The 131,447-nt window shown below is 43.2% G+C and overlaps 8 protein-coding genes across 10 annotated transcripts; 4 read left to right on the plus strand and 4 right to left on the minus strand.

The window, feature by feature from the left end:
* Positions 1-5,323: 5,323 nt before the first annotated feature.
* On the minus strand, positions 5,324-7,628 carry LOC311149814 (ADP-ribosylation factor 3; the record flags this gene model as incomplete). Of its 2 annotated transcripts, XM_084187040.1 has the most annotated exons (4): positions 5,324-5,485; positions 5,659-5,783; positions 7,132-7,242; positions 7,475-7,628. In XM_084187040.1, the coding sequence occupies 4 exons, from the start codon at positions 7,620-7,622 to the stop codon at positions 5,324-5,326; spliced, it is 546 nt and encodes a 181-aa protein (XP_084043166.1). The 2 variants fall into 2 exon arrangements, with proteins under 2 accessions (XP_084043166.1, XP_084043165.1); XM_084187039.1 differs by lacking the exon at positions 7,132-7,242 and having other exon boundaries at positions 7,475-7,622.
* A 6,881-nt stretch (positions 7,629-14,509) lies between these two features.
* On the minus strand, positions 14,510-17,433 carry LOC311150327 (protein Wnt-10b-like; the record flags this gene model as incomplete). Its single annotated transcript, XM_084187732.1, has 5 exons — positions 14,510-15,061; positions 15,350-15,810; positions 16,101-16,206; positions 16,361-16,517; positions 17,360-17,433. 5 exons carry the CDS (start codon positions 17,431-17,433, stop codon positions 14,510-14,512), a joined length of 1,350 nt encoding a protein of 449 aa, XP_084043858.1.
* Positions 17,434-21,876: 4,443 nt separating this feature from the next.
* Positions 21,877-24,979, plus strand: LOC311150328 (protein Wnt-1; the record flags this gene model as incomplete). Its single annotated transcript, XM_084187733.1, has 4 exons — positions 21,877-21,977; positions 23,487-23,740; positions 23,987-24,252; positions 24,488-24,979. 4 exons carry the CDS (start codon positions 21,877-21,879, stop codon positions 24,977-24,979), a joined length of 1,113 nt encoding a protein of 370 aa, XP_084043859.1.
* A 12,970-nt stretch (positions 24,980-37,949) lies between these two features.
* Positions 37,950-39,931, plus strand: LOC311149991 (small ribosomal subunit protein eS26-like; the record flags this gene model as incomplete). The annotated part of the gene is given in 5 exon segments (XM_084187224.1): positions 37,950-37,985; positions 37,990-38,040; positions 38,723-38,900; positions 39,136-39,266; positions 39,830-39,931. Coding segments are annotated over 5 exon segments (435 nt in total). The 3' UTR covers positions 39,869-39,931.
* A 683-nt stretch (positions 39,932-40,614) lies between these two features.
* On the minus strand, positions 40,615-63,882 carry LOC311149990 (zinc finger protein Eos-like). Of its 2 annotated transcripts, none has more exons than XM_084187223.1 (8): positions 63,729-63,882; positions 51,262-51,316; positions 48,310-48,420; positions 47,505-47,747; positions 47,130-47,297; positions 46,087-46,245; positions 45,716-45,853; positions 40,615-45,584 (listed from the first exon to the last, which is right to left on the minus strand). In XM_084187223.1, exons 2-8 carry the CDS (start codon positions 51,299-51,301, stop codon positions 44,635-44,637), a joined length of 1,809 nt encoding a protein of 602 aa, XP_084043349.1. In that variant the 5' UTR covers positions 51,302-51,316; positions 63,729-63,882; the 3' UTR covers positions 40,615-44,634. The 2 variants fall into 2 exon arrangements, with proteins under 2 accessions (XP_084043349.1, XP_084043348.1); XM_084187222.1 differs by lacking the exon at positions 63,729-63,882 and adding an exon at positions 61,754-62,065.
* Positions 63,883-64,224: 342 nt separating this feature from the next.
* LOC311149646 (dnaJ homolog subfamily C member 22-like) lies at positions 64,225-68,153 on the minus strand. Its single transcript, XM_084186842.1, has 5 exons — positions 68,078-68,153; positions 66,290-66,924; positions 65,681-65,867; positions 65,189-65,294; positions 64,225-64,943 (listed from the first exon to the last, which is right to left on the minus strand). Exons 2-5 carry the CDS (start codon positions 66,846-66,848, stop codon positions 64,755-64,757), a joined length of 1,041 nt encoding a protein of 346 aa, XP_084042968.1. The 5' UTR covers positions 66,849-66,924; positions 68,078-68,153; the 3' UTR covers positions 64,225-64,754.
* A 532-nt stretch (positions 68,154-68,685) lies between these two features.
* LOC311150198 (limb region 1 homolog-like protein) lies at positions 68,686-100,424 on the plus strand. The gene is made up of 13 exons (XM_084187541.1): positions 68,686-68,933; positions 85,995-86,079; positions 90,236-90,269; positions 92,267-92,406; positions 93,125-93,352; positions 93,512-93,580; positions 93,706-93,770; positions 93,942-94,014; positions 94,170-94,256; positions 94,624-94,778; positions 95,973-96,204; positions 96,810-96,971; positions 97,835-100,424. The coding sequence occupies exons 1-13, from the start codon at positions 68,871-68,873 to the stop codon at positions 97,918-97,920; spliced, it is 1,479 nt and encodes a 492-aa protein (XP_084043667.1). The 5' UTR covers positions 68,686-68,870; the 3' UTR covers positions 97,921-100,424.
* Positions 100,425-116,173: 15,749 nt separating this feature from the next.
* Positions 116,174-122,506, plus strand: LOC311150199 (sonic hedgehog protein-like). The gene is made up of 3 exons (XM_084187542.1): positions 116,174-117,165; positions 120,453-120,714; positions 120,961-122,506. The coding sequence occupies exons 1-3, from the start codon at positions 116,854-116,856 to the stop codon at positions 121,815-121,817; spliced, it is 1,431 nt and encodes a 476-aa protein (XP_084043668.1). The 5' UTR covers positions 116,174-116,853; the 3' UTR covers positions 121,818-122,506.
* The last annotated feature ends 8,941 nt before the right edge of the window (positions 122,507-131,447 follow it).

The raw sequence follows: 131,447 nt of genomic DNA on the forward strand, positions 1-131,447 counted from the left end.
GTGACCAAGAACCCGATGGTCAGTCTGACAGAGCTCCAGAGTTCCTTTGTGGAGAACCTTCCAGAAGGACAACCATCTCTTTTATTTTACCCCTTTTTCTCCCCAATTGGTAGTTACAGTCTTGTGCCATCGCTGCAACTCCCGTACGGACTTGGGAGAGGCAAAGGTCGAGAGCCATGCGTCCTCCAAAACACAACCCCGCCAAGCCGCATTGCTTCTTGACACACTGCTCGCTTAACCCGGAAACCAGCCACACCAATGTGTTGGAGGAAACACCGTACAGCTGGCGACCCAAGTCAGCGTGTATACACCCGGCCCACCACAAGGAGTCGCTAGAGCACGATGGGACAAGAAAATCCCAGCCGGACAAACCCTCCCCTAACCCGGACGACGCTGGGCCAATTTTGTGCATCCTCATGGGTCTCCCAGTCGCGGCCAGCTGCGACACAGCCGGGATTGAACCTGGATATGTAGTGACGCCTCTAGCACTAGCGATGCAGTGCCTTATACCGCTGCGCCACTCAGGAGGCCAGGACAACCATCTCTGCAGCACTCCACCAATCAAGCCTTTATGGTAGAGTCGCCAGACGAAAGCCACTCCTCAGTAAAAGGCACGATAACCCGCTTGGAGTTGGCCAAAAGGCACCTAAAGGACTCTCAGACCATGAGAAAAAATATTATTTGGTTGGATTAAACCAAGATTGAACTCTTCGGCCTGAATGCCAAGCGTCACGTCTGGAGGAAACCTGCCACCATCCCTACGGTGAAGCATGGTGGTGGCATTATCATGCTGTGGGGATGTTTTTCAGCGGAAGGACTGGGATACTAGTCAGGATCGAGGGAAAGATAAACGGAGCAAAGTACAGAGAGATCCTTGATGAAAACCTGCTCCAGAGTGCTCAGGACCTCAGACTGGGGCAAAGGTTCACCTTCCAACAGGACAACGACCCTAAGCACACAGCCAAGACAATGCAGGAGTGGCTTAGGGACAAGTCTCTGAATGTCCTTGAGTGGCCCAGCCAGAGCCCGGACTTGAACCCGATTGAACATCTCTGGAGAGACCTGAAAATAGCTGTGCAGCGATGCTCCACATCCAACCTGACAGAGCTTGAGAGGATCTGCAGAGAAGAATGGGAGAAACTCCCCAAATACAGGTGTGCCAAGCTTGTAGCGTAATACTCAAGACTCAAGGCTGTAATCGCTCCAAAGGTGCTTCAAGAAAGTACTGAGTAAAGGGTCTGAATACTTATGTAAATATGATATTTCCATTTTTACATTTTTTTTTTTGTATTTGTTACTTTGTCATTATGGGGTATTGTGTGTAGATTGATGAGGAAACAATTGAATCAGTTTTAGGCTGTAACATAACAAAATGTGGAAAAAGTCAAGGGGTCGGAATACTTTCCAAATGCACTGTATAAGCTGGAAGTAGAAGCCTAAGTGCTGTTGTCCATTAGTTTACTCCAATTAGGAGAGGGGTGGTAGGGTTAGGGGAAAATAATAAAGGAAAATATTTTTCATACAAATATTATTATAATAATAATAATACAATTTAAATTTAAATCGTCCTCCCTCTAAAACGGCACCAACCACCACTGGTTTTCAGTACATTTATCTTAAGCCATCCCTTTAAATACGGTGTACTTTTTAGTTAGAATTTTGTTCTGACAGACTCGATTGAATATATCGAGGTAACGGTTCAGAATATTAGGAATTAATGATAGAAAGCCATCTAAATATTTGCATATCCGTCTCCGTTTCAGCACCAATTGGTAGATTTAAAAATATTCTGATTTTATAGATTATTTAGGGTTAGGAATTGAATCATGAAAAACGGGTTTGGTGAGCCTTTATGCACGAAAGAAAGAAAACTGTTGTTTGATTCATGCTGTAAATTGCCATGGTAATGTTGGAAGATTAGTGTACATATAATTATAATAGGGAGAATAGTGTACAATACATTTACATTTACATTTTAGTCATTTATCCAGAGCGACTTACAGTTAGTGAGTGCATACATTTTTCATACAATAGTAGGCTAAACCCTGATTGACTGATACTGATTGATAGTGGGTAATATTTAACATGGTAGAAATAGGAAACAGAGAAAGTCTGGGTCGCCTATAATAAATACATTTGAGAGTGCCCATCCCTGCAAGTTAAAAGGCTGTACAATTTAAATGCTGCATAACGGCACAGCGTTTCATAAACTTTACTGTGGGAATGTTGATAGGCTTCAGTTTGCTGCCATATGACTGATTCCCATTTGTCTTTATAAGTTATAAGGTAAAATAGATTTAAAACAAGTGTCATTTATATTTATAATTCCCTTATCCAAATGGATTACTCATTTACCTAGCTTTTATCAATAGCTCTTATCAAGTTGTAAATTACATTGATTGGAGAATGGTGTTATTTCTGTCAAAAAAATGTATAGATGTTTTCCCCACTTGGAACCGGTAGGTTCTGTAGACACCTCCGCCACACCTTCATTTATTCGATCTCCACCCCAAACAAATAGAGGGTGCATAGCCTCTACAAAGGGAATTACGTTGCATTTACGGCGCTTAACTCGGGTTGTAATCGGCCCTTAGTGTTTACATCAGACGGGCGGTACCTAATTTATGTACATACATCCCCTAGCTGTTCTGTGATTCCTTATTTACAGCAGGGGGAGACAGAGGCCAGGGCTCTGAATTGTCTGCCTGAGAGCCACATAAGTTTATTAGCTGAACATTGAGCAAATGTTGCACGTTTAGCATGTAATAGGCCTACACATTTAGCCTTTCATGTAAAAACATACACAAAATCCATCCCCATCTCTAACTATTATAATGGTGTTGCATAAGAACACAATATTCCATTTGTATTACTTTCTATGAGTTTTTCTGACTTTTCAACTCCTAGGGTCAACTCTTAAATCTGAATATTTTTAACAGCAGATAAATGCAAGAGAAAAAACAGCCTTCCTTTACAGTAAAGACAGTATTCAGGTGTCTACATGTGTCAGCCAGTCCTGAATCTGTGATCTGATGTTCTATCAACAGACTACAGACTATTGTTATAGACAGACTACTGTTAGTGGGATGGCTCCATGACAGACTACGATGATGGCTCCATGATTGACCCAGCTCAGGTGGTTTTGGCTGCTGTCGCCAGACCTCCTCAGATTCTTTACCAGAGTATCATCATCATCCCTAGTGGCCCTAGCCTGTCTGACTGTCTGACTCTCTGTTTGACTGTCTGTCTGACTGTCGGACTGTCTGTCCGGGGCCAGGCCGTGTGTGGGGGCAGGTTGATGTTCCAGTCCCCAGTCCTCTGCATGGCCTTTGCATCCCGCCTGGTAGCCACTCCCTTCAACAGATTGATGAATTGATTGTGGGGCTGCTGCCAGTGTGTCTGTGCCCTGGGCGAGGGGCGTCCCGGTTACGGAAGAGAATCCCAGATATGGCACCCACCCTGGGGCCGCTATTGTGGCAGGCCTGCAGGGGGCCCCGGGGGCCCGGGAGCCCAGGGAGCAGCTCTATCTGACCCACATACTGCTGTCACACCCCTGGAGACACAGCACTGGGGATGGAGGGGCGGGGCAGATTGGGCCTGGGGCTAGGGTGGGGGGCCAGTGGGGGTGGGCTGGAGGCTGGAGGGCTGGAGACACAGGGCTGTTGCAGGGATAGCGCATGGGCTGGGGATGGTGCCAATATGGACCTCTGAATCGCTGAACTAAATTGCGGGCCAAGCTGTGAAAATATTTCACACACACCCCAAAACTCAAGAAGAGTCCTAACACAATCTGAAGATCTAGTGAATGAATGTAGGTATTTTTTATTGATTTACCAGTGCAGTTAACAGGTAAACTGCTATCACTGGACACATCCTCACCAATACATATGTACTCTTAACTATGATTGAATCGTCATACCTTTTTTTTTCTAGTAACATTAATAGATAAACCCTGTTTCAATTATTTTTAATACACATTATTAACTGGAATGTTAAGTAATTACATTGTTACAGTAATATAACATTACTTTTTTTATTTTTTTATCTTGCACAGACTCAACTGAGGTAAAGGAGGAACAAATCAAGACATGAATTGATACATTTTGCCACAACTGTGGTCCCACTTGATGTTCAACTTTACACACAAACTATCATCAGAATAAAGGGTTTTCAACACTAGAGATATAAGGCCACAAAAACAACTGTTGCACCAAACTAAACCCAATGTAGGAAATGTAACACACAAGCTGGAATGTTAAAGCTGGAATCCTTTGAGTCCGTTTGGGATATTACAACAACAAAGAAGTTACTGCAAACAACCAACACAGATTTCCCCCCTTCAGACATCATTGCACACACGATAGAACAGCAGAATATGTACTGCAATTTATTTATTTATTTTTTTACCAAGCTGCTCACCTCGGTTTGGATGCTCCTCACCTCCATTTAGTCAACAACACCAAAACAATAACAAAGGTGCTGGGGGCGAAACAGTGGCGCTGTTTCCCCTAACGCGGACTCCATCTTTAAATTCACACGTCTATATATATCAGTCCATACACAAATCCTGATAACTACAATTGAACATATCAACCACAATGATTCCTTTAGGTATATCTCAGGTATATTTTTACAGGTATATGTTTGTTCTTGTTAAGTAAAACGTGTAATATACAGTTGACATAGAAAAAAGCATGCTCTTGCATATTGGACGTGTTTTACACAAACCTATGTCACTGTCCATTAATATCTGCCATTACTGCATTGCTCCAACCAGCAGTAGCAATCTTAGTGTAAAAGGAGAATACTGTCAGAAGACACTGGCTAAATAGACAACATTAGACAGATACTATTCCAAACTTCATTTCCAAGAGATCTTTTACTGTATGGCCATGCATAATACTGTGTTCCAAAAACAACTAACATTGCTATTATCTATTCTGATGTATAAGTGAAATTAAATAAATGAATAAATCATGTATTAATTAAATAATAAATAAATAAATAGTGTTTCTAGAAACCTGATGCTTATTAATATGTGGTTAATAACCATGTATGAAATGTCATGTATTGACATCGATGGCACATTTCTGGAAGGTGATAACTGTTTTTAATAATTGACATCAGGTTGAAAATGTCCTCAAGGAATGGTACAGTTTAAACTTAGGGATATTCTCTCTAAGTCCCCATCCTACATACCAATCACATTTCACTCCCACCATGTCAAGATTTTTCACTTAATGGATCAACTACAACCAACTACCACTTCTTGTTTCAAGAGCTGACACTAAGGTTTCTCTTCACTCTCCTCTGATTGGTCCATTCACTTCTTGTTCTTCAGCTGATTGGCCAGCCAGTCAAGGCCCTCGTATAGGCCGTCTCCACTGGTGGCGCAGGTGGCCTGTATGTACCAGTTGCGGTGACGCAGGGAGTGGAGCCCCAGCTTGTCTGTGATCTCTGCTGCGTTCATGGCATTGGGCAGGTCCTACACAGAACGAGAGGTAGAGTTGGAAGGATAGGAGTGGACAAAAGAACATGAGAGAGAAGATTATAGGCGAAATGAAATCCCAGGTAGACAGAAGGATAGTTAGCGATGAAAAGCACACGAGGCAGCAGAGAAAAATATGAATTGAGTGAGGCTATAGCAATTGTCCATACCTGTTTATTAGCGAAGATGAGAAGCACGGCGTCTCGTAGCTCGTCCTCAGCCAGCATCCTCATCAGCTCCTCCCGAGCCTCGTTCACCCGCTCACGGTCATTACTATCCACCACAAAGATCAAACCTGGAACCACAACAAACGTTGTTACTGTGTCTACCACAAAGATCTGACCTGGAACCACAACAAACGTTGTTACTGTGTCTACCACAAAGATCTGACCTGGAACCACAACAAACGTTGTTACTGTGTCTACCACAAAGATCTGACCTGGAACCACAACAAACGTTGTTACTGTGTCTACCACAAAGATCTGACCTGGAACCACAACAAACGTTGTTACTGTGTCTACCACAAAGATCAAACCTGGAACCACAACAAACGTTGTTACTGTGTCTACCACAAAGATCTGACCTGCAACTATGAGAAACCTTGATAGATACCCTGAACCCTAACACTGTTCACCACAAAGATCAAACCTGGAACCACAACAGGACTTATTTGTCAGGAAGCACGACATGCTTGTCATGAAACTATACAAACCCACTGATGACAGTGTTTTACTGTCTGTAGGCATCCCCCTCTATCAGAATGAACAGGTTTATCTTCCAACTGGAGCATGGTATAGAAAGAATAACAATCCTAATACAAACTAGTAAAATGCTTTAAATGTGAAGAACATGTGCTTGATGCAGTATGCAAATGTCTATAACTAGAGTGTGTGAGTCAGCCCAATCGCTTCGGGTGTCAGGATGACATCATGGTGCTGGATGTGTCATAGGCCTGGAGGGGCAGTCTTTGTCCTAGCATGGCCCTATAGCCCTCAAATTCAAATCTGGACCTTGAAGCCAGTTCCACAGACATATTTTAATTATTCCACTCCAATCAGGGACTGATCTAGGACCAGAGTTAAGAACATACCGTAAGCTCACTCCACAGCTAGCTTGAAATATCGCCAATGGAGCCATCCAATTGGTACCTTTTGTATAGCTAAAATGGTTGGAACGTTGTCAATGAGGGCGGTCACGTGTGTTGAGAAGCAGAGGATCACATGTTCAAGCCCAGTATGGCGTAGTCAGTCAGTGGAGGAAGCTAAGCTGTTAGCCGCACATTGACCCCCATTATATTTACAATTAATTATCAGGTAGAACAGAAAACCAGCAGTACTCCGGACCTCGTAGGGTAAGATTTGCATACCCCTTCCCTATAGTGTCACCAACCAGGGTTCTAACACAGGTCTCCTGCACGTCACAAGACTGAGTTAGCACATTGAGCTAAAGCCTAGGCATTAGCAGCCTGAGGAGCTAATGTACATTTTCAGGTCTCAGGCAAGGTTACTCATCACATGAGCGTGGTTCATTGAACCACCTCCATTACACAGTCGCAGATCAGTTAAGAACCCTCCTGCTCAGCTTACAAGTCACAACAGTGTTAGCCCTCTGAGCTAAAGCTTATTATCTCTCCCTATCCTTACCCTGTGTGTTCTGGAAGTAGTGTCTCCACAAAGGCCTGATCTTGTCCTGGCCACCCACGTCCCAGACAGTGAAGCTGATGTTCTTATACTCCACCGTCTCCACGTTAAACCCTGAGCAGGGAAAGGGAAATTAGTGTTATAAATGTATTTTGAACAGCTGTCGGTGTTATAAACCTCTCATAAAGAGTCGTATGTGTGTTATAAATGCCTTATAAACAGTTGTAGGTGTGTAATGATTAAGGATGGGTAACATTTCTAAATTATATTGCATTTTATTTTGTTCTAATCCTTTATAGCCAATAAAGTTATGACCTTCGTAGTTAGACTGTGAGACTTTCCATACCGATAGTGGGGATGGTGGTGACTATCTCTCCCAGCTTCAGTTTGTATAGGATGGTGGTCTTCCCTGCAGCGTCCAGCCCCACCATCAGGATCCTCATCTCCTTCTTCCCTAACAGGCTCTTCAGCAGGTTGCCAAAGATGTTCCCCATGGTGACTGGCTGGCTGGTTGACTGGCTGGCGGCTGGCTGGTGGCTGGCTGGCTGGTTGACTGGCTGGCGGCTGGCTGGCTGGCTGGATGGCTGGTTGACTGGCTGGCGGCTGGCTGGCTGGTTGGCTGGTCGGACCTCAACTCACTGCTACAGAGCTGATGGGCAGCTGGATGTCAGAGCCCAGAGTTTTCCTGACCTTATAACTTAACCAAGAAAAACTGGTCCCTAGTTACATACCATTAATGGAGTATTATTCAGAGGGCCCAGAGTTTTTGCTGACTACCTGAACTGACCAGGCAAAAGTCCGGAGGCCCGGTCAAATCACAAGGTCAGGAAAAACTCTGAGCCCTAGGAATAGGCTAATTCCCCCATAGCCTACATGGCAAGCCAGCGGCTAAACAGGCGGTGAGCTAGTAGATTTACAGAGTCAGAGCCACAGAGACATGCAGTAGGACACACAGTAGCCCTTCAACCACTCCTCAGGCCATTAACACCTCGTAACAGCTCCAAACCACCTCAGAGGAAAACCAATAGCCGACTTCACACCTCCACAGGCGGGCTGAGGAAGCTGACCTAACTGAAGGCCTGTAGGCTGGCAGACCGCACACTGGTGAGAGGAGCTGCTGTGATGTAGGCCTACTACCTACCGCAATCCTTTGTTGAGCTGGGTTTATGTAGTTTATAGCAGTTCTAATCTATACATTGAAATATGTTCTGTAATCTACAGAAATATGTATGTGCCACTGTAACAGTACTTTGAACAGCTGTCAGTGTTATAACCCTCTCATAAAGAGTTGTATGTGTGTTATAAATGCCTTATAAACAGTTGTAGGTGTGTAATGATTAAGGATGAGTAACATTTCTAAATGATTTCGCATTTTATTTTGTTCTAATCCTTTATAGCCAATAAAGTCAATAACCTCTCATCTGTTCCTGCTATAGCAGCCCTAAAGCAAGGATCATCAATTTGTTCTAGGGTGGCAGGTGCATTATAACAACTGTCTTCTGTTCTGAGTCAAAAAAATATTGAAATAGCTTAAAAATACGTGGATGAATGTGTTCATGAAGTGATTTTTCAATCACTGCATCGCAGTGACCACATAGGCTACTATGAAACACATCTGTCGTAGCGCAAGAGCACTCGCAATGATGGTAGCAACCTCAGTGCGCCTGTGTGTGTGGATTGGAACACCCTGTATCTCTGCAGCACATCTGGCACCACGACATGCCGGTTCAATTAAATAGTATTGTTAAATATAATATGTAGACACACTGTAAACATCACAAATACAATGGCAACTCTTATTTCCATCCATAGGCAAATTATGATTTTCACCTTATCTCCTCCAGTCACGACTACAAGCGATGCTTAGGTGGCCTGTATGAACGCCATTAATTCACTAGAATCACTACAAACAACTAGTTCTTTTATTTCTGTAACGACATGACACGATGCCGCATTCTTGTATTTCTACAGTTTTACGTTATCCATCATTTTCATATTATATATCTCACCCGCACTTACCTCTGTTAGCGGTACCAGCTGGATTCGGGCAGTGCAGTTTGTCTCTCGCGAGAAGCCACAAAGAAAGACAGGTTGCTCCTTAAGTCTCGCGATGATGAGCTCACCAAGTACACCTCTCCATCACTTCATGGGCCGATCACGCGCCCCCTTCACTGCCAATATGTCTGAGTGACACCATTTTCAGTTGGAGGCGGCTGGGGGTCAATTCTGTTTTTATTGAAAATGATTTATTTGTTTTTTTATGGGGTTTTTGTAATTCATTGAATGCTCTTCATATAGCCTTCTGAGTTGAAACTGAAATAACATCAACCCTAGTCAGGGCTTGAGTTGACGCAGTGTTTGTGTGGTTTGTTTGAGTGCCCCGCGATAAACATCCTGCTTAGATTACATGTTGCTCTGTTACTGTACAATAATGCAATGAATGCCTGTCAAACGTATTTTTTGTGTTTAGAGATTCAAAACAAAATAGCCAACAGTTTTTGTTATATTATAAGAGACTAGATAGTAAAACATTTTGACTAGGGGCAAACATAGCCTATATGAATAATTCAACCTAGAAACGCCTTAATGAATAAGTAAGTGGTGAACTGTTAAAACTATGCCAAAGGATACTTCTTGGCAGAGCTTTAGTGTGGCAGAGACAATGAGCTGAGAAGAGGCAGAATTTAGGCTACACGGAATCACTCTCACAAGAGGCCACTCATTGACAGTGCTGTGGCGACATTTTGATTTTATTGAATTTTCTTGAATCATCATGGATCAAACAATGGGAAAATACATTACACATGATTTTCCCTTTATTACATGTATACCATACCAAACACATCAAAAAGCAATGCCATAGCCAGCCTTAATTGACTTTGTCAAAGCCAAACCTTCTTTGAAGCATCTAAGGTGAACTGCTGTAAGTGGGTTATATGGTTAATACAGGCTTGCATCTGAGGCTGTATTTGCTAGGTTTCAAATATGGGTTCAAAGACCCAGTACTCAACCCATTATAGATAAGTCACCTGTCTGTCAAAATTATTGATTTGATGTCCTACTCCTTAGCTTTGAGTATATATACAGTAAAGGCCTACTAATTGAGTGAGTTATTTACGTGTTGATAAACCAGTGTGTCTCTCTGTACAATACGTCTGTCAGCCAGTGGCTCTATATATGATAGGTGTGTTTGTTCAGCGGTTAAAGCAAAATAGAAAAGAGTGAAGCAGATGTTAGCAGCTGCACACCAGACTACGGGGTGGAGTGGATGTAGGGGGAGTGTGCCGTAGCCCGTGTTTGTGTGTGTTGGGAGCGCAGAGGGGGTTATAGGGGGGTTACTGTACAGCGGGTAGGGACGACTAGGGGTGGTGGGTGCGTCAGAGAACTGGGGAGGTTGGAGTTATAATTTAAAGGAGCCTATTCCTCTGAAGTGTTTGCCAGAGTGCACCCCAGCAAACACAATCACAAGTCAGGTTGGTTGTGCTTGCAGAACTAATGAGGGCTTGCATGTTGAGGGCAGAGGAGCGGAGAGCTTTGATGTTCTGGGTAGCAGGCTCCTTGTGTTCTCCCTCTGCCTGACTCTCTCTCTGCATGTCCCACATCAAAAACGAAAGGGGAGTCAGTCGAGAAGCAGATGTTTTGAGCTATGTATTTATACAGAATATACTTTATAAATCCTCTCTCTCACTCTCTCCCTCTCTTGCAGAGTTTGCCTTCATGTTTGTATGTATGCATCTATCTAGGCTTTCTTTCAATCTGGCTAAACATATTGAATCATCTTCTGTTAAACATACAGTATAATCATCCTGTCAGTCAACGTTGAGGACTTTTATCTTTTCTAGTTTCCCTTTAATTCAGCTGGGTCTGGTTGTCATTACTATAGGGGCAGTCAATGTGTTGCCATGCATGTGTCAGTGTCTGCAGACTGCAGCCATGGTGGGAGACAGGAACAGAAAGGGGGGTGGGAGTAGGCGAGCGCACTGGTGGAAAAAGTACCCAATTGTCATACTTGAGTAAAAGTAAAGATACATTAATAGAAAATGACTCAAGTAAAAGTGAAAGTCACCCAGTAAAATACTACTTGAGTAAAAGTCTAAAAGTACTTGGTTTAAAATATACTTAAGTATCAAAAGTAAATGTAATTGCTAAAATATACTTAAGTATCAAAAGTAAAAGTATAAATAATTTCAAATTCCTTATATTAAGGCACCATTTTTATTTTTTTTTAAATGTATGTATAGCCAGGGGCACGCTCCAACACTCAGACATCATTTACAAACTAGGCAGGTGTGTTTAGTGAATCCGTCAGATCAGAGGCAGTAGGGATGACCAGCGACGACCAAAATGTAACGAGTACTTTTGGGTGTCAGGGAAAATGTATGGAGTAAAAAGTAAATTATTTTCTTTAGGAATGTAGTGAAGTAAAAGTAGAAGTTGTCAAAAATATATATAGTAAAATAAAATACAGATACCCCCAAAAACTACTTAAGTAATACTTTTACTTAAGTACTTTACACCACTGGGCGAGCGAGAGGGAGATAGAGGAGAGAGAGGGAGACAGGGACACAGAGAGAGCGGTAGAGAAGGAGATAGGAGAAGAAGAGGGAGTGAGAGAGACTGAGAGACTGACACAGAGAGAGGGAGAGAGATAGAGACTGAGAGACTGACACAGAGAGAGGGAGAGAGATAGAGACTGAGAGACTGACACACAGAGAGGGAGAGAGATAGAGACTGAGAGACTGACACACAGAGAGGGAGAGAGATAGAGACTGAGAGACTGACACACAGAGAGGGAGAGAGATAGAGACTGAGAGACTGACACACAGAGAGGGTGAGAGAGAGACGAGGAGAATAGAGGAAGACAAAGCGATCCAGGGCTGTCCAACCTCTGTCTCACACATGGGGAGGAACGGTGACAGGAAATTCCCCTTCGCAGCAGCAGCAGCAGCTCCAGGGTGAAATGATAAAGGAATGAAGAAATGCAAACCAGAGATCGAGTTATCCCTTATCATTCCAATCCCATACCAGTCCCTCTCAGTCTCCCCCTCTCTGCTATTCTCTCACTAAATACCAGGGCGAGCGCGCTTGATCCAGATATTGGGACAGTCACACAGTCACTTTTAGTCTACCAAAAGGGTGTTTCAATCAGTGGACTCATGTTCACACTAACAAAGTAATATTGATAATTGAAGACCTAAGACAAGCTGGATCGCCCAAAGATCAAGCTGGATCCCATCAAGTGAGTATATCCCCCATATGTGTGGATCTAAGAATGTACTTATCTTTAATCTAGCCAGGCACTGGACGGTATGTGGGATTAGTGTGTAAATCACCCAAGAGCCCTGTCTCTCTCTTTGTCTGTCTCTGACTTAGACAGAGAGGGACACAGTGTCTTCAGTAGCAGCATCACATGGTGCAGTGAGTCTCCCTTGGCTGTGAACCCTGGACAGATGATCCCAGGCTCACACACACACACACACACACAATACAGAGAGACTGACTGTTATAATCGCCCCTCTCTCTTCTAGTAATAAAAGTCATTCTTTCAGGAAACAATATCCTGCTGCCATAAAAACCACCTCTCTCTGCATGAAGGAAGCGGCCATAAAACGAGTCTCACCACTTCTCTCCTGTGTGGAGTGTAGAGCAGGCCTATAGACTTATGCCCTATACCTCCAATCCTCCAACCCCACCACACTTCACCTCAGCATCATTCATCCGGGTCATGAGAATAGAGCATGTCGGTGTCTGGGTTTGATAGACTCCAATGCGTCCCAATTCTCTACCTTTCTCCCGAAGTGTACACTTGTATACTCTTTCCTACACATTTAACAGCATTGAAACGTTTCAGGCATGCAGACACCTAACCTCTGCTCGCACAATGGAATGAGAGAATTCCGGCCGCAACAATAAGTAGAGGCATATTTGTGACATAATAATTATATCGATTCACTAAAAAAACATCATCACAAAACAAAAGAAACAGTAATAATACAGTTTGTGGTAATGATTGTTACAATTCTAAGGCATTACCTAAATTACCTGCAGTTCAGTTTGGAGAGGGATCGACAGCATTCCATCAATCAATGGTAAATTGCTTCAACCAAGACTCAAACATGGATTTCCTTCTCCAGATCCAAGAAAATCAATGGGCAGAACAAACTGTCCTCACTAGATTCCTAGTTACTCTAGTTCTGATTCCATCGGTAATGGAAAAACGTTGAGGAACCATCATGCCTGGTTCTCTTTAGTTCTGTTTCATTAGTTCTTAGTTCTTAGTTCGTAATGGAGAACCGGCATTAAAGAACTTAAACCCTGTAGTCTTGAGGCATAGGTGCAAAATATCCAATGAGTATAATTGTCCTCTGGAGTTCATTACCATACTCCATATCAGAACTCATGGCATGTCTGTTTTCCAGCGTCTCACTGTTGTGTTCAGGCTTTGTTGACTATAACAGCTTCAGTTCAACTTCACCATCCTGAGCAGAACAACACATTGGGACTCATATGTTCCTCTCATAAACTAGTCCCACACAGCAGATGCCAAGCAAGGAAGGCAAAATAAGTTCACACACAAACATTAATATACATTTTTCATGTACACAAAAACTGTACACTGTGATAGTAGCCAGGGCATTACTTAGTTTAAATAATAATGTGTTCCTGCTGTCTGAGATGTTCTTTGTTTCTGAGTAGAGAGCAGGGGAGAACAGAACAGAACAGCAGATGGGGTCCAGGGCATTCAGATTTTTATGGCTGAAAGGGCTGCATCTAAACATGCAGGGGAAAGACAGACAAATGACATGAGTCACCTCGTCTTCAACCTCTGACTTGGCATTTTGACAGGCAACAAAGGGAAAATAGATCCCAGATGACGGAAAAAGAAAAAGGACAGAGAAGTGGGGGATAAACAGATTCTGTGGGAGACTTCAGCCGACGCAAATAGAAAAACAAACACCAAGACTGAAATGAAAGGTTTGGTTGGGTGGATGTGTGTATATTGGACAGAGTTAAAGGGTGGATTTTGATTTTGCCATCCTGTGTCCTGGATATGTCCAGGAGAAACCTGGAGAAGGACTGTTAAGAAGGACATGAAAGAGTGTGGCCTCGCCTGGGGAACGCTAACCAAGTAACCTGCTGACTAGAAACGGTGTCTCTCTTGTGGATGCCCATGCGTCCCAATGCATGAAGAGGATTACCAGTAAGTAACTAAGTGTCAGGCCTTAGTAGATGAAGTGGATCGTCTACCCATATACCAAATGAAAGGTTTGGTTGTGTGGGTTTGTGCATAGTACATCAGAGAGTCAATGGGTGGATCCTGTGCCATGCTGCGTCCTATTGGATGGGTCCTTACAGGAGTCTTGGCAGGTCGTCTACCCATCTACTTGCAGACGTTGACCCACTCAGTGACTCTGCACTCCTCACAGAGCACGTAGCAGCACCAGTGGAAGTGGCAGTGGCACCTCTCACTGCGTGTCTGCTTCAGGATGTTGTGTCCTCTCCCGCAGCACAACGACCCGCAGCTGTCCATGCTGTGGCTGGTCTTGTTGCAGATACGGCCCTGAGTACCCAGAGAGTCCAGGGACGGCTCCCGCTCACAGAAGTCTGGCGACTTCTCAAAGTAGACCAGCTCACGTGACACACTGCTCCTCCGCCGACCCCCATTGTTAGGGCCCCCCGCGCCCCCAGACCCAGTACCCCCGCCGGCCCCGTTCCTGACCCCATTTGAGGCACCATTCCCGGCTGCGACCCGGGGGTTGAACATCCCGTTGTTCTTGTTCTGGGAGTTAATGAAGATGGCGGAGAGGAACTTGTCCCTGAGCAGAGACCCCAGAAGCCTGAACTCTGGGGACACGTACCAGCAGGTCTTGAACTGGCAGCTGCCTGACGTGCCGTGGCATTTACACTTCCTCTTCATGTTGTCAGTCACTAGCTGTGCAGGGGGAAACAATCATGTCAACATCCATAGAAGTCTAGAATGGTTTTGATTGCAATGTACTAGGGTAACAATTATAAATGTATTTAAAATCATTTATACATGTAGTTTATAGATAGTTTATAAATCTGTTATAAAAATTTATAACTAATTGGTTCAATTCAATATTCAATTCCATGAATGTTAGAAAACTTGACGAATTCCATTGTGAAACCTTCATCAAATGAGAGCCCGACTCTTACTTGCAGTTATCATACAAAACATACAAGATACAGCCTATCTCACCTGTCGGCCAACCCTGTTGTTGTGTATCCTCATGCGGGCGTGGATATCCCGTGGGGAGCCCCGGGAGTCCAACCAATCCCTGGAGAATCTCTCCCCGAAGCGGGCGTCATGGCTACAGCCCCCCCACTCCCAGGTCTCCTGCAGGGGGCTGAGGTCCTCTGGCAGGGGCTTGAGGAGGGAGGAGGGGTGGGTAGAACCAGAACGCAGGCTGGCTGGCACATCTCTGATCTCCTGGGGGTGTGCGCCTCCTCTCCCACCCCCTCCCATGCCCACTCTGGCTCCTCCCCTCTGGAGGGTCTGCAGCTGCAGCTGGGTAAGTTTGAGGCGAATCTTATCGTCGTCCAGGCGACGCTTGGCCTCGCAGCCGCAGCCCTGGAGCTTGCCTAGGCTGCAGGCGGAAGCCACGGAGTGGGCCACACCTGCTGCCAGCAGGGACAGAGAGAAGGCACTCTCCCTGAAGCCTGGGGGACAAGGACAGACAGACACATCAGTCGTGACGTCATCACACTGGGTGTTATCTAAATATCACAGAAAAACTTCATATCCTGTCATTACTCTTATTCTATAAGCACAACAATAAATGTTTATGTCAGCATACTTTTTTTGTCTACCATCCCCTCGAAGAGCCTAAAGATTCTGACCAGGGAGATAGAGGGGTCTGGAGTTTTTCCTGATCAAATCATCAAGTCACCAGAAACTCCTGGCCCTATTCCCAACCCCTTCTCCCTGCGCTCCTCTGTGTGCCTCTCACCTCTGTTGAGGATGGCACTCTGATGAGGCAGCTTGCTGTGGCTCTCCAGAGTAGAACAGTTCCACCGCTGGTCTCGGAGCTGGTGCTGGCACTCGTGGATGGCCACCTGCATCATAGAATGAAATACAACACTAGAATGGAAATTGGTATCCTGGTAGCATGACTAAAATGACGGCCATCTTGGTCAGGGAATCTTTCATTCTAGACCCTGATAAAATATGGTCAAATATTGTAAAAATTGTATACTATATCTCTATGACCTGGATGCCCTGCAGTGCAGAGGCCGTCACGTCGGGGCTTTGCACACACAGACGAATCTGACGCTTGCTCAGGCCCGCCAGCCGCAGGCAGACAGAGTTAGGGGTCAGAACCGGATCTCCTGCCACCTTCAGACCCAGGATGTCATTACACAGCACCCTGAGGAGGGGATACATATGTTGAGGAGGGAGTGAGGGATACAGAAGAGTTGGCCAAGGGTTCATCAATCAAGTCCTAGAGCAATATCTATCTGTGGAGGAGGTCCTATAGTGCCTGGTCCGACTCTTCATCTAAGAGTGAAAGCGTCATGTAATGAAATGAAGATTCAGAGAATAGGTATTCGCTGAGACATATAATGCATAAGACTTAAGAGATAGCTTAAGTTCTGGGAAAAGTTGTAAGGACATAGAATGTTGATTATATCTCTAGGCTTACCATCATATCTACAGTATTTACATAGCTTCACTATTTGTTTTAGTTGAACAAATTACAGTAGGCCTAAAGAGCAGCAGTGTAAAATCATGTGCAGTAGAAACATGGATGACATTGTTACTAAACCAACCATCTGTGCCAGTTGACAGCTGGAGTTGCCTAATAAAGAAGGAGATCTACACATCCTTAATCATGCAGTCTTCCAACTGTTGGTTCTGATTAGCTTGTTTGTGTGTGTGTGTGTGTGTGTGTGTGTGTGTGTGTGTGTGTGTGTGTGTAATTACAGGTCAGAAACAAGAAAACATTTGAAATCGTGATGACAGAGGTAGTAGCAGCAGCAATAGTCAGTTAGTGAGACAGAGCTGAACCGAAACATCAACGCATTGTAATATATGCACCAACTTATTTAACTAAAATACAACACTGGATAAGACTGATGGAAATACCAGTAGCCTGACAGAATCTTTCTCCGATTTTAATTTTCGATTTAATTAATTATCTTTCCCGGAATGCTCATCGAACATCAGTAACCTACCCTCTCTACTTCTCATCACTCTCGGGCTACTTACGTGATTGCAGGTGACATAAGTACCGCTGCCAAAATCAGGACTTGGTCCCAACGGAATTGATGTGATATCTCCATTTTGGTAAGCGTCTTTCTCGACGTGACATTAAAACACTGGTGTGATAATCGATTAAACAAAGAAAAGAAGACGAGTGGAGTAGATTATCGATGTGCCTCCAAAAGAACGAGGAGTGAAGAAAGGGAGCGGAATAGTTTGGGGCGAACGTGAAGGGGAGGGGGAGAGAAAATAAGGGAGTGGAGATGCCGCTGCAGGCGGTTGTTTTCAAATGTATTGACCTTATGAAAAAAAGTATCAACAGTTGACTAACAGTTACGTGAATTTGACCGATAGTCAATAAGTGTTATAACGCAGTATCCAAAGATTTTACGCGCAGGCACCATTTTCCTTACCATCATCACCCTCGGCATCATCTCGTATATGAACACAGGTCGAATGTGAGTGGGAGTTCTGACTGCACTGAACAGATAATGGAAAAGCATTAACATTTAACATCATTGATAGGGAGGTTTCCTGTTTTGTTGGATACAATTGAAAGAAAACGAGCATGTATTCAGATGAAACCCAAGTAAAAAATCATTCTAAATGTCCAGGGAATAAATGACTATAGAGTGCTGGGGGGAGGGGGTTGGTTAGTTGGTTGCTGCTGCTGCTGCTGGTTCCAATGTAGGCCTACGACAGGGAGCTCGGGGCAGCAGCAGGCAGGCGCACAGCGCTCCTCTTGGCTCTCCAACAATACTTGGGCACACAGTCATCTGCCCCCCCCCCCTCCTCCCACCTCAATAAGCACGTCTGTTCTTTATTATTGTGTTTGAAACAACTTCTTCACTCCGTAACAATCTGCTTCTTTTCTTTTCAGAGGAAATAAAACGTTCCTTACAGAAGGGAATAATGAGGATGTTTTATGGCATTTGCAATAAGTAGCCAAAGTTTGAATGAACGATTTTTTTCTTGATGTTTGTAGAAGTTATTGTTTATTGCCACAATTCATCCGTTTTCAATTTATTTGATAAACTGTTATTGTCACAATTCATACAGTTTCCTAGAAAAATGTGTTACACAATAGCCTACCAAAATTGTTTTCTCCCTGCCCTTTTAAGTTTGGCATCTTGCCTTTAACATGTATGTGCCAAACATGGGTATTTTCCCATGCATCGTTTGGAGACCGTAGCTTCCCCAAAATGACAAACGCACCAGATACTATTGAGGACGTGATAAAAGTTCTCACCCAGCAGGTTTCCAATGGTTGATATGACGAGACCATGCAAGGCTATCCCGACCGCAGTTAAAATTAACAAAGACAGGCCTACACTCTTGGGGAAAAAAGGGTTTCGAAAGGGTTGTTCGGCTGTCCCCATAGATAGGAGAACCCTTTTTGGTTCCAGGTAGAACCTTTTTTGGTTCCATGTAAAACCCTATGTGGAAAGGGTTCAACATCGAACCCAAAAGTGTTCAACCTGGTTCTCCTATGGGGACAGACGAATAACCCCTTTAGATTCTAGATAGCACGTTTCTTTCTAGGAGTGTATATTCTATCATACGCAAAATTAGTTATTTGGCATATGCCTATAGTAAAATAGTAATTTTATCAACAGGTGCATTCAGATAAACTATCAATTCCCGTTAATCCCTGTTCTCCTTCAAAGAACAAGGAATTATAACATGGAAACGCGTGATGTAGTTTCATAAAATTGAGTTAAAATCCCCCTTAAACGCCGCCGGTTCGCATAGTGACACCAATTCATCATTTAATCTCCTTCTATTCCCTAAGCTCCGGCAATGAAAAGTGCATTAGCATTCTAGCTTGGCGTGTATATCTAAGTGGCTTAAAAAGTGATTTGAAGTTGATTTGTATATAAAAGGCGTCCCTTTATCCGGATTGGGGGCTCTAATCTTCTCGGTGTTGCATGAGTGCCCCAGGAAGCCCGTTTGAGCAGCAACTTTAAGGAGCGGGAGTATAATCGACGTAGGATAGCACTCATTAAAACCGCTGGACAAAAGATCACTTCCTTCTGCTATCATGTCTTTAAACCGAGAGAGAGCGAGAGAGAGAGAGAGCGAGAGCGAGAGAGAGAGAGAGAGAGAGAGAGAGAGAGAGAGAGAGAGAGAGAGAGAGAGAGAGAGAGAGAGAGAGAGAGAGAAATAATTATCAGATGCCATAATTCCATTATGGATGAGAGAGAGAGAGAAATAATTATCAGATGCCATAATTCCATTATGGATGATGTACGCGAAGGCTGATCCTATACCTAAACAAGAAACTCCACTCCAATCATATACAGAAACAGATATAGGCTAAGGACATCAAGTAGCCTGCTTTCAATTAATTGTCTGTCTGGGTCTATGTAGTGATGGGAGAAAATTCGATAGTTGCATATCGGGATATGATTTTTGACCTAATATCATATTGTTTTGACAATTTCACAATATTATTTTTGCGTTAGTTGGCTGTACCTGCACCAAAACTCCAGTATTTTTCCTTTATAGCTTATGTTCTCCATCATCTTTTTAAATAGGGAGGCAATTTGTTTTCAGTACTTTCATTTCTATGACTGATCAAAACGTTGTTGTTTTCTCATGGCTCTCTCTTGTCCCTCTGCAGCAGACATAGTGTGAGCAATATGTTTGGAACATTGAATCGCAATACACATAGAATCGTGAGAATTGCAATGCATGTCATATTGCACCAAAGTATCGTGATAATATCGTATCGTGAGTTCCTTGGCAATTCCCAGCCCAAGGTCTATGGGGGATATTTTCTCATCCTCCACACAGTCTGTAGATGATGAGTTGGAGACGCCGCAGTGTGACTGCTGCTCTGATCACCAGCCATGCATTGAGGGAGGTCTGCACGCCAGATGTTTTGGGAATTCATTTATTTCTTTTTGGGTGACATTAATCAAACCTAAATCATTCCAAATATGAATCATCATCTCAAACGTGAATAATTAAAATTATGACAGCATCCTCTCTAAACTAAACCCTCTTCCCAATATTATGAATCATCATGATTCATCAACTTGGGTCTCATTCATTAATCATGTGAATGTATCACGTAGGCTATTCTTTTTGATGATATTGTGTGTGTGCGTGCGTGCGCGTGCATGCGCAAAGTTTGGTAAGAGTGAGACAGTCTCCAAAAGTATATTTCATATTTTAATTGGGCACAAAATGTAGGTCTCTAAGTTGGCATTATTTAATAACAAAAAAATAAGACAAATATATGGTATAAGCTGATTGAATGAAGAGGCAGAGAAATGGGTCAAGCCACTAAAAACATATTGCGAATGCATACGAGAGAGTTTGATAAAGAAGGAGGAGACGCGGTTAAGGGAGTAATCCTACCAGCGGGTAAAAAGGGCAGTTTAGATGGCTCATATTCCGCTGTAACTGTACTGTACCGTGACACCGACCAGCCTCGCGCATACAGAATAGCGGGAGGAGAACACCGCACTGTGCGCACTCACAGTCACAGCAAATCTCCACACACAGACACACACATCTCAGTGTTTTGACTTGAGAGGGACTTCATTCAGGAAGACAAACTGGATGTGGAAGACAGAGCATGAGTCAGCATTAATTTCCCTCATTTCCAAGGAATCGATGGATTCTTTGATTACCGTGAGATTCCGTTAGTAATGTGTACAATTTACACTGGTGGATTGCCCTGGCAATTTTTTTCTTTTCCTTTCTCATCTGTTCTGTCCGGTTTTGTTTTCTTTATTCATTGTGCCCTATGAAGAGAATTAACTATCCCTCCTTCCAATCCTATTGAAAAGGGGGCAGAAAAAAACAGAGGGGATGAGAGCAGCAAATCCCTTTTTTATTCCTCTTGTAGTGCTCAATAAGAGAAGAATGTGTCGCCTATCACTCACCGAGGGGATCAAGTCTTCGGGACTGTCCCACGCGCTCAATGCGCTGCTGTGCAGAGCAGAGTTAGACAGAGAGAGCACGTGAAGAGAACAGCAGCAGCAGCATCCAGCAGCCTAGACTGGAAAGACACTTCAGCACTACAGAGGAGGACTCATTTAGCAACCTGTTTCCTCTGTCTGACTGTCTCCTCACCAGATTCATTTCAGGCAATTATTATAGGACAGGCTCCTCGTTGCTTTTTCACCTCCAAAGTCCCTCTCTTTGGAATGTGGTGTGGTGAGTAGGAAGTTGATGCATTAGGCTACCTGCTCTAATTTGATAACCTGCATGGGAGAATGATATGCTATCGGAGAGATTAATAAACCGGTAGCCTAACTTTTATAATAAGAGTGACTCCTGTAATACGAGATAACTGCCCTATTTTCATTATCAGTTATTATGATCAGTTTTATTTATGGGCCATCACTAAGGAGCAGGAGGTGAACACGTGTATTCCATCTACTAGATTTATGTTTGCTTAAAAATATGATTGTTATCATAATTAGAACCAGGTATACAAAGTGCCTGGAATTCAGATGGTGAATTTTGACATTTGCCTGCTCTCTCTTCACATTCTAATTGAAGACACAATGAGGATCCTCGCACTGCTTCTGGGGGTGAAAGCCGCGTGCATCCTGCTGGTTTCCTCGCTCTCAGGCACGGGGGCAGTCAACAATAGCGGCCGGTGGTGGTGAGTTGTTGAGTTTATGTGTGATGTATTCATTCAATTAAATGCGCCTCCTAAGGACCTATGCTCATTTCGACGGAGGGTGCAGCAAAGGAGTCAGTTAAGTGGTATAGTGGTTTATTGCCTGAAAGATGCTGTGCTCTCCTCCAATGTCAATTGAATTAACACTAAAGAAAATTGGTAGACCTATTATGTTCGAAATAATAATGTGTTCTTGTTGGCACCGGATTCATAATTTCAGTTCATTTCTGCTAGAAAACCAAGCAGCAACCACAACCCATTAAGATTTGAGGGTCTTTGGATACCACCTCCCAATTAGAGCGAGCAACTAACTAACTAGATCCAGCCGGTTTTTAATCGAAATGAATTAGGCCTACTTTCTCCATTAAATTATTTGATGTAAAAGAAAGTATTATGTTTCAATATGATAACGATGTAGTTTATTTTGGGATTGGTTCCAGCCCATATTTATTCAAGTCAGCCTCTCTCTCGGTCTCTCTCTCGGTCTCCCTCTCTGTCTCTTTCTCTCCCACTAGTCATTTTGACAGTGTGGCTTGAACGCGAGACAACATTTTTCTTTCCAATGTGGGATAAATTAAATATGGATTTATTTCATGGCAAAGAGCAGTTCCATTCCAGGTCGTATTCTCAACATTCCACTCTATATAGGATAAACTGTAGGATGCCAATGTCTGCATACATTTGTTATAAACTATCAAACCAAAATGTGAAAATAGTGTTTCTTACACTAACTTACGTGGACAAATATAAATGAATTAGGCTTATGTTCATTGAATAATATGCATTCTGTAAAATTAAATACATATCATCCCTATACTGCAAAGATAACAGTTGCATAAGTAATATTTCAATGAATAATGAAAATGATAACGCAGACCTCAATATAATTAGTTAAATGTTACATTTTGGACAGCCTTGCAATGTCACTGGGGTAAACTATTTGTTTGACATGGGTCTGACTTCTAACCCAATCCTTATCACTATAATATGCCAAGAAAATAAAGAAGGAAAATACACAACGAGAGAGAAGAAAATTGGATTGAAATATTTCTCCGAAGATGGGATAATAATGTTCCAAAGCCTGGACCGACCGCGCACTACCGTCTGGTCCTGATCAGTCAGTTAATAATGATGTGTCTTTCTGATTGTTAACGGTTTGCAGGAGACAACAATTAGGAACGTAACTGTAACCATAAATATAGTAGATGACAACGCAATATGGTAGTCATATTGCAGCCAATAATGGCAGCCATAATCATATCCGATTAAGTAGATTGTAGATATGTTGAAGTTGCTTGTTATTTCTTGTAGCTGATACTCACATTCCAATTAAACTGATTCCATTATCCCATTATTATCAGAATCCGATATGACTAAATACATTTTAACCTAATTAATTGTTTTAAAGTCAATAGATTCAATGAAAGGACCAATGTATGAGCTTCTCTCTAACTAACTGATTCCACCCTGTCTTCTCTTCCTCTCTACTAGGGGGATTGTGAATGTGGCCTCCTCTGCCAACCTCCTCACCAACTCCAAGAATGTCCAGTTGGTCCTGGACCCCAGCTTGGCCCTGCTGAGCCGTCGCCAGCGCCGCCTCATCCGCCAGAACCCAGGGATCCTCCACGCAATCGCAGCCGGCCTGCACACTGCCATCCAGGAGTGCAAATGGCAGTTCAGGAACCGCCGCTGGAACTGCCCGACCACCCACAGCCCGGCAATATTTGGCAAAATCGTCAACCGTGGTGAGTTGTCTGTTGTCCCTCCTGGCCTCCTCATTAAGGCAATGGGTGGACATTTTTGGCGCAGAATGTCATGGAATCTTGGTTTCTCTCGTAGGTCCCTTGGGAAGAGAAAAGCCTATCTTTACATATCTTGAGATTATGACATTCTAAATCATCATTCAGACCAGATTGAGCATAGTTGCATTACTGTCCACTGCCAAAAAGGTTGTAAAGCGCTAAAGAGAATTGATGCTGTTGTTGTGTCAGGTTGCCGAGAGACAGCGTTTGTGTTTGCGATCACAAGTGCGGGGGTGACCCATGCGGTGGCCCGCTCCTGCTCTGAGGGAGCCATTGAGTCGTGCACCTGTGACTACCGTCGCCGGGGGCCTGGGGGCCCTGACTGGCACTGGGGCGGCTGCAGCGACAATGTAGACTTTGGCCGGATGTTCAGCCGGGAGTTTGTGGACTCTAGCGAGAGAGGAAGGGATCTCCGATACCTCAACAACCTACACAACAACGAGGCAGGGAGAATGGTGAGGGAGCCGTTGATTCATAGATAGCATTTCATTATGTACTGTATGTTCACTCCTTTTCAGTGATTCTCCTGTATCAACCCATTATTATGAATTTCAGTCATGTTTTCCTTCACATTTCTTCTCTTCACATTCCTCCACATTTTCTTTGCTCTTCACCGTTTTTCAAAATGTTCTTAACTGTTCACATCCTCCATGTTTTATTTCCTCCATTGCCTGTGTCTTCTCCCTCCAGACAGTGTCGTCAGAGATGCGGCAGGAGTGTAAGTGCCATGGCATGTCAGGGTCATGCACCGTGCGTACTTGCTGGATGCGTCTTCCCAGCTTCCGCGCCGTGGGGGACTTCCTGAAGGACCGCTTCGACGGAGCATCCCGGGTTGTCTACGCCAACAAGGGTTCCAACCGCGCCTCTCACCGCGCCGACCCACGCCATCTCGAACCCGAGAACCCCGCCCACAAACCCCCGTCATCCAGAGACCTGGTCTACTTCGAGAAGTCGCCCAACTTCTGCTCCTACAACGGCAAGACGGGTACCCACGGTACCTCAGGGAGGACCTGTAACAGCTCGTCTCCGGCACTGGACGGGTGTGAGCTCCTGTGTTGTGGTAGAGGGTTCAAGACCCAGACTGAGAAGGTCACTGAGAGGTGTCACTGTACGTTCCACTGGTGCTGCCATGTCAGCTGCCTCAACTGCACCAGCACACAGACGTTACACCAGTGCCTCTGATCAGGGGAGAACCAGGAGGACAGGGATGGGGAGATGAAGATGGACTGGTTCTTTGGGCAGGTGGTGTGTAGATACAGGAATAGAATCCTGTGGGTTGCCTTGGTAGAGAAGGGAAGGGCTAACTCTATAAAGGGGCAATTGGGGGGTGAAAAAAAGTGAATACCGGAGTACTAGAGTTTAATCAATGTTTTTTGGGATGAAAGAAGAGAGAAAATCACAACGTTCGACTACAGGGTGTAGAAGGAGGGAGTGTGTGTTGTGTGTGTACGTGTGTGTTGTGTGTGTGCGTGTGTGCCTACGTGTGCTTGCTCCTGACGCTCTGTGGTAACGTGAGAGTATGTAAGTGTGTTTACTGGGTATTTAAATGCTGTAGCTATCCAACCATGTAGAATGGAATGGAAACCAATCCTCTCAATGGCTTCCCAGCACGAGTAACAAGACCAGATGCAGATTAGGTAAAATAAAGTAGTTAAACAGGAAATAGAATTGTGGCAAGAAATAAACAACCAAAATTAGTCAGAGAGACGCTGGGATTTAAGGCTTTTGCCCTCTCTGACCTTACAAGATACAGCTAGTCTCTCTGTTCTCTCCACCTCTTCCCTCTACAGCAAGAGAGAGGAGTATGGGCAGAGGAGAGAGGAGTGATGGGCAGAGGAGAGAGGAGTATGGGCAGAGGAGAGAGGAGTATGGGCAGAGGAGAGAGGAGTATGGGCAGAGGAGAGAGGAGTATGGGCAGAGGAGAGAGGAGTGATGGGAGAGGAGGAGAGAGAAGTGATGGGAGAGGAGGGGAGACGTGAGGAGGGGACAGGAGTAACGGTTACTGGACAATGTCAGACAGATGTCTCTGTGGCGGGAAAAACTCAAGCATGGTCTCTCATAAACTGGTGAAGAACTTTAACGAGGGTGGTTATTTTAAAAATCATTGAGGGTTTTTCTACTTTTGCTACAGCTACTTTCCTCACATAAAATTGTGTGAAGTACATCTCCCGGGATGTGCAGTCCTCTCCCCCAATTGCTATGTACTTAGGTCCTGGACGTGGACCAAGCCCTTATGATTCCCTGTCTAACTCACCACACATGCCCTCTTTGTTTAGATTGCTCTGGAATCTGCTACACCTCAACCCGGAGTTACCACAGGGATTTACTGCACCACGGTAACTGACGTTAAATGACTGGACGTTGTAGGATAACAGAATTTTTTTAGACAAAATGTTATATCAACCTGTAATTTGTTACAAAGAAACCCGTAATATGTATGAATAGTTTTAATGTAGTATCAATACACTGAATATTGGAGAGTATAACTAGATGTATGTATTGGTGTAGGAGATAGTGGCACTGCAAGAGAACTGGGGTGACCTGCCAAATAGTGAGACCTGCAGTATGGCAACGCTGTCCATAAAATGGGAACCAGTGCCAAATAGTGATACCTGGAGTCAACCTTGCAACCTATTCTGTTAGCCTAGGAGGTATACCTATGTTGGCAAAGACTAAAGACATTGCCCTGCTGTGGCAACATGTCACAAGTGTGTAAAATAATCCAATATCTTCCCATCCAAGTTTACAGTGGACAGACAAAGACTTTCCCATTCAATATGAGCTGCACCATAAATCGAGGGGAAAACCTTTAAAGCTGCAATATGTAACTTTTTGTGCAACCCAACCAAATTCACATAGAAATTTGAGTTATAGATCTGTCATTCTCATTTAAAGCAAGTCTAAGAAGGGGTAGATCTGTTCTATATGCACTATTTCTATGCTTCCCATGCTTAAGTTGATTTTGTACACCAGCTTCAAACAGCTGAAAGTACAATATTTTTGGTTATGTAAAAGATATCTCACAGCGGTTTAGATAGTACAACTATTCTCCACACTATACTTGCTTGTTTTGTCACATAAACTGAAATTAGGTGAACTATTAGAATTTTAGCAGCCAGGAAATGGTGGAGCGATTTCTGCATAGTGCATCTTTAATATAAGGCCACTACAAAGGGAAATGTATTGTATATCAGCTCAGAAAACCAAAATGTTGTAAATAATATATATAGAAATATATATTTATGCTGAAGTTACTTGTAATTTGAGGGAAGAATGATTTATGCACCTGTTATAATCCAATGGATGGAAGGAGAGAAAATATGCTATCATTAGTCATAAGTCAGGTCATGTTTTTATTCAACTGTTATTCCGTTTATTTCCATTCATGTAGATTACACAGATTTGTCGAGGGCGGGAAACCGAATTTGTTAGAAAAGTGGCTAAACATTCTTCTTTCTTCCCTGCAAATTTTCTCTTAAAGGGCAATTCCATCACTTTTCAACCTCATTTTCAATATATCCAGCACAATACCAATGTCTACATATGTGAAAACGGCTCATTCCTACGTTTTGTAGAAACAAAAATAGAGTTAAAAAGTTATACCCAATGACATCAAAAGTTAAAATATTTTAAAACAGTGATTTTCAAACACTATGAGATTCGCGGTGAAGTGGCTTGAAACTCATTGCAGGTTTTGAAAATCACTGTTTTTCTTACTTTTAATCCTAGCCTGTGATGTCACAGAGATTTTATTTAGGACCTTTCTTCTTATCTTTTTAACCACGGATCATAGAAATGTGCTGTTTTCACATATGTAGATACTGGTATGGTGCTGGAGATACTGAATATGAGGTTGAAAAGTGGCGGAATTGCCCTTTAACACCTGTGTTTGTCATGCACTGAATATTACCATTCTGGTTTATGTAAATACACAAATATTTATTACTGTGGATGTTTTATACTGTTATAGAGAGAGAAGTAAAAGAGTAAAACAAAGAATTTTTAGATCTTGTTCCTCAAAGATTTAGCTTTACGTTGTTTTGTATTGTATAATAGAACAATAAAATTTATATTTTCAATTAAGTTGGCATGGAAATCAGTATTTTTCTCCTTGGCAATGGATGCCATTTGCTGGTCATATAGTTTCTGTGCTTGGGATGATATGTGAGAATAAAGGCCCATCCCTGGGTGTCCCAGTACTAATCCCATTACTTAAAAAACGCAGCAGTAGCCTTCCCACAGACAGCACACACACACACACACACACACACACACACACAAACACACACACACACACACAAACACACACACACACACAGACACCCACGGACACACAGACACACACTTTAAAACCACCCTATTGTAATATCAAACCCTGCAGTGCATCAGCTCTCTCACACACAAACCATACATCCCTGCCTATCTACTCCCAAACTCCACTCCCCAGAAGGATCCCAATTCCCGGAGACCAGGCCACATAGCTGAACTATTAAATAGGATTTAAACAGCACCAAATGTTTTGCTTCATTTAGTTAATGTCGGAAAACAATTATGAAACAATAGAAGAAATCATGAAAGACTGCAGACGTCCCGCACCCCACCACCCCACGCTCCCCAGCCCCCTGGCAGTCAGGCCTTAGCTTAACCACAAGAGTTTGGAAGGCACCCTAATAGTTTCCCCCAGGCTAACCCAGCCCACCGCAGCACAGTAAGGGGCTATGGAGGGTCAGCCAGGCCGAGCACCCACCAAACACACTCAACTGTCCTGTCCAACAATACACACCCGCACCCTAAAGGTCCAGCCATGGGAACACAGGCAGTGTTACTGAAGGGACAGTCAGACAGACAATCAGCCAGTCAGGGGAAGGAGGACAGCAGCAAAGTATGGTAACACAGGGTCACGTTGGAATGAAGTGAGGAGAATATGGGACTACAAGTGACTACTGATGGAGCAGGAGGTCTTGAGGCGGTTTGAAAGAGACAGAGATGCTCTGGAGTCTAGTTATTACGCCAATATGACTGATGGAGAAAGCTAAGAAACAAATAGAAAAACAAGTGAAAAGGAAAAAAAGTCTACACAACCAAAGAATGTTGAGAACCTAAGACAGACAGAGAGAGAGAGAGAGAGAGAGAGAGAGAGAGAGAGAGAGAGAGAGAGAGAGAATGAGAGAGAGAGAGAGAGAATGAAAGAGAGAGAGAGAGAGAGAATGAAAGAGAGAGAGAGAGAGAGAGAGAGAGAGAGAGAGAGAGAGAGAGAGAGAGAGAGAGAGAGAGAGAGAGAGAGAGAGAGAGAGAGAGAATGAGAGAGAGAGAATGAGAATGAGAGAGAGAGAATGAGAGAGAGAAAGAGAAAGAGAATGAGAGAGAGAGAGAGAGGTTAAAACTGCCTGAAAAAAAGCAGGACAGGGTTTAACTCCCAGGCCAGTCATGAGGGGAGGTGGTGGAAGAGGTGGTGTGTAAAGGGGTCTGACATCGTGGGAGTGCTGAGGAGTCGGTGGTAGAGGGGCTGGTGGGGTTGGGGTGGAGGGATGGAGGGGGTGTGAAGTGGTGTGAGAGAGAAGTGGGAGAGGTAATGAGGTTGGGGTAAGGGGTAAGGGGGTGTGAGAGGGAAGTGGGAGAGGTAGTGGGGTTGGGGTAAGAGGGTGTGTGAAGTGGTGTGAGAGAGAAGTGGGAGAGGTAGTGGGGTTGGGGTAAGGGGGTGTGAAGGGGTGTGAGAGAGAAGTGGGAGAGGTGGTTGGGGTAAGAGGTGTGTGAAGTGGTGTGAGAGGGAAGTGTGAGAGGTAGTGGGGTTGGGGTAAGAGGTGTGTAAAGTGGTGTGAGAGAGAAGTGGGAGAGGTAGTGGGGTTGGGGTAAGAGGTGTGTGAAGTGGTGTGAGAGGTAAGTGGGAGAGGTAGTGGGGATGGGGTAAGAGGTGTGTGAAGTGGTGTGAGAGGGAAGTGGGAGAGGTAGTGGGGTTGGGGTAAGGGTAAGGGGGTGTGAAGTGGTGTGAGAGGGAAGTGGGAGAGGTAGTGGGGTTGGGGTAAGGGGGTGTGAAGTGGTGTGAGAGAGAAGTGGGAGAGGTAATGGGGTTGGGGTAAGGGGGTGTGAGAGGGAAGTGTGAGAGGTAGTGGGGTTGGGGTAAGAGGGTGTGTGAAGTGGTGTGAGAGAGAAGTGGGAGAGGTAGTGGGGTTGGGGTAAGGGGGTGTGAAGGGGTGTGAGAGAGAAGTGGGAGAGGTGGTTGGGGTAAGAGGTGTGTGAAGTGGTGTGAGAGGGAAGTGTGAGAGGTAGTGGGGTTGGGGTAAGAGGTGTGTAAAGTGGTGTGAGAGAGAAGTGGGAGAGGTAGTGGGGTTGGGGTAAGAGGTGTGTGAAGTGGTGTGAGAGGTAAGTGGGAGAGGTAGTGGGGATGGGGTAAGAGGTGTGTGAAGTGGTGTGAGAGGGAAGTGGGAGAGGTAGTGGGGTTGGGGTAAGGGTAAGGGGGTGTGAAGTGGTGTGAGAGGGAAGTGGGAGAGGTAGTGGGGTTGGGGTAAGGGGGTGTGAAGTGGTGTGAGAGAGAAGTGGGAGAGGTAGTGGGGTTGGTGTAAGGGTTTGTGAAGTGGTGTGAGAGGGAAGTGGGAGAGGTAGTGGGGTTGGGGTTGGTGTAAGGGTGTGTGAAGTGGTGTGAGAGTGAAGTGGGAGAGGTAGTGGGGTTGGGGTAAGGGTAAGGGGGTGTGAGAGGGAAGTGTGAGAGGTAGTGGGGTTGGGGTAAGGGGGTGTGAAGTGGTGTGAGAGAGAAGTGGGAGAGGTAGTGGGGTTGGTGTAAGGGTGTGTGAAGTGGTATGAGAGGTAAGTGGGAGAGGTAGTGGGGTTGGGGTAAGGGGGTGTGAAGTGGTGTGAGAGAGAAGTGGGAGAGGTAATGGGGTTGGGGTAAGGGGGTGTGAGAGGGAAGTGTGAGAGGTAGTGGGGTTGGGGTAAGGGGGTGTGAAGTGGTGTGAGAGAGAAGTGGGAGAGGTAGTGGGGTTGGTGTAAGGGTTTGTGAAGTGGTGTGAGAGGGAAGTGGGAGAGGTAGTGGGGTTGGGGTTGGTGTAAGGGTGTGTGAAGTGGTGTGAGAGTGAAGTGGGAGAGGTAGTGGGGTTGGGGTAAGGGTAAGGGGGTGTGAGAGGGAGTGTGAGAGGTAGTGGGGTTGGGGTAAGGGTAAGGGGGTGTGAAGTGGTGTGAGAGAGAAGTGGGAGAGGTAGTGGGGTTGGTGTAAGGGTGTGTGAAGTGGTATGAGAGGTAAGTGTGAGAGGTAGTGGGGTTGGGGTAAGAAATGGTGTGAGAGAGAAGTGGGAGAGGTAGTGGGGTTGGGGTAAGGGAGTGTGAAGTGGTGTGAGAATGAAGTGGGAGAGGTAGTGGGGTTGGGGTAAGGGGGTGTGAAGTGGTGTGAGAGTGAAGTGGGAGAGGTAGTGGGGTTGGTGTAAGAGTGTGTAAAGGGGTCTGTCATTGTGGGAGTGCTGAGGAGTCAGTGGTAATTAGCTCAATTAGTGACAAAGGCAGTGTAATAAATACCGACTTAGTGTCTGGGTCCCTGCTGGCCTCTCCCCGCGCCGCCTGCCATGCCGCCCCGGCCTGACGGACAATTCATTAAACCGACAAAATACCCCACCATCCAGGCGTGACGCAGCGAGTTAGCCCCCTACCGGCCCAACCCATTGTTCTAATTGTCTGGGCTGGAGTCACTTTGTGGCTCTCCTCCTCCTTACCCCCTCCTCTCCTCCTCCTCATCCCCCTCTCCCCTTCAGAAAACCCATAGAGTTAATGCCCTCTACCTAACTCTCTGTAAGTAGGTGATCGGCAGGTTGTGAAAAAAAGAGAAAGTGTTTCCATGGGTCTGGGTGGGAGGAGGAGTGGTTGGATTAGGGGATGGAGGGAGGTTGCCTGGGAGTGCTGGGAGCAGCAGCGATTGGAATGCAGGAGAGATGAGTCCAGGAGCCTTGGATGCGGGACAAAGCGAGAGTTAATAAGGAAAGATTGAAGGGGTTTGGCGACAATGGGCCGCCACCCGAGTCGAGATAAAATTGCTTCCGCGGATTATTGGGGAGAGGGTGCGAGGGTTGTGGGGTGATAGTTTGTGTTGTGTATGTGTGCGTGCGCGTGCACGCGCACAGTGTGTGTATGCGTATGTGCATGTGTGTATGTGTGTGTGTTTTATTCAGAGTGTCTTGTATTGATGGCTGCCCCTCTGGTTGGGTGGGGAGCAGAGGACCGGGGGAGGCTAGCCGGCTGTTCCCACAGTCTGTTCTGCTGCCGCCACCTTTGACACATGGCTCAGGGCTCTGCCAGGCGGGCGGCGGGGAGAGAGCATGGTGGGAAACCAACACTCTGCTCAGGCGCAAACAACAACAAAAGGGGTGTATTCACTGGGAACCAAACAGAAAAAAACGGAATGAAACTGGATTTGTCCAATAGAAACTATTGTTTTGGTTGCAAAAAGTTTTCTGTTGCTAAACGTTTCGCAACTGTTTGCTACGGTGTGCAATAATGATTACACCCCAGCTCAACAGCTCCTTGCACAATATAAATCTAGTAGTGTCTGAGCAGAGCAGACCAGGCAGCCAGGGTAGGGAAGGCATGATCTCAATAACACTAGGGTAAAAACAACAACAACTCAACAGCTTCACAATATCAGTTCACCAGCATATCTCTGAAGTCAAGAGAGATAGGACAGAGAGGGAGAGGTTAGAGAAGAAGAGGAGGTGATATGACAGAGAGGGAGAGGTTAGAGAAGAAGAGGAGATGATAGGACAGAGAGGGAGAGGTTAGAGAAGAAGAGGAGATGATAGGACAGAGAGGGAGAGGTTAGAGAAGAAGAGGAGGTGATAGGACAGAGAGGGAGAGGTTAGAGAAGAAGAGGAGATGATAGGACAGAGAGGGAGAGGTTAGAGAAGAAGAGGAGATGATAGGACAGAGAGGGAGAGGTTAGAGAAGAAGAGGAGGTGATAGGACAGAGAGGGAGAGGTTAGAGAAGAAGAGGGGGTGATAGGACAGAGAGGGAGAGGTTAGAGAAGAAGAGGAGGTGATAGGACAGAGAGGGGGAGGTTAGAGAAGAAGAGGAGATGATAGGACAGAGAGGGAGAGGTTAGAGAAGAGGAGGAAGTCAGGGGAAAGAAAGAAGAGAGTAACAGGAATAAAGGAGAGTAGAGAAGGGATAGAGGGGGGGAGGTAGAGGAGAGTAGCAGAGCAGAGCAATTTACATTTACCCATAATCCTCTTGATGGAATTAACTCATTTTTTAACTGTCAATTCAATTAGTGTCCCAATACCTGAGGTTAACTAATGACTGTGTTTCCTGACTAAATTAATCTATTTCCCATTTTTATCCATTCAAAATAACTTAATTCAAACAATACGCTTAAATGGCTTTATAGGACCCTTAGCTCTGGGGAACAACTTAACAGACAACACTAGGGCCAAGAGCCATATAAAGTTAATTGAATAATGCCACTAATTAAGTAACTTGATAATTGGCCAAGACAAAACCACACTGGTCTCGGACTGTCCAATAAGGACTGACTGAGTGCCACTTTTTAAGAGAAGGGAGTATTTTCCAAAAGAGCACCTCCACTGCTGAAGTGTGTGTGCATAGCTGCAGGAAGTAGGGGTGCTGAAGCACTCCCTGAAAAATCTGATTTTAAAAAATAGTAGTGCACTGGGCCTTTACTAGTCTTGTATTAGCAGATTGATATAGCAAAAAATTGCAGCACCCCCACCCCCAAACTACTTCCTGCGGCTATGTGTGTGTGCACATAGGCCTCTGGTCAAAAGTAGTGCACTATATAGGGAATAGGGTGTCATTTGGGACCAAGACAAAGATAGCCAATGATATGCTGCTGACAGTGGTTGAACAGGAGCTGTGGGGTGCTTGGACTAAGAGTGGAGGAGAAAGAGAGCTGATGCACTACAGGGTTTGATATTACAAGAGGTGGTTTTAAAGTATGGTGTGTGTGTGTGTGTGTGTGTGTGTTTGCTTGTGTGCATCTGTGCGTACCTCTGTGTGTGTGTGTGTGCATGCATGCCAGTCTGTGTGTGTGTGTGTATGAGGATGGCAGCTGGGAAGCAGACACAGTGCAGAAGAATTGCACCCTAGCAACTGACCTTTCAGCAGATGGCAGCTCCGCAGTAACAGCCACCCTACATCACAATGGCCCCTGCCTGGTAACATCTCCATCACTCCATAACCCCTGTCACAGAGGATGAGATATGGAGGTTGTTATTGGGGGAATGACAGCTTCAGAGGGAAAGCAAGACAGACATTCAGTCCTCTTCACCCCTCCAGACAGATTCTATGAAACCACTGTTTCCCGTGAGTGTGTGTGTGTGTCTGTGTGTGTCTATAACCACTTTTTCCTGTGTGTGGGTTTGCAGTGCATAGTGAATCAGGGTGGGAATGTGGACAGACAACTAGGCCACTGTGAGCAATCAGTATGATGTCTGTGGTCAGGCTCAGTGCCTCGGCCGTGGTAGAGAGAGGTGGACTGAGAAGTAGGGCAGTTAAGGTAGGAGGGAGGCTTGGTTAAACACTGTGGTGTGTGTGTGTGTGTGTGTGTGTGTGTGTGTGTGTGTGTGTGTGCTGTAATAATTCATGGGGCATTACCGGCCCCCACACATACAGACCATGACCCCTTGATTATCTCTATTGGCTTGACGGGACGGGCTGCTCCTTCCCAGTTGGCCTGTTAGGATCTCATTCAGACTAAATCATCTTCTAAACCACAGGACTGCTGCAGAGATAGAGTCCTCAATGACAACACAGCTATGCTCGCTGAACAGACTTCATACAGCCTGCCTTGATGCTTGCTGTTCATAGGGAGGAATAGGAGCTCCGCTTTAAGTATTGTTTGGTGTAAGGACAGGAGTGACAAAGCAATGATGAGAGGGTTCCCGGCATTGTAATAAAGAAGACAAAACATGAAATATTGCATTGTAATTGGAACTATCAAATGGCATGTTTCTATACATTGATCATTTACAGACGTCTTTGTGGTGAAAAACTGTGAGCCTCCAACAGTAAAACGTCACTATACATTCTAGAGATTCTCTGGTATGCCATCAATGTCAATCTTCTGTAATGGAAGGCGATTACATGTGCGTGTGTTTGCATTGTTCATAGACATGTGGCAGAAATGTTAACAACTAGCAACTTTGCTCAATCTGAGCACTGAGTGGGTGGAGTCCAGATGACAAAATAGCATGTGTTCTCTACCTGTCTATCCAACTGTGGATCTGTGTCTACCTGTCTATCCAACTGTGGATCTGTGTCTACCTGTCTATCCAACTGTGGATCTGTGTCTACCTGTCTATCCAACTGTGGATCTGTGTCTACCTGTCTATCCAACTGTGGATCTGTGTCTACCTGTCTATCCAACTGTGGATCTGTGTCTACCTGTCTATCCAACTGTGGATCTGTGTCTACCTGTCTATCCAACTGTGGATCTGTGTCTACCTGTCTATCCAACTGTGGATCTGTGTCTACCTGTCTATCCAACTGTGGATCTGTGTCTACCTGTCTACCTACAACCTACCTCATCAATAGGGATCACACAAATGCTGGGAACATTCAAATATCAGTATATCAGTGGGATATTGTCTACATGCAACCCGCTGCAGAATATAGTTAGAGACAAAGAGGGAAAATTGTGTGTTTTTGGTTTTAATTACAACAATAGTAGGCGAGGGCTCAACTCTGACACACTAGTGCAGGAATGTTTATTTGCTGCAGTTTAGGAGCAATGGTGGCTTACAGGAACTCTGACACATTCCTGTGTCACTCTCTCTCTCTCTCTCTCTCTGACACACGCACGCTTATGCCCACATGTGAGTGTGTGCACACACACACTGAGACACACACACACGCGCACTAAGACACACACACACACACACTGAGACACACACATGCACTGAGACACACACACACACACTGAGACACACACACACACACACTGAGACACACACGCACTGAGACACACACACACACACTGAGACACACACACGCGCACTGAGACACACACACGCGCACTGAGACACACACACACACACACTGAGACACACACGCACTGAGACACACACACACACACTGAGACACACACACGCGCACTGAGACACACACACACACACACACACAACCACCCTGACCCTTCTAGTGCCTTTGCACATCCACTAGCACACACCTAAACACCTAATAAAAGTGGCGTCTCAAACATTAGACATCCTAATCTGACATTTCTGACATCATTATCAGACATTGTGATACTGTGACTGACTGCCCTAGAAGACACTAGCACAGCAATGACTCAGTGGGAGATGTTTAATGTATCATATCATTGACTACACACTCCAAAGCAGGAGAGCCTTGCTCACGAGTGTGTGTAACCAAATACACTTTTGGTGTAACTCTGTATGACTGTGCATTGAGTGGGTGTGAATTTGATGGTAAGCACCTTTTTCATCAGTAAGTCAAAGTTCTCAGGTCCCATCTGTTCTCCTCGCTGAAGTGTCTGGCAGCCGGCCCCTGTAAAGAAGACATTTCTTTTGGCACCGGGTTTTTAACGGCAGTGACACAGGGGACAGCCAACCACAGGAGCCACACATCTTCCAGTCAGCATGCATGCTGAGAACTGCTGCTTGCACAACTGGCCCTCCTCCAATACACACACAGGAGCGAAAGCACATGAACGCAGACATCCACACAGGCAGGCACACACACAGAAGGAACGTTCACACACACACACACACTCTCCCTGGTGCCCCACCCTTTTCTCACTGCTCTGTTCACCAAACTCTAATCGCTTCCAGAGGCAGAGTTATCCTGTCTCAGCCTGGCTGACAATAAGGGAAGTCCCAAATGGCACCCTATTCCCTATCCACCACCCATAGGGCTCTGGTCAAAGTAGTACACTATATAGGGAATATGGTGCCATTTGGGATGCAGTCAAGGTTTGCACCCACCAAATATGTCCTCTCTCTTTCACCAACTTTATCAGGGTCAGGACTCAAGTTCCTTTAATATTAGGTGATTTAACCTACTGAGGCCTAATATTGTGACATGTCAACATGGCTAACTAGTCCTTATGTAGGCCATCCTAAGCTTTTATGTGAGGCTGTCTGTAATTTAAATGTTTTGAATATAAAACTGTTATGAATGACTAACAATTGACGTAAAAAAATGCCGTCAGTGTAATGGCGATTCCCGCCATTTTCGCAGTTCATGATGCATCCACATAGAATTGGATTTCAGTTGATTTAGTTAGGTGATGTTTCCATTTATTACAGAATATAAAGTTCCAATACATTTTATTAAGCGCCTACCGTATAAAGGTGCAGAGAGGTGTATTCCATGCTGTTCTAGTGAGACGGTAAGAACCGCTCCACAGAGTTTTCAAACCGACCGCGGTCACCTCTCACCTGTTCAAACCACTGGTTCAAACACTTCTTCGTCACCTGTGTACCTAGGTCATATGATCAGTGACCTATCACCCCACGTGAGCCCCTAGAAGTGTATTTATTTTCTCTAGTGCAAAACAAGTTAAAACATCCCAAGAGAGACAACGCTGCTGCTACTCTGTTTACTATTTATGCATAGTCATTTTAACTCTACCCACATGTACATATGACCTCAATTACCTCAACTAGCTGGTGCTCCCGCACATTGACTCTGTACCGATACCCCCCTGTATATAGCCTCCCTACTGCTATTTTATTTTACTGCTGCTCTTTAGCTATTTGCTTTTATTTTTCTTAATTAACACTTTTTTATTTTAAACGTTTCTTTAAAAAACTGCATTGTTGGTTAAGGGCTTGTAAGTAAGCGTTTCACTGTAATGTCTACACCTGTTGTTCCATGGTGTGCGTCAACACCGATTGCCGAAACGAGACTTTCTCACTGTACCCCAGCATTTACCAAACTTGGTCCTTGGGACCCCAAGGGGTGCGCGTTTTGGTTTTTGCCTTAATTTGATTCAAATTATCAAAGCTTGATAATTAGTTCATTATTTGAATCAGTTGTGTAGTGCTAGGGCAAAAACCAAAACGTGCACCCCTTGGGGTCCCGAGGACCGAGTTTTGGAAACCCTGCTGTACCCCCCTCTGCTGTCCCAGCTAATAAACCAGTCAATGCTGACATCTAGCGAACGTCCACACAAAACGCACATTGGAAATGCACATGCGCACTGCTCTCCTGTCGGACGGAAGAGACTCATTAATTCTCCTCCCACTTCCGGCTCGTTCTCTTTCCAGCCTTCCATGCCACGATGGTAAGAGCTTTTCTGATTCTTCTACAGGCCGAGCATGTTGAATTTAAATATACAGACCAAAATACACCGGTGAATTTGTCATTTATTTGTAGAAAATACTCCTATGTAGTCCATTCTTCATAATTTTCGTAGAAAGGGTGTTTATATGTGGTATTTTAGTTCTACATATGGTTTGCTAACTAGCCACAACAGGCACGCGCTAACGTATATGCGTGTGCTTGATTGCCTGCTATGGGTCGGATGTTGAAAATCATGGATGTAAATTGTAAGCCGGGTGATCAGTTCCAAACTGTATATTATAGTAGTTAGGTGCATAATCAGTTTTAACATGTCTTCAAAGCCGTTAGAATAACTCGCTAACGTTATCAACATTAAGAGGATAGGAAACTAACTAGTAGTTTACCTTAACAAAGCCTACGAAATAAGTTTTTCCAAGGAGTAAACAGGCTTCTTCTGAGTGCGGTCGTTGTCAGAATGATGCGGCACAGATGAGTAGGGAAACTAGTATCTTTGAATGCAGTTGTTGAGATGTTAAATAAATTTCCCCAAGTATTGTAAGTTACATTTAGATCAGATCTGTGGAGAATTTACGTCACATGGTCTAGTCAGGTTGCAGGCTCACACAGTAGGTTCAGTGGTTATCTGAAAATAACTTCACATCTCCTCATCCACCTCTCCCCAGACTAAGAAGAGAAGGAATAACGGCCGTGCCAAGAAGGGTCGTGGACATGTCCAGCCCATCCGCTGTACCAACTGTGCCCGGTGTGTGCCTAAGGACAAGGCAATCAAGAAGTTTGTCATCAGGAACATTGTCGAGGCTGCTGCTGTAAGGGACATCACAGAGGCCAGCGTGTTTGACTGTGAGTAGCTGCTGAATGATGTCAAACATACAAATATCTAAGTTTTTTGTGGCAAATTGAAATGCATTTATCTGGTGCGTTGGGAGGATTATACTGGGGGAAATGTGAAAGTATCAGACAAGCGCTTTTGCATTTTTTTCCTGTACACATGTTGTGGCTGTATTATCAATGTTCTGGCCCAGCTGTGAGGTGCCGTTGATCTAACCTTGTCCTTATTGTTGTCCCCCCTCTCTAGCATATGTGCTGCCCAAGCTGTATGTGAAGCTGCACTACTGTGTGAGCTGTGCCATCCACAGCAAGGTGGTGAGGAATCGCTCCACCGAGGCCAGGAAGGACCGCACACCACCACCTCGCTTCAGGCCCAGTGTAAGTTATAGGACCTTAACTTCACTAGGCGCTGAAAGGAGTAAACGGCCTCAATAGTGCACCTCCCTTTAATCAAACTACTGGAAGTACTGGGTTTGATGCGATGGCAGAGATTATGGAAGAACGTGTTGGGTGGACTTCTACATTCCAAAGCCTAAAAATGTCAAGTTAAATTGACCTCAGCTAGTTAGTCAATTGACAAACTAAACTCATTGACCCATGGGGTGGCGCACAATTGGCCCAGCGTCGTCCAGGGTAGGGGAGGGAATGGCCGGCAGGGATGTAGCTCAGTTGGTAAAGCATGGCGTTTGCAACGCCAGGGTTGTGGGTTCGATTCCCACGGGGGGCCAGTATGATAAATAAAAAAAAAAATTATGCACTCACTAAGGCGCTCTGGATAAGAGCGTCTGCTAAATGACTGAAATGTAAATCTGAAAGCATGATCTGAATCTATTTCAATTCACCTAGTCTGGGACAGGAAGTTAAGATGGTAGACAAAGTGAAAGTAGATTGAAAGCATGTTATGAATATTTGACTAATTGTTTTTATTTTCTCCCTTCTAGGGTGGTGCCCCAAGACCACCTCCAAAGCCCATGGGTTAATGTGGTGGACAATCCTAAGGATTACTGTCATTTTTATGTGAAAATAAAAGTGATTTAACTGTACATCATAAGTGTTACATTTGTATACCACCTTGGGAGCAGAGCGAAATCTGAAACTTTATATTGAATATTCCAATGTAATGGAGTCAGAACATTAACACGTATTTTTATTGGACACAAAAAAAGTTACTTGGAACAGAGCTGGGTTGCATACCATAACATAATTTGATACTAAAAGTAACACTTAAGAATGAGGTAGTTTCATGTCCTCATCTTGAGGTAAAGTTTATTTTTGTCATGTTACATTTGTCACAAAATTAAAACATTGCAATTCAGTGAAAGCCTAATTATGACTGGAATAAGGGCAATTTCACAGTAAGTGACACAGACTCTGATTTTTCACTGTAAAATGTATGTCAAACAAAAGCCATACTGTTGTTGTTACCAATCTTTGCATATGCACTGTTTTGAGTAAATGTGTTTTTTGTAAAAATGTTCTGTGGAAATTCAAAGTAGTCCTTGTGCATAGAGTTGTATGGTTTAACTTTGCACTCATTGGTTTTTGTTTGAGATACATGTTAAAAAGTGAAAAATCTTATCATGGAAATGGCCGTAATGATCCCTGTCTTCAATAGAGGTGCATGAAAATGGCAGCCCCCATGCACTTACCACAAATTCCTCGTTTTGCTAAATCGCCTGTATTGTACATTGCTCTCTGTTACTCTTTTTTTTTTTTTGTATGGTCATTAGCAGAGTATACATCAACCCAATTTTAGTTTAAACGCAGGCAATTTGTAACATTTGACTGTGCTGATTCATTGGCACATTGAACCATATCGCGCACCGTAGTTTAAAAACAGTGGCTAGTGCTAACGAAGACAGACCACAGCCCGTCGTTTCAAATGGGAACAAAGAGTCATAGTGGGCAGTAGCTAGCGCGTTCTAGCCTACATTTGCATATTCCCGTCAGGGAACGCCTACTTTGTGAAGTGCGCATGTGCAATACCCCAATTTGCCTTTGCACGTCTTCTAAATAATTGTTTTATTGTTCTATCTGTTGTGCTAAAATAATGTCAAATTCTGCCATCTTTATGCACGTTCGCTATTTTCCAAGCAAATTGGGCTACTTTTCGAAAATGTATTGGTCGCGGGTTTTTGGCCTACTTCTAAATTGCACCGCGGCCGCCATGGCATTTCTCTTTAAAAATATATACAATTCACTGTGACCTGTTGCCTGTCAGACAGTGAGGCAAGCTGTTGCTGAGTGAGTGGTGGGGAGGGCCGGAAGGGTGGGTGTGTTGAGAGAGCGCTACAGCTATTGGCTGAGTCACGTGAGCGAGAGGAAAGAGAGCTGCGCGAACGTCGAGACAACCTTTTACCAGTTGTATGTAGGCTATTTAGATTGTCATTATGGAGATCCCTATTTCCATAAAACAGATTAATACGCTAGAACTGATGCACATCAACAAATAAATGGAGACCAAGCACTGGAAAACAACATTGGGCGCACTAGAGCGCATTACATAAATTCGCTCGGTGGTGGTTTAAACTGCATTCTAATGTTGACTTTTCTTCAATGAAACTGTATCAAGCGAAGTGTTTTATGAATGCTCAGTTCTTGGGTCTCGGGGTCTGCTTGCCGGAGTGGAAATTTGAAATGGAAGTTATGGAACTCCCTCGAGTAGTTCTTCTTATTGGGAAAAGTCCTCAATGAAACTGACATTAAATGTGGAGAATGATACATTTGCTTCTCTGTTGGCCATCAAGTAGCCTATTAATTTATATTCCATTGTAGGCTACTATTTGATACAATACATATATTGAAATTACGATATCACTGGGGTCATTGCAAATCAATTTGTGCCACTTGTGTAACCTACCTGGAGCTGGCAAACCAATTTCATAAATAGCCTATAACTTCAGTTTATTGTTGTTGTAGCCTTGTGTTATTATTAATGGACATGTTTGGATAATACAATTTGAAGTTATCAAAGCTCTATCGCAATTGCCGATCAGTTGTTAGAACATTAGATTGACGGGAACAGTAGTCAGATTAGGCTACAGGTTAAAAAAATATATATGCTTGTCAACAACACTGGCAGTTGTTAACAAGCATATTTAATTAATATAAATAATATTCATATTTAATTCAGTGATTGAAATTATGACCCCAGCAGGCTATTGGGAAACACAAGCACTTCTTACCTCGAAATCTATTCATTTTGAATAAATTAGTCTGTTAATTTGAACTAAGCAAGCTGCTAAATCGTTCAGTTTACGTCTTGCCTATATCTTGTCTAGGCTACTGTAGTCTATCTGAAAGAGATGTAGGCCTATCAGGAGCTATAGGCTACCGAGTTTATCCAAGCAAACCATGGCAAAATTGAATTACAATCATAAACTCAGATTTTAATCTGTAGCCTATGCAGTCGATCTCGCAAATGGGCCATTTATAACGGTTTGTAGTCTTAACATCTGGCACATAATAACAGCACAATTGCCAAAAAATAGCCTAACATTTGTTTATGTTCTCCAAGTGTTTCTTGCTCAGAGATTTCGAGATGCTCTGTCCAATTTTCATCACTCAAACTCTCCGGTCGGATTTATCTATAGTTATGCACATGCGCAAAAGGGATTTATTTACAATTATAAAGGGGGTTCGAGCCCTGAATGCTGATTGGCTGAAAGCCGTGGTATATCAGACTGTATACTATGGGTATGTCAAAAATGTACTTTTATGTTGGTAACCAGTTTATAATAGCAATAAGGCACCCTGAGGGTTTGTGGTATATGGCTAATATACCACGGCTAACGGCTGTATCCAGGCATTCCGCGTTGTGTCATGCTTAAGAACAGCCCTTAGCTGTGGTATACTGACCACATACCATATTCCCTTGTGCATTATTGCTTAATCATAGCAGTCAAACAATTTAAATCGACATCCATTGATGAAAAATTATCTGGGGAGTTTAATAAGGGCGAGTTATATTTTCTCTTGCGATATAATCAAATTAGTTTATTCGCAATAAATATTATTTTGATTAAAAAAACAAACTTTGATTCTAATGTAGTTACAAGTTATGTTGATATTCCTTCTTAATTGGCTTGATAACATTATGGAAAAATTGTTTATTGTATAAATGTGGCAACTCCTTTCTTGCTGAAAAAAAGAAAATGGCCCGGTTTTCTGGTCATTGGGCTAGAAATTTTAGCTAGACCTGGCAACCCTGATTTCTCTGTTGTTGCTTGAGGTTCCTTCACAGTTCATACATCATTCATTTGTCATCACACAGTGGAAAGGATAAATGAATGAGAAACTGATAAGCACATTCACACATCATAGAATGATCCTATGTACATCAAGTGCATTCATAGTACAATTTGATTCGAGTTTTTTTGAAGAACCCATACATTTGTTTGCCCTTTTTCACAGGAGGATGCAAACAGACTAAACATTTCACATAAAATACTGAATTTGGTCTGAAACGTTATACACTCCACACACTACAACGACAAACTCAAATACATTTAGAGGTTTCCGGGTTGCTTTAAAATAGCAGGAGGTAACATTTTCTGGATTAATGGGTTGCTTGTGCTGTGGCTGGACAAGATTTGGGATATAGCTGACCATATCTACCAAAACTATGCTAAACGCACACTACAACATACCGATATTCACATAACTATACAAAAATGGATCAACTTCGATAGACTGAAATATTTTGTAAGTGCTTTTCTCACTATTCAGTTTCCATTTGTGCAACTGGAGTCTACCCATCAAAGTAGTCCTCGTTTCCTGGACCATTCAGTGCAAAATTACAACATTCTGTGGAAGTTGACATTGAGTCACCTCTGTAAATTGGGATGGAGATTACAAGACAGGACATATTGTCAGTCACAATATGGTCAATGAAGCACCCATTTTAAGTGGAGGGACAGACCAATACATTACCCAGTTCTGTAGATGGCCCCGTCTCATTAAGAAAACCCTATAAAACACTGTTCATCTGATGTGCAGAGCATTCTTCTTATACAAAGTCATAATGTAAAGCGTTACAATATAATTTATCAGTGTAATACAGCAATCTCAGAAAAAAATACCCTCCAAAGCTAAAAGTCATTTTCACTTCACACTATTATCACATTTAAGCAAATAATCTAAAAGTGCAATCCTCAATCCCATATGACCACCTCAGTCAAGCCCTATCTATCACTGGACGGGTCAAGAGTCTGATCTGCACCAGAATTATAAGGCTCCTATTAACTCTCTACTTCTCCACCCCTGAAATCTGTAACCATCCACAGTAAAGGACCCATGTCACCTTAGGCAGGATATTTCACGTTCATCATCATTTCCTTTACACATGATCACGTACTCTAAAAATCATTAAATTAACGGTTGTAAACAATATGCAATCTCTCAGTCACAGCAGGGTTATCTAGGGTTGCTGCTATGTAACAGTTAAGGCAGTGTGTGTCTGTCTGTGTGTAATGTGGTGCAGAACAAACCTGAGCCCATGTCTTCCTAAAGCAGCAGACACCTCTGCCCCTCCCTCCCTCACCACACCTACCCCAGCCAGTCCCAATTCGCTCCCACTCCTACCCTTGGCCGTAACCCTTTGATGTGTGTAAATCTGTAAGGTGGAAGCAATTCAGTGAAAGCTCCACCACTACACTGATTATCCCGTTCCAGACCCTTCAGATATGTGTAAACATTGAAGGGGTAGGGCCAAGTTGGGACCGGATCTCCACTTTAACTCCCCTCCTCAGCCCACCTGGTGCTCCCCGCGGATGATGTGCGAGGTGAACTGGTAGCGGTCCCGGCTGTGGTGGCCACAGACGCTGCACTGGAAGGGCTGGCGGATGCTGTGGCAGCCCATGTGGATGGTGAACATCACATGGTCCAGGAAGAACATGCGACAGTGCTCACAGCGGAATGACCGCACCGCTCGCCCCTCCCCGTCCACCACCTGTATAGAAGCCTCCCTGGAGATGGGGGGTGTCCCTAAACCGGGGGTTCCTGATCCCTTCACAGTAGTGGGGATGGTGGTGACGATGGGAACGGGGCAGGCCCTGTCTCTTCGCTCTCTTTCTATGTCTGGGTCGTTGGCCTGGCTGGGGTTTGGACGGAGGTGGGTGCGGCTGCGGGGCAGGCCTGGAGATAGGTAACGTAGATGAGGGAGGAGGTGGTGGTTGTTGGAGTTGCTGGCTGGAGCTGTAAACAGCTGCTCCTCTGCTGTGCTCTCCGTGTCGGACTTGTCTTTGAAATCGTGGCAGCCGTTGCTTGGGCCGTTGCTGACAGTGAGCCTGTGGATGTGGCTGTGACCTGAGGGTACATTCTTGTGTCTCTCGCCTGCTTCCCGTCCAGCGAGCTCCATAGACATGGCCACTACCACACCTACACCCTCACCATTTCCAGCTCCACCATTGACCTGGGGACCCAGAGGAGTCAGGTGGCTGTAAACAGAGCTGATGACTGGTCTGGAGTCGGACAGGCAGGCAGGGTAGGGCAGGGGCAGGGCCAGCTGAGGTCGCTTAGACCCAGGGTCCTCACCACCTCCACAGCTGCGGAGGAACCTGCCCCCCATCCCTGCTAACCCTGCAGCACCAGCTTCTCCCTCAAGGTGAGAGGGCAGATCCCCATTCTTAACCTTTTCAGGGCCAGGGGATCGTTCATAAGGTAGATCACGCTTGTTGAACCTCAGGTGCTTTTCTCCTGTAAAGAAAAGGGCACATCCGTGTTGACAACCTCAGATTCATAAGACTGTACCATCACGTTAAAGCAATGTTGGGTTTCAATACCTTCAGGAACATGGAAATATATAAACTGGAGAGAAAAAAACTCACCCAGAAACTTCTGTGGTGTGGACCTCTTGCGTTTGGTGACGCTGTTGACCAGCCTGTCTATGAAGGACAGTTTCTCAGTGGACGGCTGGAGGACAGGCTCTGGCTCAGGCATCGGCTCCATGCCTGGGGACTCCTTCCCTACACAAAACATTACAGACTCTGTTCAAATAGACACTCCATTGACATCATAATGCAAACACAGATCTGTGTCTTCTGGTTCACAGTACACTGACTGGGCCAGTGAGCTCAGATTGAACTAACACAACATGAAGGAGCAAAGTGCATTTCTGCAAGCTTGTGTTGTGTGGATGATGACAGAGTCAATGTGTGTTACCCTGTACATTTTACATTAAGCTGTGTATGTATGTTACCCTGTGCAGTGTGGTCAGTGCTGAATGCTGGCTGATGGTCCTGTAGAATCTTTAGGTAGTTGTGGCAGCGTTCAAGGTGTTCCTCCAGGGTACTCTGCTGCTTGTAGCTACGACCACAGTAACTGCATTTGTAAAGTTTACCCACTGTCAGAGAGGACACTGCAGCACAGAAACACAGCAATTCATGGGTCAATCAATGAGTCATGTATGCTTCTCTTTTGGTCTGTTTTGATAAAATGAGGTCTACAAAATATGACAAGACTACTGATTGTTTCAGAGGGAAGTTAGTTATTCCTGCAAGTAAGTAAAATAAAAAGATACATGTAGTTGTGCATAATTAGAGTTTTATTCAATCATTCAGTACTAGTTCATGACTTAGTCGTTACACTATGTACTTCCCCTTCTCCGTGAATTCCCGAAATTGTTCTATGTTCCACGCCTACGATGTTAAAAAACCTCCAACTCTCCACCGCAACGTTCCAATTACCAAGAGTCGGAGAAACTGACGTCATTTCACCGAAATCCGACATTGTGCAAGTTTGCTTTCTTCGAAAATGAACCTATTTGTTCTGAACAGCAAAGCAGAGACCCACCAAGGCTTGCCTGTCTCTATCAACACCTGTTGAATGCATGTCTACATTAAATTGAAAAACACCAACAGGACATCCTGTTTTGAATACATTTAAATGTCATTTCTTGCACGTGGTAACTTACATTCCTGTAAAGACGATATGTATCTATTTCCTCTGAACCCCACTCTAGAGCTCAATGGACTTTTCTAATGCAATCACTTGCATTGTGCTATAGATTTGTACCTTTTCTAGATGCAAAATGTAGTACGAAGTGTAGACAGTTAATACTGAGAAGTGATGGTATTACATTACTATTACATAACATAGTGAGCTAATACCTTGTTACAACACAATGGGACTGAGGCTGGTTGAGGCTCTATTTCCCATCTGGTCCCACTGAGCCCACTTAGAGCCCAAATGGTCTTACCAGTTTCCTGGCTTGACATTAGAAAGCAGGCTACTGTGTCTTACCAGCGTGTGTGCGGATGTGTCCAGAGAGTGCGTCCCGGCGGCGACAGGCGTAGTTACAGAAGGGACATTTAAAGGCTTTCTCTCCAGAGTGCAGCTTTATGTGGCGCAGCAGGTTCCCCTTCTGGGTGAAAGAGGCTCCACACTGGGTACACTGGAATGGACGCTCACCTGACAATATACACACACACACACACACACACACACACACACACACACACACAGATAGATACACAAACACACAATTCATTCCTCGTTATCCATGTCAATACTATCAAGTTGTAGCAAGGTAGTCGATCCATATTGAATCACCATTTATACAGCTAAGCCAAAGGAGTGAGGCCTATGAGGTCTAACCTGCAGTCTATCCATCCTCACCTGTGTGGCTGCGTTTGTGCACCTTCAGTACATTGGGCCCGATGCAGACCATTCCACACACGTCACATTGGGATGCAGGCTGAGGATTGGCCAGCTCCTCGTAACCCTTTCCTGGTCCTCCCCATACTCCACTCCCCTCTTCTGTCTTGTCCCCTCTGGCATCCCTCTCTCCATCTCTTCTCTCTGGCTGTGGAGAACCTGCAGGCTCATTGTCACTGTACAGTTCTACCTTAATGGAGTTCACTAAGGAAAGTGGAGACGGGAGAGACACTTTGTTCAAAATCATCAGAACTTTTAAAATTGCACTGAAGTAAATCTTTATATATTGAAATACAAATAAAAATGTATCATATGGAAATAATTAATCAAGTGAGATAACTGCCAGTGTTCTTTCAGTCAGTTTTGCATGTGATATATTAAATACAGTACAGTCAATAGGTTACAGAGATCATAGATAGGAGACATACATACACTGTACAAAACATTACGAACACCAGCTCTTTCAATGACATAGACTGACCAGGTGGATCCAGGTGAAAGCTATGATCCCTTATTGATGTCACTTAAATCCACTTCAATCAGTGTAGATGAAGGGGAGGAGACAGGTTAAAGAACGATTTTTAAGCCTTGAGACAATTGAGACATGGAGTGTGTATGTGTGCCATTCAGAGGTTAAATGGGCAAGACAAAATATTTTAGTGCCTTTGTACGGGTTATGGTAGTAAGTGCCAGGCGCACCAGTTTATGTCAATATTAGGAAGGTGTTCTTAATGTTTTGTACACTCAGTGTATAGTGATGACTGACCAATAAGAGATCTGTTTGGAGAGGACTGTTGACTGTTTGGAGTGGTCACTGTTGGAACCCTCAGACCTCCATAGAATTCACATCGCTCCGTCGCTGACTCTCCACCACTGCCTGTGAAGACACACGTACGCACACACACACATACAGTATGCACTCGTACTCCATGTATTGAACAAGCACTAAATATAATTATACCAATTTTGTTACTTCTAATAAATACACTACCGGTCAAAAGTTTTAGAACACCTACTCATTCAAGGGTTTTTCTTTATTTTTACTATTTTCTATATTGTAGAATAATAGTTAAGACATCAAAACTATGAAATAACACATATGGAATCATGTAGTGACCCAAAAAGTGTTAAACAAATCAAAATATATTTTATATTTGAGATTCTTCAAATAACCACCCTTTGCCTTGATGACAGATTTACACACTCTTGGCATTCTCTCAACCAGCTTCATGAAGTAGTCACCTGGAATGCATTTAAATTAACATGTGTGTCTTCTTAAAAGTTAATTTGTGGAATTTCTTTCCTTCTTAATGCGTTTGAGCCAATCAGTTGTGTTGTGACAAGGTAGGGGGTATACAGAAGATAGCCCTATTTGGTAAAAGACCATATTATGGCAAGAATAGCTCAAATAAGCAAAGAGAAACGACAGTCCCTCATTACTTTAAGACATGAAGGTCAGTCAATACGGAAAATATCAAGAACTTTTAAAGTTTCTTCAAGTGCAGTCGCAAAAGCCATCAAGCGCTATGATGAAACTGGCTCTCATGAGGACTGCCACAAGAATGGAAGACCCAGAGTTACCTCTGCTGCAGAGGATAAATTCATTAGAGGTACCAGCCTCAGAAATTGCAGGCCAAATTAATGCTTCACATAGTTCAAGTAACAGACACATCTCAACATCAACTATTCAGAGGAGACTGTGTGAATCAGGCCTTCATGGTCGAATTGCTGCAAAGAAACCACTACTAAAGGACACCAACAAGAAGAAGAGACTTGCTTGGGCCAAGAAACATGAGCAATGGACATTAGACCGGTGGAAATGTGTCCTTGAGAGAATGCCAAGAGTGTGCAAAGCTGTCATCAAGGCAAAGGGTGGCTACTTTGAAGAATCTCAAATATAAAATAGATTTTGATTTGTTTAACACTTTTTTGGTTACTACAGTGGGGAAAAAAAGTATTTAGTCAGTCACCAATTGTGCAAGTTCTCCCACTTAAAAAGATGAGAGAGGTCTGTAATTTTCATCATAGGTACACGTCAACTATGACAGACAAATTGAGAAGAAAAATCCAGAAAGTCACATTGTAGGATTTTTTATGAATTTATTTGCAAATTATGGTGGAAAATAAGTATTTGGTCACCTACAAACAAGCAAGATTTCTGGCTCTCACAGACCTGTAACTTCTTCTTTAAGAGGCTCCTCTGTCCTCCACTCGTTACCTGTATTAATGGCACCTGTTTGAACTTGTTATCAGTATAAAAGACACCTGTCCACAACCTCAAACAGTCACACTCCAAACTCCACTATGGCCAAGACCAAAGAGCTGTCAAAGGACACCAGAAACAAAATTGTAGACCTGCACCAGGCTGGGAAGACTGAATCTGCAATAGGTAAGCAGCTTGAAGAAATCAACTGTGGGAGCAATTATTAGGAAATGGAAGACATACAAGACCACTGATAATCTCCCTTGATCTGGGGCTCCACGCAAGATCTCACCCCGTGGGGTCAAAATGATCACAAGAACGGTGAGCAAAAATCCCAGAACCACACGGGGGGACCTAGTGAATGACCTGCAGAGAGCTGGGACCAAAGTAACAAAGCCTACCATCAGTAACACACTACGCCGCCAGGGACTCAAATCCTGCAGTGCCAGATGTGTCCCCCTGCTTAAGCCAGTACATGTCCAGGCCCGTCTGAAGTTTGCTAGAGTGCATTTGGATGATCCAGAAGAGGATTGGGAGAATGTCATATGGTCAGATGAAACCAAAATATAACTTTTTGGTAAAAACTCAACTCGTCGTGTTTGGAGGACAAAGAATGCTGAGTTGCATACAAAGAACACCATACCTACTGTGAAGCATGGGGGTGGAAACATCATGCTTTGGGGCTGTTTTTCTGAAAAGGGACCAGGACGACTGATCCGTGTAAAGGAAAGAATTAATGGGGCCATGTATCATGAGATTTTGAGTGAAAACCTCCTTCCATCAGCAAGGGCATTGAAGATGAAACGTGGCTGGGTCTTTCAGCATGACAATGATCCCAAACACACCGCCTGGGCAACGAAGGAGTGGCTTCGTAAGAAGCATTTCAAGGTCCTGGAGTGGCCTAGCCAGTCTCCAGATCTCAACCCCATAGAAAATCTTTGGAGGGAGTTGAAAGTCTGTGTTGCCCAGCAACAGCCCCAAAACATCACTGCTCTAGAGGATATCTGCATGGAGGAATGGGCCAAAATACCAGCAACAGTGTGTGAAAACCTTGTGAAGACTTACAGAAAACGTTTGACCTGTGTCATTGCCAACAAAGGGTATATAACAAAGTATTGAGAAACTTTTGTTATTGACCAAATACTTATTTTCCACCATAATTTGCAAATAAATTCATAAAAAATCCTACAATGTGATTTTCTGGATTTTTTTCCCTAATTTTGTCTGTCATAGTTGACGTGTACCTATGATGAAAATTACAGGCCTCTCTTATCTTTTTAAGTGGGAGAACTTGCACAATTGGTGGCTGACTAAATACTTTTTTCCCCCACTGTACATGATTCCTTATGTGTTATTTCATAGTTTTGACATCTTCACTATTATTCTACAATGTAGAAAATAGTAAAAATAAAGAAAAACCCTTGAATGAGTAGGTGTTCGAAAACTTTTGACCGGTAGTGTACTTTCTGGAATAAGACTTGGTAGCACAAGAAACATCCACTGTTTTTTCCATACCTGACATATATGAACGTCCATTGCAGTCATCAGCATTCATTCTCTCACCAGCTGACTATGGCAGAGAGAAAAACAGACAAGTCAGAGCAATGATGTGGTCCCACTCATGAGATATTCTAGCATACAACAATCTTTCATCTTGAGCATGCCCACTTGTCATTCAAATTGATGCCATTTTGGTTACAATTGTATGATGCTCACCATGTTAAATGTATTCTTTATAGCAGCTTTCTTTTTCAAATATCTCTGACTGCAGTAAAAGCAGTAATAAACTGTTTCACACAAGTCTTTGTATTGTGCGTCTAACTGGTACTTTGCTCTAGTCTATCTAGATCACCCATCCTCAGTTGCCAGGAAATGCACATATGAGAAGTTCAACATTTATAGTCAGTGCTGAGGTGTGACACTTGAACTCTCCTCCCTCCTCCACCACATACCCAGGAAATGTGGGGTACATGTTTTATCACATTTCTCTGGTTTATCATCATGATAGATAAATCAAACAATCATTTTATTATTCTCATATATTTTAAATGTTGCTAATTCTAATCAAACCCACAGTTAACATTTTGGTTACTGATCCTGGTGGGGCCAATATAAAGCTATCCATCCATCAGCACGAGGATGGACACATGCAGCAGACAGCAGAGGTGGAGACAGCAAGAGGATGGACACATGGAGCAGACAGCAGAGGTTGAGACAGCAAGAGGATGGACACATGGAGCAGACAGCAGAGGTGGAGACAGCAAGAGGATGGACACATGGAGCAGACAGCAGAGGTGGAGACAGCAAGAGGATGGACACATGGAGCAGACAGCAGAGGTGGAGACAGCAAGAGGATGGACACATGGAGCAGACAGCAGAGGTTGAGACAGCAAGAGGATGGACACATGGAGCAGACAGCAGAGGTGGAGACAGCAAGAGGATGGACACATGGAGCAGACAGCAGAGGTGGAGACAGCAAGAGGATGGACACATGGAGCAGACAGCAGAGGTGGAGACAGCAAGAGGATGGACACATGGAGCAGACAGCAGAGGTGGAGACAGCAAGAGGATGGACACATGGAGCAGACAGCAGAGGTGGAGACAGCAAGAGGATGGACACATGGAGCAGACAGCAGAGGTGGAGACAGCAAGAGGATGGACACATGGAGCAGACAGCAGAGGTGGAGACAGCAAGAGGATGGACACATGGAGCAGACAGCAGAGGTGGAGACAGATAGAACATTTATTGGCAGTGCAGAAGCAACAGCTGTGTAATCATTAGCCAAACAGTTTTGCAACTAAAACGAGAGATTATATTGGACAAATGCAGGTAGGTCCCTCCCGTTTCGTTTGCTTCCGTTGAAGAAACGTTTTGCAACAGAATCGGCATAATGAATACGCTACCTCCCAGCCTTTGGTACCGCCGGTGCACCAATCATATTAATGGAAGACATTCCTGGGGTGAATTCATTACGGAAACCATTTACCCTTTAGAACCAAACGGAAGCAAACAGAGCAAAACGAGAGTTTCTGTTGGACAAATTCAGGTAGGTCCCGCCCCTTTTCGTTCCGTTTGCTTCCGTTCAAGAAACGTTTTGCAACAGAATCGGTGGAATGAATATGCCCCTGACATTCGTCTCGTGTTCCCATGTAACTGTGCTGGCTATGATGGAACAAGCTGATGATGGAACGTGACAGGTTAATAAGGGCGCGGTACATTCATATTGGTGCAAACAAGCATCAAAAGTCAACACAAATGCCATTTAGATGGGCACTTCCCCGATTGATGCAGCTGTCATCCGAAAATGACATGTCAGTCAAAGTAAAGGAATAATGTTTCTTCTGAGACGTTGCTATTGCACCCACCACCTAAACTAGGCTGGATACATTACATTTTTAACAACGCTTTTTTCTGATAAACACTAGTTCATTGCATCCGCCGTGGAGCCCAGTTTCATAATATTCCCATATGTCCCAACTGCTTGCCGTAATTTTGAAGTAATCGCGAAAAAAAAACAGGCCTTGCCAGCTCTTATTAGTTATATTGAGCACCGTGGCACCAACTCGCTTTCCGAACGTTCTATTCCCAGCCCATTGTTCTACGTCACAATGCCTGCTTCGCTATTGTTGGCAATGAGACGTGACCACGTTGAACTCGGAGGCTTACTTCAGGTAATTTATTATAACACGGTTACGGTTACTTCGTGAGCAAGCTCACTTTTCGCCTGGGTACACGTTGTTGTGACCCACAGTGCTAAAGATGGCTGGCGCATAGCCATCAAACGTTAGACATTTTCTGGCCATGGTTAACCATATATTTTTTCCGAAAAAGGTGTAACCCTGAACAAAACGCACGTCCCTGTACTCTTTTTCAAGATGTGGCCGATTTTAACAGCCAGAAGACATTTTTTTATTAAGGAATTACCTTCTTTTTTTTGACGATTTGTTGTTTGTAAGTGGCTGCTGGGTAATTTGATTTGCGTTGAAATCGGTTTGTTCGTAGGCATCGAATTGAGCGAATGCTGCACAGGTTTACTGAGTTGCAAACCAAATGGATAGGTCTAGCTCATTGATTTGTAGATCTGACATAATTGCTACCTCAGATTATGAGCCTAGCAAGTGTCGCGAGTGAGTTATGTAGTACGCACAGAAGGCCACAGTGAGGCGCAAGAGAGCTATAAACCCATATTCTTTTCCCCCCTTAAAAAACCTAACCCTAGGTATAACCTATTTTAGCCTTAACCATAGCCCTGATTGGTAACACAATGCACCTATAGCTGTAATGGTCACCATTTTTTTAACTCTAACTCTAACCCTGACTTGTAACACGATGCACCTATAGCTGTAATGGTCACGGTAATCCTAACCCTAACTCTAACCCTGACTTGTAACACGATATAGCTGTAATGGTCACCCTTTTTCTAACCCTAACTTGTAACACAATGCACCTATAGCTGTAATGGTCACAGTAATTCTAACCCTAACACTAACTGTAACCCTGACTGGTAACACAATGCACCTACAGCTGTAATGGTAACCCTACCCCTAACAGTAACCCTAAACCTGACTGGTAAAGCAAGTCCAGAAATTGGATACACTTTATTTCCCAGCTGCCTCACCAATGTCTTTATGTGAATTAATCACTTTTAATTGCTAAATATTTCCAATAGATGGCAGCATAAGACCATGAAGCATCAGTTATAGGCTATAGCAGCAAATGATTGACATAAAATAGCATGTAACCAAAGACTGTGTCCCATGATTTTCTAAAATGGTTCCTCATTACTTTACATATACATACATACATACATACATACATACATACATACATACATACATACATACATACATTACATACATACATACATATAGGGCCCCGTGTAGCTCAGTTGGTAGAGCATGGTGCTTATTTCCCTCATTAAAATGCAAATCAATTTATAACATTTTTGACATGCGTTTTTCTGGATTTTTCTGTTGTTATTCTGTCTCTCACTGTTCAAATAAACCTACCATTAAAATTATAGCCTGATCATTTCTTTGTCAGTGGGCAAACGTACAAAATCAGCAGGGGATCAAATACTTTTTTCCCTCACTGTGTATGTGTATATATATATATATAAATAATACACACACACACACACACACACACACACACACACACACACATACATACAGTTGAAGTCGGAAGTTTACATACACTTAGGTTGAAGTCATTAAAACTTGTTTTTCAACCACTCCACACATTTCTTGTTAACAAACTAGAGTTTTGGCAAGTCGGTTAGGACATCTACTTTGTGCATGACACAAGTAATTTTTCCAACAATTGTTTACAGACAGATTATTTCACTTATAATTCACTTTATCATAATTCCAGTGGGTCAGAAGTTTACATACACTAAGTTGACCTTTAAACAGCTTGAAAAATTCCAGAAAATGATGTCATGGCTTTAGAAGCTTCTGATAGGCTAATTGACATAATTTGAGTCAATTGGAGGTGTACCTGTGGATGTATTTCAAGGCCTACCTTCAAACTCAGTGCCTTTTTGCTTGACATCATGGGAAAATCAAAAAATAAATCAGCCAAGACCTCAGAAAAACAATTGTAGACCTCCACAAGTCTGGTTCATCCTTGGGAGCAATTTCCAAACGCCTGAAGGTACCACGTTCATCTGTACAAACAATAGTATGCAAGTATAAACACCATGGGACCACGCAGCCTTCATACCGCTCAGGAAGGAGACGCGTTCTGTCTCCTAGAGATGAACGTACTTTGGTGCGAAAAGTGCAAATCAATCCCAGAACAACAGCAAAGGACCTTGTGAAGATGCTGGAGGAAACAGGTACAAAACTATCTATATCCACAGTAAAACAAGTCCTATATCGACATAACCTGAAAGGCCGCTCAGCAAGGAAGAAGCCACTGCTCCAAAACCGCCATAAAAAAGCCAGACTACGGTTTGCAACTGCACATGGGGACAAAGATCATACTTTTTGGAGAAATGTCCTCTGGTCTGATGAAACAAAAATAGAACTGTTTGGCCATAACAGTTCTATATGTTTGGAGGAAAAACGGGGTGGCTTGCAAGCCGAAGAACACCATCCCAACTTTGAAGCACGGGGTGGCACCCTCATGCTGTGGGGGTGCTTTGCTGCAGGAGGGACTGGTACACTTCACAAAATAGATGGCATCATGAGGAAGGAAAATTATGTGGATATATTGAAGCAACATCTCAAGACATCAGTAAGGAAGTTAAAGCTTGGTCGCAAATGGGTCTTCCAAATGGACAATGACCCCAAGCATACTTCCAAAGTTGTGGCAAAATGTCTTAAGGACAACAAAGTCAAGGTATTGGAGTGGCCATCACAAAGCCCTGACCTCAATCCTATAGAAAATGTGTGGCCAGAATTGAAAAAGCGTGTGCGAGCAAGGAGGCCTACAAACCTGACTCAGTTACACCAGTTCTGTCAGGAGGAATGGGCCAAAATTCACCAAACTTATTGTGGGAAGCTTGTGGAAGGCTACCCGAAACGTTTGACCCAAGTTAAACAATTTAAAGGCAACGCTACCAAATACTAATTGAGTGTATGTAAACTTCTGACCCACTGGGAATGTGATGAAATAAATAAAAGCAAATAAATAATTCTCTCTACTATTATTCTGCCATTTCACATTCTTAAAATAAAGTGGTGATCCTAAATGACCTAAACTAGGAATTTTTACTAGGATTAAATGTCAGGAATGGTGAAAAACTGAGTTTAAATGTATTTGCCTAAGGTGTATGTAAACTTCCGACTTCAACTATATATATATACTGAGGGAAAAAAGTATTTGATCCCCTGCTGATTTTGTACTTTTGCCCACTGACAAATAAATTATCAGTCTATAATTTTAATGGTAGGTTTATTTGAACAGTGAGAGACAGAATAACAACAGAAAAATCCAGAAAAATGCATGTCAAAAATGTTATAAATTGATTTGCATTTTAATTAGGGAAATAAGTATTTGACCCCCTCTCAAATCAGAAAGATTTCTGGCTCCCAGGTGTCTTTTATACAGGTAACGAGCTGAGATTAGGAGCACACTCTTAAAGGGAGTGCTCCTAATCTCAGCTTGTTACCTGTATAAAAGACACCTGTCCACAGAAGCAATCAATCAATCAGATTCCAAACTCTCCACCATGGCCAAGACCAAAGAGCTCTCCAAGGATGTCAGGGACAAGATTGTAGACCTACACAAGGCTGGAATGGGCTACAAGACCATCGGTGAGAGGTGACAACAGTTGGTGCGATTATTCGCAAATGGAAGAAACACAAAGTAACTGTCAATCTCCCTCGGCCTGGGGCTCCATGCAAGATCTCACCTCGTGGAGTTGCAATGATCATGAGAACGGTGAGGAATCAGCCCAGAACTACACGGGAGGATATTGTCAATGATCTCAAGGCAGCTGGCACCATAGTCACCAAGAAAACAATTGGTAACACACTACGCCGTGAAGGACTGAAATCCTGCAGCGCCCGCAAGGTCCCCCTGCTCAAGAAAGCACATATACAGGCCCGTCTGAAGTTTGCCAATGAACATCTGAATGATTCAGAGGAGAACTGGGTGAAAGTGTTGTGGTCAGATGAGACCAAAATCGAGCTCTTTGGCATCAACTCAACTCGCCGTGTTTGGAGGAGGAGGAATGCTGCCTATGACCCAAAGAACACCATCCCCACCGTCATACATGGAGTTGGAAACATTATGCTTTGGGGGTGTTTTTCTGCTAAGGGGACAGGACAACTTCACCGCATCAAAAGGGACGATGGACAGGGCCATGTACCGTTAAATCTTGGGTGAGAACCTCCTTCCCTCAGCCAGGGCATTGAAAATGGGTCGTGGATGGGTATTCCAGCATGACAATGACCCAAAACACACGGCCAAGGCAACAAAGGAGTGGCTCAAGAAGAAGCACATTAAGGTCCTGGAGTGGCCTAGCCAGTCTCCAGACCTTAATCCCATAGAAAATCTGTGGAGGGAGCTGAAGGTTCGAGTTGCCAAACGTCAGCCTCGAAACCTTAATGACTTGGAGAAGATCTGCAAAGAGGAGTAGAACAAAATCCCTCCTGAGATGTGTGCAAACCTGGTGGCCAACTACAAGAAACGTCTGACCTCTGTGATTGCCAACAAGGGTTTTGCCACCAAGTACTAAGTCATGTTTTGCAGAGGGGTCAAATACTTATTTCCCTCATTAAAATGCAAATCGATGTATACATTTTTTGACATGCATTTTTCTTGATTATTTTGTTATTATTCTGTCTCTCACTGTTCAAATAAACCTACCATTAAAATTATAGACTGATCATGTCTTTGTCAGTGGGCAAACGTACAAAATCAGCAGGGGATCAAATATATATATATACAGTGGGGGAAAAAAGTATTTAGTCAGCCACCAATTGTGCAAGTTCTCCCACTTAAAAAGATGAGAGAGGCCTGTAATCTTCATCATAGGTACACGTCAACTATGACAGACAAATTGAGAAGAAAAAAATCCAGAAAATCACATTGTAGGATTTTTTATGAATTTATTTGCTAATTATGGTGGAAAATAAGTATTTGGTCACCTACAAACAAGCAAGATTTCTGGCTCTCACAGACCTGTAACTTCTTCTTTAAGAGGCTCCTCTGTCCTCCACTCGTTACCTGTATTAATGGCACCTGTTTGAACTTGTTATCAGTATAAAAGACACCTGTCCACAACCTCAAACAGTCACACTCCAAACTCCACTATGGCCAAGACCAAAGAGCTGTCAAAGGACACCAGAAACAAAATTGTATACCTGCACCAGGCTGGGAAGACTGAATCTGCAATAGGTAAGCAGCTTGGTTTGAAGAAATCAACTGTGGGAGCAATTATTAGGAAATGGAAGACATACAAGACCACTGATAATCTCCCTCGATCTGGGGCTCCACGCAAGATCTCACCCCGTGGGGTCAAAATGATCACAAGAACGGTGAGCAAAAATCCCAGAACCACACAGGGGGACCTAGTGAATGACCTGCAGAGAGCTGGGACCAAAGTAACAAAGCCTACTATCAGTAACACACTACGCCACCAGGGACTCAAATCCTGCAGTGCAAGACGTGTCCCCCTGCTTAAGCCAGTACATGTCCAGGCTCGTCTGAAGTTTGCTAGAGTGCATTTGGATGATCCAGAAGAGGATTGGGAGAATGTCATATGGTCAGATGTAACCAAAATAGAACTTTTTGGTAAAAACTCAACTCGTCGTGTTTGGAGGACAAAGAATGCTGAGTTGCATCCAAAGAACACCATACCTACTGTGAAGCATGGGGGTGGAAACATCATGCTTTGGGGCTGTTTTTCTGCAAAGGGACCGGGACGACTGATCCGTGTAAAGGAAAGAATGAATGGGGCCATGTATCGTGAGATTTTGAGTGAAAACCTCCTACCATCAGCAAGGGCATTGAAGATGAAACGTGGCTGGGTCTTTCAGCATGACAATGATCCAAAACACACCGCCCGGGCAACGAAGGAGTGGCTTCGTAAGAAGCATTTCAAGGTCCTGGAGTGGCCTAGCCAGTCTCCAGATCTCAACCCCATAGAAAATCTTTGGAGGGAGTTGAAAGTCTGTGTTGCCCAGCGACAGCCCCAAAACATCACTGCTCTAGAGGAGATCTGCATGGAGGAATGGGCCAAAATACCAGCAACAGTGTGTGAAAACCTTGTGAAGACTTACAGAAAACGTTTGACCTGTGTCATTGCCAACAAAGGGTATATAAAAGTATTGAGAAACTTTTGTTATTGACCAAATACTTATTTTCCACCATAATTTGCAAATAAATTCATTAAAAATCCTACAATGCGATTTTCTGGATTTTTTTTTCTCATTTTGTCTGTCATAGTTGACGTGTACCTATGATGAAAATTACAGGCCTCTCATCTTTTTAAGTGGGCGAACATGCACAATTGGTGGCTGACTAAATACTTTTTTACCCCACTGTATATACAGTGGTGTGAAAAAGTGTTTGCCCACGTCCTGATTTGTTTGCATGTTTGTCACACTTAAATGTTTCAGATCATTAAACAAATTTAAATATTAGTCAAAGATAACACAAGTAAACACAAAATGCAGTTTTGAAATGAAGGTTGTTATTATTAAGGGAAAACAAAATCCAAACCTACATGGCCCTGTGTGAAAAAGTGTTTGCCCCCCCTGTTATAACACCTGAGTTCAATTCCTCTAGCCACGCCCAGGCCTGATTACTGCCACACCTGTTCTCAATCAAGGAATCACTTAAATAGGACCTGCCTGACAAAGTGAAGTAGATCAAAAGATCCTCAAAAGCTAGACATCATGCCGAGATCCAAAGAAATTCAGGAACAAATGAGAAAGAAAGTAATTGAGATCCATCAGTCTGGAAAAGGTTATAAAGCCATTTCTAAAGCTTTGGGACTCCAGCGAACCACAGTGAGAGCCATTATCCACAAATGTCGAAAACATGGAACAGTGCTGAACCTTCCCAGGAGTGGCCGGCCGACCAAAATTACCCCAAGAGCGCAGCGACAACTCATCCAAGAGGTCACAAAATACCCCACAACAACATCCAAAGAGCTGCAGGCCTCACTTGCCTCAGTTAAGGTCAGTGTTCATGACTCCACCATAAGAAAGAGACTGGGCAACAATGGCCTGCATGGCAGAGTTCCAAGACGAAAACCACTGCTGAGCAAAAATAACATTAAGGCTCGTCTCATTTTTGCCAGAAAACATCTTGATGATCCCCAAGACCTTTTGGAAAATACTCTGTGGACTGACGAGACAAAAGTTGGAACTTTTTCGAAGGTGTGTGTCCCATTACATCTGGCGTAAAAGTAACACCGCATTTCAGAAAAAGAACATCATACCAACAGTAAAATATGGTGGTGGTAGTGTGATGGTGTGGGCCTGTTTTGCTGCTTCAGGACCTGGAAGACTTGCTGTGATAAATGGAACCATGAATTCTGCTGTCTACCAAAAAATCCTGAAGGAGAATATCCGGCCATCTGTTCGTAACCTCAAGCTGAAGCGAACTTGGGTTCTGCAGCAGGACAATGATCCAAAACACACCAGCAAGTCCACCTCTGAATGGCTGAAGAAAAACAAAATGGAGACTTTGGAGTGGCCTAGTCAAAGTCCTGACCTGAATCCTATTGCGATGCTGTGGCATGACCTTAAAAAGGCAGTTCATGCTCAAACTCTCCAATGTGGCTGAATTACAACAATTCTGCAAAGATGAGTGGGCCAAAATTCCTCCACAGCGCTGTAAAAGACTCATTGCAAGTTATCGCAAACGCTTGATTGCAGCTAAGGGTGGCCCAACCAGTTATTAGGTTGTAGGGGGCAATCACTTTTTCACACAGGGCCATGTGGGTTTGGATTTTGTTTTCCCTTAATAGTAACAACCTTCATTTCAAAACTATTTTTGACAAATATTTACATTTGTTTGATGATCTGAAACATTTAAGTGTGACAAACATGAAATCAGGCAAACACTTTTTCACACCACTGTATATGTGTGTGTACATATATATACACACACAAGTCATTTAGCAGACGCTCTTATCCAGAGCGACTTACAGTTAGTGAGTGCATACATTATTATTATTTTTTTCATACTGGCCCCCCGTGGGAATCGAACCCACAACCCTGGCGTTGCAAGCGCGATGCTCTACCAACTGAGCTACAAGGGACTACACACACCCACACATATATACACATATCCATGTCCATGTCCATATATATATATATATATATCTCGTATTAGGCCTGTGTTGCTTTTGGGAGGGCAAAAAATAAATAACCAGTAGGTATTGAACCCCGGCCAAATAATCACCAGTCAGATGCGCAACTCTAGTATACATGCATCATATAACCATCTTAATATCTCTTGTAACAGAAAACACAAAAGATTGCATCTTCAACAGCCCGCGAATAAATTACATCACGCAACCCTCGCAGTTAACAAATTTACCTTAACATGCCCTTCGCTTGCGCGAGAAGACAGAGTGATCGCTGCCGCTGACAGTACGAGCTTTTGGCGGGCCTTGTAGAGTTGGCTACTTGTGCGAGAAGGCAGAGCGGCTCGATGCTGGTTGATGAATTTGACAATGAGTGTACTAGGAAAATACGTTTTTGTCGACCAGAGGTGACTGAATTAATGTTCAGGCTTATTGATAATCGTTATAGTAATGAAGTATAATTTCAAAACATGAGTATAAAAACAGGTAATAATAAACATGACTCATCATTATATTACTTCACAGTAATCTGTTACAAGCTTTTTCAGTCCTTCCTCTTGTGTTAGCAGTGTGGAAACGGACAGAAAAAGAGCGCGGGAGTTTTCCTGTGAAGGAAAGGGATGGGGGTGGGGGGGAGTGGTGTATCCAGGTAGAAAACTGAGCTTCTGAAATGTCATTTGTGGTCTTATGCTGCCATCTATTGGAATGATTTACTAATTGCAGTTCATTCATTTTCTTTAACAATCTGATCATACCATCAAAGTTTCTATACATAAGGTCACTGAATAAAGTGTATATCCTTACTGAAGTAGTAATTACTCAGAATGGTTATATATAAAATATTTGCTAGTTCATTTTATCACTTACAACCATAAAATAAAAATTATTTTAAGAACACTTTCTTTACATGGGTAACATTATATGCCAAAGTAACACCCCCTTAACATATAAACACAGACACTGGACACAGAACATTTGCTTTTTTTAAATAAATCTGGTAGCTCTTAAAAGAGCCTTCGCTGAGATTCAGGTGTGCTGCCTGTCATGTCATCAGAGAAGTAAATCTGTGAATAATGAGAAGTTAATAAGTTATTGCCACGCTTTCACATAGAGGCCTAGTTCAAACCACAAAATGTATAATACAAAAAAGGCAAATAGTAAGCTGGTTAAATAAACTTTCAGACTGCCATTGTTTTGGGGAAATAGGGACATGTCTGTCTATTTCGCCAAATATCTCAAAATGTATGTATTTTATTGGTTTGAAGTTCTACACCATTTTAAAATCAGGTTAACCTATTATTTATAATTATGTAAATTTGGGCAGCTTATAATGCTGTTACCAATTGCTGGTAGTTAAAACGTCAAACAAACAAAAATACTCTTGGGACTCTGAGGTCGTCCCATTGTTTCCTATAGGGGAAATATATATATGTCTGTTTATTTCACTAAATAACTCGCAATGTGTATTTTGATTTTTTCAAGTCAGACACCATTTTAATCAGGATAATCTCCTCTTTCTAATTATGTAAGGCTTGGCAGCGTACTCCGTTGTCATCAAAAGCTAGCATTTCAAATGTAAAAAAGTATACATTATTGTTGGAACTCTGAGGCTGCCCCATTGTTTCCCTATGGGAAAATACTACACAGACATATGTCTATTTCGCCAAATATCTCGCAATGTGTATATTTTGATTTTTTCAAGTAGGACATCATTTTAATCAGGATAATCTCCTCTTTCTAATTATGTAAGGCTGGGCAGCGTACTCCACTGTCATCGATCGCTAACCAGAAATAGTCAGAAGTTGCCATTATTTTCCAACTTCCTCATTATGCAGACATAGGCACACTTGGCACCATTGAGGTGCCGATGTTTACTTTCTACACGAGTTGTTATTTTTCAGTTTCGTCCTAAGAACAGATTGTAGTAGTAAAATTAAAAGGTATACATTTTTTGGTGCCATTTATGGAAAATTGAATTCTAAGGATCATTCCATTCAAAAGAGGCTAAGGGAAGGTTCGTTTCAATTCATTTGCTATGGCCTCGCGCTAGTGTTCCAGCTCAACCAACGCTCTTTGGCCGTTTTTCAGTGAAATTTGATTCGTTCTATTGTCCAGCCTACCTAAACTAGCCCGAAACACATCCTTGCCAACATTTTACTTTCTTTGACTAAACGCTGTTGTTAACAAGTGCGTCACCCTCTTCCTTACCTGGCGAACGACTATTGTTGTAGTTTTTAAATGTCAGAATATCTGTTTGTTGTCTCTGGCGACGGCAGCATCTCCGGGTCTGTCTTTTACCTGACAACTTCCGGGCCCATGTTGGGACCGTGCAACCCGGGATCCTTGGGACCTCCACAACCCATTGAAGTTGACATTTAAAATGGTTAAGGTTAGGTTAGGTTTAGGTTGGGACGTCCTAAGGAGCACCGATAGCACTGACCGCTGGCATACAGGCCGAATAGCATACAATGTGGGCGCGTTCCTCTGCCCAGGCGTTGCTAACGCAAACCAGGTCTTACAACGCCTGGATAGGTTTTACCTATAAGCTAACCACATCAAATGTTATAGCAATTTGGTGCCCGGCGGCACAGTCGATGACGTAGCACGCAACCATTGGTTGATACATGCAACGTCTAGAGAAGACGACCATAACCTGATCAGCAGCCAGTGATTGCCGAAAACATCGATGCACAGGATAATTAAAGATGTGGAAAACAGCAGATTTATTGAGGCATCAAAAAGTATATATTTTGAATCAGAAAGGTGTGATGTATGGGTACTGGTCTAGATAGCATTTTTCAATTATATTAATTGACAATCATTATAGTTGGCGTTCTACAATTCACCACAAGATGGCAGCAATTTATTTGTATTATTATAAGAGAGCAACCTAAATATTGGAGTCACTATTATCAACAGGTTGGATACAGAATATATGTTTTAACATCAACCCCAATGTACAGCTGTCGAACAACATGAAATTGTTTACAACATTGCTATGCTGCTGTAATCCTGTTATAAGAAACTGTGTGACATGCTTGTGTGAGAAAATCGAATAAAATACATATCAATAAAAAAAGAGAGCAACCTGGCTACTACAAAATGTAATCTGCATCTAGAAAGTATACCTTCTTGACTTTGATAAAATACATTATGACAATTGATCCTCTGAGAGGACGACCAAGTCTGTGCCACTTCATTGGCATTTGAGTTGACAGGGGTCTAGGAGGGAAATCACTTATTTCGATGATCAGGCTTCTGTCCTCTGAGCAGAGTCTCATAGGCTTCCTGGATCTGTATAAACATCTTCTGTGCCTCTTCCATCTTGCTGCCAGGGTTGTGGTCCGGGTGCCACACCTTCACCAGCTCTCTGTAGCTACGTGTTATCTCCTCCATAGAAGCATCCTTATTCACTGACAACATCTGAAACACAACACAGACATATACAGTATGGGGCAGGCACAGAAGGGCATGCTCATTGAGATATAGAAAATGTAGCCAACCAGCAGCATCAATAGTATGTGACTGCATGTATGCTATTGTAACTGCACCAAAGGCAGCCACATCAATTGTATCTCACTATAGTAACTACCCCAGGAGCAGCAGCATCAATGGTATATACCACTCTGCTATAGCTCAATGTTTCAATGTTACACAGTCATACTCACGTGCAGTGCCTCTCTCTCCCTCTGACTGCGCTCTGTGAGCAATATCTCCAAAACTTTCCTCCAGCTCTCTTCCGAGGGGCCCCAGCCCGTGAAAGCACCCAGTATCCTATAGGTTTTAGTTTAGTTCAGTTTAGGTTTGAAAGATCCTCATTATACATCGGACCAGAGGAAGTTGGTGGGAGGAGCTATAGGAGGACATAATCATTGTAATGGCTGGAATGGAATTAATAGAAAGGTATCAAACAGATCAAACATATGGAAACCACATTTGACTCCATTCTATATATTCCATTCCAGCCATTACAATGAGTCAGTCCTCCTATAGCTCCTCCCACCAGCCTCAGGACTAACCTTCCTGGGTTCATACTCAAACGCATGCACAAGAACAAAATCCTATCCCTAAAAAGATTCATTCAGCAACTTCTTAAACTTATATTTGTTTGTTTGTTTGTTTGTTTGTTTGTTTCTAGTCAGTTGTGGTTATGGTTGTACCTGTAGGGTAGCAGCAGGAAATACTCCACCACCGAGCGGAGCCAGGGAAAGAACCAGAACATCTCCAGCAGGGCTGCCACACAGTCAGACAGGTAGTAGAGAGTGGCTGTGGTGTTGTGGAAGATACTGTACCCCAGTGGAGCTGAGAATGCCAGCCAGACTAGGGCCAAACGGTACAGACGAGGACCTACAGACAACAGAAAGAGACACGTATGGATACAATTATTAGTAACAAGGATGAGAATTGTTTATCCAGCGTTAGTCACCAAGAGAAAATAGTGTTTTTTTATGACTGAAAACATAGGAAGGACAATATATTGTACTACTCTATAGATATGCAAAAATGTATGCACGCATGACTGTAAGTCGCTTTGGATAAAAGCGTCTGCTAAATGGCATATTATTATTATTATTATTATATAGCCGCAGCAATAGTATCTGCATGTCTTCTATAGTAACGGCCTCCGGGGCCAACAACATCAATAGTACTTTATAGATAGTACGTGCTGTAAAAGGCCTTTATAGGCAGGTTTGGATGGACTTTGGCCTATTGTAATAGTGGAACATAGTTTGTTGGAGATGTAAACTCATGGGCCATGGTCTACATACCCAGTTCTTGTTGACTCCCAGAAGGTGGATGGGTTTTGAACCTGCGGTGCTGTGACGCTGTGACGCTGGCAGCGATACTGATGGGCAGAGGGGAGATGGTGCTGCCATAGAAGATAGGGGAGGTGATGACACAGGCTATGAGGGTCTTGTGTAGGTCAGTTGTCTGCTCTCCCACACTGGAAACCAGGTGGACCCCGGCGCCCACACACAGCGGCAGTACAATCAGGTAGAAGAAACTCAGTGAGTTCAGGCCGATCAGTGCCACCGTTCCGAAATAGATCCCTACGGAAATCTGACCAGCAAATCTGGCAACGCTCACAGGTGGAGGTCTAGCTACAGGGTGCCTTCTCCCATCTCTTAACCCTCCTTCTGTCTCCCGGTTGGCTTCTCCCACGTATGCAGGGATACGAAAGAACTCTCTGGCCCAGCCCACTCCAAAGCCCCCAAGGGTGAGCATCCATAGCAGGGCATGGCTGTCTCTTCCTAAGTACAGGTGATGAAGGCCCAACGGTCCACCAATTGCCCATAAGGCATAGGTGACAGTCACACTTTTCGTCATGATGATAGGACTGATAGGATCTCAGTGGATCAATGTTTGGACTATAGAAGAAAAACAGTCATCCTTGAAGACGAGTCTGCAATTCATAAGCAAAATTAGGTTTATTTATGAAAGAAGGGTAACTGAGTCACAGGCTGAAAGTAATGAGCAAAAATGATGATATACAACAACATACACAGCATTCAGGGAAATACATACACGTCTTCATTGAAGGAAATAAATATGACACACATTGTAACTATGTAACAGTTATCATAGCCTAATTATGTAATTAGAACTGAACAAAAATATAAACATAACATGCAACAATTTCAAAGATTTTACTGTCTTACAGTTCATATAAGGAAATCAGTCAATTGAAATAAATAAATTAGGCCCAAATCTATGGATTTCACATGACTGGGAATACAGATAGCCTATGCATCTGTTGGTCACAGATACCTTTAAAAAAAGGTATGGGCTTGGATCAGAAAACCAGTCATTATCTGGTGTGACCACCATTTGCCTCATGCAGCGTGACACATCTCCTTCGCATAGAGTGGATCAGGTTGTTGATTGTGGCCTGTGGAATGTTGTCCCACTCCTCTTCAATGGCTGTGCAAAGTTGCTCAATATTGGAGGGAACTGGAACACACTGTCATACACGTTGATCCAGAGCATCCCAAACATGCTCAATGGGGGACATGTCTGGTGAGTATGCAAGCCAATGAAGAACTGGGACATTTTCAGTTTTCAGAAATTGTGTACAGATCCTTGCGACATGGGGCCGTGAATTATCATGCTGAAACATGACTGGGATCTTTTATTTCAGCTCATGAAACATGGGACCCACACTACATGTTGCGTTTATATTTTTGTTCAGTGTAGCTCTCTGAACATTTGTAAATGTTTTGGAATGGGAAGAACGAAGGGACAGAATAAGAGCTAAAAGATAAATAATACACACTATGAATATGTTATGAGCAGCAGATACCTGATAATGTCTATCACAGATCAACTAAAGGACTCATAAACAGTAAAAACAGTATACTTTGGGTTCTACGGATCCATAACATGATGACAAAGCTGGACTGATAAGAACAAGAACAAGCCTTTTTAATGGAACAAAATGAATCACTGCAGTATATGAAATTCTCTATCAATTTACTGTTGATAAACCATAGAATATACCATTGATTAGACTTACATAAATATGATTTTGAGTTATTTTGTAAAAGATAAAAACTTACGACACAAATCAATCTTGGGAGTACAACTTCTTCCGTGGTTTAGAGATTGTTATTGCATCAGTAATGGACTTTGGATGGTGACAATGAAATTGATAGGCCTTCTGGGCCCTGAATAGGCACAGTAAATATGGTAATTTGGGACAGAATATTATCAATGTTTTAATAGTGGTGGAAAGTAAACAAATGTGTGTACATTCATGTTCCTGTCAATATTATGCTTCAGAAATGTATTATCTTATTCTAGGAAAATACATTGATAAAAACATCAGGGTCACACCGTGTTCAATTTGCATGAAACAATGCTTGGACCAATCAGCTCACAGCGAAGTTTTATCTGCCAATCACAAAATACCGTAGGGAAATATTCAACCAATTAATACCAGATTTTTACATTTAATTGGAGAGGCGCGGTCCCCCACCGCCACCCCTCCCCAATGTTGTGTTTGGAATTAGCTGTGTTCTAATCTACTGTCACAAATGTAACTGTAAATTCGAATCTTGAAAGATGTTAGCAAGAAAATACATCTAACCACTCTCCTGGACCGTTCGTCCTTTTCTCTATCCCCGCCCACGGACCGCCCTGTTTGCTTAAAGCGCACGGTGGACGGTGATGCTTGCTAGTAGAGTTGAAACAGGGTGGATGACCTTCGTTTTGCCGTTAGTTTAGGATAAATGTAGGTAGCGTGCTACAATGCTCTAACCAGAGAGAGACGCTTTGTTGTTTTATGGTCCTGTCACAGCGCATTTAACCACGTTGTATTATCTTTTAACCCATGCGTTATGGTTTCGTAGGATGGAAGTAGACGACGTGTCGGTTAGAGAGCAACTTTTCCACAACAGAGTGCGAGAGACTTTTGTAAGTAACGTTAAACCTCATATAAAAGCATTTCAGCGAGATTTTAATCCGTGCTAACTACATTGTTGAAATAGTTGTAACAATTGTGTTTACTAACCGTTTGTTCAATGAAAACCATGCCATGGATGCAGTGGTGTAAAAATACTAAAGTATTTTTTTGGGGGGGGATCTGGATTCTGTAGACTACTTTACTATTTATATTTTTGACTACTTTTACTTCCTAAAGCAAATTATGTACTTTTTACTCCATACATTTTGCCTGACACCCAAAACAAGACGTCTGGTTTGCTTAATAAAAGGAATTTGAAATTATTTATACATTTACTTTTGATACTTAAGTATATTTATAACCAAATACTTTTAGGCTTCCACTCAATTAGTATTTTATAATAACTAGCCTTATGTTATTACGGGAGGACAGGACTCTACAGGGGAGACTCTACAGCTGGTTGTGTGTGTGTGTGTGTGTGTGTGTGTGTGTGTGTGTGTGTGTGTGTGTGTGTGTGTGTGTGTGTCCAGCTGGTCGTTATCCAGTAATGTAGCTGAGGCATATCCCAATATTGGACTAAAGGAGCCTAATGTGACTCCTTAGTCAAAGGACCTTACATGTTCTGTTTAAAGGGCGAATTGACTCTGGAAGCCAAAACAGCCAAATGGTCCATCTAAACGTGAATTGATTCTCAAACATAAATCCCTCTACTTTCATATCACATCAAAAATAATTTCAAATGTACACTTACTGTACACCAGAGGTGGGAGCAAGTCACTATCATTCAAGTCACAAGCAAGTCTGGAGTCACATTCTAAGAACGAGTCGAGTCACAAGTCCAAAAAAATTATAATTGTTACATGCAACAACTTGTTCAACTACATTAACATTTTAGTCATTTAGCAGACTCTCTTATGCAGAGCGACTTACAGTTAGTGAGTGCATACATAATTTATTTTTCATACTGGCCCCCCGTGGGAATCGAACCCACAACATTTACATTTTAGTCATTTAGCAGACGCTCTTATCCAGAGCGACTTACAGTTAGTGAGTGCATACATTATAATAAAAAATTAATACCCCCGTGGGAATCGAACCCACAACCCTGGCGTTGCAAACACCATGCTCTACCAACTGAGCTACATCCCTGCCGGCCATTCCCTCCCCTACCCTGGACAACGCTGGGCCAATTGTGCACCGCCCCATGGGTCTAACTACAAATCTTTGTCTATGTATTGAGGCTACCAGACGGCCCTTTTCATTATTTTGTCTACAACATTTTGATTAGGGAGTGAACTTTATTTATAATAAGTGTTACTTTGAGAAAATCGGACCTCTCTGAAATGACAATGGATAGCACTTACCATACCCTCCCTGAGCGCTCCCCTATACCCAAAATAATAATTAAAACAAAGTGGATAGCAGAGAACATGTCTACCGCTTACCCTCACTTCTTGGACAGACCAGAACCTTAGATATGCAGTTTTAGAAACTGTTGTTTGTCCTGTAAGCATTAGGCTACATGGCAACGCATAAATTCTGATAGCGCACAGGGCTGCGGGCCAGAAGGTTGTAGGTTCGCAGACCATCGTGGACAACAGTAGGGGTGGAAAGAGCTCCTCCTTTATAGTAAAAGCATTGCATAAATCTATCATTGTATTTGCAGGTCTGAGGATTTTTTTTGTGTGTGCAAATTTATAAAATAACTAAAAACAGACCTTATTTGCATAAGTATTCAGACCCTTTGCTGTGAGACTCCAAATTGAGCTCAGGTGCATCCTGTTTCTATTGATCATCCTTGAGATATTTCTACAACTTGATTGGAGTCCACCTGTGGTAAATTAAATTGATTGGACATGATTTGAAAAGGCACACACCTGTCTATATGGGGCGGCAGGTAGCTTAGTGGTTAAGAGCGTTGTGCCAGTAACCGAAAGGTCGCAGGTTCTAATCCCCGAGCCGACTAGGTGAAAAATCTGTCTGTGCCCTTGAGCAAGGCACTTAACCCTAATTGCTCCTGTAAGTCGCTCTGGATAAGAGCGTCTGCTAAATGACTAAAATCTAATGTAAATGTAAAAAATATATAAGTTCCCACAGTTGACCGTGCATGTCAGCGCAAAACCAAGCCATGAGGTTGAAGGAATTGTCCGTAGAGCTCAGAGACAGGATTGTGTCTAGGCACAGATCTGGGGAAGGGTACAAAAACATTTCTGCAGCATTGAAGGTCCCCAAGAACACAGTGGCCTCCATCATTCTTAAATGGAAGAAGTTTGGAACCACCAAGACTCTTCCTAGAGCTGGTTGCCCGGCCAAACTGAGCAATTGGGGGAGAAGGGCCTTGGTCAGGGAGGTGACCAACAACCCGATGGTCACTCTGACAGAGCTCCAGAGTTCCTCTGTGGAGGTGGGAAAACCTTCTAGAAGGACAACTATCTCTGCAGCACTCCACCAATCAGGCCATTTAACAATTTAATCAATTTTAGAATAAGGCTGTAACGTAGCAAAATGTGGAAAAAGTCAAGGGGTCTGACTACTTTCCGAATGCACTTTATGCATTTTAAACATGTGAAAGCGAGCAAGGCACTGCACTGGCGGGAGTTTGGCGAGCGCTAGTGGAGAGACGCGCCTTTGGTGTGTCTTTGCCACAGTAGTTCATTTTAGCAACAAATTCCAAATGCATGCGTCATAAGACAAATTTGACATACCAAAAGAACAGTAGGCCTATGCTAGTAATTGTTGATTGATGCCCCATTGCTGGTGAGCTTGCAAAGTAATTAGTTAAAATTCCTGATCACCAAACAATTAATCCACGGAGGCTTTGCCACAAAATGAGTTTTTTTTTTTTTTTTTACAAACCTGGCCAGATAACTTCAAGTCAAAGTCGAGTCCCGAGTCTTGAGGGTCCAAGTCACGTCTCAAGTTTATTTTATTTTATATGAAGTCGAGTCTCAGATCATCAAATTTGTGACTCGCGTCCACAACTCTGCTGTACACTGTTTTAACACAGTTGCAGCCAACGGTATTTTTCAGTGACAACATGTTTGTGGCGTCTGTCTTCAGTTTCCACACAGGTGTTGGGAGATGCAGATAGCTAATTAGCACAGGTAGTCCACTGTCTGTTTTCTGTAAACTAGTGCTGTAACATGAACATATGGCCGTGTGGGAACCCTATAAAGGTGTATCAATTTAACCTTTTTGTTTTTTGAAAAGTATTTCTCGCCGTTATGAAAGATAAGGTTCTTTATGCTTCCAAAACTATTCCGCAAGCAATGCCGTTTTAATGTTCAGACCGATCGTCGTGGCTCTTAACAAAAACCCCTCCCTACAGAAGACCCCTTCGTCCAATGACTTATGTGTAATGTAATGGTCCTGAGAGCCATGATCAAGGGCTTTCTGAGACCCAGAAGGGTGACCCAAGAAGGAGCCCTCTCTTTCCCCTGGGGCCCATGCATGCATTCAAAGCTCTGTCCCCAAGCCCCATTGCCAAGGGCCCTTTCAATGGGGCCACAATCAATCAGTGCTTTTGTTATGTAGCCTAGCCCTTATCATGACTCCAATTCCATCGCATTCCATTTGCTCATTGAACGTCCCCTTTTGACTTGTGAGGGAAATGCTACGATGCTGCCCAAATGCTCTGTCTAATCGCAAACATGCCTTCGCACATAGGGCTGTTGCAGTGACTGTATTAGTCATGACCGCAGTCAAATTCAATGGTCACGTCGAGTCACGGTAATCTCCTCTTATGCACTCTGGACATGCGTTGGTAGTACCCAACTCGCCAACGACCGTCAGGTTGCTAGTGGTCTGGTACTCAGCACTCTATTGTCCCTCTAACCACTCTGACATCAATGCAATCAAAACACCATAATCACATGAAACACTTATCAGCAAAACAGTGTAATGCTTTTAAAACTCACCTCACTGTGATTGATCAATTTGAAGAAAGAAGTTAAGCAACAGGTTGAAACTGAGTGGAAACCTTGGTCGGTGTGGATGTCAAAGAGCAGGTGTTCTTAATGTTTTGTACACTGTACAATAAATCACATTTTATTGGTCACATGCACGTGCTTAGCAGATGTTATTGTGGGTGTAGCGAAATTCTTGTTTCTAGCTCCGTCAGTGCACTAATATCGCGTAACAAATAATATCTAACAATTTCACAACATATACACACATCTAAGTAAAGCAATGGAATTAAGAATGTATAAATAAATATATGGACGAGCAATGTCAGAGCGGCATAGACTAAGAGAGTAGAATACAGTATGAGATGAGTAATGCAATATGTAAACATTATTAAAGTGACTAGTGTTCCATTTATTAAAGTGGCCAGTGATTTCTAATCTATGTATATAGGCAGCAGCCTCTAATGTGCTAGTGAAGGCTTTTTAACAGTCTGATGGCCTTGAGATAGACACTCAATACATAGTCTACCGTATATTACGCACGGCCCCCCAAAAATCATAAGATTTAAGATGTCTTTGGTAAATAATTGGTCTAGTCTAGGGCTGTGGCGGTCATGACATTTTGTCAGCTGGTTATTGTCATGCAAAAGACTGCCAGTCTCATGGTAATTGACTGTTAATTAACATAAACATGTTTAGCATCTCCAGGCCGCATCCAAGCAGATAACATACAGTAGGCCCACTCATATTCTGTTCTTCTGAAATACATTTTTTTCAAATCATAATGTTTTTTTTTTAGACCTGCCTAAAGTAATGGCTTTATTGTGATGGTGTATATTACATTGATTTATTATACCTTTTTTAAATTTGTAAATGTAGATATTCCAAAGGCGTGCATCAGCAGCTTGTATGCGTGGAGGACTGGAGATGCTAAACCTGTTTATGGTAATTAATGCTCAATTACCGTGAGACCCCGCAGTCATTTGCATGACAAGAACCAGCTGACAAAATGTCATGACTGGCACAGCCCTACTCTCACGTGATACGGTTTGGAAACATTTGGAACTTAAATAATTTCTCACAGGTATGAAAGTTTTCAAATGCAGAAGATACACAGTTTAGCAAAGTTGCACCCGGCTGTGTTTTGAGTAACACCTGCCTTCGACCCGAAATGTAGAAAATAATGGTCCAATGGAAATGTGAGAGGATGTCGTACCTCTGCTGGAGGTTGTGTGACAGCCGGGTGCAACTTTGCTAATCTGCGTACAGTAAGTATCTTTTCTATTCAAAATATTATTTCTCGCTGGTATGAAAGTTGTTCCAAAGGTTTCCAAAACCGTATTGCAAGTGAGGATTATTAACATTTCTAAACGTTAAAACTGAGCGTTGGGATTGTAGTTCACATGATGCCAGCTGTGTTCCATACCTTCAGCTGAGAACCCAAAGGGGTTCGGAGTGGCTTCTCCAGCTCAGATTCCGAGTGTTTAATTCAGATTCAAAGTGTTAGAAACCTGCAATGTTTTATCGGAGCTCGGGGCGAGGCGCCCTCTGTCGGCGCCATCTTAGCCATGAGCTAGCCTATCCCTCTTCTTCCAAAGCCTTGGTTGTATAATGTAATGTTTGTGCTGTATTGAATTTACCTGCAATGTTGACACTTGGCTTCACCATGTTCACTTCCCTGTGAGATGTTACCCTGGTCTGGCCTGTTGGCACTGTACAGCTGCTCCCAGCCTCCCGCTGAACTTCAGACCTGATTTTAGTATTGCTACAACAGGGCACATGGAGACGACCCTTAATCTCACAAAGCACATCAGTTCTCATGTAGACCTAGCTACAGCAGAGCAAGGCTTGTTCAATGAGCCAAATAGATAACGGATACTGTACTTTAAGCACTGTACAGACTAACATCTAACCACATCTCATCTAATGACATGTATACTGAACAAAATTATAAACGCAACATGCAACAATTTCAAAGATTTTACTGAGTTACAGTTCATATAGGGAAATCAGTCAATTGAAATCAATTTATTAGGCCCTAAATATATGGATTTCAAATGACTGGGAATACAGATACTTAAAAAATCAGGTAGGGGCGTGGATCAGAAAACCAGTCAGTATCTGGTGTGACCACCATTTGTCTCATACAGCACAACACATCTCTTTCACATAGAGTTGATCAGGCTGTTGATTGTGGCCTGTGGAATGTTATCCCACTCCTCTTCAATGGCTGTGCGAAGTTGCTGGATATTGGTGGGAACTGGAACACGCTGTTGTACACGTCGATCCAGAGCATCCCAAACATGCTCAATGGGGGGCATGTCTGGTGAGTATGCAGAACATGGAAGAACTGGGACATTTTCAGATCGTGTGCAGATCCTTGCGACATGGGGCCATGCATTATCATGCTGAAACATGGCACAACAATACCACAGTGTCTCGTCACATTATCTGTGAATCAGATATGTTGTCTAACACCAAGAACTCATCATTCATCAATGACTTCTGAGTTTCTCATTCCTTGAGACCCTTATACATTCTAAACTCTGCTTTTACCAGGGTTTAAAAACCAGGGTTTTCAAATTGGTTTCAAAAGCAACTTGCGGTGCATTGTTTAGGCTTCCACTGTTCTTGTAATTTCAGGACTGAATATTTATACATGACACTGTGGACAGTGATGTTTGACGAGAGTGGAACTAGCCTAATAGGTGTAACATGTTTGTACAGCACTCTCACGGAATAGCCTACCTCAATACCTTTTTTAGAGGTGCTATATCTTGTTAAGTGGACCCATCAGGGTCTTTAGTCAATATTTGTGGGTTGTTTGCAAGGCAGGAAAAGGAATAGGTGTGTGTATACAATTGTGCGTTTGCTGAATAAACACATTTTTACAGTTTGTTGATGTAAAGTGTCCCTCTCCTGTTTTGAGACACAACAGGGATTTTTCCTAAAGCGCAATCCAGACTTTACGCAAACAGATGATTTGGACCGCAACTGAGTACGTGAATGTCGTTTTTAGTCACAAAATGAGTGTCTCCTTGTAGTACATTGCTCTTGACGGAGATTTGTGCCCCTCAAATATTGTAACTGAGAGGTAAATTGTAGGGCGGCATGTAGCTAGCAGTTAAGAGCGTTGGGCCAGTAACCGAATCCCCGAGCCGACTAGGTGAAAAATCTGTCTGTGCTATTGACCCAAGGCACTTAACCCATATTGATCCTGTAAGTCACGCTGGGTAAGAGCTTCTGCTAAATGGCTCAAATGTAAATTCCTTGCGCAGCGTCTGGGGCAGTTGTGTAGACAATGAAGCTCTGTATTTTACCACCAAACTCGCTTGGTTCAAATGGAACCAAGCGAGTTTGCCACCACCATGCTTCACCATAGGGTTGGTGCCAGGATTCCTCCAGACGTGATGCTTGGCATTCAGGCCAAAGAGTTCAATCTTGGTTTCATCAGACCAGAGAATCTTGTTTATCATGGTCTGAGAGTCCTTTAGGTGCCTTTTGGCAAACTCCAAGTGGGCTGTCCTGTGCCTCTTTACTGAGGAGTGGCTTCCGTCTGGCTACTCTACCATAAAGGCCTGATTGGTGGAGTGCTGCAGAGATGGTTGTCCTTCTGGAAGGTTCTCCCATCTCCACAGAGGAACTCTGGAGCTCCGTCAAAGTGACCATCGGGTTCTTGGTCACCTTTTGCTCTTTGTCATTATGGGGTATTGTGTGTAGATTGAGGGAAAACAATTAATTTAATCAATTTTAGGAACAGTCAAGGGGTCTGAATACTTTCCAAATGCAATGTATACAACCTATCGAGTGTGTCATCATCGCCAAATCACTTCAACGTCTTGGTTTAGCTTGACATTCGACTGCTGCATCAAATAAGCAGCCTATTTTGCATTGATAACCAAATATAACCTCAGCGACTTGTTCAAACATTGTAGCCCTATTAGAATCCCCCCAAAGGCATTTTTTTTAGATAACTACGTGAATCTAGGCTATTTTGAAACTGTAAAAATAGCTGTTACCATTGTTATTTCTTCTGTGACAAAATTATGACATTCTATTTTTAGCTGATTATGGGACAGCATATCAAATGGGGATAATGTTGTGGTATCACTGGCAGGGCTCCAGACACAATTTTTCCCACATCTTCAGTTGGTGGCACCCCCAAATACATTTTAGTTGCGTCACACAATAAATACATTTGAGTAATCTTCTAAAGGCATAGTCAATCACAATGCTTTATTAAGACGTGTAATAGACTACTGAGATAGTTGTTACATCTAACATGTCCAAGCAGGAATGCATGTTTCAACATGTTAAGATATACAATCTAATCCAGTGATTGTCATGAATTTTGGGTTGGCAATTTTAGTAATATTTTATTGTCAAAATAGGGCTTCAGATACATTTTATTTGTTCAATCAAGATGAATTTGTCTTAACCCTCCTGTTGTCCTGGGGTCATTCTGACCCCAAATTAAATCTTTTGCCGACAAAATATGTTTTTTATTCATCAATTGGTCTGAAAATAACGGTAGTTGTTTAATACTATGCTCTTTATGATTCAAACAAATTTGAAGTAATTTGATTGAATTATGGGTGTTTTACTAAATGTAATAACTTCTGTTGTCCTCTGGGGTCAAAAAGACCCCGCAGCACAAAGTTTACATACTGCTTGGCAAAACATCTTTGATCATGTTTCTTTGATGTGTGGGGTCAAGCAATGGTTATGACAACAACAACAACAAAAAAAGTATTTTCTCACAGGTGTTTGGGCATTTCACATTTTAGTCTGAGAGAGACAGGCAGCACAATGAGGAGGCAGAAGTTTTATAATGCACAGGAGGCTTGCAAGATAATTTTTGAAATAAAAGAAAATAATGACCAGGAGGACAATGCTGCACATAATGAGGATGAATCAACTGATGAAGAGGGTTCAGGGTCAGAAGAGGAGGAACATAATGATGAGGTGATAGATCCAACATACAGACAGCATGCTACTTCTTCCTCCGAAGATTCCCCCACATCTCCTGCTGCAGAAATGGAAGATGATTATGAATATAAGGAAATGGATGAACGTGATGATGACGTAGAATCTGAAGCTGGTATGGAAGAAGTGTCAGAAGTGGAGCACTGCACCTATTATGATGAAGAATCAACAGATGAGGTAGAATCTGAAGTTGAAATGGAAGAAGTGTCAGAAGTGGAGGACATCATCTATTATGATGAAGACGAAGAATCAACAGATGAGGTAGAATCTGAGGAAGAGGACCCAGCTGACCCTGAACCCTCTTCATCAGTTGATTCATCCTCATTATGTGCAGCATTGTCCTCCTGGTCATTATTTTCTTTTATTTCAAAAATTATCTTGCAAGCCTCCTGTGCATTATAAAACTTCTGCCTCCTCATTGTGCTGCCTGTCTCTCTCAGACTAAAATGTGAAATGCCCAAACACCTGTGAGAAAATACTTTTTTTGTTGTTGTTGTTGTCATAACCATTGCTTGACCCCACACATCAAAGAAACATGATCAAAGATGTTTTGACCCCACACATCAAAGAAACATGATCAAAGATGTTTTGCCAAGCAGTATGTAAACTTTGTGCTGCGGGGTCTTTTTGATCCCAGAGGACAACAGAAGTTATTACATTTAGTAAAACACCCATAATTCAATCAAATTACTTCAAATTTGTTTGAATCATAAAGAGCATAGTATTAAACAACTACCGTTATTTTCAGACTAAATATGTAACACAGAATTGATTGAAAATGTATACTGTATGCTTTATAAACAGTCAAACCAGGCAGGACAAAAGGTGTGATTATGGGCTGTCATTAATAAAAATAAAATGATTCAAAAACAGCATCCTCACTAAACTTTTACAAATACCACTCAGTGATAAGTCAAATAGTCAAAATAATAATAGGTCAAAATAATTCATAGTTTCATTGTATTTTTACTTAAAAACAGGGTATACTTTTATGTAAACAAGGTCTATTGGCTCTAAATTCCAAAACAAATGAAAAAAATTATAGTAATGGGTTGAACAGAAGTAAGACTAAAGATGTAACACAGAATTGATTGAAAATGTATACTGTATGCTTTATAAACAGTCAAACCAGGCGGGGTCATTTTTGACCCCAGAGGACAAAAGGTGTGATTATGGGCTGTCATTAATAAAAATAAAATGATTCAAAAACAGCATCCTCACTAAACTTTTACAAATACCACTCAGTGATAAGTGAAATAGTCAAAATAATAATAGGTCAAAATAATTCATAGTTTCATTGTATTTTTACTTAAAAACAGGGTATACTTTTATGTAAACAAGGTCTATTGGCTCTAAATTCCAAAACAAATGAAAAAAATTATAGTAATGGGTTGAACAGAAGTAAGAATAAAGATGTAACACAGAATTGATTGAAAATGTATACTGTATGCTTTATAAACAGTCAAACCAGGCGGGGTCATTTTTGACCCCAGAGGACAAAAGGCGTAAGGCATTTGGGAGGACAACACGAGGGTTAATCTTTATGTGCACTAAAATGTGTGTATATATAGGTCTAATTCAATTGGTACCAATTCACCACAGGAAGTGGAAACTCAAAACACATTAGCTAAATCACTAACTCTAAATATAACACCTACTGCTAGTAGCCATGTATTAATCTAAGTAAATGTAATGTCCTAAAAAAAAACGTTGAAATGAGGCTTCGTGCACTCCCAATGGCCGATGCGCAATTTTGCACGCTCCATATTTCAAAGCCATATCAGATATCTTGATTGTTTAACAGTGTGCTTTGAGCACAATGGTCGTTGAAAATTCAAATGTATACCTACAGAAACTCTCTTCTCTTTTTAATATGGACAACGAGTTAATCCAAAGTTGCTCCCCCCCCCATGAACATTTAGAAAATGCATTCAATCACGAGGGGGCAAGAGTGTGAAAGGCTCGCTCATTACAGAAGCCACCCCAGCTTAAACAGGCAGGCACAGCGGCAGGGCAGACGCTTTTATTACAGGAATCATGACGATAATGCACTTTACTGTTTTTAAGAAATTCATGGTTTTATCTGCCCCAAAAATAGGACGTTTTGATTGAGGTGACCAGGTAGAATGGCAGCCAAGACTAAAGGTTGCAAATTGCGACTTAATGGTCGCAGTCTGGAGCCCTGACTGACAAGTATACGAATATTTGCCAGGGCATATTTAATTATAAATCTGATTTATTTCACATGAAGATGTGGGAAGCTAAAAGGCTAGCAATCTTGCAGGCTATGTTATTAGCCAGCTAGATGGCAAGGGAAGACGACAAGAATGTGGTGATTTTTTTGCTTTCACCACAAATGAGAAGACGACAAGAACCTCAATCTCCCCCTTGTGAATGTTGCTATTTGGGAGTCTAGGAACGCATGAACCGGCGAGGTATAATGTTACCAAAAGGTGCGAGCTGCTCCAAAGAAATCGGACTCCGCCGAATGACGTACAGGATCTATGGATTCTCCTTAAATCAGCCATTTCTAGTGTGACTGGTATCAGGCAAGACTGCCTCACACCTACATAATTGGTTATCTAGGCCTAGCTCTCGCATGGACTGCAGCGGCAGAAGGTAGCTCAAATAGCCTACTTGTCTCATTCCTCCATAATCAATCCTATTGACCAGAACGGTGTTCTGTCAGAAATCACTATTAATCTGTTTTTCAACTTCCTCTGATCAGAGTATTGCATCAAATATGGTTATTTCCCAAACACGCATGTAGGCCTTTGCAGTTCCACACCATTGGTTGGGTTGTGGTGTATAAATTGGAAGCCTCCAACATAATCCAGGTAGAATCAGAAATTCCCCAGGGCAGCTGTCTAGGCCCCTTACTTTTTTTTTTTCAATCTTCACTAATGACATGCCACTGGCCTTAAGTAAAGCCAGTGTGTCTGTATGCGGATGACTCAACACTATACGAGTCAGCTACTACAGCGAGTGAAATAACTGCAACACTTAACAAAGAGCTGCAGTTAGTTTCTGAATGGGTGGCAAGGAATGTTAGTCCTAAATATTTCAGAAACTAAAAGCATTGTGTTTGGGACAAATCATTCACTAAACCTCAACTAATTATTGTAATAAATAATGTGGAAATTGAGCAAGTTGAGGTGACTAAACTGCTTGGATTGTAAACTGTCATGGTCAAAGCATGTTGATACAACAGTAGCTAAGATGGGGAGAAGTCTTTCCATACTAAAGCGCTGCTCTGCCTTCTTAATAACACAATCAACAAGGCAGGGCCTACAGGCTCTAGTTTTGTCGCACCTGGACTACTGTTCAGTCGTGTGGTCAGGTGCCACAAAGAAGGACCTCGGAAAATAACAATTGGCGCAGGGCAGGGCAGCACGGCTGGCCCTTAAATGTACATGGAGAGCTAACATTAATAATATGCATGTAAATCTCTCATGGCTCAAAGTGTTGACATGCTGAATGCACCGAGGTGTCTGTTTTTAAACTAGTAGCACACAGCTCAGACACCCATGCATACCCCACAAGACATGCTACCAAAGGTCTCTTCACAAGTCAAGAACAGACTATGGGAGGTGCACAGTACTACATAGAGCTACATGGAACTCTATTCCACATCAGGTAACCGATGCAAGCAGTTGAATCAGATATATATTTTTTAAACAGATAAAAATACACCTTATGGAACAGCAGGGACTGTGAAGAGACACAGACACACATAAGACACGCACTCTACACACACGTACACATGGATGTTGTATTGTAAATATGTGATAGTGGAGTAGTGGCCTGAGGGAACACACTAAATGTATTGGGTAAAGTGTTTATGAAATGTACTGTTTTAAGTGTGTGTGTGTGTGTGTGTGTGTGTGTGTGTGTGTGTGTATATAACTGTCTTAATGTTGCTGGACACCAGGAAGAGTAGCTGCTGCCTTGGCAGCAGCTAATGGGGGATCCTTAATAAATACAAATATCCTCTTTATTCCACTTGTAAACAAAGTGTGGCATAAATTCTAGAATGATCTTGCTGATTTTAAACCAGTCTGTTGGTTTGTATTCTGTGTTAAAATGCTACCTCCACAGTCTACTTGTTCCATGCTGTACCAACTGGCCTCACTATAGAAAGGACCACTGTAATGTGTAAAAAGCTAGGAAGGAAGTGAGCAAAACCAAAACTTGCATTTCACTGCTTCAGCACAAAGGTTTATTCAGGGCATAAAGTTGAGCCAGCTTTCTGCCCCTATCACCACCTTCAACACAAAATCCCAGGCAGCCAGCTTAGCTGTCAAATACTGTAATACCGTCAATTTTTTTTGGGGTGATATGATATTTTGGCCATATCACCCAGCCCTAGTTCTATTTGATGTTTAGCGGTACCAGGCTAGCTATACATCACCATTGGTAAGAATTTCTCAACAAATCTACAAGACCATAGTTGGCCTGTGTGCAGTGGTGAATGGGACGTTTCTTGTTGTTTTTGTGTTACGTTCAGGTCCTGGTTGCTGAATTCTATTGTCAAAGATTTAGCCTGTCACTGAATAGGCTATGGGACATGGCCTCACAGAGACTGCCCGTCCGTAGTGTGGCATCTATTCTCACTGCCTAAATGAGAAACCATCCTGGAATGGCAGAAACTTTAGGAACTTCACTGTGGTTAGGCTAGTTTGTATGTATCAGTGCCTAGGCCTATATGTGTGCGAGAACCACTTGTTTTCCCCTGAATCTCATTGTAGTGATGTGATCCTAAATGGGTCAGACACAGCCTGTCCCACCCATGGATAGGAAGAGGAGGGGGAACCACCATTTTGATACTGTACCACATGTCCTCATCTTCCATTGTCAAATGTACTTTGTACATATGTCAGAATAATGTAGGGTCTAAGCATTGATGTATGGGGGGAGTGTGCACGTACATGCTTTTTCCTCTCCAAATTTTTTTTTCTACAGTGAAGAATAAAACAAAAAGTTGACCTTCTACTGCAGTGAAATAATACCCTGCTTGAACAGATAGGCGAGGTGACGTCTAGTATGTTATCATATTTCAATAGATTGGGTTTAGGGCTATTATTCTGTTCACACGGACAAGGTGTGCTTGTACAAGCATTCTTCAATCTGCAGGAAATGCAGGCCCATAAGGCTCTAGTTAAAAGGAGTGCACTATATAAGGAATAGATTGCCAATTGGGATGCAACCCTTGCTAGGCAGAGGAAGCCATTTTGTCATGTTTCTCTCTGCCACTCTCTCAGAAGGGGACTTTCACATCTTGTTTTCTGCTATTATTCTCAACTCAGGGTGAAGTCCTGCATCCTGCCACCCTCCCCTATCCCCCTCTGAGCTGCATGGGGCTGGGGAGAGGATGTGTGTTTTGTGTCCTTCGTTGTCTCCTTATAGGTTTAGTTTGCCTAGGATGAAGGATTCCCTCCAACGTCCTTAAAGAGCACACACCCACTCACTCAAAACATTCCGTTTTGTTGAATAATTTATTCATACAAACACATTGTGATTAGCTTTGTGAATATAGCCTACTTAATGTATACGTTGATTTAGTTTCAAGAGGAAAGTTATTCTGATTTACATGATTGTTGACTGCTTTTCAGCTGGCCAAGTCCACAGTGGTAATTTACTGGCCTTCCGGACAAGGACTAATGAAATTGTGCATTCAATGGAGAAGATGATGCTATAAAGAGCATTTCATTCAGGCCTCAAGTCACAGTGCTATTTTGTGATAGTTGCCCGCATGTGGCTGGTCATTGGTTCAATTGAGTTGGGCTATAATTAGGTAATGTGGAAGATGTGGTCCTTGTCCTTAGGTACATTTGTAAAGAGCAATATATCTTTCCTGTTCACCTTGTCCTTTCCAGCACGGTTCCAGGCGGCAGCTATAGTTGATGCATAGCCAACCCAGTACAGCTCAGCTTTGTCTGGCTTGGCTCGGATGTTTACCCCAGACAACCAGGGCAGCAGACAGCTTAAATGACTATAAGCTGAAATGGGATTAAATCAATGTTCAGTCGGTCAAGGAGTCTACTCCCTTGCAAAATACTACAGAGTAGATGGGCCTAAATTAATTCAGGCTGGCTGTATGTTGCGCCTCGTTGGGGTTTAGGTCTGTGTAGTTGCACCCTTTTTCTTCTCATCCTAGTCCCCCACTCTCACCCCCTTTCAATCTCTCCCTCTCTTCAACTGGATAAACTGGTCATTTGGAGACACCCATCTGTCTCTCTTGGCCTTTGTCATGAATGCCTCTCTGTAACCAATAACCATCTCACTATAGAAGATCATGGTAAAGTGTCACTTGTGGTGATCTGGGCTGGGTTTCCCAAAGCACCCAAAGTGGTGTGAGCCTGGGTTGTCGAGAGAAATAACATAGGCTACTTTAGCAATGAAGGCTTTAGGAAAACCAGCCCTGGGCTCTCTCACTTGTCATTAAACTGGATGATGGGCATGCATTTTTATGTGAAAATCATAGCTTGTTGTGACCTGAAAAAACTTGCTTCAGTTCAAAACATTGAGACCGACGTTTGTCCTGCTTTCTCTCCCTGTTATCTTGCACTGGCGCCGTATCTTTGGTCCTGTTCTCTCTCCTCTCACAGCGCTTGAGAGGATATGCATAGAAGAATGGGAGAAACTCTGCAAATACAGGTTTGCAAAGCTTGTAGTGTCATACCCAAGAAGACTCGGCTGTAATCGCTGCCAAACGTGCTTCAACAAAGAACTGAGTAAAGGGTCTGAATGTAAATGTGATATTTCTGTTTTTTATTTTTAATAAATGTGCAAAAATGTCTAAACCGGTTTTTGCTTTGTGTGTGTGTGTGTGTGTGTGTGTAGATTGATGAGGGGGGAAAAAACAATTTTATCAATTTTTGAATGTCTGTAACGTAACAAAATGTGGAAAAAGTCAAGGGGTCTGAATACTTTACAAATGCACTGTAGGTATCCCAGGTACACTGTGTGCTCCCAGTCCCCGGGTACCAGCTCTAAAAGCTACCCTATTGGTTCAGTTTTTTAGGGACAATAATTGTATGAGGTGGATATAAACTTGTATCTACTGTAGGGCTTCACAATTAATCGAATTCACATCGAAATTGCAATGTTGACATGTGCAATATCCATATCGCAAGCGATCCATATCTGTAATGTCAATTTTTTTTTATGGAAGCCCATTCCCGCCACTTAAAAAAAAAAAACATTATGCCGATACTATTTAAACATTTCAGGAGGCTAAGTCGAAATTTCGAGATGGTAGAGCATACTTATAGGATATGTTTCTTCATTTGTAACATTGTGTTAATTTAGAGGTGGCACCACGGGTCCAAGAGTGGTGGGGAATTTCAATACAGACTGACCAAGTGTTTCTCCAACCTCTCCTCGTGGAGTCCCAGCCGGTTCATGTATTTTATCTATTCCAGAACTAGCACACCTGATTCAACTGGTCAACTAACCCTTGATTAGGTGAATCGGGTGAACTCGTTCAGGGCTACAACAAAATTGTGACATGTCTGTAGGTCCCGATGAGAGGTTTGAGAACCACTGGGCTAACCTAACCAGGTAAAACTCCAGACCCTAATTTGGAGGGTATGACAGTAAAGTTTTACAGCTAAATTATGTTTTATGAGCTATGATGGGACCAGATTATTTTCTAATCAGGTCATATGGTTTAAACAAACAAAATGGACAACTGCGATTGGACAATAGAACTAACAGGGCTGAGCTTGCTTTATGCAGGGTTGCATCATGTAGGCCTTTGCATCTGTAATTAAAAAGTTACTCACACAGTATGTCATCACTATTGTTGTGTTGATTGATTAATTCCAGTCAATAATTTGATTGCTAAGGTCTAGGTAGCCTAGCCACCTGAAGTTTGAATATAAACCAAATTTGATCCTTTTCTTTTAACACAAAATAAATAGGCATATTTGCCCATATCGTGCAGTTCTAACTTACTATGTGTTTCCTTTGACTCTTTTTAGAAGGGCTGCTAGACTTGGGTTGGTATTATGCTGGTTCAATATGTATATTCTGCTTCTACTTATATTTGGATAAAAGTGAACTAAGCTGCACATTTCCCTAAAAAGCTAATGAAGCAACTGTCAGGACTGTCAAGTCAAAGCACATCCTGCAAATAGAAAAACGGTACCAATGTTTGTTTTTGTTTCCTCTCTGCAGATCTGTGTCCTCCTCTTCACCTGCCTCTACATTCTGTCCTACCTCATCCTCACTCACTTCAAGAAGAATGCGGACTATGTCACGGGTGAGTATGGATATGTTTGCCTAGTCCCCCCCCCCCCCCCCCAAAAAAAAAGGAACTCAGTCCGGCTTTCAACTTACTCTTGAAAGTTGCAATAGTAGAATGCATAAGGTGCTATTTCGAAATTGGATAGTGCATCATCAGTTTTCCTCTTGTCATTGCATACTTTGGAGAGCTATTTATAACTTGTGAGAAATGTCTAGATAAATTAGCCATGTCAGCTAATGTTTTTTAGCCCCTAGATTTTGTAGTAATGTTTGTCACTCAAATTTCACATTAGACATGTTTATAGAATTGCAAACAAATTAGCTTTAACACTACAAAAAGAATTCTGCACCCCATGACAAAATGTGTAGAATTGCAGAAAATAAGCTTTACACCTGCAACATTTTCTCTCTGCCTACAAGATGGGTGTGAACAGTTTGTCATGAACAGTGCTTGTGCCATAGAAATAAACGTGTGGGGGGGCAAGATGTTCCCCAGTGCTGGAAGGGGGGCCTGAGTGAAAAAGTTTGGAACTCCTGGTATAGCCCATCGCCTGCCCTATGCTATAACAAATGCAAAACAAAGGAGTTTTTCAAGTTGCTGTCAATTTGAGGATTTACAGTACTGTGCTTCCTGCCACTAAAGTTAAATGTACAGTATGTGCGGCTCTCAAGTGAACCAAATCAGTGACGACATCCAACACCTTATATCCTATTTAGGGCTGTTGCGGTGACCGTATTACCGCCACCCCGGCGGTCACGAGTCATGAAGGCAGTCAAATTCAACGTAACCGTTTAGTCACGGTAATTAGGCTTCTCCAAGCTCTGATGCTGCTGATGGTCATTAGTATTCTACCAAACTTGCTAACTGCCTGGTACTCAACACTCTATTGTCCCTCTAATCACTCTGACATCAATGCAAATGTAATTGAAAATGTAATCAAACACTTCATGACAGCCCATGAGCTCATGTTGCGCAACATTTCTATAGGGTATGCAATTGCGTGAGTAAACAGAGTGATGGTCTCTATTAAAAAGAGCAGGATCCCATCAGCTTTCTATAGGCCTACAATTTATTTCTCAACTTTCCTAATATTAAGCACATTGCTTATCTTTACAACAGGAGTATAGCCTACCTGGCTGGCATGAAAATGAACCGCGGGAAAAGCGTCCTCCATTCGTTATTTTAAGTGTATAGATGACATGTATTTTTTTCCCCTGCCCCTATTTTGAGACGGTGCATGATAATGGTTCATTCTAAATCAATATATATAGTACCAGTCAAAAGTTTGGACACTCCTACTCATTCCAGGGTTTTTCTTTATTTTTACTATTTTCTACATTGTAGAATAATAGTGAAGACATCAAAACGATGAAATAACACATGGAATCATGTAGTAACCAAAAAAGTGTTAAACAAATCAAAATATATTTTATATTTGAGATTCTTCGAAGTAGCCACCCTTTGCCTTGATGACAGCTTTGCACACTCTTGGCATTCTCTCAACCAGCTTTATGAGGTAGTCACCTGAAATGCATTTCAATTAACAGGTGTGCCTTGTTAAAAGTAAATTTGTGCTATTTCTTTCCTTAATGCGTTTGAGCCAATCAGTTGTGTTGTGACAAGGTAGGGGTGGTATACAGAAGATAGCCATATTTGGTAAAATCCAAAGTCCATATTATGTCAAGAACAGCTCAAATAAGCAAAGAGAACCACAGTCCATCATTACTTTAACACATGAAGGTCAGTCAATCCGGAAAATTTCAAGAACACATAGGCCTATATGTTTTGATAAGGTTTGGATCACAACTAAAGTGGCCAAATAACTTCTTAAAATTAAGCACATTTAATCCACTTTACAAGTGGTGTAGAGCCTAACTGGCATACAGAAGCAGCGCATGAGTTTCAAGTTTGGGGAAGATCATTTCCACCATAAAAATGCACCTTTTATAATAAAAGCATTACATGCGTAATCGCATTTGTAGTCACTTTTTATAATGGTGTTTTCCCGCTAATAGAACATTTGCGCATAAAGCCTACTGCTGTGTGCGCGTTGCTGGGCTTATAATGTGAAGAAATAGCCTAATAGTTTATCAACATTTTAAGCTAAACGTTCTGATATGTTGAGTCAGCTTCATTGCGTAAAAACGTTTTTTTTATGCTAGTGGTTGTATTAATTTGGGATCTATCGCATACCACAACTGTCTCAGACTATGTTTTGGAGTATTTATTTATCGCACAGAATAGAATAGGTCAACTTTTGTACTATGGGGGATAGTAGATTGAGATAGGCTAGTGCTTTTGCTGTTTGTTAGGCCTACTCATCTTGTTGGCTGACGAAAAGTAAATGTGGACATTTCTTCCAATATATTCAATATGCACCTCGGAATTCGATAAGAACGCGCGCAGTTGCGTCCCCCAACGTGTCTGTCTTCATTTGTAGCCTGTGAGAAAGACCCGATCACGTGAGCCATGTGAGTGAGAGGTGCTTCGGAGAAGGGCACAACGCAGCACTCTGGGCCAAGGGCACAACGGCCACTGGCCGCAAAAGGCATGGATTTTTTTAGGGTGCATTACGGCTACACAAAGGGGATGCCGCCGGGAGGCATTAGCAAGTGCTTGTCAAATTGTGAATGAGAGACTGATGAAGTGTGCAGTCTGCGCAAAAAAATCAACAAAGCAGAGCTCATGCTTTTCATGCAACTTTTTTCAAATCATCATTAGTCGCATCATGCAGCATTACAATGTAATAAAAATCAAAACATATAGCCCAATGTTTGTAGAACAACTAAAGATGCATGAATAACTCTAAATTAAGCATATAGGAATACCTAGTTCTTTGTTAACCACTCAACACAGAATAGTCGCATGTGCGCACTCCCTCAAATCGTTTGGAGAAAATATCCTTTCTATTTTATTCAGCTTTGTTCAATTGTATTCTTCATACTATAAAATAATGCCACGGAATTCTAAGCAAATCTTGTCTGCTAAATAAACTAGTGTAGCCCACAGCCATTTGTCATAGCCAGATCAGGACCTAACATAAGGACAACTCAGAGTATGCGATTCTGTTCTTCTGAAATAGACTACATTTTCTTCATGTTTCTTTAGACCGGTCTTAAATAAATAATGGATTTATTGTGAAGGTGTAGGCTATATTACATGGATTTATTAGACTTTTTTAAATGTAGATGTTCCAAAGATCTGCATCAGTGGCTTCTAGGCTATGTGTGGAAGCCAGGAGATGCTAAATGTGTTTGTTAATTAACGGTCAATTACCGTGAGACCGACAGTTATTTGCTTGACAATCACCAGCTGACAATTTTGTGACCGCCACAGCCCTAATCCTATTCACTTGAATTGAAAGCCTTGTGTTGAAGTGTGGCTGTGCAAATGCAATTGGTTATGTACCTTATGTAATCATTCCAGTAAAGGCTGGTTATTGAAAACCGCTGAAGCACATCCGCTCCAACATAACAAGCCTGGCCTGTAGCTGTATCGCACTGGCTCTTTAGAAGTTTGGCTGTTTGGAGGTGGGCCAGTCCACTGAGCCTAGCCAGCCAGTGTATTTATTGGGTTTTGGAAAGAGTCGGCTTAACCTGCTCTGCATTAGGAGTACAGTGTTGTTTCCAATGAATGTTCTCAGCAGTCAGTCAACACCACCAGCAGAACATTTGTGCCTCGCAGTTTAATTTGAATGGTGTAGTGTTGAAGATGTGTTCTGTGAATCGATTGGGATGCTGCGAACTGGTTTCTCTTGCTCCGTGCATGTTTTTTCACTTCTTTTTCCACACGCTTCAGTTCCTCCTACTGACCTATACAGAATCTTGTTCTTTGTGTCTTGAACATGGTGTATTCTGCATATCTCTATTTTTGAGGCCAACTACTTATTTTCCCCCCTGTCCGTGTCGATCGGTGCTACCTTAGTTTCTCACCAATATCTCGCACTGTTTTTCTAAGTATATCCCTCCTCCAAACACTCTAGGTAACATCCATTGCCCCGACACCATTTCAACTCTTATCTGTCTGGGTAAAGGGGTTGGAGGCTTCTGTTGTCAAGGTTTCCCCTCAGTTGTCAAGATGCTCACATTCCTTTAGTCATTACTAGCTTGCCTCACTTGCCTGTTGGTATAGCTGTGAAGCACTCACTTGTATGTTTTCCACCATTTTCCAGATGACATTGAAGATGCAACCGCCAACAAAATTGCGTAAGTAAAGAGCCGTAATGATTAACTGACCTAGCAGCAGTCTGCACGTTGACTCACTCAGTCTGTGATTAGAGTGTCTGTGTGTGGGCAGAGTATTTGAGCTAGTATCTGAGTCGATGTGGCATAACGAGATGACACAGCCTGGCCACTTGGCCTGTGTAACTGTCCTCCTTGCCCTTTGTCCTTTCGCTGATATTCCCTTCCTCCCTCCCCACCCAGAGCAACTAGCATCCAAAACACACACACACTCATATATACAGTGGGGAGAACAAGTATTTGATACACTGCCGATTTTGCAGGTTTTCCTACTTACAAAGCATGTAGAGGTCTGTAATTTTTTATCATAGGTACACTTCAACTGTGAGAGACGGAATCTAAAACAAAAATCCAGAAAATCACATTGTATGATTTTTAAGTAATGAATTTGCATTTTATTGCATGACATAAGTATTTGATACATCAGAAAAGCAGAACTTAATATTTGGTACAGAAACCTTTGTTTGCAATTACAGAGATCATACGTTTCCTGTAGGTCTTGACCAGGTTTGCACACACTGCAGCAGGGATTTTGGCCCACTCCTCCATACAGACCTTCTCCAGATCCTTCAGGTTTTGGGGCTGTCGCTGGGCAATACCGACTTTCAGCTCCCTCCAAAGATTTTCTATTGGGTTCAGGTCTGGAGACTGGCTAGGCCACTCCAGGACCTTGAGATGCTTCTTACGGAGCCACTCCTTAGTTGCCCTGGCTGTGTGTTTCGGGTCATTGTCATGCTGGAAGACCCAGCCACGACCCATCTTCAATGCTCTTACTGAGGGAAGGAGGTTGTTGGACAAGATCTCGCGATACATGGCCCCATCCATCCTCCCCTCAATACGGTGCAGTCGTCCTGTCCCCTTTTGCAGAAAAGCATCCCCAAAGAATGATGTTTCCACCTCCATGCTTCACGGTTGGGATGGTGTTCTTGGGGTTGTACTCATCCTTCTTCCTCCAAACACGGCGAGTGGAGTTTAGACCAAAAAGCTCTATTTTTGTCTCATCAGACCACATGACCTTCTCCCATTCCTCCTCTGGATAATCCAGATGGTCATTGGCAAACTTCAGACGGGCCTGGACAGGCGCTGGCTTGAGCAGGGGGACCTTGCGTGCGCTGCAGGATTTTAATGGTTTTCTTTGAGACTGTGGTCCCAGCTCTCTTCAGGTCATTGACCAGGTCCTGCCGTGTAGTTCTGGGCTGATCCCTCACCTTCCTCATGATCATTGATGCCCCACGAGGTGAGATCTTGCATGGAGCCCCAGACCGAGGGTGATTGACCGTCATCTTGAACTTCTTCCATTTTCTAATAATTGCGCCAACTGTTCTTGCCTTCTCACCAAGCTGCTTGCCTATTGTCCTGTAGCCCATCCCAGCCTTGTGCAGGTCTACAATTTTATCCCTGATGTCCTTACACAGCTCTCTGGTCTTGGCCATTGTGGAGAGGTTGGAGTCTGTTTGATTGAGTGTGTGGACAGGTGTCTTTTATACAGGTAACGAGTTCAAACAGGTGCAGTTAATACAGGTAATGAGTGGAGAACAGCAGGGCTTCTTAAAGAAAAACTAACAGGTCTGTGAGAGCTGGAATTCTTACTGGTTGGTAGGTGATCAAATACTTATGTCATGCAATAAAATGCAAATTAATTACTTAAAAATCATACAATGTGATTTTCTGGATTTTTGTTTTAGATTCCGTTTCACACAGTTGAAGTGTACCTATGATAAACATTACAGACCTCTACATGCTTTGTAAGTAGGAAAACCTGCAAAATCGGCAGTGTATCAAATACTTGTTCTCCCCACTGTGTGTGTGTGTGTGTGTGTGTGTGTATATATATATATATATACGATACAATACTGTATTGTCCAAATGACATAAAAATACAACGTACATTTAATCAATACGACAGACACCCTCGTTACAGCACACAAATGTCTCACTCACTTTTCTCTCTTCCTCTCTAGGCTATGGCTGTGTACGTTCACCCTCTCTGTGGCAGTGTGTGCTGTGCTGCTGCTTCCCATCTCCATCCTGTCCAACGAGGTGCTGCTCATCTTCCCTCACAGCTACTACATGCAGTGGCTCAACGGATCGCTCATTCACGGTACTGAGCCATGTTTACACCAAAACAACACCCAATACTGCTCCACGTTTTTAATAATAATATGCCATTTAGCAGACGCTTTTATCCAAAGCGACTTACAGTCATGTGTGCATACATTATTATTTTTTTGTATATGGGTGGTCCCGGGGATCGAACCCACTACCTTGGCGTTACAAGCGCCGTGCTCTACCAGCTGAGCTACAGAGGACCACAATCCATAGTAGTTAATTCACTCAGTCAGACCTCCCATAGCCCCAAACATGAACACCATTCTGTTTTAAAACTGCATTTGAATGTCAAGTATTGATAGTCAATGAGCTCCAAAACAAAATGAATGACTCATAATTATGGTTTTGTGAATCTAGCACAGTTGCCTGTTATGTAATAATATTCCATGTTGTGGTGAGTCTTAGAGCTCTTTCACAGAAATTAAACATGAGCTCCACAAACTAGCAGTCAAAGGGAAGTGGGCCCCAAATATTAAATCTCACGGAACATTCATAGGGAGCACTGTCAACTCTAGTCCCTCTAGCTTATTTCCAGAAAGCTCTACAGATGTTAGTGTACTGTATGCCCCCCAAAAAGTTTTGCGCTTCACGGCAAGGCTGCACCTCACTGTGGTGGTTGTCTGTTGATAGATATATATCCATTTTATGATATTACCTAACTTTGTAATGAAATGTTTTGACTATCTTTCTCTCTTCTTTCTCTTCACCAGGCTTATGGAACCTAGTGTTCCTGTTCTCCAACCTGTCCCTGGTCTTCCTCATGCCCTTCGCCTACTTCTTCACCGAGTCGGAGGGCTTTGTGGGCTGTAAGAAGGGGGTGATGGCGCGGGTGTATGAGACGGCGGTGGTGCTGCTGCTGCTAACTCTGCTGGTGCTGGGCATGGTGTGGGTGTTTGTGGCCCTGCTTAACAACCACACCGCCAGGGAGAGCCTCTACGGTGAGTTGATCTTTGACTTTGCTATTCATTCAAGCCATTTTGCAACTGTTCGCAAAGGCAATGGCTAAGTATTTTGAAGAATTGAATTGGTGTCCTTTATTTTTTGAGAACCAGGTATCAAAGTCCTTTTCTTATGACCTGTTGTCTCTCCCATCTCAGACATGTGGGAGTACTACCTTCCTTACCTCTACTCTGCCATCTCTATGTGTGGAGTGCTGCTGCTCCTACGTGAGTACACCTCTACTATGTCTCGTCCATCTGCCTCACTGGCTGCTTAACTTGTGATGGGTTGGTCATGGCCAGATATTAATGTGTATGAATCCTGCCTGACACCTCTTCCCGTCTCTTTGCAGTGTGCACTCCCTTCGGGCTTTCTCGCATGTTCAGTGTCACCGGGAGCCTACTGGTCAAACCACGGGTGAATGACAATCCACCAACTTTTTCTCCCATATACAGACAATAACCCAACACTATAACAATAACATTGTTATATCATTGACAATCATTGACAATAACGTAGCATTGTTATAACATTGACAATAACATAACACCAATGACTCAATGACAGCCACCCCCTGTGTTTCCTCAGCTGTTGGAGAATGTGGAGGTGGTTATGAACTGTGCTGCGTTCGAGGAGGCTTCACTCTCCAGGACACTCAACAGTGAGTGGGCCAGCGACAGTGGGCTAGAATAGTCTATCAACATAGAACAATTTAATGTATTTCTATTTCATTCTGACGCTTACACTGACTGTACCACACATCCATGAATCATCCTAGAGGTGGTGTTTGTGTTGACCTTGCTCTGTTCCTTGTAGGGGGTAGCACGGCATGCTGGATCAGTGTGAACGTGGAGCCTTTGAGGACGCAGTTCCTCAGTGTCCAGGCCGAACGAATGGCCCTCGGTAAGACCATCGAGATGTCTATAATAATACGGTGTTTTATTACATTCTCTAGGTATTAACTGACTTACTAGGGTTAGATCATTCATTGGAAGATTATAAAAGGCCTTCTTTCAGGCATTAGAAAACATTCCAGGAATAGCTTGACTGCTACAGTCCCCTGTAGCTCAGTTGGTAGAGCATGGTGCTTGCAACGCCAGGGTTGTGGGTTCGTTTCCATTGGGGGGCCAGTATGAAAATGTATGCACTCACTAACTGTAAGTCGCTCTGGATAAGAGCGTCTGCTAAATGACTAAAAATGTCAAATGTAAATGAGATGGACAGCATTGTGGTCCTCCTCCTCATCTCGCTCTCTCTTTCCCTACCCCAGAGATGCGTAGGAGAGCGTCACCATGGCAGCGGAACCTGTTCTACCCTCTGGCCATGCTCCTGCTCCTAGCTCTAACGGTGGTGTGTGTGTTGGTGGTGTGTTTCCATGTTCTGGAGCTCCTCTTCGACGAGACGGCCATGCCTAGTGAAATGGGGGTGAGGACTCTACTAAGGGGAATAAGGGACTGCGTGAGCTGGAAGGGGCTTTGTATGGACTATTCGCTTTTATAGCATCTGTTCTAGACAGCCTGCTGTTGATCTTATAGCATGTAGGGTGTTTACCCACTCTGCCCAACGTGGGTGAAAACACGCTTTGGTGATAACATTTCCCCTTCATTGTGTTTTTAAAATACATTTTACCAAGATAAATATGATCATGTTCAGTGGGGTCTTTCTTTAGCAATACATTAACATTATATATATAAAAAAGTCGGATTTTCTAATTTAGTACATCCGATAATAAGCACCGAGCTCTGTTAACAGAGCTGTGCAGCCTTCTCGCCAAAACCTTTGAGGATTTTAAATTGTGGTCGGCGTCTTTCACAGTTGGCCGCAAATAGTTAAATTAGCATGACACGAGCTGAATAAAGGCTTTGAAAATAAAAAATGTGCGGTACACTCAGTGCTCCGTCAACATTTCAGAGATATGCTTGTTTTTGTGAGAAGTCTTCGAAAAAAGAACAGGAACTTCGCATTAATATGAACAGCGTATACTAAAATATGAAGAATACTACATGTCATGTCGCAGAATAGATATCTATCTTTCCTCTATATTGTTTTATGTCCCACCGGATTTGAGAAGAAAGATGACGAGTTCAACGGTGAGCCTGTCAGGTAGCCTTAATTCTCGCACAGCATCCAGCCTAGCTGACGCTATGCCATTTTCCTGGATTAGTTGTTTTTTTACCACTTTTTTCTTTCTTTTTTTCTCTTGCTTAATTTAGACCTTCCTACAAGGGAAAAAACTCCAATAACCTTTGAACGGATTATGATCGAGACATGAGATTTGGACCATTGATTATCTTAGAGGATTATCTACACAATTAACATATTATTTTGCCAATTGGTCAAAATATGTTTTTGATTGGACACCCTATACAGTATGAGTTTACTCCCATCTGCTCAGTATTGATATGTTGAATTCTAACGATGCACATTGACATTGCCTCTGTAAGTTTGCTCCTGAATAGCCTGTTCTGTCCTATATGGAGTGACTGAGGACCATACATTTTATATAGATTTTCAAGACTAAACAATTCCAAGGACATAAACATGTGGAGGAGGGAGGGTAGGAACATTTTTATAGAGGAGAACAGATTTGCAATGACCGTATGTTTCCTCTGCGTGTAGGACCCTCGCCTGGGGACGGCCTCCTTCTCCATGTTTGGTTCTCTGGGAGCAGCAGTGCAGGTGTTCCTTATCCTCTACCTGATGGTGTCGTCTGTTGTGGGCTTCTACAGCTCTCCTCTCTTCACCTCCCTGCTGCCCCGCTCTCAGGACACGAACCTCACGCAGATCATTGGGAACTGCGTGTCTCTTCTGGTCCTCAGCTCCGCACTGCCCGTCTTCTCTCGCACTCTGGGTAAGAGCACTCCCCGTTCCCCAGGTTGAGTTTCTATGTTCTTGTCATATCATATAGTTGAACAAAAAGAGATGCGAAGAGCCCCATAGTGGAGGTGTCATATAACCCATAAAACATAGCAGTCAAACAGGGAAACGGTTGCAGTCATTTCCCCACCATTTCTTTTTCCATAGGGGATTTTAGAAACACTTAAAATAAGGGCTGTGTTTCGTGTAGGCTTACAGTGGCTTGACGTTTTGATAATCATGTAAATCTCTCTAGGACAAGGTGACTGCCGACTGTTATTAGACAGAGCTTCTGTTGTAGTATCATTTCTGAACACAAGAGGGCATGTGTATGCAGTCAATCACTATGAACACTGTTTGACCTTGGCCATGGTCAAGTACTGTACTTCAGAAATGCACCCTTCTTTCCTTCCTCTCTTGAGATCTGAATCAGATGGATTAGTGAAAGTAATATGGCTGTATTGTCAAGTCAGAGGATCTGAGCTTTATTGCTACATGGGGGGGGGGGGGAATGAAGATATGCTGAGCAGTTAAGCAGTTTATAGACAGTCAAATCTCAGTGTCAAACTAATCACATTCTTTCTCTTATCTGTTCTTCAGGGATCACACGGTTTGACTTGCTTGGAGACTTTGGGAGGTATAACTGGCTGGGGAACTTCCACATAGTGTTCCTGTACAACATTCTGTTTGCTGGCCTAACCTCTGCCTGCCTGATCAACACTCTCACCTGGGCCGTGCAGAGAGAACTCATACGCGCCTTCGGTACGTAAAGCAATCAATCAAATGTATTTATAAAGCCCCTTTTTACATCAGGGCTTTACAGGAATATATGTCTGTCTATGAACCTGTTACCTGCCTTTCTATATGTTGGCCTTTTATGTTTAGATTTGAGAATAATAATGCTTTTGTATAACTTCACATCTTCAATTTAAAGGGATTAAAATGAAAAACAACTGTACATGATTTGTCCACCTATCTTGGCTGTAGTCGACTCCCCCAATCAGTTTTTGGATATGTATCTTGCTTACTTAGGTATTTGATAGTCATATTGTGTTACTTTCATTATGCAGTAGAAGGGTTGTGCTAGCTGCCAATAGTCGGTGTGTTTTCAGAGTGACTGTACTGTGAGCTAGCTAGCAAGGTGTTCCCTTCCCAGCTCTGGGCCTGGCCATGTTTCCCAATGGGCTGGTCTCCTTTCCTCAGATAGAAAGGCCTATACAATTCTATCAGGAAAGTGAAAGAGGACAGGAGGGGAGTAGGAGTCCCCTAGGGGCCTGTGGGCCTGGCCGCTGGGCGCCCTCCTGTGCCCCACACACACACACACACACACACACACCCTCTGCCCCTCCGCCCAACACAAACAACAGTTCGGAGCGTAGAGCTGTGGACACACACACACACACACACCCCTTCCTCACGGCATAGATAGCATCTCTCCTCTCCTGCTCCTTTCCCGCTACCTCCCCAACAGCTTTTGTTCTGTTCTGTGGTTGATGGACTTTCTTTGCTCCCAATCTTGCCTTTTTAATCTTTATTTTTCTCACTCTGTGTTGGAGGTAATCATGCCATTTTGTTCCATTGTTGGTGTTAATTGTAAGTGTTGTATGTGTTTTATGTCTCTACAGGTCTCCACAAACTTCCTCTGACAGTGTCCCGCACAACCATCCCCTTCAAGCTCCTCCTGGCAAATGGCCTGTCAAAGATCCAGTGACTGACATTCCCTTGACCCAATCAACCGTCATCTTTAATCCTGACCGGGACCTGAGCCTCCTGGATAGCATTCCCATTGGACCAAAGGCACCTTGTCTTCAGTCCTCCAGTCAATCTGTGTCTGGATCACCAGAATGAAGAGACCGGAGTGGAGGATTAGAAGTACAGTTTGGACAATAATGCACTAGAACTCTGCTCACTGACCAATACAAGTTGACCTGGGGAACCAACTTAAACTGTCTCGCTTTTTGACTACAGTACTGGGGTTATATTGAAATCACTTTGCAGTAATCTGAGCCAAAAACAATCTATTCTGGAACCGCTAAAAGATTCTAGAACTGAAAAAGGTTCTGGAACTGAAAAAGGGATCTAATCTGTATCCAGGTTCTTGGGACATGGCTAGACGGATCCAACTTTTGTCAGATTTGAGTTTTCGTAGCAGGTTAGGAGAATTCGGTTAAGGTTAGGAGAAGGGTTGGGGTTAGTTAAAATGCAAAATAATGTGCTTTTGACGTTAATTTGACAAAAGCTCGATCCCTTCTAGCCATGACCGGGTTCTTGTTGACCTTGTGACATCATACAGCACATCCTGGATGTCCTAATGCCTTATGAGAAACTCACAATGGGTTCGAGAGGTGGAGGTGGGACCGACTTACTTTGCTCTTTGGACACGCACGTGTAAAAGTCAGCAAAGCTATTTTGGAACATTACGTTGCAACTGACATTTCCTTTTCCTGATCTGGGGTTGAGCGGTTGAGTCCTCTCTCTGCTGCCTCCCCTCTCCCCACGCCTTCCTCTCTCTCATGTAAGACTACTATTTTTGGGCCTCACTCCTGTGAATCCCACTTCCATGTCTTTTTAAGACGCCTTGTCTGTCTGTAATGGTGTTGTGTCCGTTAATGAGAGGAGGATGTTTTTAAACCTGGGTATTCTACATGCCTTGACCTTCACATAGTGGAGGAAGAGAAGGGGACAGGACAGGGTTGTGTTCATTAGGTTACATTTAAAACATTTTACAACTGAAAATGAGCGTTTCAGTTGTTCCATTTGGTGCCTAATGAACACAACCAGGACTTGTTTTAAACTCTTAACGTGGAATTACCCCCCCTAAAGAGGAGCTTCCTAAATGCAAAGTGACACTCACTAGTGTTGTGTGTGTCCTGCCTTGGACCAATCATACTGTGAATTGTTTAAATGTTATGTTAGTTTATATTAACAAAGTGCAATACTGTTTACTCACCACTGCCAGTTCCAATGACATGTTTTTCCTGGTAACTTTTATATTAGAATAATATAAATGAATGATCTCTGTAGCGTTGTTTTTATTTTTAGATCTTGTTTATAGTGATCCTGTGTCATGGTTCTCCTTTGCTGTATCAGCATGTATGTCAAATTGTTTTAATTGTTATTATTAGCTGTTAGACAGTTAGTTCTGTCCAGTTCTGTCGCCAGCAGGGGGCAGGGTCTCACAAACTCACCGGCAGCCTGCTGAAAATTGCCCTGATTCGGTCAGAGAACCTTCTATCCTTAGGGCAATGGTTCTGTTCTCTTTGGTCAGTCATTACGCATAGTTTACTCATTTCATGTCATGTCACTTAACATGTCTTGGAATATATTGTCAGGGGAGCAAACATGTTTTTATGGTTTACTTTAGTGCTCGAAAACGTTTAGATTTTGTAAAATGTATGGGGTTTTTTTTATGAGCCGTGGAGAAAAATGACAAATGTATTACATGTTTCTATACATAAACTGTCTTGTCTGATATGTATGAGTAATAAGACTGTTTACAGTGCAGTTATATCTTTCAATCATCAGGTCTCATTGTCCAGCCCGTCCCAGTTTGTGTCTGTCCATCCTGTGCGAGTGTGTCTGTCTTCTGAGTGTCCTGTGAGTATACGTGTCGGTCCCCTGAGTGTCCTGTGAGTATACGTGTCGGTCCCCTGAGTGTCCTGTGTGTGCGTGTCTGTCCCTCCACCCTTTGTTGCCTTGCTTTAATCAGGCCCAGAAGAAAGCTGTTGTATTTTGGCCCGTCTGTCATCAGAGGCAGTCACTGACGCCGCTATAACCAACGTTTCCTCCACTCGGATGCCACCGCCAGATAAAAAAAAAAAAAAAAAGCCAAATCAAGAGGAGAGGCGACGCTCTCTCGCTTTCTCTCTCGTTCACCTCCATCCACCCACTCCCCTTTCTTCCATCTGTTTTCCTAGCATATTATTCATTTCCTCTTTGAAGGCAGAAAAAGAAATCCCGGTTTTCCTCAGTCTGATTAATTTCTCCTTCTTGATTTTTGTTTGCTTTTCTTGTTTTCTTTTGTTGGATGTTTTAATTGAGTTCCATTTGATTTGTCTTTTGTTTTGTGTTGCCTTTTCCTCCGCTAAAAGGGAGTTTAAGTCTAAATGTTCCCGGAATGCTACTTACTGTACATATCAAAGGCTTGGTTTACCCTGTGGGATGTAGCCACATGCCGCCTAGACATGGCAGTTAATGAATACAGCATTGATTTTGTGTGTGTGTGTGTGTGTGTCTGAGAAACAAGTGCATCCACCTGTTCACATTTCATTGACCCACCCCCCACACACACACACACACACACACTTAACCTAACTAATTTAGTGAATGTGCAACCTGGACTAGTGAAATTGTTGCATAGCCATAGGTAATGGCAACTCTGCTAATCACAATAAGGTGTTTGAGTTGCTTTGTTAAGGTTATTAGTTATAGGGAATTGAGAGGATTTGATAGTTAGGTGGGATTTTGTATTACAACAATGTCGTAACTTGGCATAACTGGCAGAGAAGGAAAGCAATGAGATCAGTGATCTCTAAAGAGTGTTCCTGCAAAGAACCTATCACATTCAATGATAATGCCTTTCAATTTATCCATGAACGCTGGACAATTTAGTACTATATAGACTAGATTAAACATTCAACATAGCACAACATTCTGATAATTGCTAGTCTAGAAATGGAAAATCCAACAGAATAAACAATTCTCTATCCTGGAACTTAGAGAACCATTTCCTCTCCATACGTTTGCTATATATACAGTGAGCTCCATAATTCATTGGACAGTGACCATTTTTTTGTTATTTTGGTTCTGTACTCTAGCACTTTGAGTTTGAAAGGATACAATGAGGGTGAAGTGCAGACTGTCAGCTTTAATTTGAGGATATTTTCATACATATCGGATGAACCGTTTAGAAATGACAGCACCTTTTGTACATGGTCCCCCCATTTTAAGGTACTACAAGTATTTGTTAAATTGGCTTCACAGATGTGTGTCGTTAGGCAGGTGTATTCATTTGTGTCGTTAGTGAATGCAGGAGAGCTGTTGATGAATAGTATTGATTCTAGACTTTGCTATTGCCTTTGGAGGTTGTTGTTGGGGTGTGACAACATGAGGAAGACAGCAGTGTCGATGCAAATGAAGCTGGCTGTCATAAGGCTCAGAAATGAAAATCAATCAATCAGGAACATTGAAAAAACCCTGGCCATGTATGGCTGCCAGTGGAACAGGCTCACTTGTCTTCATCGATGATGTGACTGCAGACAGAAGTAGAACAATGAATTCTGAAGTCTACAGAAATATTTTATCTGCTCAGATAAAACCAAATGCCTCCAAACTCATTGGACGGCACTTCATCATGCAACAAGACAATGACCCTAAACATACTGCTAGAGCAACGAAGGGGTTTTTGATGGCCAGAAAGTGGAAAATCCTTGACTGGCCGAGTCAATCACCGGATCTGAATCCAAATTGAACATACATTTTACATGCTGAAGAGGAGACTGAAGGCAATAAGTCCCCGAAACAAGCAGGAACTGAAGATGGCTGCAGTACAGGCCTGGCAGAGCATCACCAGGGAAGATAGCCAGCGTCTGGTGATGTTGATGCATCGCAGACTTCAAGCAGTCATTGCATGCAAAGGATATGCGACCAAATACTAACAATGATTACTTTATTCTACATTATGTTAAACTGTCCAATGTTTTTTGATGCCCGAAAATGGGGGGGACCATGTACAAAAGCTTCTATAATTTCTAAACGGTTCATCCAATATGTATGAAAATACCCTCAAATTAAAGCTGAGTCTGCACTTCACCCTCATTGTCATCAAACTCAAAGTGCTAGAGTACAGAACCAAAATAACAAAAAAATGGTCACTGTCCAATGAATTATGGAGCTCACTGTATATATACACAGTATACAAAACATTAAGAAAACCTTCCTAATATTGAGTTGCATGGACTCTACGTGGTGTCGAATGCATTGCACAGGGATGCTGGCCCATGTTGACTCCAATGATTCCCACAGTTGTGTCAAGTTGGCTGGATGTCCTTTTGGGTGCTGGACCATTCTTGATACCCATGGGAAACTTGAGTGTGAAAAACCCAGCAGCTTTGCAGTTTTTGACACAAACTGGGGCGCCTGGCACCTACTACCATACCTCATTCAAAGGCACTTAAATAATTATATACTCAAATAGGGAAATTATATTTTATACTAATACAATTGCTCAGAGAAAGATTTTGTTTAACAAGTAATAAAAATATCTAAAAATGATGGGGGTCAAAATTATTGGCACCCCTGTTTTCAATACTCTAGCACACTCCTCTTGCGAGGATAATGACACTGAGCCTTTTTCAAAAATGTTTTATGAGATTGGAGAACATGTTGGGAGGGATCTTAGACCATTCCTTCATACATAATATTTTCAGATCCTTGATATGATTTTGTCTGCTCTTATAGAGTGCCCTCTTCAATTCAAACCACAGGTTTTCAATTAATCACTTCTTTGTGGATTTTGATTAGTGCTTGGGGTTATTGTCTTGCTGGAAGATCCACTTGCGGCCAAGTGCCAGCCTCCTATCAGAGGCAAGCAGGTTTTTGGCTAAAATGTCTTGGTACTTGACAAAGTTCATGATGCTGTTGACCTTAACAAGGGCCCCAGGACCAGTGGAAGCAAATAACCACATGACATGAAAATAGAGCTCTTTGGCCACACACACCAGTGGTGGGTTTGGAGTCGAAAAACAGAAGCATATGCAAAAGTACCTCATACCTACGGTAAGATATTGTGGTTGATCTTTGATGTTATGAGGCTATTTTATTTCCACTGGTCCTGGGGCCCTTAAAAAGATAGTTCACCCAAATTACAAAATGACATATTGGTTTTCTTACCCTGTAAGCAGTCTATGGACAATGTTTGACAGCAATCCATGCTTTGCTTTAGTTTCCCTGGCACTGTTTCCACATGCTAACGTTTTAGTATTTGTGGCACAAATCCCATTCAAGTCATGGGATCATAATTTGCATTTTTCACGCATCATGTTACAAACATCTAGAAATGACTTTGTTGAGCTTCACAATCAACTTTAGATACTTTCGGATGATTTGGACATGGTGCGTAAGACGATAACCCCAAGCTCTAGTCAAAATCCACAATGGTTAATTGACCACAAAATCAACATTTTGCAATGGTCATTTCAGTCTCTGAAAATCATTGAAAACCTGTGGATTGAATTGAAGAGGGCAGTGCATAAGAGCAGACAAAGGATATCAAGCATCTGGAAATATTCTGAATGTAAGAATGGTCTAAGATCCCTCCCAACGTGTTCTCCAATCTCATAAAACATTTTAGAAAAAGGCTCAGTGTTGTTATCCTTGCAAGGGGAGGGTGCTAGAGTATTGGAAACAGGGGTGCCATTACTTTTTACTCCTATCTTTTAGATTTTTATTTTATTACTTGTTAAACAAAATCTATTTCTCTGAGCAATTGTATTAGTATAAAATATAATAACATTTTTTTTGTTGCATACAATATAGCTAGTATTTGTTTTTTTTGCTGATCTTTATCAAGGGTGCCAATAATTGTGCACCTGACTGTACATACATTTAGCCTTTGTGTTTGTAATGCACTGAACTATGCGCTCCACTGAACATGTTGCCATTGACCATTCCCCTGAACTTAAACCTCACCTTATATGTAAACAAACACAGCTAGAACTATGCCATGAGGTCTAGCTCTATATCTGGAATACGATCTTCTGTTTACTGAAACACTGAGAGAAGTTCAATATTGTTGTACTATCTGTATGTTTTGTGTTTTTCACTAGTTTAGACCCTGGCAGTTGGTTTTATTTGTAATGAAGGTTCACGAGTCAAACGTTGGTGGTTACAACGCTGGTCCTAAAAGTTAACTTTCATTTTGATTCCCTTATTTGTGGTGCCACCCACCCAGAGCTTACTTAAATAACAAATAAATGACTTAGTCAACGTGTGATGTTAGAATAGCACCTCCCAACAGCAAAATAAAGAGCCTTAATACTGTAGTGCAGGCGCCGCCACCCTTTTGAAGGCCCTCGGATCAATTCCACCCCCCCCCAAACCCAAAATAAAAAAATATATTTTGTTTTTGGAACCCAGTTGGGGTCTCAACTTACTGTTGCAAGTTAGAATACACAAGGTGCAATTTTGAAATGTGGTTGTGCATCATCAGTTTCTCTTATGTCAGTCACTGATAGTCAATTAGCCAATGTCAGCTAACATTGTTTAGATAGCTGGCCGCTAAACTAACTTAGCAATCTAAAATGTTTTATCATGGTTGAATTACCAGCCGGGGGGGCCCCATTAATTTTGTTAGTCAGTCTCACTCAGATATCCTATCAAAAAATTGCTAACATTTCTCTCCACCCCATGACAAAATGTGTAGAATTGTATAAAATTAACTCTAAAACCTAACAAATGTATCTCCGCGGTCAAGAGGGGGGGCCACTAAAATTGCTAGCTATGTGGGGTGGGGGGGTTGATGTGGGTACGCAGACCCGCGAGCAACTGTGGCCCCTCATGATGAGTTGAGATTTTTTTGTGGCCCCCACCCCCATCAAAGTTGCCCATCCCTGGTTTAGTGGCTCTACAATCAAAGAAGTGTCACATTCAGTCCAGTAATGTAACTAAATACACACCATTTGACTGATAGTTCAGCATCCATATGACCATATCAGAGACAAAGCAGTAGTGGGGAGACAGGCAGCGTATATAACGGGATGAGATAGGCTATCTTTATTGTCAAAACACAAGAATGAAGGGGAAAAAAGACACAGATTAGCTTTCCTGACAGCCGGCTGTTTGAAGTGCGTGCCAAAGTGCATTAGGGTTCTATTCTTCCCGCTTTTAGCTGGCTGGCAACACACAGAGCTGCTCACAGGAAAAGGCGAGACTTTCTTGCTAATCAACTGATAACGGCGGTCACACTGTCCGTTTGCCACGGCTGGACTGGCGGCAGGCGGACCCCCACCCTGCTAGCACACTCACGGCACACTTGCTTCACACACTGGACTGGTGGGCTGGTAGACTGGCAGGCCTCTGATCCATCTATACGTCCATAAACAATCATTAAAACCCATGGGCATTTAGTAGAAGTGTACTGACATTACACACAGTAAATACTCAGGATATACAGTAAATACTCACGGATACAGATTCAGCCTAGTCTTGGACTACGAAGTTAGAGATTCACCATTCAGTATGCTAGGCTTAATGTATGTCTGTGAAACCAGCCTTTAGAATGACACTTAGAACCCTAGAGGTGGTTAGCAACCAACTCATTCAGGGGACACCTTGCCTGATGTCAGCGATCTAAATGATGAAGCACTGTAGAGTGTTGTCATACATCTGTGGGAGGGTGAATAGGATATAATCCTACTGTATGCTGTGGAGGATAGCTGAATCTGGTATAGTCTCAGAGGTATAGATAGAGATCTATATGACTGATTATAAAAAGGTTACAGAAGTATGTATGACCTCCGACCTGTTTGTTTGGGCCGGGAAGTTCCACCCTGGCCCGCTATTGTCCAGTCTGCTGTAGCATCAAGTCCCAACAAAGTATGCAAGTATAGTGTATGTGTTTGGTGTGCGTGCGTGCGTACACCTGTGCGTGTGTACAGTGCATTCGGAAAGTATTCAGACCCCTTGACTTTTTCCACATTTTGTTACGTTACAGCCTTATTCTAAAATTGATGAAATTGTTTTTTCCCCTCATCAATCTACACACAATATCCCATAATGACAAAGAAAAAAATAGATTTTAGAAATTCTAGCAAATGTATTAAAAATAAAAAATGGAAATATCACATTTACATAAGTATTCAGACCCTTTACTCAGTACTTTGTTGAAGCACATTTGGCAGCGATTACAGCATCACGACTTCTTGGGTATGACGCTACAAGCTTGGCACACCTGTTTTTGGGGAATTTCTCCCATTCTTCGCTGCAGATCCTGTCAAGCTCTGTCAGGTTGGATGGGGAGCGTTGTTGCACAGCTATTTTCAGATCTCTCCAGAGATGTTCGGTCGGGTTCAAGTCCGGGCTCTGGCTGGGCCACTCAAGGACATTCAGAGACATGTTGCGAAGCCACTCCTGTGTTGTCTTGGCTGTGTGCTTAGGGTCATTGTCCTGTTGGAAGGTGAACCTTTGCCCTAGTCTGAGGTCCTGAGCGCTCTGGAGCAGGTTTTCATCAAGGATCTCTCTGTACTTTGCTCTGTTCATCTTTCCCTCGATCCTGACTAGTCTCCCAGTCCCTGCCGCTGAAAAACATCCCCACAGCATGATGCTGCCACCACCATGCTTCACCGTAGGGATGGTGCCAGGTTTCCTCCAGACGTGACGCTTGGCATTCAGGCTAAAGAGTTCAATCTTGGTTTCATCAGACCGGAGAATCTTGTTTCACATGGTCTGAGAGTCCTTTAGGTGCCTTTTGGCAAACTCCAAGCGGGCTGTCATGTGCCTTTTACTGAAGAGTGTTTCCGTCTGGCCAATCTACCATAAAGGCCTGATTGGTGGAGTGCTGCGGATATGGTTGTCCTTCCTGAAGGTTCTCCCATCTCCACAGAGGAACTCTGGAGCTCTGTCAGAGTGACCATCGGGTTCTTGGCCCTTCTCCCCCGATTGCTCAGTTTGGCCAGGCGGCCAGCTCTAGGAAGAGTCTTGATGGTTCCAAACTTCTTCCATTTAAGAATGATGGGGGCCACTGTGTTCTTGGGGACCTTCAATGCTGCAGAAATGTTTTGGTACCCTTCCCCAGATCTGTGCCTCGACACAATCCTGTCTCGGAGCTCTATGGACAATTCCTTCAACCTCATGGCTTGGTTTTTGTTCTGACATGCACTCTCAACTGTGGGACCTTATATAGACAGGTGTGTGTCTTTCCAAATCATGTCCAATCAATTGAATTTACCACAGGTGGACTCCAATCAAGTTGTAGAAACATCTCAAGGATGATCAATGGAAACAGGATGCACCTGAGCTCAATTTCGAGTGTCATAGCAAAGGGTCTGAATACTTATGTAAATAAGGTATTTCTGTTTTAAATTTTTAATAAATGTGGGAAATAAATATTTGTATTAATCAATTTTAGAATAAGGCTGTAACTGTCATGACTTCCGCCGAGGCTGCCCCCCCTCCTGGTTCGGGCAGGCTTCGGCGTTTGTCGTCACCGGAGTACTAGCTACTGCCGATCCCATTCTCATCACTCCACTTGTCATGTCTTGTCTATCACACACACCTGGTGCTCATTCCCCTAATTAGTATGTATATACAGTGGGAAAAAAAGTATTTAGTCAGCCACCAATTGTGCAAGTTCTCCCACTTAAAAAGATGAGAGAGGCCTGTAATTTTCATCATAGGTACGTGTCAACTATGACAGACAAAATGAGAAAAAAAAATCCAGAAAATCACATTGTAGGATTTTTTATGAATTTATTTGCAAATGATGGTGGAAAATAAGTATTTGGTCAATAACAAAAGTTTCTCAATACTTTGTTATATACCCCTTGTTGGCAATGACACAGGTCAAACGTTTTCTGTAAGTCTTCACAAGGTTTTCACACACTGTTGCTGGTATTTTGGCCCATTCCTCCATGCAGATCTCCTCTAGAGCAGTGATGTTTTGGGGCTGTCGCTGGGCAACACTGACTTTCAACTCCCTCCAAAGATTTTCTATGGGGTTGAGATCTGGAGACTGGCTAGGCCACTCCAGGACCTTGAAATGCTTCTTACGAAGCCACTCCTTCGTTGCCCGGGAGGTGTGTTTGGGATCATTGTCATGCTAAAAGACCCAGCCACGTTTCATATTCAATGCCCTTGCTGATGGAAGGAGGTTTTCACTCAAAATCTCACGATACATGGCCCCATTCATTCTTTCCTTTACACGGATCAGTCGTCCTGGTCCCTTTGCAAAAAAACAGCCCCAAAGCATGAAGTTTCCACCCCCATGCTTCACAGTAGGTATGGTGTTCTTTGGATGCAACTCAGCATTCTTTGTCCTCCAAACACGATGAGTTGAGTTTTTACCAAAAAGTTATATTTTGGTTTCATCTGACAATATGACATTCTCCCAATCCTCTTCTGGATCATCCAAATGCACTCTAGCAAACTTCAGACGGGCCTGGACATGTACTGGCTTAAGCAGGGGGACACGTCTGGCAATGCAGGATTTGAGTCCCTGGCGGAGTAGTGTGTTACTGATGGTAGGCTTTGTTACTTTGGTCCCATCTCTCTGCAGGTCATTCACTAGGTCCCCCCGTGTGGTTCTGGGATTTTTGCTCACCGTTCTTGTGATCATTTTGACCCCACGGGGTGAGATCTTGCGTGGAGCCCCAGATCGAGGGAGATTATCAGTGGTCTTGTATGTCTTCCATTTCCTAATAATTGCTCCCACAGTTGATTTCTTCAAACCAAGCTGCTTACCTATTGCAGATTCAGTCTTCCCAGCCTGGTGCAGGTCTACCATTTTGTTTCTGGTGTCCTTTGACAGCTCTTTGGTCTTGACCATAGTGGAGTTTGGAGTGTGACTGTTTGAGGTTGTGGACAGGTGTCTTTTATACTGATAACAAGTTCAAACAGGTGCCGTTCATACAGGTAACGAGTGGAGGACAGAGGAGCCTCTTAAAGAAGAAGTTACAGGTCTGTGAGAGCCAGAAATCTTGCTTGTTTGTAGGTAACCAAATACTTATTTTCCACCATAATTTGCAAATAAATTCATTAAAAATCCTACAATGTGATTTTCTGGAAAAAAAATATCTCAATTTGTCTGTCATAGTTGATGTGTACCTATGATGAAAATGACAGGCCTCTCTCATCTTTTTAAGTGGGAGAACTTGCACAATTGGTGGCTGAATAAATTCTTTTTTCCCCCACTGTAAGTGTTCCCTCTGTTCCTCTTGTCTTTGTGAGTGATTGTTTTGTTGTGAGAGCGTGTAGCTCGGTTGAGCTACATTTCACTGTGTTATTGCCAAGGTGGATGTTTTACCTTGTACAGTTTCGTTTGACGCTTGGGGCTTTTGATTTATGCAAACGGATTAAACTCTGGACTATTTTACCTCCTGCGCCTGACTCCTTCTTTCACACCTCGTCACAGAATCACTCACCAAATCTGATATGGAGTCAGCATGAGAAGACCGCATGCCTGGAGTTGTGGCAAGGGTCCAGGAGCATTCCTCGATGTTGGCTAGCTTGGGGGAAGTGATGGATCGGGTTCTTCAGGTGGTGGAACGCCTGGAGAGGAGAGGATCCGATCTATCGAGACCAGCTGGTCAACCGGATCCAGTCACCTACACCCCAGCCCCTGGAGGGATCCAGATATCCCGGCCACCAGCGTTTGACGGGACTGTAAGGGATTCCTACTCCAACTGGAGTTGTATTTCTCCAGCATCAGGCCAGAGCCCCGGGAGCAGGAGAAGGTATCCGTCCTCATTTCCTGCCTTTGTGGGAGAGCCCTGGAGTGGGCCAACGCGGTATGGAACGAGGGAGGTACCACGTTGGAGAACTACGGGGAGTTTGCTCGCCTCTTTCGGGCCGTTTTTGATCACCCGCCTGAGGGTCGAGAGGCGGGCGATCGACTGGTTCATCTAAGGCAGGGGACGAGGACCGCTCAGGACTACGCGCTTGAGTTCCGGACGCTGGCAGCAGGGTCCGGGTAGAACGAGCGGGTCCTGATAGACCATTGCCGGTGCCACCTAAGGGAGGATGTCCGACGGGAGCTAGCCTGCCGGGATGCCATGCTATCATTCTCCCAACTGGTGGACATGGCCATCCAGCTGGACAATCTGCTAGCAGCCAGAGGACGTCCTGGTAGGGTTCTGCCAGTTCCCACTCCGGACGACTCTGACCCCTAGCAGATGGAGCTGGGGGGAGCCGCCGGTCGAGAGAGCGCAGGAGGACAGCGACAGTGCCACTCTGGTGGCACGAAGGGACAATCCACCTCACGTCGCAGTCAACGTTCTTTTGGGTCTGGAGGCGGTAGGCAGGGTACTCACGCATCACCCCAGGTAATGAACACCCAAACGTGTTCAGAGCCCTTTGCGGCACACTGTACTTTATCTATCTCCTTTCCAGATCACTTGGTAGGTTCCCAGTGTAAGGCGCTAGTCGATTCAGGCGCAGCTGGGAATTTTATGGACAGGGCATTTGCACACCGTCAAGGCATTTCATTGGTTCCCCTAACCATTCCACTCACCATCAGAGCACTAGATAGTCGACCATTAGGGTCCGGATTGGTTAAGGAAGTTACTGTACCAGTCACCATGATTACGCAGGAGACACATGTTGAGCAGATCACCTTTATGATTATTGAGTCTCCTGCTTACCCTGTAGTCTTGGGTATCCCGTGGTTAGCCCTTCACAACTCCAATTTCTCATGGCCGCAGAGGGTTCTTACGGGGTGGTCGCGTGAGTGTCCGGGTAGGTGTCTAGGTGTTTCCGTTGGTGCGACCACGGTGGAAAGTCCAGACAGTACCCCCACCGTGCGCATTCCCCCCGAATACCAGATCTGGACGCAGATATAGCGCAGGCATTACGCACAGATTCATCTCCACCGCAGTGTCAAGCTGGGCTACAGTACGTGCCTGCGCTTATCCGTGATCGTCTGATCTACTGGGCACACACGTCACCCTCCTCTGGTCATCCAGGTATCGGTCGTACAATACGCTGCCTGACCGAGAAGTACTGGTGGCCTACCTTGGCTAAGGACGTGAGGGTGTATGTTTCCTCATGCTCAGTGTGCGCCCAGAGTAAGGCACCTAGGCACCTCCCAGCGGGTAAGCTACAACCTTTACCAGTTCCACAACGACCATGGTCTCACCTGAGTATTGATTTTCTCAATGATCTTCCCCCTTCCCAAGGTATCACCACGATCCTGGTCGTTGTGGACCGCTTTTCAAAGTCCTGCCGCCTCTTTCCTCTGCCCGGTCTCCCCACGGCCCTACAAACTGCGGAGGCTCTGTTTACTCATGTCTTCTGGCACTACAGGGTACCAGAGGATATAGTGTCCGACCTCGGTCCCCAGTTCATGTCTAGAGTCTGGAAGGTGTTCATGGAACGTCTGGGGGTCTCGGTCAGCCTGACCTCTGGTTTCACCCCGAGAGCAATGGGCAGGTGGAAAGGGTGAATCAAGATGTGGGTAGGGTCCTGCGGACCTACTGTCAGGACCGGCCGGGGGAGTGGTCGGTATTCCTGCCATGGGCAGAATATGCTCAGAACTCTCTCCGCCACTCCTCCACTAACCTAACACCCTTCCAATGTGTTTTGGGGTACCAACCGGTCCTGGCACCATGGCACCAGAGCCAGACCGAGGCTCCCGCGGGGGATGACTGGTTTCGGCGCGCGGAGGAGACTTGGGACGCTGCCCACGTTCGCCTCCAGCGTGCCGTGCGTCGTCAGAAGGCCAATGCTGACCGCCACCGCAGGGAGGCCCCGGGGGATCGGGTCTGGCTCTCGACCCGGAATCTGCCTCTCCGCCTGCCCTGCCGGAAGCTGAACCCGCGGTTTGTGGGGGTTAAAGTCCTGAGGAGAATAAACGAGGTGACATACAGGTTGTTACTCCCCCCTGATTACCGTATTAACCCCTCGTTTCATGTGTCTCTCCTCAGGCCGGTGGTAGCTGGTCCGCTCCAGGAGTCTGAGGTACGGGAGATTCCTCCACCTCCTCTGGACATTGAGGGGGCCCCGGTGTACTCGGTCCATTGCATCCTGGATTCGAGGCGTCGGGTGGGGGGCCTTTAGTATCTCATGGAGTGGGAGGGGTACGGTCCGGAGGAACGGTGCTGGGTCCCAAGGCGGGACATCCTCGATCCCTCCCTGTTGAGTGATTTCCACCATCGCCATCCGACTCGCCCTGCTCCGCGTCCTCCTGGCTGTCCCCGAGGCCGGGGTCGACGCACTGCTGGAGCCGCGCGTCGGGGGGGGGGCTCGGGGAATCTCCCGTATAAGTGTTCCCTCTGTTCCCCTTGTCTTTGTGAGTGATTGAGTATTTCACCTCCAGCGCCTGACTCTTTCTTTCACACCTCGTCACAGTAACGTAACAAAATGTGGAAAACGTCCAGGGGTCTGAATACATTCCAAATGCACTGTATCTATGGTGAGTGGAGGAACTGTGCTGAAACCTGGACTCAAACAAGAGATTCCCATAGCACGTTGGGGGCAATGAAACAACGGAAGCCCATTCATTTTCAATGAAGGAAGCGAAGTGGGCAGAGGGACCCTTGGGCGATGCGAGCATGGGCGAGGGCGTGAACAGGGCGGGACCAAATTTGGAACTGAACTTTATTAAAATACTCTGCGACATAACGTTGTGATTTACCAATCGAAGCTCACTATAGTTTCCAGCCCCTACTGGATTGGCTGTTGATACGTAACACTACCTAGCTTGCTAGCACCAACATGAGGGCAAAGCAAGCGTGGCTATCCGAATTTACGCATTATTATTTTACATATTTACGTATCCGAATTTACATATTATTATTATTATTACGCGTTAAAAAGAATCTCGGCCATAAGGGATCGATCAGTTCTGCCTTAACCGACAACTGCATAGCAGTTGCATTGTTTTTATTTAGGCAATGTCGGAGGTGTAACTGCTTTGGAGCTGTGAAATCAGCAAACGGCTCCCAGCGTTATACCTATCGCAGACATTTCCATTGGATGCGCTGTGTCGCATTAGTAATAATCCCATGCAGCCTTGTTACAAGTTCTAACACTGGAATGTCGATTAGGCCAATATAACTCCTTATTATTTAGTTTAATGATTTTCAATTTGAGTATCATTATTTCTATATAGCTACACTTTCTCCTTCTTACATGAACTTCTTACATGAGTGGGACCGGTGTGGTTTCGTGACAATGGACACACCATCAGCCGCTCACTGATTTGACAGACACCGCCAAACACCAGCAGCCAAAACACCAGCTATCCGGTTACTGCTTGATCTGATTGAATCGAGGCCTTAAACATGTTTATGTACACATGACACATTATGACACCTGGCCAGGCGTTGCTTTACATATACATTGTGATTAGTGGGTTCTTTAAGGTGAAGGGCATCCAGTATCCACACAGCTTCACCAAGCAGACTCTTTCCGCTGACTCAGAGCTCTAGAGACAGAAATCATCCAGCTTCACTGTAGCAGCCCTCTCTCACGCTTTCTCTCTCTCTCTCGCTCTCTCTCCTAGACACGCCACCCTGCCTCTTCCTGCACTGATAACAGGCCAGGGTGACAGACTGTAGGACGGGGGTGGTGATTCAGTTTTAACGAGGGAGCAAGGGAGTATAGTGTCAGCTCCTTGACTCCCCCCCCCCCCCCCCAACGCTGGTTGACACACACACACAAGTACACACCCCTCCCAACGGCCTCCGTCTGAGGAAGTGGATCCTGCAGTGTCTGTTCAGCTCTAAGAGACAAGACAAACACTTCTTTAAGATGTTAAAGCCAGCATTGTTCAGAAAACATAACTGCTGCTGCTTTACAGTAACTAGTTTACATCACAAACACATCAAGTTGTTTCCTTGAATTACTAACAGCTTTAGGCAAACCAGAAAAACGTGACAGTGTGACATGATTGTAGTTGACTTTGACCATGAGCCCCAGGTGCAAAACACCCATTGGAGATTGAAACAAAGACGGGGTAGTCTAACCCTAACCCAGGTTGAATCCCAAATCAAATCAAATTGGATTTGTCAGATGCGCCGAATACAACAGGTGTAGACAGTACCGTGAAATGCTTAATTACAAGCCCTTAACCAACAATGCAGTTTTAAGAAAATAGAGTTAAGAAAATATTTACTAAATAAACTAAAGTAAAAAAATATATAACGAGGCTATATTCAGGGGGTACTGGTACCGAGTCAATGTGCGGGGGTACAGGTTAGTCAAGGTAATTTGTACACGTAGGTAGGGGTCAATGCAAATAGTCTGGGTGGCTATGGCACCCTATTCCCTATATAGTGCACTCGTTTTGTACTAAGGTAGTGCACTATATAGGGAATAAGGTGCCATTTGGGACGAAATCCCTGTCCTCCCGGGCAGGAAAGATCTCGTTTTCTGTGCTGTGGCTGTGCAGGAAACTCAGCCATTCACCCAGCCATATACTCCCATCCTGAACTGGGCTGGGGGAGTGATCAAGCCTGTTAAGGGCCAGGACGGAGGGAGGGTGTAGAGGTAGGGAGGGGACACCACCACCGCCCCCCGAAATAAAAACTAATAATAATTACTTTATTTCCATCTCAAACACACAGATGTTTTCTTCCTTCCTCTCCCTTTAATGTCTGATGAGATGAAATCACTTTTCTTTTTGCCGACCACGTCCTTTTCCCAAAAAAAACAATATCAATATCGCTGATTGTTTTGGTTCATATGAAAGGAGTTTCTTCTTTTGATTGAGCCGGACTGTGGCATTTCCTACACTTGTCATTATGTACTGTGATATCTGTCATAAGGACAGGAAGATGGAGCTTGCAGTCGCCACCCTTCCCTCCAACAGCTTCTCCAACCTTCCAACAAACGTCCTTTGCGTTCCCTCTTTGGCCCGTAGCTCCATCATCTCAGTTTTATTCTCTCATATCCATTTGATGATTCAGAGAAATCACAATTGTATTATATTCACTATTATGCTATGATTGTTTGTGTAGTTGCTGTCTTTTTTAGACTGATACAGAGACATTTTATGTAATAGATATCTGGTTGAAACAACCTTTGAATACCGGGAAAGAATGAGAGGCACATGAAAGTGATGTATCAATATCTATGGGGTCATACACAATGTGTCATAGGCTGAAGGACTAAAGGGCTCTCCTAAAATACTAAATTGTTTTTAGAGGCAGCACAGGGCATTATAATACAGTAGTATTGTACAGCCAGTATATTGTATTCACTGACAAACAGACAGTGTTCAGGAGATTTTCCAGGAAGCTGGAAGGACGGGTAATGACACATTTTGGCCTCTGACCTCTAACCTGTTCATTTAAACCTCCATAAATAATAACAGGTATCAGACTCCTAGAGATACAGATTCTGACATTTAACATTTCTTATCTACCCCTTTCATTGTGACAGTATCTTTCCCCTTTTTATGACTCTCTCAAATTCCAGCTATTGTTCTGAGATGGATAAAAATAATATGTTGATAGAGCCAGCAGTGGCCAGGCCGGTGTCTTGGGTGCGCTGGGTTCAGGGTCTGAGGGCTGGGGGGCCACAGTGTCAACCTGGGTCTCAAAAAACAAAGGAAGGCAACACTGGAAGTCAGAGAGAGACAGTGTGTGTGTGTGTGTGTGTGTGTGTGTGGCAGATAGGACTGGAGTGGCTCTCTCCTGCTCTTACACAGCCTTTCTATAATGGACCCTCTTCACCTTCCATCTAGGCTAGTAATAAACCAATAAGAGAGTGATAACAGTGGTGGGGAATCCCTCCAATAATGATCTGTGGACAAAAGCACATAAGGTTTAGAGGGATATTAGGATGCTTATTGATTTCGGAAAGTTAGGCATATATCAGAGTTTTAGTTCAAATCTAACAAATTGGGTAAACGTGTAACAAAGTATGTTATATTAAGTTAAACAATAAACTAACCATATGCCTATTTTTACAAGTCCTTTGTATCCCATGATTCTGTGTTAAATGTGTTGTTGAACAAGTAGGCTAGTAGTCCCACTGGTAAACCTCTCCAAATGTAAGTACGTAATAAGTTACCAACATCACCATAATGCGTAGGCCTATATGAGGTTATCTTCATCTCTGCCTCTCTGGAGGGGAAAAGACAGGCCACCTACTGTACGTCAACAGAAAGTCCGGCAATAACATAAGTGGGCCAATCATGTATCGCTTGTAAAGTTGAATTGGAGGCGTGTGCTTTCGAAGTGGGAGCGCGCATAGGAAGGGAGGGCAATCTGGTCCAGGCACTAATAAGAACCCAATGGCTGGGGCACCGCAGACAGGAGCGCTTCAACGCGACACGAGACACAAGTAGACGGACAAAACCTCTCGAGGTGCATTGCTGAAGCAGGAATGGGATGAGGTTATAAGAATGCCACTCGGAGAATTCGCAGGGCAGATATTTCACAGAGACGCAAAAGTGAGGTGCGAGTCAGGTTTGCGTATCGCTACTGAAGTGCCAGGGGACTGGAGAGAGAGGCAGTAGGTAGGGGGACTGGACGCTCGAAACACCTGCTTGGTAACAGGCAGCCTACCTCAAAGACTGATAAGGATGAGATTATTTATTTTTCATGAATTGTGAACAGAATAAAGGATGAAAACTCTGGAAAGGAAAATAGTTTAAGTGTCAAATTATTAGGGGAAGTAATTGACTAGAAAGATAATTTAAAGATACAGTAGTGAGTAGAGAAAATGTATTAACTTTTAAGTTAATTTAAAGGGTCAACATGGGTTTTACAGAAGAAAGGAGTTCCTGTCCTTTCAGTATGGATTCTGATCCATAATGGCCAACCTTGCTCTATAGAAACATTATAACTCCTTTACAACCCATGATCTAGAATGGATCACCACCAAGATTTGACCACCATCATTCAAATGCTATCAGGTGCCTGAAGCGGTGCTTGCTCAGTGGGCACAGTAGGTCACTGATACCAGGGACCCAGACCTCTCCCCAATGAAGGTGTCCTCCTGGTGGGTAAGCCTGGCATGGCTTGGCCTGCTCGTCATCTTCACATGGAGCTCCCTGGTCCAGGGGTGCGGACCAGGCCCTGGGTACGGCTTCCGCCCTAGGTCCAGGAAACCCACCCCCATGCCTTACAAGACCTACTTCCCCAAACTTTCTGAGAACAACCTGGGTGCCAGTGGGAGGGCAGAGGGCAAGATCACACGCAACTCAGAACGCTTTAATGAACTGGTGTGTAACTACAACCCTGATATTATCTTCAAAGATGAGGAGAAAACTCTTGCTGACCGCTTCATGACCAAGGTAAGACTGGTTCTTCAGAGACTGGTTCAGACAGTCTGTGTATGTAATGGTTAGCCAAGTTCAATTATCTGATTGTACACTAAGTGTAACAACTTCTCTGCTCCATGGGACCCACTTGGTGCCCTTTCCATTCATCCATGTTGATGACTGTGTGTACAGTAAGTGTTGTCAGTGTAAGGTACAACTGGTTCAGACTTCAGACAGTGTGTAATGGTTAATCTAGTTCAATTATCTCCAGGTTTAAGTTTGATTTTATTTTATATTTACTGTGGGACCACTTCAAGGACCCACATAGAATCACTTGGTGCCCTTTCCATTGACCCTTGTAACTCACTGGTCACTCATGACTGTGTGGTAATGGTACAGTAATGTAGTTAGTATTAGACAGGCCAGTAGGTCCCAATCATAAAACCATAGGAGGATACTCCTTCAGTGTAGGGAAACTGGTTCCATGTGGCAGCTCATAGGGGAAATCCCTCTGCTGGATGATTGATTAACTACAGCAGGTAGTGGTATACACTGATTTACATGTTGCTCTATTCTCTAGTCTGATAAGCTGATGTCCTTACATTTACAATTTTATTATCTCATGAAAAGTTGATCAAATAGTGGATTCACTTTCATAGCCTCTGTATTAGACAGGTTACTCACAGTATTTTGATGTGAACTTCTTTTTCATCAAATATATCCAGTCCCAGGTGTCTATTTTATATATTTATTCACACTTCCCCTCTATCTTTATAAGATGGGGGGGATCAGGATTTAATTTAATATGACTCTCTGGAGAATGCGCTCCAACTCGTGATCATTTCCTCTTAATCTTTAACCAAAGTCTTTGTTGCTTGGTAATAAAACGATTCCTCTGGTTCCACTTGCCTGCTCTGTGTGTGCTTACCAGGAGGGATTCATAGGTGAGGCCAGGCAGGTAACCTTGCATAGTGTACATTAGGGTCAGGTATGCAGTATGCGGTATGACCATTCAAATATTATCAGGACTGGCGAACAGGAGTTGAGGAGTTGACACAGGCACAGTAGCACAGGAACACAGACCTCTCTCATATCTTGTATCTGACCTCTTTAGAATATCAAGGAAGCCACAGTGTGATGTTGGTATTTTGAGTTGAGGAACAATAGACATATTGTTATTGCTCTCAAATGGCTGGTACACTCTCAGAAAAAAGGGTTCCAAAAGGGTTCTCCGGCTGTCCCCATAGATGAACCCTTTGAAGAACCCATTTTGGTTCCAGGTAGAACCCTATGTGTAAAAGGGTTCTACCTGGAACCAAAAGGGTTCTACCTTGAACCAAAAGGGGTTCTTCAAAGGGTTCTCCTATGGGGACAGCCAAAGAACCCAGTTTGGTTGTAGATAGCACCTTGTTTTTTAAAGAGTGTATTCTCAACTTCTGATGTCAAGTGAGAATCGATCGATATAGGCTACAAGAGGCGTGTGATCTTTGACATGGGATATTTAAAGCATACAATAGGCCTACGGTAATCTTCAAACTAGTTGTCAGATTCTTAAAAATCACAATCATTAGTAACATCAAGACTGTCCTTCACAATTGAGCATAACAACAATGTTTCTTATCTAAAAGTAGGCTACTCTACACTTGTGTGGTGATGTTTGGAGTCCTTTGTTCGCTCCTGACTGGTTGTGTATGATGTGAATCTATGTTCCTTCCTTTTTTTGAATGATTGTACAGTATTTGTGATGGAAATTTGTGGTTCAGTGTGTGTATGCCCTTCTGATGCCCAGTCTGAGGACCAGTGTGTGTATGTGTGAATGCTCCTGTGTGTGTGTGTGTCTGCATCAGTGTGTATGTGTGCATGTGCCCCTCTCTCTGACCAGATGTGAAAGACGTTCTTTGTATAGGGTTTGGACACTCCAAGGGGTCGCCTATACAAAATTCTCGCCTGCTGAAGTAATGGCACCGTCGGAAAAGCCGACTATTGTAGTTCAATAACAATGAATCGCCTCTCTTCAATGGCATGGCGAGAAACATGTAGCCAGTTTGTTTTCTGTCCCTCATTCTTTTCTCACTCTGGCTGTCACATTCTCAAGTGTATGCCCATACATTCCTCCCCTCTCTCTCTGCCTTCTCACTTAGCCTGGACCTGGCCTCCTCGCTGCTCAGCGTCTCTCTTTCTCTCTGACTTTCTCTCTCTGAAATATGGTTAACAAACTCTCTGTTCCAACTCCCTGGTAATTGGGACTTTCAGGAGCCAATGCGTAAACGCCTCTTAAATAGCAAACTGCTATTGTGTGACATTAAAACATAATACAGTATGCATCATTGCAGCCCAGTGGGTGTAAGAGTCATGATGTTCACATTTCTGATCAAATGTCTCAAAAGGTGACACAGAAAGACATCATGACTAAAACCTTCTGAAGTAGAGAACGGCCTTGATTATTCCCTCACCCTGCAGAAAAGGCCAAGGAATGTTCTAGAATGGCTACAGTAGCTTTGTGTTCTTATGTTCTGATTGTTTGAGAAAGGTTGGAGAGGGTTGGCAATGGCCTTTATAACCACTGAATACAGGAGAGAAAAATCTGATGATGTCAATGGAGACAAACATTACCAAAGTTATTCTATAATCTAGGCAGAGATGATAGGAATACAGTTAGTTACAGAAGTGTTGTGGTATTTGGTATTGCTTTACAAGGGGTTGAATGTGACTGTGAATGAATAGTCATAGTGGGTGAGGTAGACAGAGGGCTCACAACTACATTCTGACTCAAGCAGTTCCTTTTCCCTCATTAATGAATGATTAAACTCTAAGGGGTTTCATACATGTCGATAGTCCTGGAGTTTCTATCGACAGACCCGGCCATTATGCTGAAAATACTTGTCAATAGGGGCCCGTGTAGCTCAGTTGGTAGAGCATGGCGCTTGCAACGCCAGGGTTGTGGGTTCATATGAAAAATGTATGCACTCACTAACTGTAAGTCGCTCTGGAGAAGAGCGTCTGCTAAATGACTCAAATGTAAATGTAATAGCCTAGTAATTCTCATCAGAATATGAGGGCTAATTGAATTGAAAGCAATCATGTTGCAAATGAATTACTATTGACATACAGTATATATATATATATATATATATATATATATATATACTTGAGTTATTGTGACAGCATATTCTCTACACTGTCAGTTTTTATTTTTCAAACTAATACAGTATATAAGTGTTGCTCCAAATAAAATCCTACTCTTATCAGTAGCATTGTATTGAAAGGTATCATATTTTATTAATTCAATGCCTCTCCATCCCACTCTCCCTCTCCCTCAGCGCTGTAAGGACTGCCTCAACAAGCTGGCCATAGCGGTGATGAACCACTGGCCTGGGACGAAGCTGAGGGTGACAGAGGCCTGGGATGAGGACGGTCATCACCCCCCTGACTCTCTACACTATGAGGGGAGGGCCGTGGACATCACAACGTCGGACCGCGTCCTAGACAAGTACGGCATGCTAGCGCAGCTGGCTGTGGAGGCTGGCTTCGACTTTGTGTACTATGAGTCCAAGCACCATGTGCACTGCTCCGTCAAAGCTGGTAAGTCAAGTGGGTAATAATCAGCATATTTAATACGACAGACATTACCGTCACATTTCCTGTGATTTGCCTTCAGATGTACAGTATGATATTTATTCCAGTCATTTCCCCACATACAATCATATTTTATAGATTAAGATGAATATAATAACATTATTTGTCTTAATCTTATTATATAATTTCAAGGAAATAGAGGGTTTCAGTCATCTGAAGCCCTTCTCTATTGACTCGGATTCCCCCCTTCAGATCACTCAGTGGCAGTGGAGAAAGGGGGCTGTTTCCCCGGCTGGGCCCGGGTGACTGTAGCCGGAGGCGGACAGAAGACCCTGGCGTCCCTGGAGCCTGGAGACAGAGTGTTGGCCCTGTCTGAGTCAGGACACATCGTCCTCAGCCGTGTTCTTCTTTTTTTACACCAGAACCATGACAGCAAGTCCACTTTCCTTGTCCTGACCACACAAGATGGCCACCGCCTTGCCCTCACTCCCCACCACCTGGTCTTCCTGGCCCCCCACTACAAACTCCACCACAGTGAGTACAAGGCTCAGTTCGCCAGTAGAGCCAAACAGGGAGACAATGTACTCATCCGTGGAGAAGACGGTCGACTACAACCATCCCGGATCATCTCAGTATCACAGGAGGAAGGGAGGGGAGTATACGCACCCCTAACTGAACACGGCACTCTGTTTGTGGATGGGGTGCTGGCATCCAGCTATGCACTTGTAGACGACCATAGACTGGCACACTGGGCGTTTGGGCCTCTGAGACTGCTGCTCTCAGTAACCCAGCTGGTTCAGGGGGAGGGCACACAGGGGGCGCAGGTCACAGAAGCAGAGAGAGAGCACACGAATACGCCCACTCACTATAACACTCATCAAAAGAGCCTGAGAGTTTGGGGGAATCAGAAACTCAGAAGCCCGGGCGTGTATGTGAATACAAACACTTCCAACAGACAAAGCAATTGGACTGCTGTACCCATTAACAGAGACATTGAGGGGGGGAACTGTGACTCTGTGCGAGATAAAGTTTTGAGTGTGCACTGGTATGCTAGACTGCTACACAGGCTTGGACAGATATTTCTAGACCCGGAGACATTTCATCCCTAATATAAAAAGCACTATAGGTTCAACTCTGGTACCTGTATACTACTGATAATTGCTACTGTACTGTACTGTTACATTTCCACTGTGTCCTACTGATAATTCCTACTTAGATACATTTCCACTAACGCTCATATTCTTTTGCCACATCTTTTACTGCTGCAACCCAATTTTAAACCTTATGCACTGAAAGGATGTATTTGCATCTTACTCACCGGTATTTGCATTGTAATGTATTTATATATTCACATTGTACCTCCTCTTTTACATTCATTAAATGTGTTAACGGTTGGTTGGTTATGGTGAATGTAGAATCGGCTTGTCTTCAAAGGTAATGCTTAAAATGTGTCATAAAATGTTTTTATACAAGTTCATTCCTGAGAGAAATGAACTCGCCATAATAACTACTGTATCAGCATAACATTTGTATGTATTGTCAAGAATCCATTGTATATGTATCTTATTAAGATAACATCTATAAGCCAACAGACAATGTGTTTTCCTATATGCTTTATTATTCTAAAACAATGAGGAAATATGAGTATGTACCAGAAACAATAAAAGCTTTATTTTTGTACTTTCTGAATCATAATATATAAATGTAGCAATTTATAAAAAACAAAAATATAAAACGCAACATGTAAAAGTGTTGGTCCCATGTTTCATGAGCTGAAATAAAAGATCCCAGAAATGTCTCTCAAATTTTGTGCACAAATTTGTTTACATCCCTGTTAGTGAGCATTTCTCCTTTGCCAATATCAAGAAGCTGATTAAACAGCATGATCATTACACGGTTGCACTTTGTGATGGTGGCAATAAAAGGCCACTCAAAAATGTGCAGTTTTGTCACACAACAATGCCACAGATGTCTCATATTTTGAGGGAGTATGTAATTGGCATGTTGACTCCAGGAATGTCCACCAAAGCTGTTGCCAGAGAATTGAATGTTAATTTCTCTACCATAAGCCACCTCCAATGTAGTTTTAGAGAATTTGGCAGTACATCCAACCGGTCTCACAACCGCAGACCACGTGTAACCACACCAGCCCAGGACCTCCACATCCAACATCTTCACTCGCGGGATCATCTGAGACCAGCCACGCAGACAGCTGATGAAACTGTGGGTTTGCACAACTGAAGAATTTCTGCACAAACTGTCAGAAACCGTCTCAGGGAAGCTCATCTGCGTGCTTGTCGTCCTCACCAGGTTCTTGACCTGACTGCAGTTCGGCGTCGTATCCGACGTCAGTAGGCAAATGCTCACCTTCAATGGCCACTGGCATGCTGGAGAAGTGTGCTCTTCACAGATTAATCCCGGTTTCAACTGTATCGGGCAGATGGCAGACCACGTGTATGGCGTCGTGTGGGGGCGAGCTGTTTGCTGATGTCAATGTTGTGAACAGAGTGCCTCATGGTGGCGGTGGGGTTATGGTATGGGCAGGCATAAGCTACGGACAACGAACACAATTGCATTTTATTGATGGCAATTTGAATGCACAGAGATACTGTGACGAGATCCTGAGGCCCATTGTCATGCCTTTCATCCGCCCCCATCACCTTATATTTCAGCATGATAATGCACAGCCCCATGTCGCAAGGATCTGTACACAATTCCTGGAAGCTGAAAATGTCCCAGTTCTTCCATGACCTGCATACTCACCAGACATGCCACCCATTGAGCATGTTTGGGATGCTCTGGATCTATGTGTACAACAGTGTGTTCCAGATCCCAACAATTTCCAGCAACTTCACACAGCTAACAAAGAGGAGTGGGACAAAATTCCACAGGCCACAATCAACAGCCTGATCAACTCTATGCGAAGGAGATATGCGCTGCATGAGGCAAATGCCTCACGCGCTGCATGAGGCAAATGGTGGTCAAACCATATACTGACTGGTTTTCTGATCCACGTCCCTACTTAAAAAACAAAAAGGTATCTGTGACCAACAGATGCATATCTGTATTCCTAGTCATGTGAAATCCATAGATTAGGGCCTAATTTATTTATTTCAATTGAATGATTTCCTTATATGAACTGCAACTCTGTAAAATCTTTTAAATTGTTGCATTTATATTTTTGTTCATTGTATTTTAATTATTATAACCATGGCCTAACTTGTTATTTGTTATATTGTATTTTAAAAAGTGGAATTTAACGAAACAATAATGTATTATTTTGTAAGGTAAACCCTGCTTGTGAATGTAGATTATCTCTGTTAAATCTTTCCACCTCTGCTAGGATTTGGGTTGCAAATTACATGTACAGAAGACGACATGAAAAACTTGAGAAATCTGACCAAGGCCTATCGTCATTTTTGGAGCTTCCGAACGACAGTGGGAGCTACAGTGCAGTCGGAAAGTATTCAGACCCCTTTACTTTTCCACATTTTGTTACGTTACAACCTTATTCTAAAATTGATTAAATAAAAAATGTTCCTCCTCAATCTACACACAATACCCCATAATGACAAAGCGAAAACAGGTTTTAGACATTTCTGCTAATGTATCAAACAAAAAACAGAAATACTTATTTATGTAAGTATTCAGATCCTTTGCTATGAGACTCGAAATGAAGAAAAATTCGTTTTTCAACCACTCCACAAATTTCTTGTTAACAAACTATAGTTTTGGCAAGTTGGTTAGGTCATCTACTTTGTGCATGACACAAGTAATTTTTCCAACAATTGTTTACAGAGAGATTATTTCGCTTATAATTCACTGTATCACAATTCCAGTGGGTCAGAAGTTTACATACAGTAAATTGACTGTGGCTTTAAACAGCTTGGAAAATTCCAGAAAATGATGTCATGGCTTTAGAAGCTTCTGATAGGCTAATTTACATAATTTGAGTCAATTGGAGGTGTACCTGCTGCTCAAAAAAATAAAGGGAACACTAAAATAACACATCCTAGATCTGAATGAATGAAATAATATTTTCTTTACATAGTTGAATGTGCTGACAACAAAATCACACAAAAATTATCAATGGAAATCAAATGTATCAACCCATGGAGGTTTGGATTTGGAGTCACCCTCAAAATTAAAGTGGAAAACCACACTACAGGCTGATCCAACTTTGATGTAATGTCCTTAAAACAAGTCAAAATGAGGCTCAGTAGTGTGTGTGGCCTCCACGTGCCTGTATGACCTACCTACAACGCCTGGGCATGCTCCTGATGAGGTGGCGGATGGTCTCCTGTGGGATCTCCTCCCAGACCTGGACTAAAGCATCCGCCAACTCCTGGACAGTCTGTGGTGCAGTCTGTTGGTGGATGGAGCGAGACATGATGTCCCAGATGTGCTCAATTGGATTCAGGTCTGGGGAACGGGCGGGCCAGTCCATAGCATCAATGCCTTCCTCTTGCAGGAACTGCTAACACACTCCAGCCACATGAGGTCTAGCATTGTCTTGCATTAGGAGGAACCCAGGGCCAACCGCACCAGCATATGGTCTCACAAGGGGTCTGAGGATCTCATCTCGATACCTAATGGCAGTCAGGCTACCTCTGGCGAGCACATGGAGGGCTGTGCGGCCCCCCAAAGAAATGCCACCCTACACCATAACTGACCCACCACCAAACCGGTCATGCTGGAGGATGTTGCAGGCAGCAGAACGTTCTCCATGGCGTCTCCAGACTCTGTCACGTCTGTCACGTGCTCAGTGTGAACCTGCTTTCATCTGTGAAGAGCACAGGGCGCCAGTGGCGAATTTGCCAATCTTGGTGTTCTCTGGCAAATGCCAAACGTCCTGCATGGTGTTGGGCTGTAAGCACAACCCCCACCTGTGGACGTTGGGCCCTCATACCACCCTCATGGAGTCTGTTTCTGACCGTTTGAGCAGACACATGCACATTTGTGGCCTGCTGGAGGTCATTTTGCAGGGCTCTGGCAGTGCTCCTCCTGTTCCTCCTTGCACAAAGGCGGAGGTAGCAGTCCTGCTGCTGGGTTGTTGCCCTCCTACGGCCTCCTCCACGTCTCCTGATGTACTGGCCTGTCTCCTGTTAGCGCCTCCATGCTCTGGACACTACGCTGACAGACACAGCAAACATTCTTGCCACAGCTCGCATTGATGTGCCATCCTGGATGAGCTGCACTACCTGAGCCACTTGTGTGGGTTGTAGACTCCGTCTCATGATACCACTGGAGTGAAAGCACCGCCAGCATTCAAAAGTGACCAAAACATCAGCCAGGAAGCATAGGAACTAAGAAGTGGTCTGTGGTCACCACCTGCAAAACCAGTCCTTTATAGGGGGTGTCTTGCTAATTGCCTATAATTTCCACCTGTTGTCTATTCCATTTGCACAACAGCATGTGACATTTATTGTCAATCAGTGTTGCTTCCTAAGTGGACAGTTTGATTTCACAGAAGTGTGGTTGACTTGGAGTTACATTGTGTTGTTTAAGTGTTCCCTTTATTTTTTTGAGCAGTGTATTTCAAGGCCTACCTTCAAACTCAGTGCCTCTTTGCTTGACATCATGGGAAAATCTAAAGAAATCAGCCAAGACCTCAGAAAAAGAATTGTAGACCACAAGTCTGGTTCATCCTTGGGAGCAATTTCCAAATGCCTGAAGGTACCACGTTCATCTGTACAAACAATAGTACGCAAGTATGAACACCATGGGACCACGCAGCCGTCATACCGCTCAGGAAGGAGACGCGTTCTGTCTCCCAGAGATGAACGTACTTTGGTGCGAAAAGTGCAAATCAATCCCAGAATAACAGCAAAGGACCTTGTGAAGATGCTGGAGGAAACAGGTAGAAAAGTATCTATATCCACAGTAAAACGAGTCCTATATCGACATAACCTGAAAGGCCGCTCAGCAAGGAAGAAGCCACTGCTCCAAAACCGCCCTAAAAAAAGCCAGACTACGGTTTGCAACTGCACATGGGGACAAAGATTGTACTTTTTGGAGAAATGTCCTCTGGTCTGATGAAACAAAAATAGAACTGTTTGGCCATAATGACCATCGTTATGTTTGGAGGAAAAAGGGGGGCATTGCAAGCCGAAGAACATCATCCCAACAGTGAAGCACAGGGGTGGCAGCATCATGCTGTGGGGGTGCTTTGCTGCAGGAATGACTAGTGCACTTCACAAAATTGATGGCATCATGAGGAAGGAAAATGATGTGGATATATTGAAGCAACATCTCAAGACATCAGTCAGGAAGTTATTGGTCGCAAATGGGTCTTCCAAAAATCCTTAAGGACAACAAACTCAAGGTATTGAAGTGGCCATCACAAAGCCCTGACCTCAGTCCTATAGAACATTTGTGGGCAGAACTGAAAAAGCGTGTGCGAGCAAGGAGGCCTACAAACCTGACTCAGTTACACCAGCTCTGTCAGGAGGAATTGGCCAAAATTCACCCAACTTATTGTGGGAAGCTTGTGGAAGGCTACCTGAAACATTTGACCGAAGTTAAACAATTAAAGGCAATGCTACCAAATACTAATTGAGTGTATGTAAACTTCTGACCCACTGGGAATGTGATGAAAGAAATAAAAGCTGAAATAAATAATTCTCTCTACTATTATTCTGACATTTCACATTCTTAAAATAAAGTGGTGATCCTAACTGACCTAAGACAGGGAATATTTACTAGGATTAAATGTCAGGAATTGTGGAAAACAGAGTTCAAATGTATTTGGTTAAGGTGTATGTAAACTTCCGACTTCAACTGTATATCCTGTTTCCATTGATCATCCTTGAGATGTTTCTACAACTTGATTGGAGTACACCTGTGGTAAATTAAATTGATTGGACATGATTTGGAAAGGCACACACCTGTCTATATAAGGTCCCACAGTTGACAGTGCATGTTAGAGCAAAAACCAAGCATGAAGTCAAAGGAATTGGCCGTAGAGCTCCGAGACAAGATTGTGGAAGAACACCAAAAAATGTCTGCAGCATTGAAGGTCCCCAAGAATACAATTCGAACAAAAGCTAATTTACAAAATAAACCCAGAACGCAATTATGTCATTAATTTGGACATAACATTGCTTAGTTCATCATCAACAATAATTCATATACAGTGGGGAAAAAAAGTATTTAGTCAGCCACCAATTGTGCAAGTTCTCCCACTTAAAAAGATGAGAGAGGCCTGTAATTTTCATCATAGGTACACGTCAACTATGACAGACAAAATGAAGAAATTTTTTTCCAGAAAATCACATTGTAGGATTTTTAATGAATTTATTTGCAAATTATGGTGGAAAATAAGTATTTGGTCAATAACAAAAGTTTCTCAATACTTTGTTATTCACCCTTTGTTGGCAATGACACAGGTCAAACGTTTTCTGTGAGTCTTCACACACTGTTGCTGGTATTTTGGCCCATTCCTCCATGCAGATCTCCTCTAGAGCAGTGATGTTTTGGGGCTGTCGCTGGGCAACACAGACTTTCAACTCCCTCCAAAGATTTTCTATGGGGTTGAGATCTGGAGACTGGCTAGGCCACTCCAGGACCTTGAAATGCTTCTTACGAAGCCACTCCTTCGTTGCCCGGGCGGTGTGTTTGGGATCATTGTCATGCTGAAAGACCCAGCCACGTTTCATCTTCAATGCCCTTGCTGATGGAAGGAGGTTTTCACTCAAAATCTCACGATACATGGCCCCATTCATTCTTTCCTTTACACGGATCAGTCGTCCTGGTCCCTTTGCAGAAAAACAGCCCCAAAGCATGATGTTTCCACCCCCGTGCTTCACAGTAGGTATGGTGTTTTTTGGATGCAACTCAGCATTCTTTGTCCTCCAAACACGAAAAGTTATATTTTGGTTTCATCTGACCATATGACATTCTCCCAATCCTCTTCTGGATCATCCAAATGCACTCTAGCAAACTTCAGACGGGCCTGGACATGTACTGGCTTAAGCAGGGGGACACGTCTGGCACTGCAGGATCTGAGTCTCTGGCGGCGTAGTGTGTTACTGATGGTAGGCTTTGTTACCTTGGTCCCAGCTCTCTGCAGGTCATTCACTAGGTCCCCCCGTGTGGTTCTGGGATTTTTGCTCACTGTTCTTGTGATCATTTTGACCCCACGGGGTGAGATCTTGCGTAGAGCCCCAGATCGAGGGAGATTATCAGTGGTCTTGTATGTCTTCCATTTCCTAATAATTGCTCCCACAGTTGATTTCTTCATACCAAGCTGCTTACCTATTGCGGATTCAGTCTTCCCAGCCTGGTGCAGGTCTACAATTTTGTTTCTGGTGTCCTTTGACAGCTCTTTGGTCTTGGCCATAGTGGAGTTTGGAGTGTGACTGTTTGAGGTTGTGGACAGGTGTCTTTTATACTGATAACAAGTTCAAACAGGTGCCATTAATACAGGTAACGAGTGGAGGACAGAGGAGCATCTTAAATAAGAAGTTACAGGTCTGTGAGAGCCAGAAATCTTGCTTGTTTGTAGGTGACCAAATACTTATTTTCCACCATAATTTGCAAATAAATTCATAAAAAATCCTACAATGTGATTTTCTGGAATATTTTTTCTCATTTTGTTTGTCATAATTGACGTGTACCTATGATGAAAATTACAGGCCTCTCTCATCTTTTTAAGTGGGAGAAATTGCACAATTGGTGGCTGACTAAATACTTTTTTTCCCCACTGTATTTGCCAGTTTTTTTTTTTTTTTTTTTACAAATGATTAACACTTGCACTTAAATGGAAGATGTTTGGAACCACCAAGACCCTTTCTAGAGCTTGCCGCCCGGCCAAACTGAGCAATCAGGGGAGAAGGGCCTTGGTCAGGGAGATGACCAAGAACCCGATGGTCACTCTGAAGGAGCTCCAGAGTTCCTCTGTGGAGATGGGATCTTCCAGAAGGACAACCATCTCTGCAGCACTCCACCAATCAGGCCTTTATGGTAGAGTGGCCAGATGGAAGCCACTCCTCAATAAAAGGCACATGACAGCCCGCTTGGAGTTTTCCAAAAGGCCCCTGAAGACTCTGAGACCATGAGAAACAAGATTCTCTGGTCTGATGAAACCAAGATTGACCTCTTTAGCCTGAATGCCAAGTGTCACGTCTGGAGGAAACCTGGCACCATCCCTACAGTGAAGCATGTTTGTGGCAGCATCATCCTGTGGGGATGTTTTTCAGCGGCAGGGACTGGGAGTCAGGATCAAGGGAAAGATGAACGGAGCAAAGTACAGAGAGATCCTTGATGAAATCCTGATCCAGAGTGCTCAGGACCGACTGGGGCGAAGGTTCACCTTCCAACAGGACAACGACCCTAAGCACACAGCCAAAACAACGCAGGAGTGGCTTCGGGACAAGTCTCTGAATGTCCTTGAGTGGCCCAGCCAGAGCCCGGACTTGAACCCGATCGAACATCTCTGAAAATAGCTGTGCAGCAATGCTCCCCATCCTGAGAGAGCTTGAGAGGATCTGCAGAGAAGAATGGGAGAAACTCCCCAAATACAGGTGTGCCAAGCTTGTAGTGTCATACCCAAGAAGACTCAAGGCTGTAATTGCTGCCAAAGGTGCTTCAACAAAGTGCTGCGTAAAGGGTCTGAATACTTATGTAAATGTGATATTTCAGTGTTTTAATTTTAATAACTTTGTTAACATTTCTAAAAACCTGTTTTTGCTTTGTCATTATGGGGTATTGTGTGTAGATTGATAAGGAATAGAAAACAATTTCATCCATTTTAGAATAAGGCTCTAACATAACAAAATGTGGAAAAAGTCAAGGGGTATGAATACTTTCTGAATGCACTGTATGTCTTGGTGCATGTGTACTGTAGCAGAGAGGGTTAAACCTCAGACATCCAGCAGAACTGTTGGCGTAGTCTACAGTAGTTAATAAGAAACCCAGACACAGACTTAATATTCTCCCATGCTGACCTATCTCTCTGTGTTTATCTTAATCATATTCTCCATCCCGGCTCCTGGGCAATGGAATCTCTATGCTCCAATTCTCCAAGTATATGTGCAGCTTGTTGATAGCACATGTTGTATTGGTGAGTTGTGGGTTAATTATTAAGTATACGTTTTGTTCTCCTTTGTACCCTGAATGAACCAGTCCCTTGTCTTTTTTGTCTCATTTATTTATCTTGAAATGTTCTCCTCTCAGCTCTTTTATCCTCACAGCACACACACAGTACACATGCAGTACACACACACTGTATATCCCAAGACAAGTAATACAAGGTTATACACCCCCTTGTGGAGGACCTGAAATCATGCTTGTGAGTTATATGTACTTTAGTATTTTTAGCTATTGCTCTTATACGTGTAAAATGCCATAATTACACTAGTAACATTGTATTTATGTTAATAAAATAGGAATGTACATAAAAATGTAGTAATTTAATTGCATAGCAATGGCTTATCCAGTCCAGGTAAGGGCACCATATTCACCTAACCACATTCTGGAAACTCAATAAGTGTACTCTAATTAATATGGACCTAGAAGAAGGGATAGCCTAATTGTTGAGAGCGGTGTTTGTTTTGGAAATCATACAGAGATTACATTGAACCTGGCCAGTGTTGTGTGCAGAATAGGATCATCAGGCACATTGGAGAGGAGCAGAGTAAGAGGGGTGGGGGAGGTAAAAGGCATACGCAATGAAATAAAAAGGAACAAGCTGAATGTCATTGTTCTGGTTAGTGTTGTGTAGTAGACAGCTGTGGCGG

This window comes from Coregonus lavaretus (assembly GCF_964263955.1).
Source record: "Coregonus lavaretus genome assembly, chromosome: 22".
Lineage (NCBI taxonomy): Eukaryota > Metazoa > Chordata > Actinopteri > Salmoniformes > Salmonidae > Coregonus > Coregonus lavaretus.

Coding starts and splice junctions, on each gene's coding strand:
- LOC311149990 (XM_084187223.1), bottom strand. CDS start 51,301: ATGAATGCTGATGACTGCAATGGACGTTCATATATGTCAG. Junction 47,748..48,309: donor TCCAAACAGATCTCTTATTG/GTCAGTCATCAC, acceptor CACTTTCCTTAG/TGAACTCCATTAAGGTAGAA. Junction 45,854..46,086: donor CACTGACCACACTGCACAGG/GTAACATACATA, acceptor TGTTTTGTGTAG/GGAAGGAGTCCCCAGGCATG.
- LOC311149646 (XM_084186842.1), bottom strand. CDS start 66,848: ATGACGAAAAGTGTGACTGTCACCTATGCCTTATGGGCAATTGGTGGA. Junction 65,868..66,289: donor TGGGAGTCAACAAGAACTGG/GTATGTAGACCA, acceptor TGTTGTCTGTAG/GTCCTCGTCTGTACCGTTTG. Junction 64,944..65,188: donor GGGAGAGAGAGGCACTGCAC/GTGAGTATGACT, acceptor GTTGTGTTTCAG/ATGTTGTCAGTGAATAAGGA.
- LOC311150198 (XM_084187541.1), top strand. CDS start 68,871: ATGGAAGTAGACGACGTGTCGGTTAGAGAGCAACTTTTCCACAACAGA. Junction 68,934..85,994: donor ACAGAGTGCGAGAGACTTTT/GTAAGTAACGTT, acceptor TCCTCTCTGCAG/ATCTGTGTCCTCCTCTTCAC. Junction 90,270..92,266: donor GCAACCGCCAACAAAATTGC/GTAAGTAAAGAG, acceptor CTTCCTCTCTAG/GCTATGGCTGTGTACGTTCA.
- LOC311150199 (XM_084187542.1), top strand. CDS start 116,854: ATGAAGGTGTCCTCCTGGTGGGTAAGCCTGGCATGGCTTGGCCTGCTC. Junction 117,166..120,452: donor CTGACCGCTTCATGACCAAG/GTAAGACTGGTT, acceptor CCTCTCCCTCAG/CGCTGTAAGGACTGCCTCAA. Junction 120,715..120,960: donor GCACTGCTCCGTCAAAGCTG/GTAAGTCAAGTG, acceptor TCCCCCCTTCAG/ATCACTCAGTGGCAGTGGAG.